Here is a 128913-nt window from a genome sequence, read left to right on the forward strand (position 1 = left end):
ATTCCCCAATGTGAATCCAAAAACAGGGCTGGGTAAGGTAGTAGAACGGAGGAGGGGAATCGGTTCGCTAGCACGAATCTGGTTCACAATCCTGTCTGAACCAAGTTTGCACGAGTTCATCCGAGAGTAGCCGAACCTAGCCGAGGCAAGTGAAGCATTCGGTAAACCTCGGAATGAATCGAGTGCCATCTTGAACTTGCTTATAACCAATAAATCAAATTTGGTGGCAGTAAACAGTAAAAAATCGGCAAACAAGGAGAAGCCTAAGCGTGACAGTTTTGAGGTTATACGATATGGTTTTGGGTATATACTGTATACAGTTGTGATAGATTTCACTGCATTTTTCGTTATGTAAATTGTTTTTGTGTGTAGATGAATATAGTAATTTCTAGTGTGTTTCGTGTATTCGTGAGTATTTCTAGTGTGTCCATTTTATTTTAGTGAGAGTGTGAATATAATTTATTGTGTTAGGTACCGTAACAGCATTTTGATGAAGAAATATGAAGGTTCAGTATTTGTTAAATACAAACATTATTAATATTGAGGATAAGTGTAAAATAAAACATGATGGTAGACCAACTCCCGAAGTAAAAATCAAACAAGAAAAATATGAACAGGACAAAAAAATCTATATTTGTAGAAAATATGCTTAATCTTTGAGGGGTAGGTAATTCCTTAAAATTATCATGAGATTGAACCCCCAAGCTGAAAGATCACGAGTCGCTACTGTATGCTGGTACGAATGTGGCAAGAAATAGATTATCGGTGATGTCGCATTACCAACGGCTGTCACATCGAACAAAATAACACCAACACCTTAAGCTTGAAGTGTTTTGAAACAAAATGACAAATTTTCTCAATTCTGTAAGTAATTTCAATAAAATATTTACGTGCTTTCAAAGTTGTAAAGTCCTTTTATAATCACTGTATTTTAAAAGTCCAATAACATATTGCATGCAATATTTGTGATAAAACCAGACAGATGATGATTGTAACTGAATTTATGAATAAAAAATCATTCTTTGAGGTATTTTATTTTTCCACATGCATATACAGTATGCATTATACATTATTGTTTATAAGTCATCATTATAGTGATAACAAACTGATTCAATATTATATACGTCAAAATTAAAGGAATCTTATATTCAACTAGAATCCTACTCATCTTTACAATTGTTTTAAACTGTAAAACAAAGACTAGCATCTATTCTTGATAATAAATTAAAGTGATTGATTTTAGATTTATGAACTGGAAACCAGTGAAATTCTGGAATATTATCACCCACACCAGCCTTGACTTGTGCTGGCATTATACTCTGCAAAATTGAAAGTAGTATTAGATCAGTATTTTGCTACTTGGAACTGTATAAATCATAATAAGTCCGCTCAAAATGTTGTTCTAATTATTTTATATGAAAAATAAGCGTGTTGTGCCTTCTTATATAAGTGTAATAATAGTACATAACTAAATAAATAAAAATATGTAAAATATGTTATATACAAATTGAATTTCTATAAATTCTAGGATACAAAGTTTATAACCAACTTACTCATTTCGGCAAGCGTGGACTTTGACCACTCCCAAATTTGTTCCCATCACGAAAAACAGAAGAATCGGGTCAAGTAGAATGTACTGCGTCAAGGTCAATATTCCGACATCTGAAAGAAATATGAACCATTTTTACATTACATTTAGAAGTGGAGAGTTGATCAAGTGTGATAGTGAGAGCAAAGTTGACATTTTGAAAAATGTGATAATAAACTGACTGAGATATGTTTGATTTAGTCAGAAATATTTTGAAATGGAGAAGTAGAAAATCAGGCAAAGCACTTACCACAAAGAATGAAAAGTGAAGACAGTACTGCTGCCTGCAGGGAATACGTCATTTCCCAGACAGTGAGGAAGGCCATTGGTGGAATGCACGCGCCCAACAATGTACAAAACTGTGAAAATAGAGGAAACTGTGTATTGGGTAGATAAATTGACACACCTGAGAGCATTTTTGAAAACAATTTCGAAAATGTTAATTTCTAAAAAGAACGCTACAATGTCATTTGATATTCTATGAATTCCGAATTGTAAAATTCTATAGAGAGATGTGAATTTTAGAGTCGATTGCATTTTTCGAGAATGATTAATAAGACTTGAGAACTATCCTTTCATGCGATCATATCTATCTAAATTCATGAAATTTATACTCGACACAGAGTTGTGGAATTTCTTCATTTCAAGGCTGAATGAATAAGATTTAGTTCAGAGTAATTAACTCTATCTACTGCTATCTTATCCAATGGTAAAATGGATAAAATAACATAATCAAAATAAAATAAAGTGATGGCTTTTGGAACTGAAAAAAAATTATTCGTTCCACCGTAACTTTCTTTCATGTAATATCAGTGATACATCTTTTATCAAATCTATTCTATGCAAAATGGATCAGTGACTAATCGTAATCATAACTGACCAATCTCATTCCAACGTAGTTCACGTTTTCGTACTTATCGCCGGGTTTTTCAAAGGGAAAACTCCCATCATAGCCAGATGTGTAGCCGGACAGTGCAATTAACATCTGAAAAAACATTGTAATGAACACAGGTTATACTTTTTGTATATACTTTAAATGTTAATGTCCATGAAAATAGGAAGAAATAAGCTCCACCAATAACTCCGTGAAAGAATAGTATATTTCGCACCTAGGGCCGAAAATGAGACTTTTCTGGCTCGAAATCGGTTTTCAAGTCCGAGGCCGTAGGCCGAGCTCATAACATAACCAAACCTTGTGTTTCGATAAACAAATTAGGTTCTAATTTTTAAAGGTTTTATGTAAATATTTTTAGAAAGAATTATGTAATATTAAATACTGGGCTGATAGACGGAAAAGCAGAAGTCGAACATACGGCCATGGTACTGAGCATAAAATAGCCAAAAATAAAAGGTTATTTAGCAACATAGGACGGTTCCAATAGGTGACTAATTCGATAAACAAATTTATTTTCTAATTCAATGGTCATGAAATGAAGTGAAAAAGTTACCATTTACTGTTGAATATAACATTTGTAAGAGTCCTCTTTGGAATCTATTCTCAACTTCCCCATGGTCTTTTAGTGAAACATTACTAAATAATAATGAAATAATAATAATAGATGTGGTGCATACTATTAGAAAGTCATCAATAAATAGTTACGGTAGAAAAATATTTCAATAGGTGACTAACTCTATAAATGAATATTATTTTTCAACACGATTGTCATAAACATGAATTGAAAATGTTGCCATTTACTGTAAAATAGGTGATGAATTACGTTTTGATTACATCTGCTAAATGTTCTCTATTGGAGGAATGCAATTCTCAAGCTTCCCATGACATTTTTAGCAGCATAATGAGTACGGTAGTATTCAATAAAATTAATTTTGAGAATAACATAGATTCAAATGGAGGAGATTTATGAAATTCACCTACTGTAAAGTGAATGGCAATCACTTTACTTCATATTCATGGTCATTAAATTGAAATAGTTATTTGTGCAACTAGTGCGCAAAGTGACAGTTTGCTGCACCGAAAGAAACGTTTACGCCCGAGCCGTAGGCAAGGGCGGAATGGCTTCTTGAGTGCAGCAGAGGAACTTTGCTCACATATTTCACATTAAACTTTTCCTACAGTTACCATTGAATATGAGAAATGGTTGATTAAATGATTATGGGTAAAGTGATGGCTGAAATCCATCAAATGTTTGTGTGTGTGATGCTGTTATTAATAACAACCTTAATTCATTTAAAAATTAATAATCCAATTGAAGTTGAAAATTCTCAGCCAAAGTTCTCATTTTTATTCATTCAAGAATCAGAAAAAAACAGATAGAACAAAAAATTCGCATTCAAAATACACGCCAACAGCTGATTGGCTGAACCGAGCTGCAAGATGGCTGCAAGTGCAAGATGGCTGAACCAAAGACCTTAAAGAGATATAGACCCACAATGCCTATGTCTTCCCAATGATAGCTCTTACTTGAAATTGAAGGCTGCCATTGGGGTATTTTAGCACGAGATATTATATTTATATATATTTGTAATACTATAGATCACAAAGGCATTGGTGGCATTGGTATGTAATAATCTTATGGGTTGCCCCCTCAATGGCAGATTTCAATTCCAAGTACGACACTAGCGCTGCATCTGAGTCTATGCATCTTTAAGGTCTTTGGGCTGAACCGACAAGCGCGCGACCTAGTGGGAAGAATCGTACCTAAGTTTGTTTCATCCAGCTAAAAACTACAGAAACAGGATTCAGAAATTTAGCCACCTTTCTATAGTGATGACTTGAAAATTTATGCAGCTAGCAAATCTGACCTCAAGTTAACTGTAGGTGTGGTGCAGCGATATTCAAATGATATTGGCATGTCTTTCAGGTTGGACAAGTGTGCAGTAACTCATCTCCTGAAAGGAAGGTTACAGGGCCTGGTGCAGGAGATGGAGCTTATTGATGGAAGCATAATAAGAGCCCTGAGAGCTGGAGAGTCATACCAGTATCTGGGATTTGATCAGAATCAAGCTCAGGATACTGTAAAAATAAAGATGGCTCTCTGCAGTGAGTATAAGAGGAGAATCAGGAGGCTCTGGTCATCTGAGTTATCTGGTAAGAATAAAGTTGAAGCCACCATCATGCTCGCTGTGCCGGTTCTCACCTACTCTTTTGGAGTGGTTAAGTGGAATCGGAATGAGCTCCAGGACCTGGACAGGGAAACCCGAAAAAGGATGCACATGGAGAGAAGTGTACATCCCCGCTCTTCTGTTGCCCGAATATACCTGCCAAGGCATGAAGGGGGCAGAGGTCTACTTGGTTTGGAGAATCTGCACAACAGGGTGGCCTTACAGTTTGCCTGCAGCATACAAAGATGCTCTGATCCCCTTATGCAGCTGGTTCATGACCATGAAGTTGCAGGGGTTGGGGCCTTCCTATATAAGGCAGCACAGCATGCGGCAGATACCCTTGGTCTCGATTTTCGTTCTGATCGGGAGGAGGAGCATGAGCCTAATCAGCTCAGGGCTAGAATAAAGACTGCTGAGTCCAGACTCCTGTTGCAGCAACATAAGGACAAGTCCTTGCATGGTGTTTTCTACAGGCATGTTGAGGAGCAAGGCTTGTCCAAGCCACTGACTTTTGCTTTTCTGAAGTCAGCAGCCCTGAAATCTGAGACTGAGGGTTTCATACTGGCATGTCATGATGGTGTCATCAACACATTGTCATACCGCAGCAGAGTAATGCACATGGATGTTCCTGATATCAGTTGCAGGGTGTGTCATAGAGCACCACAGACGATCATGCACATCCTGTCTTCTGGTTCTGTGCATGCGACTGCAGGCTACATCCATCGACATAATGCTGCTCTGCGAGTGCTCTATTACCATCTTAGACACTCATATGGTATCGACAAAACACCAGTGCTGCCTTATGCCCCAGGGGAGATTGAATCTGTTGTGGGGAATGAGAGGTGCCGAATTTATTGGAATTACTCATTCTCTACCACCAGGCTTTTAAGAGCCACAAAGCCTGATGTTGTCCTCCTTGACATCACTTCGAAGACAATGTATGTCATTGAGTTTTCAGCACCAGCTGAGGGTAACATTGTCACCAAAGAGGAGGAAAAACAGACGAAATATCATGACCTACTAATGGAGCTGCGCAGGCTAAACCCAGGCTACTCTGTGAGAATGGTGGTGTTGATTGTAGGTGTACTGGGAGGCATGAGACCTTCATTTTTGGCCAACCTTAGAACGATTCCAGCCTGTGAGAGACCTGCTGCTGTGCTTGCAGGTCAGATGCAGAAGGCTGTCATTCTTGGTTCATTACGTCTACTCAGAGCAAACGATTTAATGGTAACGGACCCAGTATGATTGTTTACCACATGGACATGTGGAGCAGTCACTCTGGAAAAATCGTACCTAAGTTTGTTTCATCCAGCTAAAAACTACAGAAACAGGATTCAGAAATTTAGACTTTTGCTCAAATTATCGAGAAAAATGCTCAAAGTAAACTGAAAAATATTTATAAAAATAACATAGACAACAGAGAATATTTATTGTAGTATTCTTATGTTTTTTTATTTATATGGATATCGAACGGTAATCATTTAACCTCAAAATTCGAATTTTATAATGTATATTTGCTACTTTTCTCATTGCTTGCAGTTGAAATAATAATAAATTATCAATAGAAGAGAACTATTATTTATTATTAAATGATGAGAATTCGTAAACGATGATTATTTAATTATGATTTAGATGAACATTATTCTTGTTTTGGATTTCTAGATTGGGATTTTATCATAAATGTAGGGTAGCCATTGAAATGATTCTTATCTAAATCTAACCACAGTCATTGTTACCAACTTAATTTTTGTTTTCGTGCACTAATCCTCCATATAACCCACCAACTATTTTTTGTTGCCATGTTGCAAATCTGGAGTGCAGAAAATTTTTTTCCCGCACTAGAGCGGAAAAGTGATTCTTTGCGTTCTGTAATCAGTGCAGGAATGGCCACTTTTCAAGGTAACTGTAGGAAGAATAAATTTTATAACAAATTAGTCACCTATTGAAATAACTTTCCACTGAAAGCTCCTCTAACCACGGAATAAGGAAACCAAGTGTTCTTTACTCCGTGCTCTAACTTACCATGCTCAAGCTAGCTGACTGTGAATGCGGTCTACCACCATTTTCAACCGATAGTTGAATTATTCACTACATGATAGTATGCTAATTAAATTAATTTTTCTTTTCTAAATATTTGCAGCATTACCAACCAACTTACCTTTCCAAGAGGTGGATGCACATCGAAGAAAAATGTCCTGTTTATATACCAGCTAGCCATTTTTCCAAAATGTGTTTCATCCCAACTGAAAAAGGAAAAATTCAATTCATCTATAATACTCTTCAATGTTTCTTTCCATTACGAACTGCTGTTATTGATCACTTTCAAATACTTAAATTACGACATAGCAGTCTGATTTTTTTATTAAAAGCTATTAGCTTCTTCTCACGTTTGTGAAGCGCTTTGCGGAGCCTAGCGTCCGAAAGCGCTCCAAAAACGTGAGTAAAAGATAATAGCTTTTAATAATAAAAATCAGACATCTATGTCGTATTTTAAGCATTTGAAAGTGATAATCTTTTTTATATATTATAATATTTTCTGACGATTAATGCCTCAAAAACAAAATTTATTGCTTTCTCACTGACAGATTCCAAGAAGCCTTCTAAGCAGACAATCAAACTACATCATAGCAAATTGGATAGTATGAATTGTAATTGTCTTTCAATAGAGCGCACAAACAATATAAAATATTTGGGAGTCATAATAGATGAATTACTTCACTGGGATAAACACAAACTGGGATTTTACATCAAACGGCTAAAATCAGAAGATTAATTTACAAATTCATCCAACTCAGGCAGCTACTATCAATAGACATGATGAAAAATGTTTATTATGCAATAGTCGAGTCAATAGCAAAATATGACATTTTTTCCTGGGGAGCTACAAATTTCTGCCACATCGATCCTATCTTCAAGGTTCAGATGCTAATTTTGAGGATAATAGGACGCAAACCATCCACTCTTCCCTTCAGTACTACTATACTCGGAGCTCAGCATCCTCAGCATAAGACAGATTTACATTCACAGACTTCTAAAATTCACCAGAAAGAGCCCACAATTCTTCATCAATTTGAATCACCCGCAAGGAACACGCAGAAGGAACATGGACTTGGCAATTCCCAGGATGACAACATCAGCTGCTCAGAGGTCAGCCAAATATTTAGGATGAAACATTTTCAATAACCTGCCAATAGCTATTAAAGAAACAGTTCCAATCAATTCATTCAAATCGAAAACAAAAAACTGGCTCCTGTCCAATAGAATCAATCATGGAGAACAATTAGTTCTATGAAAAAAATTTCCATACTGTTTCATTCTTATTTTCTTCATTTTAATGATTTTCCCCCCATGATTATTATAGGCTAAATGTTTTTATTTTGAATATTTATAAAATTTCTACATCTTAGGTTATCAATTTTCTTTTATAAATTTGTGTATATAAATGTGGTTTTCATGACCTTCTAATGACTCGCAAGATGTATCTTTATTAGAATTTTTTCACTTTTTGCATAAAATCTTGAACAATAGCAAAATTAGTGGCATCCCGACACATATTCATATATAGTGGGGGCCACATTTTCTTAGATCAGCAATAATCAACCAATTGTATTAATACTTTGTAAATAATTGTAGCTTATATGTTTTTTTGTAATTATGTCTATAATTTGAATAAACTCCTCTGGTCGTGTTGTACCCTCGACCAGAGACATTATTTTTTTTTTGGAGAATTAATTTTTCGAACATTGCGTATACAATTTAATACTAGCTCAGTTATGAAGTATCTATACAAGTAGGCCTACACAATACTGGGCTTGAAACTAATATGAAATCGCTTAAAGTTCAGGGATCAAATATAGAATTAGTAACTTACCAAACGTGATCTGGCTCAGTTACTTTGTAGAATCTGGTCCAAGCAGAAAGTACAACAATTCCAAGAAATACTTTCCACCAATGTTCATGCATTCTGAAAGAAATAGAATCAAACTTCATGAAAAAACAAATTAATCAAGAAATAACGGTGATTTTAAGTAGGCATATACTAACAAAACTTACATATACTTACTTAATAATAAGCCTGTTTTTCCGTTTCTAATCATTTTATGATTAAGTTGTTTTGTCAATGTTGTTAAATAAATAAAACAAATTTCTTAAATCTTTTGGATGAATATGTAAACTGCAGTTTATCATAATGAGTTTGATGATATATTATTTGATAAATTATTATTGGAGGTAGGTTATAAAGTTTAGAACCTCAGAGAGAATCCTAATTTGACAGAAAACATTACTTTAGCAATCGCCTCGAGTATATACTCTATCTGATCAATCGTAAAAGGTGACCACTTGAAAAGCCAACTTCTCTAATATTATTTAAGAATTAAAAAATCGCTCACCGGTTGTTTGAAACTGACCTAAAAGCTGTAGGTCAACTCATCTCTCATTACCCACATAACTTACACAAGCATGACGCTCAAAAGAGGGAATCACCCAAAGCAGAAAATAAAAGAATTAACCCCTTACACTTTTCTTAGAGACAAAATTTCTTTAAAATAAACTTTCTAATCATTACAATAACTATTGTATTCTATGGTACATAATATCTTACTTATAAATAACAAGTTAGTATGTAACTTAAACCGTGAGTACTAACTTAAGGCTCTGAGTATGGTACTATATCTAGAGTTTGTTTTGCAGATAATTGAAATTCATTCAACAAAAATTTCAAACATAATGTTATGAATATGATATTCCAAAATTTATATAAACATAATGATATAATTATGAATATCTAGACTGTCATGTTATATATAAAAATATATTCAAACAACACTTACCTTGATTTTGCTTTTGGCTGTTCAGAATTTGACTTTTCCTTAGTAGGTTTGTTCATTCTTGCTTAGCCAATATGAGCAAACATACAATTCACAAAATTAACAGTTCAAATAATCCCGTTATTATCTCTTCTATTATTAGTTAGGCTACTATTAATAAATGTGAACTAATTGATTTGCCTACCGTACTAATAATTAATTACCATACACGTTAGTATAGTTACTATATATTGCTTTTTAAACATTTATTACTGTAGCACCTATAGTGTCATTTATGAAATAGCTATTCTTTTCTGAAAGATTGACTAAAAGTCTTTGACAGATTGCTATTGAATTTTATTACAATTCAAGAAATTGACAAAAATGTAACGCACCGCACCAGGGTAAACACAATTTACCGTTATGAAAAGTTATTATTATTTTTGTCAGCTATTATTCAAGTTATTAATCAGATAAATATTATTGAAAAGGCTTTATTTTAAATATCAAATAAGATTTTTCGTAAAATATTTTTTCAAAAATACAAAAATAATTTATAATTTAAAATTGAGTAAAAATTTAATCACTGACACTGTGGTTCACTAACCCTACTTTTGAAATCTTGAGTTGACGCAAACATAAAAGTGCCCGTTTTGGGAACTTGAAATGTGGTAAATTGTCCGATTCACTATTTACCCGGTAAAAGGTTCTGCGTCGCAGATTCTGTACCAGTTATCAACTTTTAAAATCAAATTTTAGTATTTTAATAATTTGTGTTTCTCATATGATAATAGCTGAAAATTATTTCATTTATTCAAAAATATATTTTAAATCAATTATACAACTTCATACTTATACGATCAAGTGTACTGAATTATTTTAGTCGAATGAAGGAAAAAATGGCAGCTGAGAATAGTTTGTTTACTTCTGTACAGTTACTGACAAAATTGAAAAAAAATCTGGCAAACTAGAGAGAGATAGCGCTATCTGCTTTGTTGTATGAAAGACAAGGATAGCTACTCTATTGCCAATCATCATTATAATGTGAACCTCACTATAATAGTTCCAGTAATAAATAATTCCTGCCCACAGTCGAAGCCTGATAAATTGTGACAGTTAACATTTGAAGAGCTCTCATTGTTCAATTGAATTGTAGTCTGCTTGCTTCTCTGCACTTGAGTAGGCAAAACAAGCCATTTTCTGCTTTCTCCACATTTTAGGACCTTTCTATTGTCTATTGAACTATGATGAAAAATCAACCTGTCCTGACAAAATAATGATGGAAACAGAAAAATATTAAAATGTTTCCATTTACAACATAGCCAACCTATAGTGCGGTCCACGTTATAATGACAGTATTTGATCAACTTTGGTTTTGCCATCCTAGTTTATCATTCGACAAAGCCGGTGGTACTATCCTTTACTAGGTCCACAACGATGCCAATTATGTTTTTGACGGTGTTGAAATATAATTAATTAATGCAGAGAATCGGTATCGCTATTCTTCTATCTTCATCCACTGCCATTATAACGTGGACCCCACTATAGAACCTATCCTTTGATCTGCTACAGCCAACATAGAATATTTGCGTGCACCAGACCAGCTACTAACTTGATTTGAATTTGTACTATTGCTTTAAATCATGAAATTAATTCTATAATTGAAATAATTATTAGGATAATACACTACAGCGGCCTTTGTTAATTTACGCAGGTACTCTATGACACTCTTTGGTGGAAATTGATTTCAAAAGTGCGTGCCAAAAATTTGAACCGAAGATCTGGAACCATTGGAAGATCTGGACCAAAATCTGGACTGACTTATTGGAACAATTTTTATGTTCCCAGACCGTGCTCAATGGAACAAAAAGATTATCGATACTTGAGAATCGATCAAATAGGTCGATACCGGTACAAATAAATTTAATATCGATATTTTGAAAACAGCTGTTCAGTTTACAAGACAAAACATAACCTATTCCAACTCTTTCAAAAACTTTCATTAGCATTCAATTTTCTCTTCAGAGAATACTGAAAAAGTAACAGGACAGTTTATAAACAAGACACGTCTTGATCACGAAACTTGTGCGTGAAAGTAATGAATTTTTCAATTTGCGTAGTTTAAAAAAGATGGTTTGTTAATATTCAAAATCAGTTTTGAAGTTCATTTCAGCTTTGTGTCTTTAGAAAATTCTTCTCAAATGATTGGAACAGCTCTTTTCAGGTAAATTAATTATTTAAGCCTAATAATAGCCTAATTATTGAAGATTTAAATCAATGATTCATATTTTTTTAATGCTTACTTTAATACAACTTCAAGTTCTACATTCATTACCGGTGCGGTATACATTTATAAGTACGATAGCCTACCTTATAGTTGTTGAGATTTTTCAAAGTAGCTTTTTAATAGTTGCTTACGACTGCTATTTTATTGAACTTTTGTTTTGCCTACTCCTATAATTTTTACAGCAAAAAAATTATAAAACATTCAATTATGAGAAGATTTCTCAATATTACAAAATTACCTTAGTTTGTAATGTAGCTTTAATTACCTATTTTCCCTTCCAAAAAATGATTTTTTTCAAATATACAGTAAATAAATGATTACCGCTACGTTGCCTTTGACCAGTTGTCGCTGGATAGGCTGTGTTAATTGTTGCTTTGGCATTATTTTTGATCACAGTAACCAAATAGTCTGATGTGACAGATGTCTTCAATTTTCTCAGAAGGTACGCTAAGTGACTCTGGAAAGCCTGTGACACAACTGTAATATATATGCTCGTTCCATGTTATCTACCCTGAATCCAAGTAATTTAACTGAGCATGTACTTGCCGGACTAGTATTTTTTAATGAACATATTAGACTTTGTGTCTTGTCCTCATTCAACTGAAGCCTATTTTCTCTGAACTAGCCTTTAGCTACAGCAAGGAGTCTCTCACACTCCATCTGAACCTGTTCTATACTTCTTTCCCATGCCAACAGGGCTGTGTCATCGGCATACAAGAGACACTGACCTTCTAAGTCCAAATCATTGAAGAGAATCAGAAATAACAGAGAGCCAAGCACTGATCCTTGTGGGACTTCATGAAGCACATCAAGCTTAGCCGACTGAGCCTTTTCCACCTTCTCAATCTGCTTTCTGTTCTGTAGGTACGACTGTAGAGTGTTGAGTACTACACCCTCAACTCCACAGCTTCTGTAGCAGCAAAGTATGTGATATGCAATCAAAGGCTTTACTCTAATCACATAGCACAAATTCCTTAAAAGCCTCCAAAACACCCCTAACAAGAGACAAGATAGCTGTAGTGGTAGATTTGCCCCTGCGAAAACCATGATGACTCTCCACAAATTATTCGTTTCTCTCAAAGTGGTTAACCAGTTCTTCCTCCATTACAGACTCCATGACTTTACCAAATATAGGGACAATGGAAACTGGTCTGAAGTTTGCCAAAAGATTAGGATCTCTTTTCTTGTGTATTGGGGACAGTGCTCGACTGTTTCAACTCATCTGAAATCACCCTTAATGGGACAGGCATTAATGAGACAAAGGCGCTGCCACAACATCCACAATGGCTTTCAAAATGTAACTAGAAATGCGAAACATATCTTGACTGTGGAAAATCTTGTAGCCCTTCTCTATTTTCACCAAATCTTTAGGACTCTTCCATGAAACCAGACTTTCTTCCTGTAGAGCCTGTTCAGCTCTCTATATTTTGAGTATATGAGTAGTATTTTGAGTAGATAGAGCCGCCCTTAAATGACCAATGTAATCAGCATTTATCTTCCCGTGCTTGAAAACATAATTTTTACACCAATCTGACTTGGTATGGTCTCTCTTGTCAGTTTTTTAAGTCTGAATTTAATTTTTATAGAATCGAATGTGAGAATTGTTATCTCTATTTTCTCATAGAGGATTTCTATTAGGTCTATCTCATAAAAGATCAAAGAGAACAGTGGCATTCATCACACTACATAAATTGAGTGTTTGATGTGTTCACTTCCTCACGCCTGAGTCTATAGTGAGATCCACGTTGAGATGGCAGTGAAGAAAGATAGGAGAGAATTGTTATCGATTCTCTCCATTTGTAGAGGATATCTGATACCGGTATATCCAATGAAATTATAACTGTTCGATCTTTTTCAAATGATAAATTTTATATTTTATGAATGATATTTTTATGATTCACAATGATTGAACAATATATTTTTTAATATATACTTTATGCTTTGTTAATATGTTAATATTGTTAAAAACCAATCTGGCAACTTTGCAGAGCTAGAAAAGGATAGCGGTATATAAATATAAAATATAAATCTCACTACCCTTTTAAATTATTTTGTCACAACATGTTTCGGACATTATTCAAAAGAACAGAGATTTATATTAAAATTAGCCCTAAAGAAAAAAAAACAATCAAATAGCGGTTGAATGATCGTGAGTTTCACGTTATAATGGCAATGGAGAAAAATAGGAGAACATATTTGATGTAATATTAACTGTTGATTTTTGTTTCAAATAATCAATTATCATATTCATATTCGCCAAGAAATTATATTTTTCAATGATTTCATAATTGAGTGTAAATATTTTGTTAATTACCTAATAATTATATTTCTACTTTGTTGTAAAAACCATCTGGCAACAATGCGTAGTTAGAGAAGGATAGCGCTATCTGCTTTGTAGAATGATAGACAACCATGATATTAATTGTTAAATAATAAGTTACCTACTCCAGGGCCATTCAACTTATATCTATGTTGAAGTTGATAAATGGCCACACCGACATTAATCCTCCATGTGGATCGATGTCCAGCATCTCTTTCTGATCCAAGTCTCTCCATTTCGGTTTTAATCTGTTGCCACCATTTCTGTCTATGTTTGCCACGATTATATTAGATCTTATATAAATAATTAAGCTATTCATTATTTTAATTTGTTATTTGACCTATTCGCAATTTTCTTGATCATTTTCAGATCTCCACACAACAAGAGGTTTTTGCAGAGCCTGAGGAGTTGTGTTCTTACTGATAGTTTCAATAATAATGATGATAAAAACTATCGGGTTTTTTCATCAAAAATATACGTTAATGAAGAAACATCATCCAGGAAAAGTTTTAGGAAATCTTTGAGTGTTTTAGGACTGGGAATTGGAATAAGTCTTGGAATCTATTACTCAAAGCGTGGTTGGTATTTCATTATTTAGCAATTTCTTTTTACTGTATTTCATTTTTATTTTTCGTATGAATGAACTTTCCATACACCTAGTCAGGGGTTAACATGTTTGGTTCCACGCCCCCCTTAGAATCATGGATATTTTCTATTTGTTTAATAAGATGTTGAATATAAGATTTTGCAATGATGATTTTATCATCAACACAACAACACAACTTCTGAATTAGACTAGTGAGAAGTTATCTAATTCGTGGTTACGGTACAGTTGTTTCCATGAGAAGAACTGAAAGTAATGTTCCAATTATTCTCAGCTTCAATATTCCGAAAATGATTCTCAAGACTTACGATGCTCTATTGTTTCGTGTGGAGAATGCTTTTTTGGCTTATAATTTTTTTATTAGATAATAGCCTCTTTTGATCTTAATATAGTACACAGTTTCAACACCAAGAAAATCATTATTTGTTCAAGCGTGACTGTTCATTCACAATTCCAAATATTCATAGATTTGAATTTATCTTCCAACATTATCTTAGCTACTATCAACATTTTATTAAACAAAGTTTATAATCTCTGGAATTTACGACTTCCGTAGCCCATCAAACCAATATTTAAAGTCCATGATTACCGTATCTGTGTTAGACTCTTCAACAGAAAAACCGTGGAAATTTTTCTATTAGATAATAACTCCAAATTCACTTTAGATACTTAATTATTACTAACTTCAATTATTCACTTATTAATGATTTTTCAATATGATAGTATATTGAAAATTGAACCCCGAATTGTTAATGAATGATATTCAATTCATTTTTCTATTTATTGTTATAAATTTGACTAAACATTCTACTTATACTAGAATATTATTTATTTCCATCACCAAATAACTGACTACACATTTTTGTCACATCAAATATTTTCGTGATTTGCAGATGATATACATACCAATCTTTACCGCAACATTATCATAGTTTTTCTCGAGTTGGAATTTTGAACTACAATGAATTGGGTTTATGAGAATTTTAATTGTTTGCAATTGGTTGCATCTAATTCTATAGATTAAATGAAATAAAATATATTGAAGCTATTATATATTTTACTTATGCACACTCCCTCTTCCAATATGCTGTACAGTTTGGGGAGCAACCTATAACACACATTTCAAAAACTTTTCAACCTACAAAAACATATTATAAGAGCAGCACTAGACTTCTATTGTGCACCCAGAAACTATACCCTAGCAGACTTATAAAATGAATAGAATGTCTACACATCATGACAAACGTATGTAAGAGATATCATTTTATCTATAGACAGAAATAAGAATATTCACAATTTGTACAACAGCATATAATATCCGTAAATCAACCTAAATGTCTACAATATAGACAAAAAAGAATTAGGATCAACCAACCGTCATATGTTCTATAACCCTCATTAACAAATTACCTACGGGTTTCATCTACAACAAAATCACTGGTGACATGAGAAAGCAAATTGATAAATGGAACCAAGATAAAATATACTTTGATTTAGGAATAATATTATAATCTTTATTACAACACCTATTCCTCCGTAACAGCCACTACTGACCACCATATATTTATTAAAAAAACTAGTTCATTACTCCAATTTGACTTCTCTGACATTTGGTTTTCTATTTTATCGATTTTTGTTTGTACGGTATTTTGCCGTCCTTATTAGGTAATTCTACTAGCAGGAAACCCGTGCTCCGCAAGGGTATATTTTGAAACTTGACATACTGAAAAATCGACGTAATAAAATCTTGAAGAATTGAAAATAGGCCTCTAACTATCCTCGGTTAATTAAGAATCTAGAATATGCAAAATTTCAATTTAATCAGTCCAGTAGCTCAGACGTGATGATATTGCAAAGTTTTGTACATCTTTATTTCATCTTAGAATGTCATACTGCAATTATTATAATTAAGCACTACTATATTAATGTATATGTTTAGAACTCAAATGCATTTTGTGTACTTGATTTGTAATTTTATTTCGAATAAATTGAATAGATGGTTCCATTTTCATTAATTTTCCCCATGAATTATGATTCTTCTGTCAAGATGATAACTGTTTGCTGCATCTCAAAAGTCGAAGGAGGTGAAAGCCGGAGAACCCATTCCAGGTTTGCCTCTTTATTCTTTGAAAGATGTAAGCCAACATTGCTCAAAGAAAGATGAGATTTGGGTGACATACAAACAAGGAGTGTACAACATCACAGCCTTCATCGATGCGCACCCAGGCGGAGATAAGATAATGATGGCTGCCGGCGGCTCTGTAGAACCTTTCTGGTTGATGTACGGTGTTCATAAACAACCCGAAATTCTTGAGATGCTCGAAAAGTACAGGATAGGTGAGTTCAAATTCGAACACAGGTAATTGATGTTTCCCATGCATTAGCTTCATTCAAATATTATTCATTGAATGCTCAAGATTTTGTAAATTGTATTACTGAAGAAAACTGATTTTTTCAATTAATGTTCTCAGGAAGCAACAAATTAAACAAGAAGTGAATAGGCTATTGATACTTTCAGTTCTCTAGTAAGAGGTGTTTGATTTTGTCTTGACGTAATTTTTCAACTTAATTACTATTTTTATCGTTTTAATTTATTTTTTCTTCGTAATTTCAGTTTTGAATCTCAAATAGTTTTGGGCTGTTAAAGCCTGTTGTTTCCATATCAGTATGTTCGCATGTAAATAAGAATAAATTAAAATGATATATAAATCATTATTTTGCTCATTGTGCATTACTATGATGCTTATTTATCTCGCTTATCCGAAGAATTTGTGTTACTCTTTCTCAGGTTATTATTCTTCAATAAATAAAGATAGAAAATAATTATTTTCGTCATGAAGCTACCGAGTTTAGTATGCTGAGAGGAGATAATTTGCCCTTTACCTTGTTCGTAAACCTACTTCCTCCAGGGCGTGTTATATTAACATTAGTTAAATATGCTACTAAAAGTCTGACTTCAATGTTACGTTAACTGGGTTTCAAAGCCTGAAATCCATAAACTCAAATGATACATTCACATCTACTGTATGTTCTACCCGACAGTTATTCATAACGAACTATCATTTCTATTTCAGGCAATTTGTCAATGGAAGAATCACTGGAAAGCACTCGTGATATGGAAGATCCTTATGGTTTAGAGCCTAAAAGACATCCTTCTTTGAAAATCAACTCACATAAACCGTTCAATGCTGAACCACCTCCATCACTTCTAGCCGACAGCTTCATTACACCTGTGTAAATTTATTTTGAAGAAAAAATCTAACTTTCATGAAACTTTATAATAGTAATATTATAAAAAGTAGTATTTAAGACATCAAAAACTCATGACATTCAGAATCATGTCTCTGTAAATTTCACAAACTTTTTCTCACAGAGAACTGATTTTTGGTTGTAAACATCAATATTGATCAGAGGTTTCTAGCATTGTTATTTTTCAATTTTATAAATCAGCTTTACTATTTTTTCTCTCCCTATCATTTTGATAATGTAATTATTGTGTAAATGAATAAATAATTTGTGAACTTTGCAACCAACAACATAAATTGTGAGTTTTCTTACAATACGGTGTAATATAATTTATAAAAATCGAAAGTTCAAATACGAGCTGTTCAACCATTATATAGATTACAGTAATAATTTATTGTATGTTTCTAAACATACTATATCTACTACTTTCGTATTTTGCAGGGAGCTATTCTATGTTCGAAATCATTTGCCCGTTCCAGTAGTAGATGTCAGTGCTTGGAGGTTAACAATAGAAGGAGTTGGTTTCAAATCGATTGAATTATCAATGGATCAAATAAAGAAGTTTCCAAAGCACACTGTAACTACTTCAATCCAGTGTGCTGGCAATCGCCGCTCTGAAATGTCAAAGGTAGCTTATTTTCATTTTTTGTTTATGTTCAAGTCTTTTGATTGATGAAATTGAAAGAATTAAAATACTCAACTACAACTTTTATTGAAAGTGGTCAAGAATAATCAAGTCAATTTTAATTATTGAAACTATTATTGTAAACTATTATGCTGTTTTTGAGCGATTGAATAAGTTAACGTCTGAAGATCACTAGGATATCTCATATTTGCATGTTCTATTACGTACACGTCATTCGATAAGTATAATATCAAATTAGGAAAGCTTGTATGTATGATGTTATACTGTAGTTGATTCTGTACTTTGTTCAAGAATAGAATGGAAAATTAGTTTCTACTTTGATGGAAAATTATTTATCCAATAGCTCAAAGCTCACACATCTTTAAAGACAATGGCTGAATCACTGCACTAATATGTAGTTATCTCGTAGCTTTGTGTTTACAAAGTATTCATTGTTTTACAATAAAGAGGTTGTACTTCTCATCGCAGAGCCAAAACCAATTGTAATTTTGGTTTCTTGGAGACGAGATCGTGAAATATATTCAAACATTCAATTTGTTTGAGAGATACAAATCATTCGACCATATTCCTTTGGAAAATTTCAACTGTATGAATGAAATTTATTTATATTATTTGTTGTCGAATGTTTATGATTCAATAGTACGCTTTATAATAATACTCCCCTTACTTTGTGTGCAGATAAAAAAAGTGAAGGGTTTGGATTGGGGAACAGCAGCTATTGGAAATGCCACTTTTTCTGGTGCAAGACTTTATGATGTACTCAGAGCCGCAGGATTGAAAGAAGACGAAATAAAGGCTCAACATGTTCAGGTAAATTTCAATTCACGTTTCTTGTTTTGTTTTTTAAATCGAGTTCCTCTTTCTTGAAATTAGAATAATACATATAGAAACACCTCTGTAATTTACAGTTGTGACCTGCAAATCACAGATATTATCAAATGTATTAATTTCAAGTAGAATCTTATTGTTAGTAAGATAACAATGAATAAAACTTATGAATAAATCAATAAATAGGTAAACTTATTGTTGGCCTTTCGTTCGTGAACACTGTGTGAATCAATGAGTTTGGATGTTCAATAAGTGTTGTATTTTCCACTTGAATCTGATTAACACTGTAGTATGTTATTCATTTATTTTCGATGATACATTCCATTCTCATTATTTGTGAATGTTTAAATTACAAATTTCCCTCTTAAATCTGATAAATCTCTAACATTTTAAATATCGGGGCACCGAGCTTCGCTCGTTATTTTTATTTATTGATAAACAGAACACAATTCTTTAAAATGATCGTGCTTATATTTCACAGCTGGCTATACGTCAGCTTATGAATTTCGGGGATGAGATATTTTGATTTTCCACAGATGCAATTTTTTATTATCCACAGACGACGAAAGTCTCACTGTTTTCCCAAGGATGAATAATCATTTTAATGTCGTTCAGGGAGTTTTCCCAGGGATGAGACCTAGTGCATCAAATTTTTTTATCATAAACCTACTATGTTCCAAATTTCGTGAAAATCGTTAGAGCCGTTTTCGAGATCCGTTGGACATAAATAATATCGGGGACCGAGCTTCGCTCTGGAGTACAAAAGCATAAAAAAATTTAATATAACTTTAAAGTGAAGAAACACTCACATTCTTTGGTGTGGCGACGACCATTTCGTGCTGGTATTGCACATTTTCAAGCCTAACAGAAACTCGTGCTGCAATACCAGCACGAAACGGTCGTCGCCACATCAAAGAATGTGAGTGTTTCTTCACTTTTAAGTTATATTAAAATACGTTAGTAATAATAATAGTGAAAACAAGATGGATAACCAACAACGAATAAAAAATGTATTATGAAAGAAAAATTATAATAACATCCATAGCTCATACAGAAATGCTCTATCTAATCACAGTAAATTGAGATTAATTCCCAGAGGAATGCAAAAATTTCCCTCACAAAGGCCCGGTTGCACAAAAGCCGGTTAAATTTTAACCCTGATTAATTTCATGTGAACCAAATCAGAGAAGACCATTTCAAAAAGATGGATCTATTGGAATTAATCAGGATTGAAAATAACCCGGCTTTTTTGCAACCGGCACTAAATACCTGATTGAATGATTACAAAAATTCAACAGCTGAGTCATAATTTTGACACAGTCCCACACACATGAACTCGCTCACTCACTTCCATCATTAACAGACGACGAAATAATTATTATCAGCTGTTTTCCCAAGGATGAATAATAATTATCCTTTTAATGTCCTTCAGCGAGTTTTCCCAGGGATGAGATCTAGTGCAATCCATTATTTATTATAAACCCACTATGTTCTGAATTTCGTGAGAATCGTTAGAGCTGTTTTCGAGATCCGGTGAAATACAAACATATAAACATATAAACAGAAATTGCTCGTTTAATATTATAGGATAAATAACCAAATATAAAAATACAGAAATTGCTCGTTTAATATTATAGGATAAATAACCAAATATATAAATACAGAAATTGCTCGCTTTATATAATAGGATAATATAATTTGATTATTTGACGTCCATTTTCTGTTTTAAGATTGAAGTTTATTCATAAGAATTTTTCACCTTCAATAGTATCTTTTATCTGATTGGTTTTCACAGTTTGAAGGCCTTGACACGGATCCAGCCAATGTACCTTACGCCGCATCAATTCCAATTGAAAAAGCCATGGATCCAAGAGGTGACGTGCTATTGGCTTATGAAATGAATGGTGCTCCGCTGAGTAGGGATCATGGATTCCCGCTCCGTGCCGTTGTGCCTGGAGTAGCTGGTGCTCGTAATGTCAAGTGGTTAGGTAAGCTTTACAGTAGATTCAATTCTTATTTCAGTCCCATTAATGATGAATGGGCAGAAAATAGATAAGTGAAGAATAATCGAAATGCAATAATAAAAACTCATTACTTAATTATTATGTATCTTAACCCTTGCGCACAGCGTTACGTGTGATGGCGCTGGGAGCGAGGCAATTCCAACCATTCAACCAAGGTTTGAAAATTGTTGTAGCCGTTACGCGTTTCGCACCGGTGTGCGAAAGGCTCTATATAATTGATTATTCACTAGTGACTTTGTCCTTCCACTTCAATTTATAATAATTTGTTTATATATTTATTTAATTGTTTTGTGTGTTTTAATAATAATAATAACAATAATAATTTGTTGCGTATTATTATACTATTTACTTGGAGTATCAAGCAAAGGTCGTCTGTATTTTTAACTGGAACAATAATTAATTGGATATTACAATATTGATAAAATCATTTCACTTATATGAGCTACTTTATCAAATTAACAAAAACAATATAAAAATAAAAAACAAGGATATTGTCAACTTTCACTAAAATTTATTAAAAACTTTAAAATTTGTACTAGTACAGCGTACAGCGTACTGATGATGCGTTGGTAAACGTGAAACCATGGTACTGTTTTAAAGTTTTTAATAAATTTTTAGTGAAATTTGACAATATCCTTGTTTTTTTATTATGGAAAGATTTCACAACATCATCATCAATTCTTCTAATTTTATTACAATATAAAAACTTGAAGTACCCTTTTATTAAAAACTTTGAACTTGAAAATGACCAATGGTCGAAACTAATCGTTAAAATATTCTCAAGTTTTTAATAAAAGGGTACTTGAAGTTTTTATATTGTTTTTATTAATTACAATATTGACGACGACTGTTTACGACTTCAATTTTTCATTTCTGTAGTGTGTATTTATCTAGTTTGTCGATCTTCCATCCGTTCCTCAAAGGTCTTCGGTTACTAGGGAATGAAGCCAACATCAGATAACACCAATAAAATATAAATACAATTTTCCTCACACTTTAAATTCAGTTGTCAACAATTATCATTTAAGGCCCACTGCAAATAGATATGTCACATGCCACACCAATATTGAATGTTTAATGAAACAGTTGATCTATATAAGTACTAAAATAATAAACCTTATTCCGGACCACTTTCTCAGAGATTCTAAGAATAGTAGAAATACTGAACTAGGTATGAAATACTGGACAGTAACTTTTTCTTTCAGATCTACGTATGAAGCTCGAGATTTTTGCTCAAACTACGTTACTGATTGCAATACCATTTTTTTATATATTTGTTAAAAGTGGACTCGCTTACAAATTTTTCTCTCTTTTTCCCTATCTTCTTCTCACATCCTTCCCCTTTTCGCTCCTCTTTACCCTTTACTCCTTATTTTATACCCTCTACTAGTCTATTACATAGAAAACCATAGTTGGCTAGGTTTTTTCCTCCTTTCTTCTCAGCACATCCCACTCTGTTCTTTGTATTTTATTAGAAATTTGTATTTCGATTGTGTTGTTTAGATTTTGATTTCTTTTGTATATTTTGCGTTGAATTAAATAAAATTATTGATTGATTAAAGAAAACAGTTTCGAAAATATAGTCTTTTCAATATGAATAAGTTTTTGTTTGTTTCCTGTGCTTTTCTCCCCATCTGCAAAATCATGTGCATAATTTTTGAAATCAATAAAGTGAGATTTTTTCAATGTTATTCCAGTAATAAAGAAATCCCAGCCATCTCTCAACTACATAACACTGTTTGAATATGCCAATGTTAGTGAGACCGCATTCATATATCATTCTCTTACTGAGAAATAGTATAAGTTATAATCTTAGAAAGTAATTATAAACTGAATTCTCTTTAACCAGGTGCTATTTACGTGAGCGAAGAAGAAAGCTCGTCACATTGGCAGCAGAACGATTATAAAGGTTTCAGCCCCAGCACGGATTGGGACACAGTCGACTTCACCAAGTCCCCTGCAATCCAACAGTTGCCTGTCACGTCTGCCATCTGTGAACCGTCTGAAAACGAAGAGGTGGCCGTCAAAAATGGAAAAATCACTGTTAAAGGTACTTTCACTCCGCCGAACGAAATTGTCAGATAATTCATTATGAAATTATAGCTGAATGATTAAATTATTATATTCGACTATTTCCAAGGTATCTGAATACAGATAAAATAACTATTTACAAGGTATCTATGTGATATTGTCTAGCTTATTATAAGTTTATAATAATTGTAATCTTTCAAATCGACAAATTATTCTTTGTTGAGTCATAACAGAGTTGATTGTTTGAGAAAAAATCTTGCTTTAATGGTAGCGTATTTCATAACAAGAGAACGAATTGGCCTTGGAGTTTTATAAACATAAGTTACGTATTTGAGGGCCATATCATAGAGAAAATATAGCATATAGCCTAGCAAATATATGTCATCTTTTTTCTATGACCATAATATGCATCATGTAAGTTTAATGCCGCACCCACATGTTGGCCCAATGAAGGCCAATGACGACCAGCGCCAATGTATGGATGTGTGGTTTGCGAACGCTGGCTACCGCTTGCCTTCATTGGACACTGGTCACATTGCAGGCTGGGCTAGCTTACTGGGCCAACATGTAAGTAGTAGACTAGGCATAACGCTAAACTAGGTTCAAATGTAGCTAAGGTTACTTTTATTACAATGTGTTATATTCCAGTTTTAAACTAACAGCTGATTAATCTGAGTTTAAATTGAGATGATACATATGATTCTTATACTCATATGCATCATAATCGGTTTAAACGAGGATAAATCAGTTGTTGGTTTCCCGGAATGAAACCACTTCCTCTGTAATCAAAGCCATAGTGCATGACAGGTGGTTGATGGTAATGTCAGCACAGGTAAGGCTCCTACACCAATAAAAACACTAGCTGATATAAATCAGCTGAAATCAACAAATTTTCATTGGTGTAGTGAATGAAACACATTGCTACATGACTTGTAAAACTACCTCCGTAAACGGAGGTAGTGCTTGTATTTGTAGATAAGTGGATTAAACGTAGATGAAGCATATGACCCAAAGTATTCAAGCGATTGAAAAAATACTTCATCAATAAAACCTTCTATTGTACAAGAGCTCCTTCTAGATTAAAACTTACCCTTACCTAAAGACTCGCCCCAACATTCCCACCTCCCTTAGAGCTTTCGAAATACTTGATGATCAAATTTCATCAAATTACAGTGACATCAGGGCTTGACACATATTTCTCATCGAGGTTTCTCCTTACTCATTAGTATAAAATGATATTATTTACTAAAATATTTTCTAAAATTTGTATATTTAATTAAGATCTAGATATTTACTTTAAATATTTCTTTAGTCATTTGTATTCTCTCTTCATACTTCTTTTCATCTTTTTTGTTGTCGATTTCGTCTTGATTCATCCTTTTAAGTACCGATTTTTTCACAACATTTATATTATTATGATTAATTTTTTAGGGCTACTCATTTTCAAATCTATTATAACCTTTCTTTTCTGTTTAGGGCTACTTGTAATATAAATAGAAATACAAATCTCAGTACCCTTTTAAATTATTTTATCACAACATGTTTCGGACATTCATGCCATTCTCAAGTGACTTGAAAATGACATGAATGTCTGAAACATATTGTGATAAAATAATATAAAAGGGTACCGTACTGAGATTTGTATTTCTATGTATATTATGGCCTTGTATTTCAATAATGCATTGTAGCATTTTGTCTTTGTAAGGGATAATTGATTTTCCATTTGTTCGTTGAATAGGTTACGCCAGCTCTGGCGGTGGCAATAAAATAGTGAGAGTGGACGTGACTGCAGATTGCGGCCAGACGTGGCATGTGGCCGAACTGATCAACCCAGAAAACAATAAGCCGCCCCATCACTGGGCTTGGTCATTGTGGCAGGTTGACATTCCCGTCAGCAAGGGTCAAAAACAGGTGAGGTTTTCTTGTATGCGGTTCATCTATCCGTTTTGTAATAACTTTGTTTATTGGAACGTCTTGTAAAGTGAGAATGAAGATATTCATTTAGGATAGAGAAAAATTTTAACTATCACGATCACTTATTAATGTTTCACACAGATTGATAATGTAACAAAATGAATTATTCTAATTGAATAAAAACACAAATATGTTGTCAAATTCTACACTGTTTTATTTAGTACACGACCAAGGTTTCGTGACCACACCGGTCACATTTTCAAGTTGACTAAATAAAACAGTGTAGAATTTGACAACATATTTGTGTTTTTATTCAATTATGGAACGGTTCTACAATATTGACAATGACTCAGTCGAATTTTGAATTATTCTAATTTTTTTTCAGTGGAAATTAGTTTTCATAGATCCAAGTATTTTCTATTGAATTGAAACAAAATAATTCTCTACAAAATTGGTCTAAAACATGAAAATTTCAATAATTTACAAATTACCAAAAGAAATGTGAATTACAATAAATCTGTCAATTAAAATATTCATTTCAAAGTTGTAATTCGGCTACAAATCACTAAATCTGATTTTGTTCATATGCTGTATGAACGCTTTCGAAGGGTTTTCCGGAAATGAAAAGTGGAGTTGTTTCTACCATTTGGTTTGAATGGATGCAAATCATTTCTACTAAAAATGTATTATAAAAAACAGGTATATTTCAGAGAAGTTGAGAAGTAGAAGTTTAGAAGAGTGCACACTAGACAAGCTTGGCACGGCGTGTATAGAATGGAATTAATCTTGTCTTCTGTATAGGCGATTTATAGTCATTTCATTTTCAGTTGAAAAGAAATTGATTCATTTAAAAGAGTGAATAAAATTAGTCTTTTCATCTCGATTGAAAAATGTTGATCCATTCACGAGAATGATGTCTTATCCATTATGTATTTCAATTTATTCACATTACAAAATACATTTACAGAGACAAAATATTCTAAAAAAAAATTGTAAATATTTTCCCAACATAGACGAATCTGTGTGTGGGGAAGTAACAGTATTTTAACCCAAAACATTTGGAATAAGGGATCACTAAGGAGAAATTCTATTATTTTCTAGAACAGTTCGTGGTTGAGTAGTAGAGAGGACTTGAAAGTCCAATCTCCGCCTAATAAATAACTTTTCCATTTCATTCCATTTTTGTTTCTTTCAGCTTGCAGAGAATCTTGGTGATTGTATTTTTTTCATAGTGACTGTGTATAATATCATGAATGAACAGCACCCATTTTTGTTAGCACTTGAACAATAAAAAGTTGTTTTAGTTCCGTGTTAACTACTAAAATTTTTTTTTGTGAATTACTTCTCCTTTTTCAAATTAATTCTCCTATTTAAATCGTAAATCTTCACCCTATCATTAGTTTACTGTTAGATTGTTTTGAGGTTTGACCTATGTTTAAAATAATTCAATATTCTAGTATAAATATTCTGTATTAAGTTTGCAAGAATTGTCATCTATTTGTTCTTAGGCGAAGTTCAATTAATTTTACAGATGGAATTGTGGGTTAAAGCTGTGGATTCATCCTACAATACACAACCAGAGAGCTTCAAGAACATCTGGAATCTTAGAGGAGTTCTCAGTAATGCCTATCACAGGATAAATATAAAATTGAAGCACTGATGATATCTCCATTTCAACTGCGTTCAGGAGAAGATTCATTCACTTCTAATCGTTCACTCAGGATCGTCCAGTATGTATAAGGATCATAATTTCAAAGTACTGTACTGAAATCAATTTCTCCATTTTATTTATAGATGCTGTTTGGTGCTTTCGGGGATTTGAGAAATCTTAGATTGCATGTGATTAAAAATCAAATCTAGAAAAATTCCAAATTTGTTTTTGCTGATATCTTGAAAAGATGAAGACTTGAAAAGACTGAGATGCTTTTGTTTGGTGTGTGCTATAGAAAATCATTGTACAATTCCAATATTTTAAAAACTTAATATTGGAAATTATTCAAGATAATATTACCTATTGTTCTCTTGGAACATTAAATAGCACAGTTAAAATAATAGTATTACAGTAGAAATGTATCAATAATTATGGAGCATAATTTCTGTTGTGAATACAAAATTAATTTATAAAAATACATTTCTTCAGGATTAATACATCACCTGATCAAATGTTGCAAGATGTTTGCAATATTTTCATTTACTAAAAAAATAGCACCACAAATAAAATAGGGTATTTTATGGTAGTTTATGTCACACGACATCAGTTACAGATCAGGGGACTGTTTTATTGAACTTATTAGTGCACCTCCAATAAGCTAAAACAGTAGCATAGCACTGCAAGACATGCAATAAATTCACACTATAAGTTATGTGTATTACAAACAGTGAATTTTTATGATACTGGCCCCTGACACAAAATACTATTATTGTAGCTTTAATACCTTAGAAGTAATTGAGAAAATATGAAAGTATATTCTTAATGACTGTTATAGCCTAATCATGTTTTAAAGAATTTATAAATTCATATCATATTTTTTAATTATTTTTAATGCAATAAAATATATTTTTTATTAGTTGATCTTTCTCATTCGTTGTAGTTGTAAGTTTTCAAAATAGTAGTTTATGCAATGGTTTTGTAATGAGAGTCTTTAAAGCACAAGTTAGATGTAAGCTAAGACACGAGCGAGCGAAGCAAGCCAATTTCTTAAAAACCTCACAAGATAACATAAAACCGTTGCATACACTCTACTAGTCAAGCAAAGTATCACATTACTGACTTGTTGTTAGGTTAGAAGTCAATTAACTAGCCTATATGGCAAACAGATTGAAATAATATTAGATGGTGAAAAGCTACTCGACAAGAGTTAAACAGTAAATTGAAAAACCTTGAATAACTTCACGTAACTTGAAGAATTGAAAACTTGAAGTAAGGTGGTTAAAACTTGACCAACTGAAACCTGCCGCCAGCATCGGAAGCCGTGTTATAATGTACAATTCGTTGCATAAAGTTCACTTTTCTGTAAAGTTTTGAAAATTCATTGCAAAAAGACCCCCGTTATGGGATGATGTGATTGTGATGTTTTACGGTAATTTTTACATTATATCACAGTCGTAGATAAAAATATTCAAGGTTTGTGAACATTGCCAACCGCGATAAATTTATAATTCTCACTCAGTGTAAAAGCACATCACCTTGATTTTTAACTGTGAAAATTCATCGAAAATAAATGCAATTACGTTATTACATTTACTTCATCTTATATGAAAATCATAGGTCTCAGGTAATATATTTTTGTGCATGAGGTCTTTATTAATAATTAGTATTGGTGATGATATTGGGTCGTGAAGGTGGTGGTATTAGCTCATAGATAGTTGTGCATGCTGAAGTAGGTATTTCGAATAAAGATAATAAATTTGAAAAACAGCAAGATTTTCTTTAAGATAGTATCTTCATTTAATTTATTGTGAATATTTTGATATAAACTATCTATTGGAAGGAGTATTATATACCATGTATAAAAACAAATAATCAGATATCTTAACACGCTACAAATATACAGACAGTTTGATAATCATCACGTTTTGAAAGATGAAAGCGTTTTTGTCGAGCACAGCACTAGGCACTCCAAGGCCCAAACACTCGTGGTTGTCTGCCGTTCGCGGCTTCTGCCAATGCACCTGTGTGCAGAGTGTCGACGGGTCCCACATCTTCGACACCAAATCATTCCTACGATCGCCGGTCTCCTGGTTCAGAACGTGGAGCCGCAATTTCAAACGAAACGGCCACAAGAGTGCCTCGTCGAACTTGCCTTTGGTGACGCCAACATGAATGTAGACTGTGTCTCCGTTCTGCTTGGGCATCAGCTTCATGTACAAACAGTATCCGCCCGGTGTGACGTAGAAGCTGCGGCTTCGTGTTGGCTCAGCTGATTGGAGCTTGTGCTGGGCGTCAGTCAGCCTCCAGTAGAAGGTGAACACTTTGCTCCCGGGCTCCTTGTGCACCGTTCCATTGTAGCGCCTCACTTCGCGCTCTCTTGGGCTCTGCTCTTTTGGCTTTGTTGGCTCGTTGTCTTGTTTATCGTCAACCTGGCTCCTGCAAATCAGATTAGATGGTATTTAACTACTCATTATCTTCATGAAACGTTTTCTGATTAAACTATTTTTTCATTGAGGCAAAACGTTGATGGCTCGTTGTCTTGTATATCTTCAACGTTGTTTCTGCAAATCAGATTGGATGGTATTTAACTACCCATATTATCTTAAGAGACTTTTTCAATTCAACTAATTTTTCTTGGAGGAAAAACATTGACATTCATTGAAATTCATTACATTTAATTTCTTGAGAAATATTGTTTTTGATATCGATATTATTTGATGCTTGGATTCGAAGCTCCAAATGCTCGATGCACTCAAATGCACTCTAATGTTAGTTGAGCATGAGAATAATTATTTTGTAATCTCGTATTGTGGCTTCGATCCTCACCAAGCTAGGCATTAATATTATTCTACCTTACAATTTATACTTGAATCGATGACTGTTTCATCAATAGATCCACTCCAAGGAAAAATAAATAGGCTTTTGTGAATGAAACTTGAAAAAATTTCTATTTAAATAAGTTGGGGATTCTTGTTTTCCGAATGTATTCAAGTATAGTATCATATCAAATTTATTTTCCTTTTTACATAGAGTATTACAATCTGCGAAAGTTTTGAAACAATATATTATATTGAGAAAATTGGATCCGCGAAGAAAATCTCCAATACGAGTTGTTTACTTGAACATGTAGGCCTATTATCACTTTTAATGTAAGAAACGGAAATACCATATGTAAAAAATAAATGCCACTACAATAAATTGAAGAAGGAGAAAAGAAATGTAAAGAATAGATTGAGTCTGACAATAAAAAAGTCAGAATAATTTACAGTATGGAATACTTCATTAAAATTAAGTGAAAGAATAAATAAATTCTTATATGACTATTAATTAATAATTATATAAATGATATATATCGTTCAAATATACAGGGTGTTTCAGAAGCAGTGTCGAACATTCTTGGGTATTGTTCCTGGATGACAGGAGTCTACAAATGTCGTATTTTAAGTGTCCAAAAATCAGCGGTTATCCTTATAGCTGCCATTTTGTTTTTTTCACTTAGTAATTTTTATCTCAAGAATATTGATCTGAAATTTGGCATGAATATTTATGCTATAAAAACTCAGATTTAAGAAATAAAATTAAAAAATGCTATATAAATTTTCAAAATGGCGGCCATTAAAAATTTTTTATTGCAAATTTTACGAAAACCGTCCACTTTACAGAAAATTTATAAGAGACAAAAAAGTTAGCGAATTTTATCAAGATTTCAAGGATACCTCATTTATTAAGATTGTTAAGAGAATAACAGAGAAATTAATTATTTTCGTATTCCATGCATGACCACTTTTCACAATTTAAACATTAATATTACATTTTTAATTCTAATTGTATTTAAGATGAAGCTTTGAAACTCGGTATGGCTCCATATGGCCATCCATCTGATTTTACAATGTTTTTTCAGATGATCTTGTTTTTCCATGATCATGCATGCTGTACGAAAGTATTTAATTTCTCTGTTATTCTCTGACGAATCTTAATAATTGAGGTATCCTTGAAATGTTGATAAAATTTTATAACTTTTTTGTCTCTTGTAAATTTTCTGTAAAGTGAACGGTTTTCGTGAAATTTGCAATCAAAAATTTTAAATGGCCGCCATTTTGAAAATATACATAGCATTTTTTTATTTCTTAAAGCTGAGTCTTTATAGCATAAATATTTCAGATTAATACAACATTTCGCTCTTGAGATAAAAACTCCTAAGTTGAAAAAATGGCAGCTATAAGGATAACCGCTGAGTTTTGGACACTTAAAATACGACATTTTGTAGACTCCTGTCATCCAGGAACAATACCCTAGAATGTTCAACACTACTTCTGAAACACTGTATAATCTAAAAATACTGTTGTTTTATCAACTACTCTTTGAATCTAAATGCAATCTTGAGAATTCTTTCAGAAACATCTTCTGAATTATGTATTATTTACCTTACTGTAGTGGGAGGTATTGTTGTCAGTACTGGCTCAGGATTGTTTGTAGTCTGCACTTGAAAGGTAGTTGGTCTATCAGCATGCATAACAGCGACCGAGTCAAATAATGGGGAATGCGACAGCTTATTCTTGTGGCACGAATACAGCTGGTCTTCCACAATTTTAAGCCTATCCAATTGCTCCTTCAGCATAGTCTCAATCTTTTTGAAGTGCTCCTCCATATTTTCTGGAAACAAATTATCTTTTGGAGGATAGTATCTAATTATTCTTATCACACATTTTCCCCCCACAGATAGATGAATAGTCTAGTAGGGGTATTCCAAAATATGTTTTATACTGTATTTCATATTCGTTTACTATGTTTTTTTGGAAAATCAATTTGAATCATCATAAATAAATCGAGAGTATGACAAATTTGGTTTTAAAAATCTTGAATTCATAGCTGTTCAACTCACAATAATGATTTTGATAAATTACTATAAATTAATAATGCGTTGTTTCGGCAAAATATTTATTATTCATGATCGACTCAATTCACTTTCTTCTACATATAAAAGTTTATCCTGCGTAGGTGGTCAGAACCAAATTGATATCGCCTGTAATAAATAACTCGAATGACTCAGATAATTTACTCACATTATTTATTATTAGCATACTATCGATGCATCCTTCCAATCTTGCACCGCTACATTAATTGGTTTTCTCAATATCCCAACATGAGACTCTGGTTTTAAAATTTGTAACTTCTGCATCTTATCCAATAATATCTCAATGGACTCATGGAATATCTCAGTATAAATCACTGCTAGATTCTGGATCATCAATTAATTATCCATTTAAATAAATTTCACTTAACATCGAAATCAATGATCATCAATGTAACATTGAAATATTACTTGATAAAAAAATCAAATCTAACAAACTTCTCTTCTACTTCAAAAAAATTCTCATTACAAATTCACTACATCAGAAAAACTGGATGGTTTAATAGTATAAATAGGACTGTTACTAATGGAGAATATTGAATATTTATATTTTAACAATTGATGTAGTATATAATACGACTGGCTGATGATTGTGTTGATGTTCTGATCAAAACTCATATTTCATACATTTAAAATGCATAAATTAAGCTTGTAAACTGTGTGCATAAACCAATTCCAAATAAGTTGTGTTTCATAATTTTGTAAGTGAATTACATTTTATAATTATTATTCTTTCAATTATCAAAGTATCAAGAATTCTAGAAAATTTCAACAGTTATTTCTACAAAATATGCAAATTCACATTATTAAAAGACACAAGTAAACATGAAAAAAATATTTCCCCGAATCAATAAAGTTGACAGGTATCTCGATAATATTCACTTTTAATAAATTATTAAGCATTTTCAAACCTTGCTACTACTATATGCTTCAAGAACTCAATTCTAAGAACGGTTTCCTGAAATTGAATAGAAAGATAATAATGATTACAAACTTGCAGCGCACATCCCTTTGAGAGCTCGGGTGACAGTAGCTTGAGCCGTGGCCGCTATCTCGTGCGTATCTATCCGGCAGATGGTGTGCTGCGTCTCCAGCACTTCATCACTCGGCTCTGATTGTATCTTGATAATATCATCACACTCCACCGATACCAAAATTAAAAACAAAAGATTAATTAAAATCAAACTGTGATAAGACATAATAGACGTTCAATTCCAGGCACTTCCTTGCTATCACTGTGGCAAAAATGAGACTTCCTGGAGGAAGATACTCTCCATGATAAAAATAGAAATTGGCTGCAAAGCAGAGAACTGAATGCTAGAGTGATGATATAAAACAGAAGTGAATCTACATTAGCCATCCATCATGTTTAACTGATGGAATCGAACTGAACTAAGCAAATATGGCGTTTCTAATTACTTTCTTCTATTTTGACATTCTCTATCACCAACTAGATGTGATGAAATATTTATTTTGAATGAATCTACTGCTTCCTCCGTTTGGCCTCAGATCTAAAGCCAGATTTCCGGCATGAAGCCCTTTAGCAAACCCGTATCTTCTAGTAGTTTATACTGAATATTTAAAAACTCAGTTCCATGAATTTTCACTAAAACTACGCTTTAAAGTATTTCTTACAACTCTAAAGATTTAGACTAACTCCGTCATTTGATAAACCGGTATAGGCTATGTGAATCGTAATCGATGAGATTTACAGTTGGTCGCTCAAAGATTATTGTAAGTTATTTTGAAAAATATTATTGTTGATACATCGATAAATTGAGACAGTGTCATCCACTTTCTTTGTAATAATATTAGATTCAAAATTAATCCTAATAATAAACTAAAATGTCCGAATGGAGATCAGAAGCTGAAATTCAATTTCAACATTATAATGATCTCAGAGTATTTTTTCAGTTTGCTTACTACAGGCTACTATACTCTACATTGATTTTACTTCATACTTGCTTCAAATTGGACAAATCCGAACTCTATCAACAGTAATGTGCTCACAATAGATTTTTTTTTTAATTTTTAAAATTATTTTCGTAGCCTATTTTTCCCCACTTTCTAATAATGAGTGAGATTAATATCAGTGATGATATGGTCTCAAATATAGTATTTAATTATTCATTGAATAATTTTGAATAAAAATGAAATACCACATAGGCCCTACTTGGATATCATGAAAACATTAATACAAAGAAATAATTTTGAGAAATTTACGATCTTTGTATATTAATTATTGTATGAATACCTTTTGTTTCCTAACCTATTCAGTGAATAAGAACAAGACAATTGAGAAAGTTTTTTTAAATGCAGAAAATCAACTAGTTTAAGTAAAACATTTAAATGCTAATGTAGGCTAAAGTTAATATGGTAAACCGACTATACGCAGAGTTATACGTTCAAGCAAAGAAGTATCATGAATTAATAGGGTTTTAATAACTATAGTAGGTTTTAATAATAGAGCAAATAAAAACTTATTGACATTTCAAAATATAAAATATATAATATATTTCATAAAAGAAATGCACTAGTCTCTCATGCGATTAATATAAACACTTTAAAACAGTTTAAGGAATATTTCATTCAAGGAAATTTTTAATTTTATATTTTCATTCGTTTTCATGAATGACGTTCTAAAAATTGGATGACAGTATCTTAGATGGCGATTTCAGCTCCATGTAAAATTTATAACAAGACGAAACGTTTCCCCCTATTAATTTTTTTATCGATACTGTAGCAAATAATTTATAGAGGTTAATTTCTGACAAAAATGTTAACGAACTAACTTTCCCTGGAAAAAACTGTAGGTCTTTCGAGAAAATTAACTATTTGGTCTAGAAATCCTATAACGTTCTTATTTTGAGATGCTGATTAATAATTTTGTGATAGAGATGAGGAAAGCTGCATGTTAAATATCGGAAAGAGGTCAGCGATAAGAAAAAACAAGCAGATTGTATCAGGTCAAAGTGTGAACAGCATAATGGCAGCAGTGTTTGATAGTGATTGATAAACGTTTCAGATCCCATCCAAGGAAAATAACATATTTATAATCATTGGTAGCTTGTTAGTTGTCAGTCAGTGATATTCTGCAACGTTCGTTTGACACAGTGATCATGAAACTATTTTGTAGTGTCTTTTTGTTTGTGTTAATAACTCATGAACAAGAATTTGTTCATGGTATGAAGGTGAGCAAATGGGGAATTATCAATGATTTAAGTAGATTGACAATGTCATTGCGAGATCTATTTCAAGAATCAATGACAATGATTGAGAGTGACGATATTCATGTGCTACCAGATATCAAGCACACGTACAAGCATACTTTGAGAAATAAAACTGGAACAGTGATGTTCAGGGCCTACAATGGTTATCTCACAGGATTGTCAGCGGATGTAGTGAACTGCACGGAGAAAAATCAACTGCGACGGTTAACCATGACTAGGGAAGCGGACAGCAAGAAGGAAATGTTCACTTGTGGCGACTGCATTGTCCTGGAGGGAGAACAAATTAGGTATCTGTTCGAGTCTTACTTTGACGACATCGAAACGCATGGAGACATCTACGATAATTCAATTAGATACTGGGTCAGTTTCCAGATGACATTAGATTCGAATTCAACCAGTTCAACCAATGACGATTGTGGCATGAACTTGGAATCACTGCAAGTCCGCCTTGACATGGACAATCATCCCTGGAAACTCCAACCTAAAATTCGAACCTTGGGCAGAATGAACTTCATTGTCGACAATTTCAATTCATGGTTTATTGATCATTTCAACGTGACAGTCTCCAACAATCTGCAGAAGGCTCTCTCACATGCATTGAGATTCACAGCAAGTACGCACTTCATGTGTGATGAATTTCTATCATTTTAATGGATATTCATTCCCAGATTTGTTCAATTTATTGATAAATATATTGTATGTAGATTCATTTATTATTAGTCATTCAAAAAATCTTTTCATTCTAAGGAATATCCTACTAATACAGTTTAATAAAACTTGAACTCAGAATTTTCTAATTTTGAATATAATAAACATTCATTCATTTCTTTGGATTTGCTTCTAAGATGCAAAATAAATATATTATAAATTTGAAAAATATTTCACATCTATTTGCTGTTTCACGGCTTTGAACGTCATTCTGAAATCATTAAAATATGCAAATTATTTTTCAAATAAATTTGGATATACATGTTTTTGCAAATCTATTTCGATTTACCTTTGCTAAGAACAATAAAAGAATATTATTTGAATCTGTTCGTATTTATTGAACGAATGCAGCGTGTTTCTACTGATGACTAAGAGCCTCAAGTCGTTGTCCGTGGGTTTGTGAGATTGTTTGTGTGCTTGTTCGACGATTACTCTTCAAATAAACGTATTCAAATCAAATCGACGATCAATAAACTTTAAATTTTCAACATAATTCTTTGACCATTAAGCTAACTCCTACTATTTGCCAAGTCAATATGGTACCGTAGTACATTAAAAAAATACGGCTTCTGACTCAAATAGCAAATAGCTCGACTTAACTGGCTATCTCAAAGATCGACAATATACCCCTATTGATTTAAATATCATATTGCGGATTTTAAAATCAACGTATTGTACTGCATTGCCAGTAGTTCAAGAGCGAGTACTCAATCCTGGGGTGCTCACTAGTTAGTATCATCTTGCTTATTAAAATCCAATAAACAAATCATTTAGATAATATTAGAATTTCATCTTCTGAAAAACATTTCTTATTTAATGAATGTTATGACGATTTGGAATTCTTGGTTACACTTGGGTAGGCCCACTTTTCTTACTCGTATACTGGATGTAATTCTTATTTTTATTTATTCATGACACTGGTTTGTACTGGAGATCATTGAAAAAAATTCATGAACAATGGATATCTTTTGTCATGAACAAAGAACATTAGCAACTGTTTATCACTGCTTATCGACAGTGATAGGTCATATAAATTATTATAAATCTATTATAGTCCAGGCGATGAATGCTCAGAAAAGGGTTTGGATGTTTATATGTTTGTATTGCACCGAATCTCGAAAACGGCTCTAACGATTCTCACGAAATTCAGAACATAGTAGGTTTATAATATAAAGATTCGATTGCACTAGGTCTTATCCCTGGAAAAACTCGCTGAAGGACATTAAAAGGATAATTATTATTCATCCTTGGGAAAACAGCTGATAATTATTTCGTCGTCTGTTGGTGATGGAAGTGAGTGAGCGAGCTCATGTGTGTGGGACTGTGTCAAAATTATGACTCAGCTGTCGAACTTTTGTAATCATTCAATCAGGTACTTAGTGCCGGTTGCAAAAAAAGCCGGGCTATTTTCAATCCTGATTAATTTCAGTAGATCCATCTTTTTGAAATGGTCTTCTCTGATTTGGTTCACGTGAAGTTAATCAGGATTAAAATTTAACCGGCTTTTGTGCAACTGGTCCTTTTTGAGGGAAATTTTTGCATTCCTCTGGGAATTAATCTCAATTTACTGTGATTAGATATAACATTTCTGTATGAATGTTATGAATGTTATTATAATTTCTTCTTTCGTAATGAATTTATTATGCTTTTGTACTCCAGAGCGAAGCTCGGTCCCCGATATTAACTGTTATATAAAAAATTGAAGCTTACATAATTTCCTACAATATTTACCGCACAACTTTTTCTATATCTCCTCTAGTTTTCTAGATATCCGCTCTTGAAGGTGTGACATTTTTGAAAAAACACGTTTGCCTCCAATTTTTTTCAATATATGCTCATATATTTTTTTAAAATTCGATGGGAAAAATCAATGCTGATTATGAGCTTATATAGGGGTGAAATTTTCATTGCTGCAACAATTGATCGTTTAACAATGACATTGGAAGGGGGTGTCTGTGACACAATTTTTGACTTTGCAGTTTAATTTGGACTAGTTAGTAGGTGAACATAGCAAAAGTGCGCATCTTTATCCCCTCTGTTGAAGGTGTGGAACCGCTGAGTTGACAATTGTTGCAGCAATGATTTCACCCCCTACATTGAAGCTGCTATAACAATGAAAGGAAAACTTGAAATAGTGAAATAATACATAATTTCAAAGAGAATTCAATGCTCCACAAACCTACTATAAGCATCAGTTTTTACGATGCATTGTTGGAGAGTTATAAGCCCTGAAAGAGCAAAACATTGGATAAAAACTTGTCATTTTAACAATTAAACACCTTCAAGAGCGAATATCTCGGGAACTGTTGGGAATATCACAATATTCCACTCAACAAAAAGTGTAGAGAATTTATTAAGCTTCATTTTTGAATGGTTAGTTATGTCAGACCAAAAAATGGTACCTTTGAACCACCCCCACTCCCTTAACACAGGGGGGAGGGGTGGGGACTTTTGATATGTTTACTTCCTTACTCCCTCAACAGAACTGCCGGGTCAAAAATTTTCTTCCAAACATTTCCCTCTATACCCTTTTTTGAGCATTGATTGCCTGGACTATAATAGATTTATATTAATTTATATGACCTATCACTGTCGATAAGCAGTGATAAACAGTTGCTAATGTTCTTTGTTCATGACAAAAGATGTCCATTGTTCAATGGATCTTCTTTAGTACAGGTATGTCAGAAAATGTTTATGAGTATCTTGTGTGTGTCAAAAACCAAGATTCATTTGTAAGAATCACTTCAAAACGGGACTGCCACCTATATGCGTGGTGGAGACACTAAATCAATGAAATTTGCTGGAAAGAAAAAGGCTGTAAAACAGTTCATTGAGAATCTGGTTCCTGTAGAGTCCCACTATTGTAGGGATAAATCGAAAAGACAATATCTGTGTAGTGATTTGAATATTAAAAAGCTATGGCGTATGTATAACAGTATTGATGACCATCTTTTGCGGGTGAAGTACGACTATTTCAGAAATATTTTTTTGACCGAATATAACATTGGATTTGGAACTCCTTCGACTGATGCATGCTCTAAATGCATAGAGCTGAAGGAGAAAATCAAGGTTTGTGACAATAATCACGAGAAGCAAAACTTAATTACACAGCAACGCATTCACAAACTTCGAGCAAGGGCATTTTACCAAATTTTAAAAGAAGAAAATGAAGGGGAACTCACAATGTCATGTGATTGCCAAAAGAATATGGTACTCCCCAAAGTCCCTGACCAGTCAGCATATTATAGTCGACAGCTTTATAACTACAATTTTACAATTTGTGTGGGATCCTCAAAAATGAAACAAAATTGTTCAAATACATTCACCTATACTTGGACCGAAGATGTAAGAAGTAAAGGTTCAAACGAAATTGTATCGGCAGTTCATAATCAACTCCAAAATTGTGACTTAACAGGTATTCACACAGTAAAGCTGATGGCAGATGGAGCAGGTGGACAAAATAAAAATACCACTATGGTCGGAATGGCAATGAATTAGTTATTAAAAGAAGCACCGGACCATGTACGAAAAATATTATATATAAATACTATCACTTTCCAGTGGCAGGGCACTCCTATATTCCGCCTGATATGATATTTGGTCGCATAGAAAGATAATTTAGAAATAAGATACTATTATTTCACCTGATGAATATTTGGAAATTTATTCTAGGGTGGGTACTGTAATACAAATAGGAGACTTTAATGTGAGGGATTGGAAAACCGCAAGTAAAACTGTCTTGAAACCCACATCCCAGTGGCACTTTCGTTTTAAGGAGTCAAAGCGAATGATTATCACAAAATCAACAAGAGGTGATGCTTTGATTCAAGGCGAACTCAATTACCGTGTTGAAATCGGTGTCCCAAGAAGTGTTACTCGGGCGAGAGTAACAGCTAGGAATATCACTCCTGCTGATCTTTATTTATTTATTTATTTATTCACAATATCACATCGGAAACAACAGGTAATGACCCAAAAATGTTTCCTTAACACAACAATAAGTACAGTATACAATTCAATCAAAACAAAAAAAAGATACTAAAACTAACGTTTGAAAAGAAAGAAAATAATACTTAGAAAACTACTTCTTAAATATTCCTTGATAGAGTTGATGGTGAAAGTGATGGTGAAAATGAATATATGAAGTGATGAAGGAGAGGTGCTTTCAATAAAGATGATGAGAGAGCATGCAGTCTCATATGAATGATAGGATGAGGGCGATAATGATAACTGCCAGCAAAAAACTTTGAAAATAAGGGGAAAGTAAGAATAAAATGAGTTTGAATGTGCAAGTAAAGAAAAAATAATATTTAAAGAGTGACATATTTAACAATGATAGAAATATCAGCGAAAATTATGGCTGCTGATTAAAAATTCAGTTATTCTGATTCTCTCTCAGAAGCATCGTTATTGTGTGCTTGAAACTTAATGGGCCATCAGAAAACACGTCCACCCCACAGCCAAGTCCATTCAACAATCTTGGCATGTGGTTGAGGGGGGAAAAATATGCATTAAATGTCCTACACCTCTGTACCGCGAATAGGGAATGCCATCTTCGCCTGAGAGTGGGCACGGCGAATCCAATTCTTCCCAGGAGATAAGAAGAATCAACCTCATTCATTAGTATCTTACGGAAAAGAATCAAAGATGATACCTCTCTCCTGAGCTTAAGAGCATCAACTTCAAACAATGATCTTAATCGACGTGTAGGAAAACCCCTCTCACAGGAATGCCCGAATTTTTTGAAGAAGAGGAATCTTAGAAATTTATTTTGCATTCTCTCAAGTTTTATTACATAGGTGATCTGATAAGGACTCCAGACCGGCGCTGCATACTCAAGCTGGCTTCGAATCAAAGACTTGAACAAGTATAAAATGGGCTCCCACCTCTCGAAGCTTGAGCATGTTCTAAAAACAAAGCCCATCATCTGATTGCACTTTGATAACAGGTGTTCAATGTGCTTATCAAAATCCATATGAGCATCCATAATCACTCCCAGATCCCTATACTCTTGCGAATGGTCCAACAAAATATTACCAATATTGTAGTTATAATGGAAAGGTTCCCTCTGTCTGGTAAACGATACCACCTTACATTTTGCCACATTCAGCGTGAGTCTTGATTCCAAACACCACTTCTGCAGTGCATCAATATCTTTTTGAAGCAACGAACAGTCATCAACAGACCTAATCTGTCTAAATATTTTGGTATCATCTGCAAACATGAGGCACTCCGAGCTATTCAGCACACTAGGAAGGCCATTCACATATAACAAAAACAACAAAGGACCAAGATTGGAACCCTGTGGTACCCCTGAAGTGCAACAGTAGGGCTCGGATTGACAATGATTGAAGCAAACAAATTGAACTCTATTTGAAAGGTAACTCCTCAAAAAGACCAAAGCACCCTCATCAAACCCGAGACACTCCATTCTATCGAGCAGAATACCGTGATCCAAAGTATCAAAGGCCTTAGAGAAGTCCGTATATATCACATCAACACGACCCCCAGCATCCAAAACCCTCGACACCTTGTCAACAAACTCTAGAAGGTTCGTTACCGTTGAACGACCAGGGAGGAAACCGTGTTGGGATTGAACAATCCTGGGTTGTACATATGAAAATATTTGCTTGTACAGGATCCTCTCAAAAATCTTTGCAAATACATTTAAAATTGCAATCTTCCTTTAGGGGTTAGAGTTAACCCAGCCAAGTTGAAGGATGTGAAATCTTTATTAACCAAGCACTTTGGTGCTGAGTGGATAAACCGTCCTGACCTCCAGTGGTACAAGGAAGTGCTGTTTAGACAATATGAAAATGATAGTGATGAACCTGAGGAAGATGAGCCTATGGTTGACATTTCTTTCAATGTTTAACAACCTTTTTGTACTCAGGACATCTTTCTTAATTTTTAATGTTATTTGATGTTTGACTTTTTATTAATTTCTTGACTAGCATTATTAAACTATTTTATTTTCTATTATAAACCTGAGAAAATATTAAAAATTTCAAAGGTTCTCTGAACACATAATATTACAATAAATGACAAAAATAGTAAAAATGTATAAAAAATAGTAAAAATAAATTTTTCTGCTGCATAACTTTCATCCTGACTTTTTTCATCAATCTCCATTGGTTCCATAATAATAAGTCTTGTCCATGACTTGCTGTTCCAAATGGAGTCTTGTCCATTGAACTGTTCCATACCAAGTCTTGTCCAACTTATTTTGATTAAAATCTAATTTTCCATCTATCTATTAACCAATAACTGTGTTTTAGACAATACAATGATGCTGGTACATCATATTGGTGACAAATTTTGCCATAAAATAATAAAATTAATCAATTTAAACGCTTTTAGTCATTTGCCAAAAATTTTGAAAAGTGGACAAGACTCTTTTTGGAATTCAGCGACTACATAATATTATGCAACCATTTTTCAGCTTGGCTGAGATGGCAGAAAAACTGGATTGAATGATGAAAAAAGTTTATTGTGATTTTTTTCCAAAACGAAACTAGTCATTCTTAGACTGAATAGATATAACATGTCTCTAAAAATTACAAGAGCTCATCCCCGCCCCTTACAGTTTTTATTTTTATGACATTATTAGCGGATATATTTTTATAAACATATTGGATAAAAAGCAATAAGAGAAAGAGTGCCAATAGGAGGAATGGTCAAGTCATTTGGACTAGGGCATGGTGCAAATTACTAAAAAGAAAACAGAAATCTTGAGAGTTCTCATAAAAAAGTCCAAATTTGCAAGAATTTTTTTATTTGCAAGGTACCCTACCGAAAAAAACTATGAACAGCCTTTCTTCAATATAGATTGAGCACTTTATTTACAGATGTTTTAGAATGTATCCATAATAAAATGTCGTCTATTCGGTTCTACTGTATATTAATTTATACAAAATACAGGTTCCAATGCTCAATTGACGATGATGCCTTGAACATTGAAACTTGAGTTTGTTTAAAAAAATATTTTCAGTAAAATATACACATTACTTACTAGCTGACTGGCTCACTTCTGAATAGTTTTTATGGTTTTGATAATGAAGCGAAATCTCAGGAACCAATTGAAATAATGATTGAGCATTCTTCATTCTGGTGTTGATTTTTGCTGACTTTTCATACACATTACTGACCAATATAATATAATATTTTTGAAACTTGGAAATAGAAATAATTATTTGCTCACTGATTAATGGCACGAATATCTGTAGTATAGACCTTTGTAATGAGTGAAAACATTTTAAGCACTACTAAACAGTGAGTAAATAGTTTTCAATTTCTAATTTTAAAAATATTCTATTATGATTCTTATATGCTCACATCAAGCATTTTACATGTTGTTTTGTTCATCTTGATCTCCGGTTAATCTCATTGTCTTAATCTTGTTTAATGCGATAAGTTTTGGATTGTCACAAACAATTTAATGCGACAAACACTTGGATTGTCACAACCACTCCGGTTTCACTTGAATAAGATTTTTTATGTCAAACAATTGGAGTGAGGAATGAAATAAAGATAAATAGAAATACAAATCTCAGTACCCATTTTGAATTATTTTATCACAACATGTTTCGGACATTCATGCCATTTTCAATTGAAAGGGTGCTGAGATTTGTATTTCTATTTTTATTACAAGTAGCCCTAAACAGAAGAGAGACAATGAAATAAAGATTACACAAATAGAATATATAATTAAAAACAGTTTTTATTGAGTTCAACAAATGCCTAAATCTAATATTACACAAAATATAATTATTCTCCATAGTCATCGTTAACGACGTTTTTATTACAACGTCTTCGTCATCGAAGTTCTAACATTTAGAATTCAAACACACTATTTTGGAATACTGTATCACATTCAATAATATATTTATTACACATTATATGGTATGGGTCAATTTTAGGAAGCTTTAGCAAGATATTGCTAATCAGTGATTGCCATTCGTTACATGGGATTTTGTATTTGCCTTGATCTTCTGTTTTTTTATAAAATCCTTGGCCAGTTTTTCTCCTTGTCTGTGATCCAGAGTTTTCATGGCCGGTGAGTCTGAAAACACAAAATTGTCTCAGTGAAAGTTATTTACAAAACCATGAAGAACAAAAGAGGATTCTGGAGTACATTTTTACGGTTAAGACCTTGTGCATACTACTGCCTTGTAATTCGCATGACGGCGACGGGAGCGGGACAATTTTAAACCCATGGTTGAGCCTAAATGCTTGAAATGGTTGCCGAATACGAATCGCTGTGGTTTATTAATAGCAAGGCTTATCTTATATTATTTAGTAATACGTGATCACGTCTTTCATGTATCTCATTTTCAAATTCTATGGATTGCAGTATTCATACCAAAGACTTTTGATAGAAACAGTGTCAAGAAAATAATAAGGGAAGGAAACATACTTGTTACGGCCACCGAGGTGGGTGCAATAACAAATTACTTAGTAGCTTGTACTGGTGGAGCCAGGTTGGACTGAGTGAATACAAATTGAAACGAATACACTTTTATTAATAATTGGAGGACCAGACCAACAATAAGTTGATCAAATGAATTACTCAAACACATAAATCAAGTTCAATACAACAAGGCGGTGTAAAACAAAGTCTTTCATACGAAGGCGGGAATCTCACTACTAGGCGGGAGCATAATAACTTGCTTAGTTCTATACTGTCTTTATGAATTATACTCAACAATAATAAGTCTCAGGTTGATATTGAAGCGGTATCACAGTAGTAAAACTCTTGGAGCGGATTAATCTTGTAGAGAAACGACATGAATCTAACTTGGAGCGGGAACGACACGATACGTTGCGGTTGCAGGAAGCGGGATCGACTTTGCACTGAGAACTGAGTGAACGATGATTCGAGAACGACTCCTTCAAAGAACGGTTCCTTGGTGAACGACAGTTCAAATAGCTCTGTAGGAACTAGAGGCAGCGCTCGTAGCGGTTACTTGCGCAACTGGTTGGCGGTAACAATACTGAGGCATTGATTATTAAATATACATTCTAAAATAATAGGTTTGGTACCTATTTGAATATCAGTATTTAGTGTAGTTCTACCTTAGAAATAATATTCAAGGATCATGTCTTATCTTTGAAAGGTTCACACATCTATACTGTGCTCTTTTAATGTTTTTTAAATTAACAATTTGTATTTTTAAAATTTGTTGAATAAGAATATTGATATTCTGGAATTTTTCCGTAATTGGAAAACACAGTTTTATTTTTCTCATATCCACATTTATTTGACTTTTATAAATTACTCCAGTTTCGTGTTGAAACCAACACATCTACAGCTGAAGATGTGTTGGTTTCAACACGAAACTTCAGTCTACTGTGAAAGTCAAATAAATATGGATGTGACAATAATGAAACTGTTTTTTTTTTCAATTTGTATTGTGTTCAATATGTACACACAAAATACATAAAGTATTTGAATAACAACATTTTTATCAATAATAATAAGGTTCTGGTAGCTGACTCAATAATTCCTTCCATTTACCTATATTTGAAATTCCAATATTTTTTGTATTTCTCTGGACTGCTCAATTTACTATTCATAAAAAAATTATTGTAATCAAGATAACTGGTTCTTGAAATGGGAAATGAAGCTAAAATCAATTGACAATATCTCATTATTTTCAAAATGATAGTTTCTAGTTCTAAAATGATAAATAACGAATTACTGTTTAAACTCACCCATCCTGGAAGGTTTGGTAAGTTTCAAATGTATCTGAGTCATCTCATCCAGCCTAGTCTCCATTGTGGTGGCCGGAATTCCGGAGAACGGAAAGTACGCTTCCGCAACAAAGTCACTCGACACGCCCAGGAAGTCTTGGTCCTTTATTAAGAAATGTACCATCGCGTCCTTCATCTCTCTCTGTTCACGGCTCAGCTGGCTGCAAATTATTCAATAATAATTATTTATCAAACCAAGTCTGGAAATGCTTTTGCAATCAAGTGATTCAAGCTACATTTTTACTACCTACTTATACTCACTTGAACTGTGATCAATAATTGTAGTCTATTTATGTGTGTATCAAATGTTGAGGCTTTTAAATATGGACCAGACTTGTCTTACACTCCCTCCTGCAGTCCTCAAGATGTATTAATAAATAAAATAGTTATAAAATGGAGATAATATAATTTAAAACTATTATTATTTAATTTTTTAGCTATTATACAAAAATAAAATAACAAAGAGGACTGGAAGCTCACAAAATTATCAGTTTTTTAACTCCATTTAATTCGCGCAATGAATGCTCAAAATAAAGTAAAGAGGAAAATAATCGAAACAATTTTTGACCCCGCAGCTCTGTTTGGGATACTTAGGGGAACATATAAATTGTCCACACCCCAACCCCCTGCTCTAAGCAATGGAAAAAATAAATAATTAACAGAATGTGTTACACAGATTCAGCTGAGGTGTTCAAATTCTGTGTTGAGAGGACAAATCACACTGAAAAGTGTCTAGTAGGCTGAAAATATTCCTCATATTTTTGTTTTGCGTTTTAATTAAGTTATTCAAAGGCTTTCAGAAACTTCTGCACTTCAATAGAGCTTATTTTGGCCAGTTTTTCATTGCGTTCTCAATTATTTTTTTCCAGATTTTTCAAGTTCATTTGGACATGAAAGTGTTAGATCTGAATATTTTGTAAATTCGCTTGGTGTTTTATATCTAAAATTTCAAAGATCTAAACTGAAATACTACAATTTTAAATTTTAAATTCGAAATTTATTTGCCAAAAATGTCATACATTACAAAAATTTGAAATAGACAAGTCTAACAAAAATACAATATCTTAAACTAAGAAATAACATAGAATAGAACTTGACTAATCATGAAAACCTAAGATAAAAGTGTAATTTTTTAGGCGCCACTAGCAAAATAAAAAACATCTTGCCTAAATCAACTAAAAATAATAAACGAGTAAATACATAGATAGCTTAAAAACGAATGAAAAACAAAATTAAATGAGAAAAAAAAACAATCAAATTGACACTACCATCATTCCGCTCCCAGTGAATAAAAGAACCTCTCCTTAATCCAAGTATAAATCATTCTATCTCGGACTTTTAATTCAAAATCAAATGGTAAAATATTTATAAATCTAGTGCTCATATACATGATCTGTCTTCTTAGAAAGCTCAACTTTGAATCGTGGATAATATATTTCAAAGATGTGTCAGGTCTTAAGTTATAAAACAGTTTATCAGTTCTGATAAAAGTGTCTTAGTTTTTAACAATATGTTTAAGAAGCCTTTTGAAATAAAGTTGCCTTATTGTCATTACATTAAATTCAACAAAGAGGGATTCACTTAAATATAGCCTAGGTTTTTTTTTTAAATTGTCTTAAATTATGTACTTTTTAATTAAAAAATAAATTAAGGAGGTGAGTGTCATAGGCTCCTCCACCCCATACAACTAAACCATATTGAATTAAAGACTGTACAAAAGCATAGTATATCATCCTAAGACTTTCCAAGTTAAAAATGTTATTAATTTTGTAAAATTTATAGTTTGCATATTTTAGTTTATCGCAATGGAAAGTTATGTGTGGACTTCACCTCAAACATTCATCTATTATTACACCCATATACTTTTTCAATAGATGGGCAGTCACAAGTGAGAGCGTCTGTGCAGTACAAATGCAGCTTCATTCTAAATTCTGCATTTAGTTGACCACCTGCATTTGCAGCAACAATAATTCTCATAATAATATATTAATATATAATATATATTCTTTGTTAGAGATAATGTTTTTATCCAGTCTGATTGAAATAGACAGTGGTTTCAGCAACCATCTATGCTACTCAGTTCAAATCAACCGGTGATTGAATAGAGAGACTGAGTCTCTAATGACTCTATTTTTCAAAAGAAAGCAAATTAAAATGAAAAACTGTAGGTAAGCAAAGTGAGCCTGCTGGTCTTATTTGCGAGTGATTCTGTCAGCTTGTCATATTGAAATTACTTGTAGCTTGTACCTCAGACACTGTTGAAAGGATCGTTCGTTCTGAAGGTTTCATCATACTGTTCAGGATGAAATGTGAAGTGAGTTTTAGAATTTAAGTTTGAATCAATTGAAACTTCTACTATCAATAATATTAGAGGTATAGACTACTTACATGGAGAATATTTCGTCAAACAGCGGAAACAAGGTTTTCTTGTGTGTTTTTGTCCTTGGCCTTGTGATACCAGTAAACTTCTCTTCAGGAATTACATGTACTTTGACGTAAGGATCACATAAACCTAAAAAAATCAAAATTATATCGTTAGTCTGGCTGTCGCATGTTGTTTGAAATTCGGTACGACGAGATCAGACCTATGCCGTAGCAATGAGGTAGGCCTATATTAACATTTTTTGTGATGAATAAAAGGAACACTCATGAATAGTCGCACCAAATAGATTATTTTTGGGTGATTTAGGGAGGCGGCTATTAGAAAATGAATATTTGAGACACTACGATTTCAAGGGTAATGTTTGACAAAAAAACTATGGATTTTCTGAAAGTCTGTTACCGTAATTTTTCATAAAAAATGCATTACTATTCAACATAATTATATTATTTAACTGTTTGTTGGAAATTGTTGACCATTCTTCAACAATAAATGCTGTCAAATTACATTATCTGAATTTTACTGTAATAATTCATTTTTCATCAATACAATATTATCCTACTGTGGAAATATGTTATTATGAACAACAGGAAACTTCTGTATAGGCTATGTTTTTTGAAAGAGATGAAATGCTGTAACAAAATCATTGAGCCTTATCCACACACTGCTGCGGTTCCTTCTTTTGCCATAAACACACATCAATCCTCACATGTTTATGTTTATGAGACTTAATTAAGGATGACTACATACCCTCCCAGAACACTTGTTCCCTCCTAGCTTGTTTTTGCGAGCCGAACGCCGGGCAGAACGCAAAAATTACCCTCTCTCAATATGTTTTGGAGTTCTGAAGGTCAGTTGATGTCCATTTTTGAGTTGGGCGATATTTTCAAAATCCAGGAATAAATGTTACCGGTATGTTAACCATCACAGCATTGAATTTTGATAGGGAACGGGTTGTGATAAGGAATTTCAAAGCAAGTGCAGAGGGCATGTTGATACTATCAAGTGAGCGAACTCATGAAAAGACACTCTCAACGACAAAGGTCCACTACTCTCTGAACCAGACAATTATGGAAACTAATGACTAAATGAGGGTACAAATTTGGTGAACTGACCTTTATGTGACCCCTTCTATTAATTTAACCGCCCAACCCATCGTTTGGGAGCTTTTCAAAATAATAGGTTTCTCTGACTCACATACGTATAAACTTCTAATGTGTGTATAATATGATTGCATTACAGGATATTCAAGGTAGAGCCATACGCATGTATCGTCTGCTACAGATAAAATTTATTCCCCAAACCCTCTATATGGTGATATTTACTTAGAATTACTGCTAGAATTGGTTGAGAAATTAAGATTGATGTTATTTATAAGAATACTGATGATATGAAATGAAACTGGCAGTGGAGAATGCTCCATCACTGTAACCGTTCTGTGCTTGAGGCCCTTGAGCCAGTGCTACTTTTCTGAAAGTTATGAAAAATCGGATTATCACTTATCAGTATCAGTTAACGTGTCCGGTACAGTGAGAATATTATTTTTATCGGTTGTAATTGGACTAGTCATACTCGCTTGGCCGGGCTGAATGGAAGCAGTCCCATCTGAACTCATGTTTACTCATGAATAATATTTTCACTGTATTGGTCTTCAGCTTATGCACTTCAGCAACACATAAGACAATTCTTTGAAAACGTCCACCTGAATAAGAGCTAAATCCTTCAACCAGTTATAAATTTATATCAGAGAGAAGGATTGTGCGGATTTGAAGAACGAGTTGAAAAGATATTCGATTTCAATTAGCCAGTTACCTACTCATTTCAAGAACTTCTCAACTGATTATTGTATATTATTCTCTTATTTTATCATGCCATTATTTATGTTGTATGAATGCAATGATGAATGAAGAACTAGGCCTATTTTGATTTGATTGGGCTGTCATATGTGAGAATCTGAATGATAATTTATAAATAACAGTCTTGAGGCTTAACGACAGCCTTAATTTTATACTCAGGCAAGGGTCACTTTTGTCAGGGTCTCCCCCTCCCCACCAATAAAAGCAGCCATACTAATATTATCTAGTAGTTAAACATGGCCACTGACCATTATCGTCCATAGGACGTAGATTCCTGGCGTTCATTATCTCGATGCGCAACAGATCGTGCACAAACTGCATGCGAACAGTGAGCATGCCGAGGGGGGCAGTGGCGCCGATCAACTCCTGTTGCTCGTTGTGTCGCTCCAGATGGCACTGGTGGATCAACTGCCACGTCTCCATGCCTTGCAGCACCAACAGCTGTTCGATGTTGGCCATCACCTCCGAGTTGGCGAGTAGCGACGCCGTCGGACCCGAGTCCGCGCGGAAGATGTCCCTCACCATCATCTTCAGCATCTCGTGCAGGTTGGCGAAGAACGATGGCGGCCGACGTTTCTGCAAGTAGCAAAGTGCAATTCAGCAATTTTCGATTTCAGTTATCGATTTACTACGGTTATTAATTCATTTGTAATACCAAATTACCCTACGTTGGTCGACGGGTGAGCGCTGCACTGAAATTTTCTTCTAGTTATTCAAAAACTTAGCCCTATTGCCCTGAAACGTCATGTAAGTCTTTCTAATTGTAACTCAGCTGCCAGTTATAATGTTTTGAAGCTGTTTATGTTCTGGAAAGCTCGTTTTTTCTTAGTTTGCCAGAACATTTTACAAAATGTATAAGCTCGTCATTATAACATGAAAATACGGTGTAGCCTACATGATCCGTAATTCGTAATACAAAATACAGAATTCAACTTACAGAACACAACACGGATAGCAGCATTTATGTATTATAACACAGCTTAAATAATCCAAACATACAGAATACAATAAGTACTGACAACAATAGATACGGTACAACAGGAAGAGCAGCATTTATTTGGAACACTCGAAGAACACATTCACTGGACGCCCTTAAAATGAGTCCACTGGGCTCTGTGAAAACTCGGGGCCACTTCAAGTTCCACCATAAAATATGAAAATATGATAAAGATGTTATCTTTTTTCTATGGTTTAACTTAGAAGCCCATCATCTTAGAATAAGTATTATAAGCCCATAGAATTTCATATCTAATTCAAATCCAAATACAAGTAACTTCCATGCTTATACAATATATTGTGTATCTGAAGGGTTAATATTGATAAGTGACCAATATCAAACTCTACTTCAGGAGCTTTAGTGTTTACAAGTTTGTGTTTCTTCAATGGTTCCAAATTTTCTTTAATAACTCAATATTATTCATTACAAGTGGTAATTGAGAGGAACATTTCCAATCAATTTATTAATTCAAGCCATCTAAATTCAAAATTTATAGCTTTCATGTTTATTTTGGACTCAAATTTTATAAAAATTGTACACGTGGAATATTCTAACCTTATCTTGGACTTTGTCACCTATAAATTTGGAAGAAAAATAGCACAAGGACTACCTTATTATTTTATCTGCCAATGTTAGTACATTAGTGTCATTTGCATTGTGAATAAATAATAATAAATTTAGCCCATTTACAAAATACTTTTTGCATCTTTGCATGACTTACCTCCAGACTAGATTCTACAAGATTGTACATAATTTGTGCAAGCTTTGTCCAAATAATTGACAAAATACGTTCAAAGTTCTCTGGATTGAGTTGCGAATGCAGTGTGCAAAGACTGTTATCCAAATACATCATGAGGCGGTCAACTGAGTTATTTTCTTGGTTCAGAAGTTCGGCTCCTTCCACCAAAAACCTACTGATTGATGGTGTCATCTGAAAATGTAAAAAATGAATTATTTTCATCAACTTTAGATATAGGTATATTCCAGTATTTATGGAACTTTATTTTTGAGTTTTCAGGAAGTTACAGATAAACCCCCTTTTGAGAATGTTATATGTAGCAAAATATGTTTCTTATTAATAATATGAAACCAGAAAGAATAAACATGCGTCTCCATCCTATAATTAAGTTGAATTGAGATAAAGAATTACACACCGTTCATAAGGAGCAAGACTCGTAATCTTGGGCTGCGCCACTTTTGTTTTGTAGTTTACTATTTGTACTCAGGGCTTCAAGGGTTCATTTGTACTACAGCTATAAACATATTTATTCTCTTGAAATACCTATTTTCACTACAGATAGGAAAATATTTATTTTCTCAAACAGAGAAATCTGTTTGGTTTTTATGCTATAATCAGATGTTTGATAAAAATTCTGATGTTGAAAAATTATATTAATTTTATAAACTCATAATATACCGTACTCACCTTCACTGCAACCACTTCGAGAAGATCAAGAATTTTGTTTTTGACAGTGTCAATGGCATTGTCAATCACTAACTGTAGAGTTTCTCTGCAATGCTCAGCTGCATTTGGACTACGGAAAACTGCCAATTGTTTGATTATTTCATCCACTCCCAAGTCGTTCATAAAGGATTTTATCGACAGTCTTACATAGTCAATGTTGTTGATAGCATAGCACCACTGCAAAAAATAAAACCTTGTCATTTATACTATTAATTCAAAAATAATTTTTGTACCTACAATAATTATTATTGTAGGTACATTCCTAATTTAACCATATATTTTAACTATTCCATTATGAAACAGTTCTGGAGCTACATTTCAAACGCATTGCAATTGCTAAAGTTTTCAAAAGCTGATTTTTTCCCAATGTAACTCGTATCATAGAACTCAAACTTGCATTTTCAGAATCGTTATATTCTAGTAAAAGCGTTTAACTCTGCTAAGCTTTCACTGCTCTGGTCATTGGTTTCATCCTCAACTTTGTCACTATTAATTCATCACCTCACATTCTTTATTATGTACTAGCAGATAACCCGTGCTCCGCAAAGGTCGAAAGTTTTGCAAACTGAAAACTCGACCTACTGAAAATCTAGAATAGGCCTATAATTTTCCTCGATGAATTAATAATAGATTTGTAAAAATTTTAGCCCAGTATTTCAGACGTGTTGATGCGTCATTCGTCAATTTCCTATCCCGTAAATGTATAAGCCAGTTCTTTCCTTTATTATTTATAGATATGTAAACTTAATAGACTGATATGAGTAAGATTGGAAAAATTTCCTCACCTCATTGGTAACTTCGAATTTCTTCTCATAGACAGTTTCAGTTTCTCCCATGTTGTCGACTTTCTTACTCATGATGTCGGCATAGTACACACAACATCTGCATATATCCTGGAACAATAAAAAATATTTATTGAGATTCATAAATTATCATGTTCTGTACATTATATATTTTGTTCATCGTTTTCAAGTTATTAAGCTGAATATTTTTTTATAACACCTATGCTATTTAAAATTCTAATTTATTCCAACGAAGTTTAAAATTAAAATATCACTGTAAATCATATAAATCTGAATAATTTGAAAGACATTCCAATGTATAATCAGGAAGGTGTTTCAAATCTATAAAATAAACCTTTCAAGTGAATGGAATCATAACGTTATATACTATCAATGGAGTTCACCGAATCCAATAGAATACATTCTTGCTAAAATTTATATATCATTCCATCATCATGCAATAGGCTACTCTCAATTTAAAAATATTTCCAATATTAATTCAGTAGTGAATACTGAAAGCTTTTTCACGAAGAATATGAATCTAGCATATATTAGTCGATTTCAATTCAACTTTTCAAATAATTATGTTGACAATACTCACATCCATTATTTTCGCCACAAACGTGTAAGAGCCTTCCACATCTGGCCAAGCCAACTGCTGCCAAAAAACTTTGATCTGAAAAATAAATGAATTATCAGAACCTCATCTTTTCATAATCGATTAGATTTCACAATTCTTCAATATTAAAATTCATTCTTTTTTGACAGTTGTGGCTTTGCTAAAATGATCAGCTCTCCTGATTGTATTTTCAACTGATTGGACTCGTAACATAGGCTATGTGGAACGGTTATAGGTTCATCAATAGGCTGAAGCTCTGTGTAAATGGTTAGTTCTTTTTGACGGAGCAAAAAGAACTAATTATTCAGTTACATAATTGTAATTTTTCAAGTTTGATTGTATATTGTTTAAATTGACCCAAAATTAGTTTTTTATAAAAATTATGTCATAGACACATTATGATCTAATTTTCTTAAAAGTATTTTATTGATTTCGACAGTCAAAACCCCTCAAAGTGTACGATGAAGAATTCACTTTTTATAGGCTAATACTATTTTACAAATCTTAGTCTATTCACGCTTCAATACAGATATATTTTTCGTAAATTCAACTACATAACCAAAAAGTCAAGTAAGTTCATTAATGTGAACCTAACGAAACACCAAATTTTTTCGATTTCAACTGATCGTTTGTAATTTTCAATTTTCTTACCTGATTGAAAATTGTGAGTGTATCAATTGGAGACGACGAGTACTGTACATTGGCATCGATAGGCTGTAGCTGGTCGAGTTCGACCGCCTTGGCAATGCGCTTCATGGCTTTGTAGACTGCGATGTCCAGCCACTGGGCCACTCCTCTGTGGAACCACAGATGGCATTTTTGTGTGTGCAGACCCTCCAAGTCAGCGGGGCACAGGCCTTGTGCTAGCCTACAAAATAATAGCAAATTATTACTATTTGGCTACTATTTCCACAAGTAGAAAGATTAAAAATCAATAAGGTTTTAAGGTTGTCGAGATTGTGTCGAATACAGAATGGAAAACCTCTCTGTGTCATCTGAGACAATGTAGACTTAGATCAATGTGCTCATCAGCCAAGCTGTAAGTCATCTTTTAAATCTATGAGTAGGCTACCATAAGTGAATGAGTAGTATATTTTGGTTTTTATTCTTTATAGATTATGTATTGGCGTATGTATCAATGTATTGGTGTATTCGTCAACCAAGCCGTCTTAGCCTTTCTATTCTAGGTTGAGAATCAGTAGGTAGATATTTCAGTGTGCCTGTGGAACCAGCCCAGTGGGTTACTTGAAAAAAAATCCTGTTACCATAATATACTGTACAATTATTGTGCAAGCTTACTGTACAATTCAGTTGTTGAACTTGTCTTATTGCAGACAATTACAAATTAATCCTGCAATTAAAAGTTTATTAATTTTGATTGCATGTAATGCAATATATATTAAATTCAGTTTCCAATTAATAAAATTTATTTATTAGGTATAAATAAATTGAATTTAGATATAATATTGTATTTTCATTTTTCTGTCTGAATATTCCCAAACGTTAACGATGTTGCATCGCTTTTATTTCAAATACTACAGGCTAGATTTGTTTAATTGATTATAAGTACCGGTAGGTCTGAATAGCTGAGTTAGGGATGCTTATTAAATCGTTGAAGTTTCAATGATCATCAGAATCCACTGAAAGTTGAAGCTTCTTCTAGATCTGGAGAGAAATTTCCATACAAATATCTCTTACAACAATACTAATTTTACAATTGAAATACTTTTTAATATCGATTTACTCACACAGCAAACCTTCGAAGGCCAAGGTAGAGCTCGAAAAGCGTTGTGCCAATAGCGAGCAGTATACTGTCACTGGTCTCGTCTTTGATGGGTACATCATTTTCGTTGTACTTGATTGGCTTGAGAGACATACACAGATCAGTCACTACAGGCTCAGTCAACTCGGAAACCTGTAACAGACAATAAGATTGAATAGATACAAGAACTCAAATTCGCAACTAGTTGGTGGTGGTCATGAACAATTTGATGAACATTAAATTGCTAAAAGATTCAAAATTCAAAAGAAGATTACGGTATTTTATTTTTTATGAATACAGAAGCCATTACTATATTTCTCATCAGAACCATCAATAAATCAAGAGTATTCTACATAAACTTGAAAGTTTCAAGTTTGGAACTATTACTGATACTATGTAATGATACTATCACAGATACATAAACTTGAAACTTTCAACAGAAATATTGAAGCTGAATATAATTGAAATAACTGAATATTGAAATCACCACACATTATTATTTGGCATTGAAACTTTCAAGTTTATGTAATATCAAGTTTATGTATAAATAACTATGTATTAAGTGTATTCGTATATGTAATGGATCAAGAGTATTCGAAAGTTGATAATTATTATAATAATTTGGATAAATTATAATTCTTTGATGAACTACCTACCCAATTAAAGTAATTTTTAAATTGTATAGTGATAGTTTGATTTTTAAAAGTAATAAAATCTGTTTGAATAATCGAATCGGCAAACAAAACATAAGGTACCGTACAGAAAACAGAGGATTTTGAAGATAATTATTTATATTCTGCAAATCTACTTAATCCTCTCAGATTTAATTGTTTTTATCTTTTTAATCAACCATATGCCAACAAGGAATCTCCATCAGTGTGCTATAGGCTCGCCTAATGGAAAGTAGCCTATTTCAATAAAAGCCTCTTGGCTTTGAAAGTGTGTCTAGAGCTAGAGTATACAATTATTTGAATGAAAAAACAGCGAACTTCTATGCAGAATATTTATATTTTGTGGATTAATATGATAAAATGAACACATAAATTATAACTCACCCTGTTATCATAAATAATATAAAGGGTTCTGGAATACGGAAGCAGCATGATTCTGGAATATTCAGAAAATAAAAAGACTTGAAATGAAAAATATAAAGAAAATAAGAATATTGGTATATTTTCAAAATAATAACATGCTATAGCCTACAGTTGAGTAATCCAGTGGTGCTTATTTATTGTTGTTAGCAGGTTTATTGTAAGGTGATGAAAATATTTGTATGATAGGATTATATCTTGTTTCATCAAAGAAAATACAATAAAAATCAGTTTTTAATATTTTTAACATATACCTATCAGATTTAGCTACTTCGTATTGATAGTTTAACGTCCATTTCCAGCAGTAAGCTCTGGATGAAATTGAAATATTCCAATAAAAATTGAGATTCCCTTACATCAACCTGAACGATCATTGAACCCTTGAATAATTCTGCCTCACAAAAATCTCACTTCAATTGTCAATATATTGCAAAATCTAGTAATAATGAGTATATGAAATAAAATATATCCGGTCAACATTCTGGCTGAGTGAAAGTGAGTGAATTGATTAAGCATGAAATAATAAATTATATTTTTATAATCAGGTAAAAATTAAGAACATTCAATTCAATAAATAATCCACAAAAGAAAGAGTACCAATCAGTCGAAATATTGTATTCAGTAATTTATAATGAACCCAGCAAATTCGATTAGGTACGATATGAATAATATTTGGAAAAATATCAGGAAACAATCGTCAATTTATTAAAATATAGAAAATAATAAACAATGACTTGAATAACTATTTAATCAATTAGGTGATACGTGGCATACGAATAAAATATTAGGTATTTTCTAATATGTGTCACACATAGGTTCTATGTGTGCAAGTAAAAAATTGGGAAGGAAATAAATGTTGAAAAGTTGTATTGTTCATACTTACTGCCCAAACAGCTTATCATAGAAGTCTATAGCTCTCTGTAGATCAGTCCTGACCACTTGAATAACTTTGATAAGATGCTTCAAGCGGGCTTCATCTGAGTCCTCTGTTGGCTTGTTGTGTTCAACCACGTATTGAAACCTGAATAAGCAACGTTAACAGTTTTAATAAAATATTAGGCCAAAACTATAATATTTTTTCTATTAAAAGATAATATTACATCAAATCAATACTAATTGATTAAATTGTTGAATTAATTTTTCTTATTATATTCCTCATATCGACTCCTCTTTCATTTCAATAAATTAGTAATTTTCTGATCCATTGGTGAATATTGGAAATCCATTCTCAACCATTCAACTTAACCTTCATCAATAGTTTTTGATGTTCTATGTATTGATTCAGTGAATAGTCTATTCAGAAAATGGAACAATAATAATAATAACTTTTATTAATGAAGACAACAGGATGAAACCCATTTTGCCTCCTTCACACAATACAATATTTTCAACACATTATACAATTTGAAAATAATACAAGAAGATGGAAAAATGAAAGAAATATACACTTGATATAAAATAATACAAATAAACACTGAAGTAATCGTAAACAATAATAATTGATTATAAGAATAATCATTAAAAAAATAGAGTCAATAATAATAGATTAAAATAGAAAAAAAGAAGAAAGAATGAAGAGAGAAAGAGTGTCTGTATAAAACCAAAAATAAAAGGAAATGATTAATTAAATAATAATAGAATGTATCTTTGAACAACAAGTATTATAACAGTTAATTTTCAAAAGAGAAAATGTGGAGATAGAGAAATACAATAATAATTATTGAAAACTATTCAATTTCATTAAAGTTTTTCTCAAATCTAAAGAATAAGCTCTTACGTAAGGAGAGACTGAAGATGAAGAGTTGTTGACGTTTCTCCAGGAGTAAGTTTTCTTATTTTCTTAATACTATTGAAACAAGATGGCAACAGCTTCTTGGCTCCATCCCAGAATAATTTAATCTGCAACAAAAGGGCAACGGTCAACGTTTCAAGTAATAAACAATGAATGGAGATGGAGTCCATTCATGCAACAATTTCATTGAAATTTCTTTGAGTGGTGCGAATTTCAAGTGACAAATATGCAAATAGAACGAAGTATAATTATATTTTTTATTTTTAATGTTATTCCATTGTAGTTTTATCTACATAATCGTTTATCTGAGCCACAATAACTGGCTGATAATTTCCAAAATGATCTGTTAATTTCCATTCACATTGAGAATAACCAAAGTCGAAATAAGTTGTAAAAAATAAAAAAAACGTAAAAAAGGGTAGGCATACTTCATTTTTTAATTTTTATGTAAATAAAACTAGCCCTAAACAAGAAAGTGTACGTTTACTATGTTTAGAAATCTTCCATGATATTTCCAACAACTCTATTCTACTTCATTCTTTAGTCTTAAATTTTGAAAAGTTTTTTTCATTCTTCATCATAAATGCTCTCACACTAATGAAGCTCTTGCTTAGCGGAATTTAGTTGGAAGACGAGGAGTGAATTAGTTAGTGTTCATCAATCACTATTATCACCATAGCATTCTGGGCTAATCCTGTTGATTCTTTCCAAATCATCGTCTTGATTATTTGTTTTTGTGAATGAATAGTGAATAGGTAGGCTCTGACCTCTTCGTCAGAGAGCAGACCGGTGTTGATGGGCTGCAGCAGTCTGCGCACCAGATCGGCAAACAGGTGGAAGGAGAGCGGATGGGTGGTATGTACAGTGGCGAACTCCACCCACTGAGCCAGAGCGTCGTCTGTCGCTCCCAGGCCACTCTGCGCCAAGTGCTGACGCACCAGAGTGGCGGCCGGCCTGCTGAACTCACCCTTCCACTTGAACGCTTCAGTCTGTCAACAAACAAACACAAATAATAATTAAAAAGAGTTGAACATATTGATGATGTGAATCCTCTCCAAAAATCAACAAACACAAATAATGATTCAGAATAGTTGAATACAATTACAATGAGTTGTGTTTTTTCTGGCTCTAAATTTTGTCAAATTACGCAAAAAATGTTCCAATTAATTGTGATTTGAGTGTGATATTTTTGTTTTGTATTCTGTTTTCAACCATCAAAATTTAAAATTCTTAGTTTTCGTTGATTTTTTAGTGAAAATGGACTAAATTTTAGAAAAGTGAAACCATAACCCTATTTTGGACTTTTAAAATGTTATCTAAATTTGGGATAGAAATAGTACAAGAAATACCCTTAGTTTTTCTCTCCCAATCAGTGCTACTCTGTAAAAATTATAAATAAATAAATAAAATAAATAGATACATATTGATGATGTGGATCCTCTCCCAAAATGAAAAAAAACTATTCAGAATAGCTGAGTTCATTTGATGATTTGGATCCTATCAAAAAAAAATATTATTCAGAATAGTTGAATACATTTGATTATTTGGATCCTCTCAAAAAAAAACACAAATAATTATTCAGAATAGTTGAATACATAATTTGATGAGTAGATCCTCTCCATAATCGGAAAACACTGTTCCAGTTGTCATAACCACTTTTATTAATCTAATTACAGGACTGCAGTTTCGTGTTGAAACCAACACATATTCAGTAACTGCAGTCCTGTGATTAGATTAATAAAAGTTGATTCAACAAAACAATATTTCGAAATTATTCAGAACATGATAAATATTAATTTGATTAATTCATAATTTATAACGGTAATTTAGTTTTTGAAAACTGAATTTATATATCTTAATTAATGTATATCTAGAACACAGGAAAATACATTATTTAGTAGTGTCTCTTCGACTCTGAATAACCTCATCATTTGTTTTATTTGTTCTATCTAGAATAACGTGAAAGGTAAATTCTATGAAGTAAAGTTGAATCTCCTATACCTAGAACCAGCATACATTGGTAATTTAAATCTATTGATGATGGATTTGTTTGACAATGGATGAAATGTCGTTTCTAGGCGTTTTCTATTCATTTGAACTCAGTTTAAGGAAATTTGAACACTCTTCCTTGTGTATAAATATTTTTAACCTTTCCCTATTTTTCCTATCTTCCTCTTCAGTATTTGTTCATTTTTACCCTGAATATATCCTATTGAATCTCATGTATTAATATTTCATATCACAGAGAAAAGATGGCTTGAGTAGATATCCCATGGTAACCATTGTATCTATTGTAATCATGACATTCATGCACAATTTTCCATTTTCAACTGGCATGCTTCCACATAGTAAGAACATTCCATCATGATTTAGAAAAAATCCGTATTCTATGCTCCCGAAAGACAAATTATAAGCTGATTCAAAGGAAAGATCTTCTCTGTCACTTTTCATATGTGTTGAAGAGTGTATAATCCAATGTACTGTACTTTTATCGCTATACTTACAATATAACACATTTATACTTAATTTACCTTGTTTTGTTCCAGTTCATGAAGTAATAATATCCTGAGAAGATGCCTGTGTTCCTGAGCAGCGACGTGCGAATTCTTCTCGGAGCTGAACGATACCTTCACTTTGACGAGGCCTTGGCGCTTCACTTTCGACTTCCTCTCCAGGTTGCACCACACCGTCTGACCGCCTGCTGGTATCGACTGGCCAAATAAAACGTAAGTTTCAATTCATTCGAATTCTATCGATTTGATGATTAATGAGGATTTGAGATATGGTTCCTCATTTCAAAACTTCTAAATTTGAAGAGCATTATACTGTAGTTTTTACATATGAAAATCGAGCGTTTTTTGTATCCAAACTGTGTAAAATTTCAAGGTGAAAGGTACACGGCTCTTCTCAATTTATGTAATAACTGGAATAAACCGTTAGGTACTGATGTGTTCAATATGGGATTCTGTAGGTAGGCTACTTGAAATTATTCTCCATAATTATACATTGAAAATATTATGAGCAAAGTAAGACTGTGAGAGAATACATTGTACCATAGATGACTAACTAAGAAGATCTGGGATTATTCATAGAGCAAACTTGTAGATGGAATTCAACCTGACAATAATAACTTTTAGCCTACCTAAAATGAATTTAGATAATTTTTATAGTAGTGTTTTATAAAATTCAAATGTGAAATGTAAATGATCCCATCCAACATTCTGTTATTTATTGAACTAAATTTGATTTATAACGTTTTCAAATTTGGTCAATTCAATCCACAAGTGGCTTATATTATATATTGAAGCTTGTGGATTTCAATTCTTCTAAAAATGAAAGGTCAATATAAATTGTCTTCTCAATATTGAATTACTAGGCTTTTGATAAGCTGTATCAAAATGATATGTGTAACTCCATGCAAGATGAATAACAAATAATGATGATGATTAATGGTTACCTTGAGGGGGACAGTTGCGGTACCAATGAATTCATTATCGTGTTTGCCAGTGGAAGCTGTGACAGCGATCTCCTTCATCAGCTTGGTGAGACCCTTCACTCCCTTCACGTCTCCTATCTTTGTCATCTTCTCTCGCACTGTTTCTGCTGGGTCAAAGTCCCTGCAATGTAACAAGGAGCAGTATGCTATTAAGAATGTTCAACTAGTAAGATATCTGAAGGCTTTGAATAAGTGGATACTCTAGTATTGGTATTTTCTATTCCTTATCTATTTTTTGCTGTTGCTATGTTTTCCTTCTTTAACCACAGATTACATCATTCAATATCTGTTTACGTCACTTCACCTGTCGATTTGAATGAGAAGATCCATCTCCGAGAATAATGCTACATTTGTGGTCTCTCAAACGGTGCTAAAAATAGATGCTTGAAAAACAACAAATCGCAAATCGCATTGTCTCTGTGTGCACAACAATGTTATAGATTGGAGCATTTATCCTCATATAAACATCAAACTCAAGCGCTTCTCTGATAATAGAGACAGAGATAAGTTTGATTTCAATAATACATGTGAGAGTTCCTCAATTGGAAAATAATTTCTTTAAAAATATTTAACAATCTACCCTTTAATGTGAGAGCAATGACAATAACGGTGTTCAAGAATACATTGAAAAAGCTTCTACAAGAGAATATCCTCTTTTATTCATTACCTAAGTATTTTAATATGGATATTGATAGGAGTATTTTAATAGGGAATATTTAACTACTATTTCTAAATATATATTTATATTTGCTATTGACATTAGACCTGGAACAATTAAATAAAAAGTAATGGTCGATGAGAAGAAGTTGGATGATTCTAATAACAATAATAATAATAATCAATAATTATTGATTATTTATAATAAATTGGATAATTAATTTTAATGATATCTTATATAGTTTCAATCAATATTCTACTTACCAAACTTCAAGGTACAGAACATCATCAGGTGTATTCTCCACTGGCCTGAAAGAAAAAATAGATTTAAAATTCCAGTCACTAAAAATTAAGAATATCGAGGAAAATGGGTATTATTTTTCATTTTTATGAATTATTAATAATGAATATGAATTGTAGAATGTATAACAATTATTATCAGCGTGAAAATAATATAAATGCCTAGTTTTATACTTATTTGAATTGAATAAATTAGAACTTACAATGAGAAATGCTCCTCCCACACTGGAGAAAGTGTCTGTGTTTTCACTGATGTGGTGTACCGATGAGTGGGGGCAGACGATATGTAAAGCGTGCAAAATGGATCACTTAGTCCTGTTGAAAAATTAAAACATTATCATTATTGATTTGATAATATTTGATAAAATTTATTTCTATAATAAAATAGGAAAATTGTTGAAAAATTAGTAGTAATATCACACCATTTTATAATGTTTCACAATATAAAATATAGTGTTCATTGAAGTATTGTCAGTCCATATTATTCATACCGCAACTATGAAAACTACAACATTTGAACAATGATTTCATCATTCAAAGTACAATATTTATTCAACAAAATATTATTCATTGTGTAAAGATGTGTTTCAACTATAAATTTTCATTTGTTTTTGAACTATTTTGATGACACTGCAGTAAATTTTAATAAAACTAGTTAATAGTTGATGAATAATAGTTATTAAAACTAGAAGCCTACTCACTGAAATATATCAGTATCATTTTTCAGTTGGTTTGATTGACAGAAGGAATGAAAGTAAAGTATTCTCGAATGATTAACAGAATCTTGAAAATATGAAAATCATTGACAGAAGACTAGACAAATAGGCTAACAGCCATGATGAACGAATTGCGTTACTCGCAACGGTCGCAAAGCAATTTTAAACACTGAAGAGCATCAGTTTAGCTTTGTTATTGAGCATGTCAATAGTCAATACGTTAGTCAATTTCATTCACTAGAGCAAGTACGTTAGTCAAGTTACGAGACGATGGCGATGATTTATGAATTGAAATGATGGTGACGGTTTTTTGGCTTTTTGTTATTCATGGTAGAGAAAAATTGCGGAACAGAATACACGATATTTTGACTAAATAGATGAGTTTCTTACCATTTGCATCCTTAGGAGTCAACTCCTTTCCTTCTACAACTTCAACATTCAGTAAAATGTTTGGAGCCTGAAATTAAATCATAATGAGTTGGATGTCAGTCCATAGATTGAAATAGTTACAATTGCGTTTATACCATTTTTTATATAGAGCTAGTGAATTGTAGTTTGTAGATACAGTCAGAGAAAACTTCTATAATTGTATTCTGTGATACAGTAGATATTGTACTGCTTTAGATAGTTAATTAGCATCTCATTCCAATATAGGCTATGATGTTCGAGTCGTTTATTTCTTTGCTAAATTTCTTGAAATCTTATTTATTCAGTGTATTTAACTTATTAAATAAGCTAGTACTGAAATATATCAGTATCATTTTTCAGTTGGTTTGATTGACAGAAGGAATGAAAGTAAAGTATTCTCGAATGATTGACAGAATCTTGAAAATATGAAAATCATTGACAGAAGACTAGACAAATAGGCTAACAGCCTATGAACATCATGTTTCCAAAGTTTTTACAATTAACAATTTGAAAAAAATCACAATCTAAGGAATATTATTGAGAAATGATCCATTTCGAGCTGAGATGTAGACTACATGTATGCGATGTATTGCATAGGAACAAATGGCTGAATAGGCGTATATTGTTTTCATTTCCATAAATTTCAGTCAACGCGAACTCAATTTTTGTTCCAATTTATGTTGTGTTAATTGGTTAAAGTAAATATATATCAGTTCTCTGTTATATTTACTACCTCGGATACAACAATATTCAAAATATAAAATCCTATACTTTCTAAGAACTTAATGAGAGGTGTTGATGATTCATTATTTTTCCTACAGTAGAATATTTCATTCACCGCACCAGTATCAATGATACTTCAAAGTAGAAAATGTTCATCAACTAATACACTTATAATAAGGAGTGACGATCGTTCACATTGTATACATTGTTGATGCTAGTACAATCTGTCGTCTGGAAACTATCGTCTTCTAGTGAACATAATACAAAAAATATATAGAATCATGAAGAAAGCAATTATTGCTTTCTTCCTAGTTAATATTTAAATTATTTTTCCTCTGATGCATTGTAATGAAACTATAATTTTCCTTTTTCTATCTTAGTATTCATTTTAGAAAAAAAGAACTGTTTCTTATTAACATTTGAATTGTTTTTTTTTATTTTGTTATTCATATATTTAGATATTAACTTCTTGTTTCTTAATACTCCACCTGTGCACTGATGGAAATTTATTTCTTTGCGCACAGTACATTTTTGTCACATTTATATTTTCATTATAATTCTTTTTTTCATTTCTATTTTGAATTTGCTTGTATTTCAAACTGTATTATGTTTTTGTAACAAATAGAGTTTCTATTCTATATTGAAATTAGTAATATCTTTGACTTCAACTCCTTAAATTATGAATATATGATATTCTCGGAGATAGAATTTTTTCGACTTACCTCTTTCTCTTTAGCAGCCTCTAACATGGCAGAATGATTCTCCTGGTCAACTTTGAAGGCCTCCTGAAGGTATCCGAAAAGTGTGTCCTGCTCCTGAATGAGACTGGCATCTGATCCGATGATGTGCAGAATTTCATAAAGGATCTCAGAGTAAAGCTCCTCTATCTGGAAAAATAAATTCCAATGATAAAAAATATGGAATATTTACAAAAGTTGCCTTATTATCAGGAATCAGACCAGAGAAGTAATTTTCTACTATATCTGATTGATTATAAGCTTACAAATGTTTTACAATTAATTATTTAGGGGGGCTGCGTCATTGAGCTTGGCGGGAATGGACACCCCTGACTTTTCATTGTGATACATTAATAATCAGAGTGGTCATAGTGGAAAGAGTATTAACATTCTCTATTTATCATTTGTAAAAATATTACATTGCTCATTATTAAAATAATTGGAAGAGAAATAAAGGAAAAATTTGAGCTTTTCCTGAATAATGGAATGTCCGTAATAATATCGTGATTCATAGAAGGAAATAATATATTGCAATCATTTTTTTTTATATGTTTCATTTCCACACAATCCAATAAAATTTTCAGTCCAAAATTTGTAAAAAGTCAATCCAAATACAGTAGGCCAACTTAGATAGTTACCCTCATGATTCAGTTCAGGTTTAGTGTGCTTTTGCTGTCAAATATTGATTTCTCCTTTTTCAGATTTTATATTATAGCCCATTTTATCATTACAGTACTATTGACACGTATAAAATCGGTAGCTTCAATTAGAATACCGGTGCATAATTTAAAGTATTTTTATCGTTCTTTTCCCTTGTGGTATAATCTCTTATCATATTGGTGGTTATCTGGTTATATGGATATATACCGTATTCATGTTCAACGGATTTCGAAAACGGCTCTACCGATTTTCACGAAATTTGGAACATAGTAGGTTTATGATATAAAAATTCGATTGAACTAGGTCTCATCCTTGGGAAAACTCGCTGAACGACATTAAAAGGATAATTTAATCTTGGCTGAAACAGCTGTGGATAGTAAAAAAGTGAGTGAGCGAGTGAGTATGTGAAAAATCAAAATATCGCATCCCCGAAATTCATAAGATGACGTATAGCCAGCTGTGAAATATAAACACGATCATTTTAGAGAATTGTGTTCTGTTTATCAATAAATAAAAATAACGAGCGAAGCTCGGTGCCCCGATATTGCTATGCTTAAGTTCGATATAAATCATTTAAACCTAATCCTTTCAACTTCATCCTTTCACAATTAGGGGTTTTGTTCTAGTTCATAACTTTTGTGCACAAACTTATAATCACTATCATGATACTTTAATGATGTTTTCAGGTGTAATATAGTAGGCATATAATGTTGACCTTCCAATAATTGAAAATTTCAATTGAATTGTTTTCATTATAAGTTATTAATAATCACTTTGTAGATTCGATTGAACAGAATTTAATATTATGATTAATGTGAACATAATTCACATTATATGGAATCCTCTATATTATGTGGATTTGGGGAGGAGTGATTGCGTAAGTACAACTAGATAGCTAACTGGCAACTTCAGCAACATCAATTTCTCTAGATTGTTTGCAATGATAGATGCAGATTTAGACTGAACAAGGGCTCCTTCTCTGGTTGGGGTCAATGTCAGTCTTCTTTGATCGGCAATCGGTCTCTTTTAGCGAGAGCAAAGGGGATCGGCCAAAAGAAATCTCAGCTCTGTGCCAATTGGAATGAGATGCGAGTCGAGCGTCGACTGAAATGTCTCTCATATGCATTCCCTTTCTCCCTCTCACTACTTCTCTCTCGTTTACTCTACTACGCTTACTCTTTCCTTCTATTTCATCCTATCTCAATATAAGAAAGTTGCAACATAAGTAACGGGTGATGTGATGGATAGCGTTCTGAGTATAAAAGCTCTCTGTAAACTATCGTCTTCTAGTGAACATAATACAAAAAATATATAGAATCATGAAGAAAGCAATTATTGCTTTCTTCCTAGTTAATATTTAAATTATTTTTCCTCTGATGCATTGTAATGAAACTATAATTTTCCTTTTTCTATCTTAGTATTCATTTTAGAAAAGAAAGAACTGTTTCTTATTAACATTTGAATTGTTTTTTTTTATTTTGTTATTCATATTTTTAGATATTAACTTCTTGTTTCTTAATACTCCTGTGCACGGATGGAAATTTATTTCTTTGCGCACAGTACATTTGTATTAATTTCATTATAATTATTTTTTTTCATTTCTATTTTGAATTTGCTTGTATTTCCAACTGTATTAATTATGGTTTTGTGACAAATAGAGTTTCTATTCTATATTGAAACTAGTAATATCTTTGACTTCAACCACTCAAATTATGAATATATTATATTCTCGGTGTAATGGGGTATTTAAAATTGTTATATATTGGGGTTATATTATGTATGGTATTGTGATGGTATTATAAGGTTGTGAGAACAACCCTAGACATTATGGTAACAATTTATAATAGGGGAATCGCTTGGCTTGCGAGAGGTTAAATTGATCTAACTCTATAACTCATGAGAAAGGAACTATATTTTAAAATAATAAACAAAACAGTTATATTTTGGAGAACTAAGTAATCGATTTAATCAAATTGTAACTCAAAATGAAACTGGAAACTTAAATAAAAATAATATTGAGAAAACTTTTTAAACAAACAATAGAATAATTACAGGATTTGCCTTCAATAAAAAAGATGAATAATATATAATAATAAAATTGATAATATTAGCTCACTGAACTCACTGAACCAGGAAAATGGTGTCTCGGAAAAGAAGGGTAGAGCCGGGCCCGATTATCTGCAGTAGATAGCTCCAGGTCCCGTCCTCGTAACCGACTGCCTGAGCCTCTCATTTTTTTCATAATTTTACTTGTCATGAATTTTCACCGTCGTCAGCAATTTATCTATTCATTGTGAAAATTCATGACAAATAATAAAAATTATGTAGTTCTATTACATCCCCGGGTCCCCCTAAACTTCGGCCCGAAGTTATCAAAAAAACGGCATCTCTCTAAGTTAATTTTTACACATTTCAATAATATTTCAAAAAGTAAAGTCAAAATTACCGCAAGCTAAAATTATTATTATTATTCACAATATTATTCTAATTGGATATTTATATGTAACATAACTTTCAATGAATACCTTAAATCTATGTGAGTGCCAATTCATAAGCTAAATGCAAGTGATATAAATTACATTATAGTGAACTAATTCATAAAAAATCAAACTTAGCCTAACACATCAATCAACTTCAAATCAACAATTCAATACATTCATATCTGAATAAGAATTGAATGGAAAAAATTTCAATTATATTGATGAATAAAATTAAACCTACAAAATCTACGAAAGTAATAAAATTGAATCATAATGCAAAAATTAAACATCTAGTCCGAATAGTATTCGAGTAAGCAAAATAATATTGTGGACCTTGAAAATAAGAATAATAATAATAATAATAATTGAAATAGTTTATCTTCTAATCTGGGAAATTATTTGAATCGATAGCATAAAAGAGTAAATGGATACAATAATAGTGAATAAGTAATTATTATTTGCATAGTTTCCTATATCCTAACCCATTATTTTAATGATTTCATTACATACTACTTTACTAAAACACAATATATTCTTAAAGCTCCTGTGGGTAGTCCACAATTGGAGTACGTTTCGGGACTCTCAGTTGATTTGCTTTCTTCTTAATATAATTTTGAAGACATAAATACAAGAATATAACAGTTATCAGTGTTTGCCAGACAATAATAATATAAATGATCAGTTTATTGTTCACCCCTAACAAATCAAAGTTATTTGGCATTTCAACATGATGGAAAATGTCTTCTGAGAATGAGTTGTGCTCTTCAAATTTTGAAAAATTCAAGTGCCAATTTTCATTTAAGATTTCCGAAAGGTTTAAGTACTGAGGCAGAGTCTCATGTTTAAAAATTGGGATGCTCAATTTAGATAAATTTGTCCACATGTGAGGAATTAAGTTATTATTAATAGCTGGAGAAGGATGGGAACGGGAGTCGCAAGGATAAAGAGTGCTTATCAGTACGTCGCCGTTGTCGTCTTGAAGTTCGCAGTTGCAAGGGATGTGGAGTGATAGGGTTCCTGGACTGTTGCTTGGGACCTCAGTTGTTGAGTTTTTACAGCGAATTGTCGTCTTTTTGCCGGTGTTGTGGAATAGGAAGGTGTCTTCTCGTAGGCGAGTGATTAGGGTTTGATTGTCAGTTGCTTTACAATCAAATTTGCAGACTTCTCGTAGCTCCGATACGTCTGCTTCTGATGTTAGAAGGTGGAGACAAGTGGCTTGGGTGGCGGAGTTCGACATCTTTTTCCTCGGAATCAAGCAGAGGCCATTGAGCTCTCTAACGGACCGATGTAGTCCATCATGATACTTGAGAAAGGCTTACTATCACACTTGATGGGTGATAAGAAACCTTGAGGCTTCGTAGTAGGGGTTTTTCTCTCTTGGCAATTTTTACATGATCTTACATAATTCGCAATGTTTTCATACATATTTTCCCAATAATATTTCGATGATATTTTCTCATGGGTTTTATAAATGCCGGTATGTCCACCTGTTAAGGAATCATCATGGAATGTTTCAAGGATTTTATTGATAAGAGATCGGGGTACGAGAAGTTTCAATTGATTGGTATGCCCATCAAATTTCTTCAGATAGACAATGTCTTTTTCGATCGTGTATTTTCTCGCCTTTCTAATCGTAGCTGTATCACTATGATTAGGGTTTCGTATTGCATCATATATTTTTCTTATACTCTTATCATTTTTCTGTAAAGTCTTTATGTCTATTTCTTCTATTTCGAATATATTGTAGTTTTCGTCCTTTGTGAGATCAGTTATATCCTTCTCTAGTGGATATCTACTCAGGGCATCAGGTACGTGCATTTGGGCTCCTGGTTTATATTTCAAATCGAACGTGAACTCCGTTAATTTCATAAGTAACTTACTGACTCGAATACTGGGGTTTTCCAAGTTTTATAGTATTGTAAACTAGCATGATCTGTGTAGATTGTAAACAATCGGCCAATTAAGTATTGTCTGAAATAATTTACACAATACACTATTGATAGAAGTTCAATCTCTCCTACTGCCCAATTTTCTTCATGTTTTGTCAGTTTTCTGGAAACAAAAGCTACTGGATGTAATTTTCCATTGTCATCAGGCTGCGAGATAATGCCCCCTATTCCAACTCGAGAAGCATCTGTGTGTACCACTACCTCCTTATCATTATTAAAATGATGAAGTACGGGTTGTGATAAAAGTTTGCTTTTTATTTCCGAGAATGCGTTCTGCTGATCTTCTTCCCAAGTGATTGGTTTATTCTCGTTATTTTTAGATATCAGATTTGTTAAGGGTCTTGCAATTATAGCGTAGTTTTGAATGAATTTTCGGTAAAATCCACTAAGACCAAGAAATGCTCTGACATCTTTGACAGTTTTGGGTATAGGGTATTTTTCGATAGCTTCCAAGTTTCGGAAGCGGGTTGTATCCCTTCCTTTGAGACAGTGTGTCCAAGTACTTTAATTTTTCGGTAGAAGAAGTGACATTTAGATGTATTCAATTTTAGTCCTACGTCTTGCAATCTTTTCAAGGTTTTCTCGAGCTGTTGATATTGCTTATCAAATGATTCTCCATAGCTAATGATATCGTCCAAGTAAATCAAAACTCCTCTATACAAATAATCATTGAATACTTGGTTGATTGCTCGTTGGAAAGCATTTGGAGATGTTCTAAGACCAAAAGGTAGTCTTTTGAACGTGTACAGCCCTTTATGAGTTGCAAATGCTACATATTTTCGACAATCTTCGTGTAATGGCTGTTGGAAAAATGCTTGTCTGATATCTAGGGTGGAAAAGTAATCCGAATTGTCAAGAGAATCAAAAATTGTTTGAAGAAGGGGAAGGGGATATCTATCCGGTAATATTTTCTCGTTCAACATTTTATAGTCTACAACCAATCTGAATCCACCGTCTTTTTTAGTAACTAAAAATGCGGGAGAAGCATAATGACTCTGGGTTTCACAAACTATTCCTGCTTTTATCAATAACTCTACTTGTCTGTCTATTTCTGTTCTTTGAGCGATAGGTAATCTGTACGGTGACTTAGCAATGGGTGTGTAATCTGTAAGTTTGAACTTGTATTCGGGTAATTTCGCTTCCTCGAAATCAATTTCGTTTGTTGAAAATAGGTGTTTGTATTTATTGATGAGTCTTTTCGCTTTGGAATTTTGCTCTGGTGTAAGATCTTTATTAATATCTATTTCACAACCCCCTCCATCGAATAGAACAGAGTCTACTAATGAAACAGATTCGTCGTAATTACAAACTTCTCCTTCAATTTCACCAATAATAGTTTCATGCAACAATCTTATATCTTGCCTTCCTAGATTCAAAATTCTAATTTCACTCATGTTTGTTTCAAAATCATCCTCATTCCAAAGCACATGCAATTTTTTATTATGTAATAACGATTCATTTGGAGTAAAATGGGATACTTTGAGCAATTTTTGTGTTAGATTGACTTTGACATTCACGTCTTTTTGAGCGGGGATTATTGTTTCAAGAGCACATTTGACGAAATTTACGGGATTGGGTATGCAGACTTCTTTTGTAATATTTGTTTCAGAATCGTTGTGTAATCTATTTAATGTACAAATCCACTCTTTATCCATGTCTAATTCGACTATTTTACCATTATCGGTCATTGAAATGATGTTATTCTCATAATCTAATTTCATTTTATATTTTGAGAAGAAGGAATTTCCAACAATAATATCAGCCTGTAAGTCTTCAGAAATTACTAAATTTACTTCGAATTTCCTGTCATGTATTTGAATTTCACTCGAGATCATTCCTGTGATCGGCATTAATGAACCATTAGCTACCGATAAAGCAATACTACTATTTTTCAAATGTTTTAGATCATCGCTACTTAAAAGATTTTTTTGAACTATGTTTACGTTCGTACCGGTGTCAATGGTAATTGATACATCTTTTCCTTTGAATTTTCCATTAATAGTAAGTACTGGGACTTGAATTCTTCTCTCTTTAGTCAATGATCCATTCATTCCAAGTTCGTGCTGAGCATGCATTTCGGAAGACAATAGCTGTTTGAAGTTGGTTTCACTTTCTATTTCGTTAGAGCAATTAATTTCACTTTCATTTGAGTATAACTGATTATTATTGGCATTGAGAAAAAACTGCCTGACAAATTCTATCGCTTTGGATTGTTCATCTTTCATTGATACAGAAGATATTATATTACATGTGATTTCTTCTTTATCAATTGAATTTGGAGAATAATTATCAAATGGAAATTCAGCGCTTTGTTTTTCAAATCCGGATCCCAAGTTCATATCCGATTCGTCTAGGCTCGGGATCCTGTATTCGAGTTTTTTGATAAGAAAAAACAATCGTCTTTCCAGTGATTATTCCTCTTACAGTATGTACAGAATCTAGTCCTATTAGGGTTGATTGGTGTCCTGTAATTGACTGATGTTGATTGTGTGTAATTATTGTTTGTATAAGGTTGTCTTTGGAAATTGTTCTGATTTGTTTCGTGTGGGAAGACGTTTCCGCTCCTATTTCCAAACTGTCTATTAGGATTAGGATTATGTGATTGTGTGTTTCTGTCGCGATCATTGTAATTATTATTGTTTGAATAAGGTTGTCTTTGGAAGTTGTTCTGATTTGTTTCGTGTGGGGAAAAGTTTCCGCTCCTATTTCCAAACTGTCTATTAGGATTGGGATTTTGTGATTGACCTACATTTCTACTCAAATTTTTCACCACAATACTCAGATCGTTCAATTTCTTTTCTAAAGTATCTACTACATTTATTTTTTGGACAGGCTGTTCGATTGAAGCATTATGCATTCCTAACTTTTTGTCTAGAAGGAAGCGAGATCTTTCATATTTGGCGAGATTTTTCTCTAAATCTTCAACTGATGCATTGTCCATGAAAGCAACATGTTGCAATGCTCCTACGTCTAAGCCTCTCAAAACATATCCTATTATTCTTTTCTCTGACATTTGAGGCTCAAGAATGTGACAAAGTTTTATTATATCTGCTGTGTATTCTGTGTATGTTTCTGTTGGTAATTTGTTTCTGTTTTCGAGTTTTTGTCTGGTTGTCTCTTCATGAACAGGGTCTACAAGTTTACTTTTTAAGTGGCCTACTGCATCAAGAAATGTCGCGTTTTCATTTTTATCCGAAAATATGTCAAAAATTGCCAATGCTGTTTTCTTGAGGTAGAGGGGTAAATACAAGATTTTATCATCCTCATCCCACTTATTTATTTTTGCTGCCCTATTGAAGGTTTTCAACCACTCGTTGAAGTCTTCACTCTTTGTACCCCCATAGCTTTCGGGTTTCGCAAAGGGTCTTTTATCATTCCCTGCCATATTATTTTCTGGAATTAGGATATTTGCTAAGTTATCGGGAGCTACTGTGTCGTAGATGTGTTCTTGATTTCTGCCTAGCTTGCCTACTATTCGCTCGTAATCGGCTAACATAGGGAAGATAATACGATCGCGTTGAGACAGGGACCCTAACTTAAGTAATCGACTTAGAGCATCTCTAGCTCCTGAATCGTGGTCCACATAAATACAAACTTTTTTTGCCAAGTCAACAGCGAATCTCAAGTATTCAATATTAACAGATTGAGGGATGTGAATACCTAACTGTTTGCCTAGCTCTAATAATTCTGATTTATCCAGAGATTTTACTTTTAAATCAATAGGTAAACGTAATAATGAAACCTCGAATTCACTAGGTGATTGTTCAGAGTCACTAGAACTAGAGCTACTCATCTCAATATAACAATAATAACAATTATCATATTTACCCTGTACGTTGAGAGAATAGAGGACATAATTATACGAGATCAAACACAGAATATAATAATTATGATAATGACCTGAAATGAAAATGTCAATAGATAATTTGAAGGCTAATCTTGTCAATTAATAAACTCTTTCTCATGAGAACGACGCCTAACACCATGTAATGGGGTATTTAAAATTGTTATATATTGGGGTTATATTATGTATGGTATTGTGATGGTATTATAAGGTTGTGAGAACAACCCTAGACATTATGGTAACAATTTATAATAGGGGAATCGCTTGGCTTGCGAGAGGTTAAATTGATCTAACTCTATAACTCATGAGAAAGGAACTATATTTTAAAATAATAAACAAAACAGTTATATTTTGGAGAACTAAGTAATCGATTTAATCAAATTGTAACTCAAAATGAAACTGGAAACTTAAATAAAAATAATATTGAGAAAACTTTTTAAACAAACAATAGAATAATTACAGGATTTGCCTTCAATAAAAAAGATGAATAATATATAATAATAAAATTGATAATATTAGCTCACTGAACTCACTGAACCAGGAAAATGGTGTCTCGGAAAAGAAGGGTAGAGCCCGGCCCGATTATCTGCAGTAGATAGCTCCAGGTCCCGTCCTCGTAACCGACTGCCTGAGCCTCTCATTTTTTTCATAATTTTACTTGTCATGAATTTTCACCGTCGTCAGCAATTTATCTATTCATTGTGAAAATTCATGACAAATAATAAAAATTATGTAGTTCTATTACATCGGAGATAGAATTTTTTCGACTTACCTCTTTCTCTTTAGCAGCCTCTAACATGGCAGAATGATTCTCCTGGTCAACTTTGAAGGCCTCCTGAAGGTATCCAAAAAGTGTGTCCTGCTCCTGAATGAGACTGGCATCTGATCCGATGATGTGCAGAATTTCATAAAGGATCTCAGAGTAAAGCTCCTCTATCTGGAAAAATAAATTCCAATAATAAAAAATATGGAATATTTACAAAAGTTGCCTTATTGAAAAAAATCAGACTAGAGAAGTGATTTTCTACTATATCTGATTGATTATAAGCTTACAAATGTTTTACAATTAATTATTTAGGGGGGCTGCGTCATTGAGCTTGGCGGGAATGGACACCCCTGACTTTTCATTGTGATACATTAATAATCAGAGTGGTCATAGTGGAAAGAGTATTAACATTCTCTATTTATCATTTGTAGAAATATTACATTGCTCATTATTAAAATAATTGGAAGAGAAATAAAGGAAAAATTTGAGCTTTTCCTGAATAATGGAATGTCCGTAATAATATCGTGATTCATAGAAGGAAATAATATATTGCAATCATTTTTTTTTATATGTTTCATTTCCACACAATCCAATAAAATTTTCAGTCCAAAATTTGTAAAAAGTCAATCCAAATACAGTAGGCCAACTTAGATAGTTACCCTCATGATTCAGTTCAGGGTTTAGTGTGCTTTTGCTGTCAAATATTGATTTCTCCTTTTTCAGATTTTATATTATAGCCCATTTTATCATTACAGTACTATTGACACGTATAAAATCGGTAGCTTCAATTAGAATACCGGTGCATAATTTAAAGTATTTTTATTGTTCTTTTCCCTTGTGGTATAATCTCTTATCATATTATGTGGTTATCTGGTTATATGGATATATACCGTATTCATGTTCAACGGATTTCGAAAACGGCTCTACCGATTTTCACGAAATTTGGAACATAGTAGGTTTATGATATAAAAATTCGATTGAACTAGGTCTCATCCTTGGGAAAACTCGCTGAACGACATTAAAAGGATAATTTATCCTTGGCTGAAACAGCTGTGGATAGTAAAAAAGTGAGTGAGCGAGTGAGTATGTGAAAAATCAAAATATCGCATCCCCGAAATTCATAAGATGACGTATAGCCAGCTGTGAAATATAAACACGATCATTTTAGAGAATTGTGTTCTGTTTATCAATAAATAAAAATAACGAGCGAAGCTCGGTGCCCCGATATTGCTATGCTTAAGTTCGATATAAATCATTTAAACCTAATTCTTTCAACTTTATCCTTTCACAATTAGGGGTTTTGTTCTAGTTCATAACTTTTGTGCACAAACTTATTATCACTATCATGATACTTTAGTGATGTTTTCAGGTGTAATATAGTAGGCATATAATGTTGAATCCTTCCAATAATTGAAAATTTCAATTGAATTGTTTCCATTATAAGTTATTAATAATCACTTTGTAGATTCGATTGAACATAATTTAATATTATGAATAATGTGAATATAATTCACATTCATTCCTCTATAGTGGATTCGGGGAGGAGTGATTGCGTAAGTACAACTAGATAGCTAACTGGCAACTTCAGCAACATCAATTTCTCTAGATTGTTTGCAATGATAGATGCAGATTTAGACTGAACAAGGGCTCCTTCTCTGGTTGGGGTCAATGTCAGTCTTCTTTGATCGGCAATCGGTCTCTTTTAGCGAGAGCAAAGGGGATCGGCCAAAAGAAATCTCAGCTCTGTGCCAATTGGAATGAGATGCGAGTCGAGCGTCGACTGAAATGTCTCTCATATGCATTCCCTTTTTCCCTCTTACTACTTCTTTCTCGTTTACTCTACTACGCTTACTCTTTCCTTCTATTTCATCCTATCTCAATATAAGAAAGTTGCAACATAAGTAACGGGTGATGTGATGGTAGCGTTCTGAGTATAAAAGCTCTCTGTAAAGCTAGATTGTTGATTATTTTTTCGTTCAAAACAACATTATCATTGTTCAATTGATGTAATTTTTAGTAGGCTACCAGTATATTAATAATGACTTTATTTCCATGTATAAGCATGTATACCATGTATAAGCATGATGAGATGTTCTTAAGATCATAACATTCCAATAACCTTGTAGAGAATATTCACTACTTATGAGAAGTTGTTATTAGTGATGATGATGTCAACATTATCAGGAATTATTTAATAGGTTTCATATTAGATTTCTACAATAATTCATAAATCTCAAGACACCTTCCATTATCAACATTTTGCTGGCTTTGATTTTATAGGATCATTATGAAATAAAACTCCCTCTATTATGAAGTGTAGTAAATAGTAAAGGTATACTATGAAAAATTTCTTCAAGTATACCATTAGATAGGAAAATGAAAAATTTTCATCCAGACTTTTCAGTTTATTTATTCATTGTCATTGTTTTTGAAAGATTCTCTAATGGTCCTTCATGAAATTTCACATGATCTAGCCTATATAACAGAATACTGTATAGAAGTATTCTCTGCCTATATTCACTTGTCAAATCCGATGCAACTGTGCTTCAAGTTTAGTTTATTGACAGAATGACACAAAGTTGAAATTAGAAAAGAACTCGTACCGTAAATCATTACCCTGCATTGTAATGAGCCAGCAAATCCCAACAATTTTCAGATACCTGAAAGCTTTGGCACTTCATTAATCTACCAATTGGAAGTAGACTCTTCCATTTATTCCACACAAGATTTATTGTAGAATTAATAATACTTCCCATTAGACAAAATACCACTCATCCTTAAATACCACACAAGTAGACCAGAGGCTCATTTAATGAGAACCTAGAAGTCACGTAATGCAAGTAACTGCTGCTCACAAATTATTTAGACACATACGAGCAAGCACGTCTATTGTGTTCAATCATTTTCCCTGTACCATAAGGCGTCTAATTTCTATGAAGTAGGCTTCAGGCTCCTGATTCTACTACGTACTTCTACTGATATAATTGAAGACCGTGATGTCATTACTTGAAATACATTTTCAAATCAATTCATTCTCATAGCACTGTTATTAGCACAACTTAAAAACAATAAAAAACAACTTATCGTTTCAAGTCAACACTTACAGTCATAGCCTGTACAAGGAGACTGGCTTGCCTCTGGAGGACATCTTTCTTGACTCCTCGGAATTGACTGAGTGGCTTGCCCTTAGCATCCCTCATGACAGAGCCCTTCAACGGGGATGCAGCCCCCGGGCCCGCTGTTTTCATAGGTATAAGCTCAACTTCACTTCACTTGATGCATCTTCTAATTACATTTGTATTATCCACGACACTACACATCATTACGTTATTTCTAATGATTAATGAATATTTTGAAATCCTCATGACACTCGAAGAATCATTCACTTCCTATTTTCCACTCCCAATCAATGGAAATTATCACGATCGTATTTTCACAAACTCTTTAATTTCTAGAGTGCGCGCTCTTTCAATTCGTAAGTCAACCACTGTTTTATACCTTATAAATATCAACATCAATTGAAGCTTAGTAAATTTGTTTTAATAATAATATCAAAGTTATTTCACTGAATTTCTAGACACTAGACGAGTTCGTAAAGAATCCGACGGCACTTGGGACATTATAAGGTATGATAAATGGTGAGTTTTGATGTGGAAGAATGAATGACGAATGATTGAGACCCACTGAGATGATAATTTACCACTAAACTCTTAAAGCAGGCAACTCAACATACCAAGAAATGTTGGAAAATTCTCAATTAATTAATTAAGCAGTTCATCTAAGCTATACAAATGTAACAACTTCTGATTGCCAACAGTAGGCTATCCAAGTTTTAATTCATAACATTATTTGTTATTTGGTAAACATGTTATTTTCATTGAAATATTGTAGTGAACTGATAGGCTATTTCAGATTTTTTGTTATGTTGTGCATATTCCCAAGTTGCATTGCTTTTAGCTCTTTGTATGATGTATGAGAAAGTTTTCACAATAATTCACATTCTGGATATTGAAAGGTAATACAATTTGTATTCTTTTCAATAGAGGTGGTTTTTGGAGTTTTCAGCTTGAATAATATTGAACAGTGTAATATTACTTGCAATTTTCAATCAGGATATTTTATCATAATTGTTTGTTCCAAATTACTCTTCTTGTGTGGTCAAGAAGTGAAGGATAATTCAAATGTTGCCAATGTAGTAAACATTGAATTTTCCAATTTAAAATTTTGGTACGGTGCCGTAAGTAATTTTGAAAAAAGTTGCATCATTAATAAAAGTAAGAAATTCATATTCCCACATTTCTATAGAAAGTATCAATATACGAATTTATAAATGATCAAGAACTGATATCCTGAGAATGTTACGTGATTATCATGCTTTGGGAAATATAATGTTTTGGGTTTTGATGATCAGTTTCTAATTATAAATTAATTTGTATAATAATAATAGGTAGGCTACTGAGGGTGATGCTCACATCAATTTTTATAATTTTATATTTTGGGCACTGCCTAGAACTCTTCTTTGACTACTTTGCAGGATGAAGCTGATTTATTGGTGCAGTCTTACTTTGTTTTCTCTCTTGACAGTCAAGAGAAAGAGAGCAATTCTCATCTCAATTGTCTACTCTGGGAACATTTGTTATTATAACTGCTGACAACTATTATTATTGGCCAACTGTCCGGTTGCCTGTCCAATTATGCTTGGCAAGCTCCAAAATACACATGAAAGGCTATTATGTGATTTAACGGACGTTGTCTTCTTCTTGTCAATCTTTTGTGTTCTAAGAAACGATTTCAAACCTCCAAAATAATTATTTAAATGCACAATGAGGAGGAGCAAATATGATAATCAATTTTATAGGTTGAATTGTATTCAGAATACTATATTATAAATTATCTTTTGATGCCTGTACTAAACCAGTTTGATAAAAACGGATTAAGATGGAGGAATTAATAATTTGATGACAATTCAGACCTATTGTTCAATGCAAGGATTACTATTTCTTTTGCTGAGTGTGATGCCCACATGAGCTCTAGGCTTGTGCGTGGGTAATGAGGCGGATGGTAATGATAGTTGAGAGATGAATGGACCTAAAGTTTTTGGTGGGTTTTGAACCCCGGAAAGCAATTCTACAACTCATGAATCATATTCAGAGGAGTTGGCTCAAGCGGTCACCCTTCCAAAGGGAGTAGCAGGCGCATGATTCTTAGCTTCTCTAAACGATAGCTTATCAGCGCGACCACCCAGTCAAACCGCTTTTGTTTTTTTTTAGGTCTAAATTAATGCGAAAGTGGAATAACAAATTATTTTTGTGTGGAGGCACAACCCAATAGGGGAAAAGTGTGTAGAAGCTTTTATCAGTGGGGAAGATAGAGTTGTTAGAATATAAACAAATTCGTCTACGAAGTCTGGACCCACCATGGCTAGATGGATCAATTATTCCCTATGCATAGGTTGAGAATAGAGATCACAAAAATCATCATAGTTAATAAATGGCTGCGAACGCAACCACTGATAAATAGTTTTTAGTGGTGACTTTTTTAAATGGATTATCGAAATTAAATTTGGCGTATTCCCAAATTCAAGAGATTTCTGTCGATTTTGTAACTTCAGTAAAATGAATTCATTGATATTATTAGAAGTGGAGTCTATTCATAGACATCAAGATATTATATAAAATTTCAGCAAGTATATTAGCTTAAGTTGGATATTTCTAACTGATAACAAAAAAGTGAAATTCTGTAGATTGAGAGTAACTACCATAACTATTTAAATATTTGACTTCGGTGTAAAATACCTATACTTTCACTCTCCTACTCATCAATGCATCATTTTTCGCAAACCTTATCACTTTTCACTTCACATCACAATAAGGTTCTTTAGACATTTTCAAAATTCACTGAAATACAAAATATATGACATGTAGACAACTAATTCACTGGTATCGACGATACTGTAACCCCCTAACATAAGATTGTTTATATTATTATATGTACCTACAAACTTATCAACTAATTATTTCACATCCAAATACATTTGCAACTAACAAAATATCATTGCACTTGAACTGGGTGGCTAACACAATTTTCGCGCGCGGTTATCTAGCACTGATTTTCAGCCCGAGAGCTAGAAATTCGGTAAGAGGGAGGTGGGCAGAGCAGAGCAGCGCCGCGTCACTCCGGGCAAAAGCGCTACTGCCAAACCGAATCAGACATCCAAGGGTACCTCACAGCAGCCCCTTCCCCCCTCCACCCCTCACCCTACCTCGCAGCCCACATCGGTTCTGGTGGCCATCTCACTAATTTCGGCATCCGTTCGTTCTTTTTTCCATCAACAGACAACGATTGCCTGTACACTATGCGTTTGTTAGTGTGCTGAGACTAACGGAAACGGCACATCAGTCATAGAGATAGATATTCACAGGCACAGAGGTTAATTAAAGTTATTGACTGAAATCAAACTGTAAGCTATCAGAGAAAATTGTGGAGATAAGAGGGTCAGTATGATCATCATTATTTGGATTGTAGTGACGCTGTAATAAACATTCCCTCATCTACAGTAAAAAAAGACCTCCAAGTAGTAAATGCGGTTTTCTCATTTATGAGATTCTGTATCAGGCAAGATTTAAAATCCTCTTTTATATCACTTGCAAAATGCATTATAAATAAATTTAGGCTACTGTATAAATGTTCACTTCCTTGTTTAGGGTACTTGTATACACATACAAATTAAAAATCGGATTACGTTTCTTTACATTCATTTTTATTTTTCACATGTTTCAACTTCATGTTTCTCTTGAAAATTACTTTGAGGTTGAAACTTTTAAGTTATGAAAATAAAAATATATGTGGAGAAGGGTACTTTGATTTTTATTTTTATGTATTACTGTATAAACTAGAAGTTATATATTTTTTCAGATTTTTGTTACTTTATTTTGATAACTTGATAGTACTCAATCGACATACTTTGAAAAATATCACCAGTGAAAAGTTTTCAAAAGCTCGATACAGAGCCTCAGTTGATATATATTGGAATCTTTGTTGATTTATTTTCGAAAATGAACAAAAGAAGTTAGTACGGTAAGTTATCAGAATCTTCTTCGATGAGTTGTGGGGTGAATGTAAATGGGATAAATCATGATCTTAGTCATAAAGTGGAGTGATAAAGCGGTTGAATTAGAATCTTATGAGTCAAATTATGAGGTCATATGTCAAGCCGTTTGTATGGCACGTCTTTATCGTATGCATTTTTGGAGCGCACTGCAATTGAGTCTATTTATTTTGAGCTGGTCCATTGGGATGTAGGTTGGCGCCCACTCGCCTCATTTTTCGGTCATCGTTCCTCTACTACTTGATTTCATTTTCACGTCTTTTTTTCTCTTCTCTTGCAATTTATATTATTTCCACTTGCTCCAAACTAAAAAGTCATGATTCTCTAACGAATCAGACAAGTACCCTTGTATTGTGCAATATTTGAGTGCATATGTAACATGTGGGCTCTCCAATAGCTGGCTCGTTATTTTTACAATCAATTTCTGATAAGATTGGAACTGAGAGATTGACCTCTGAAGACGTTTTTTAAAAGAATTTTCAACAAAATCTTAAAAATGATGAGTTTTTCGAAACATTAAAAGTTTTTTTCAAAACATTAAATTTTTCAAGCCTGTACTATTAAAGATATCTGGAGTACACATATGCATTGATTTGATTGCATGGATTAATGTTAAATTCATTTTTATAATCTGTTTTGTATTTCATCAAACAATTATTTTTCATATACGTATTATATTCGAATACCAGAAACAATATTGTTCAATGGTACCCACCGGGCTACTTGATGACGATTGATTACGAAGATTAATAAACATTGATAATCATTTACTTTTCCTTTAAATAGTTCAATTCTGTCATGTATTTATATTTTATGTATAGTATTGGAGGTGAAATTCAATATTGTATTTCAATCGAAATTCAATTTTAATTTAATTATAATCATTATCAACTATAGCCTAAGCATCCGATTATATAAAAATTTCCGCAAATGACTGGAAAATTTGGACGATTTCACCATTTCTTTGAGTTTCCCGACTACATTATTTCATAAATAAATGGCTCTCACAATTTCTTTTTCTTCTCTCTATAAATTTTTCATGAACATTCTAGAAGGGAACCGATCATTAATTTTGAATCGTGATATTGAACCTGGAATTGTAAAGCTAAAACGGTAGTCATTACAAATCCAAATCAAGTGAAGTTCGTCAGAACAGTTTGGTGTCTATTATCCCGTATAACGCTCCGATGATTGAGCTCTCAAAAACATCACTTGAAATGTTTCCTTTTTCATCACTACATTACAGACTTTGCATGAATGCAGGTCTTTCAAGAGCTGTTGAGAAGGCTATATTACCAAAGGCTATTACTACTCAGTGCCTTAGACAAATGGGTGTATACTATGTAATAAACTGGAGATGAATGATCTTTCACACTCAATCACGATTGTTTTAGGCCTTGTTACACGACCTCAAATTATTAAGTATTTAGTCAAAGAGATAATTGTTATGAAGATTTCAATGTAGGCTAAGCCTAACCAGATGTGATGTATTTCACAAAAGATGTAGAAGACAAAGAATAAACTAAAGGAAAATTTCACTTCATAATTATATAATATTTATTACAAACTACAAATGCTGTAAATAATTGCATGACCTGTATCTCCATGTTCATTTACAGTTTATTAGACTGTTAGTGTGTACCGTCTATTGCTAAACACATTATATGATACTGTAGAAAAATGGAATAAGTATATACTGCAAACGTTAAGAAATTTGAAACTACAGAGATTCTTAATCTATCTAAATTAGGAACATAGATTCAAACTCATCAAACAGCATTTTTCCATGTTTATTACATACAACCAAAATCCCCATCCATAACTATTATTTGTAAAATACTCCAATGGGGAAATTAATTGTGAAACTAATTTCCTTTTTTAAATTCTACCTATTAGATGAAACACATTTATTCATTAATTTTTCACATTAGTAGTGCTTTTTCAACTTCCATTTTTTGGGATCTTATAAATTTGTCAGCTTTTATCAAAGAAGTACCTACTTTTGTAGTAAATTATTTTACTATTAGTAAAATGATCTTCAATTCTATTTTTATTACTTATGTCCCATTTCTTTGTTTCATTTTTGTGTAAATGAAGTATATTAGGCTATGTAATACGGTATTCATTAATCTATTTTTCTCCATTTTCCTTTTTTATCTATATTTTATTTCAAGTTCATTGAAATCGAGACATCAATAATCCTCAGACAAAAACACACACACACACACACACACACACACACACACACACACACACACACACACACACACACACACACACACACCGTTTAAGGCGAGTAGGGTAATCTGTGGAAGGGCAGTTACACTTTGATTTATTTCTGACTGTTTGGCTCTAACGGTCTTGGAGTGGAACGCTTGTCAAAATGAATGAAACGTTTGCTTGATTCAGATTGAAAGTGAGCCAGGAAAAGGGAATCACTCTTGTTCTATTAAGGTAGGACGAAACGGCACTTCACAGCTCAGGTATTTTGAGCTTTAAAGCAAGTTAATTGGTCCCTTTCTTTTTCTTTGCTTATAGTCTATGTCATGTTTTTACAATTCATAGTGTTTATTATTTTATTCTTCAAATTGAATGTATGGCCTGCTGATTAATAGGACTTCAAATATTATTGTATTTTATCGCTTTGCAAGAACTAACAAAACAAAATGGGCTAGTATACTGATGTATACGGTACTGTATATTATAATATGTAGAAAATCAATTTTCAGTTTGCGTGTGTGAATGTTTCCTTCTTATCTACATAAATATCCCTTTAACAAAATATACGACATTTTACCTCTGACAATCTCCTATCTACATAAATTATGCGTTTCCAATTTCATCATTTATATGTTATGCTCTCCTGTGAAATGGCGGAATTAGTCGCTCTACTCCTAGTCGAAGAATAAGGGGGGGTTTTCCGATTATAGAGCGATTGTATCACCCCTATAAAAGACCGAGTTTCCTTTTTGGAGATTGTAGAAAAATGTGTTTGTTGAGGATATATGATGTGTGAATACAGTATAATGTTGATAAATATATTATTCTCCTTATAAAATGCAACAAATTTTCAAATCGTTAACATTGCAGAACAATGCTGAAATCTTGATAGAAGTGAGTAACTTACATTCAATAATGCACTGCTGATGATATCTCCTTGGTCTGGTGGCAGCACTTCCGTTTCCTCTTCAGAAACAACTTCCTCGGCCTCTTTGTCCTTGCTATCCTCTTGCACTTCCTTCGTGTCCTCAGCCTCCTGCTCTCTGAGCAGAGTGCCGAACTTCTCGAAGAATCCTCCATCGAGCTCTTGCACTCTGCAACAAACAATGCTAATATATTATCATCAAATCACATTTAGTTATCGTACTAATAATGACCGATTTCCGGTTGTCAAGGATGTTATTCTATATCATTGAATGTAAATTATAAGTGTGCAAGCCAGTATATATTGTAACATACTTGAATAAAGAACTCAAATCTAATCCAATACTTTTATTGGTGGGGAGACGATACGGTTGTTTCACCTTGATGTATATCTCAATGTGTTTAAAAATGGAACAATAATAAGTGATATTAATACAGATATCACGATGATAGAAATATGATTCACAATTTGCTTTTTCATAAATTCTTTCGGAGAAAAACAAATAATATTATTCATAAATATTCGAAGATAATACCAGCATTTCAACGAATTCCAACCCATTAACATGAACGGTTTTGGTAACAGATTTAGAATAGTGACAATTGGAAGCTAAACTATTCAAGACAAACAACTTCAGATGGAAATTAACTTGGAAACAAACAACTTCATTGTGCAAAACAATATTCCTCGTAGATGAATGAACAGGAAATGAATGACTGGGTATTTGTTAAAATTCAAATGCTTCATTCTTGAAAAATAGCAGAACTATTTATGTACATTTTTCCAACGAGAATCATCCATTATTACAGTTTATAGAAGTATCACTATTGATGCATTAATGAATGAAGGTGCAGCTTAAAAGTGAAAGTATCTATACAATTCTCAAAATATCTACCTCTAGTCAGAGTTGGAGAATAACTTGACACTCAGTCGACAATAAAGACAATGCAGATAGCAATAACTATTCAGGTTACCTACCGTACTTGTTTTGAAATTTCTATTAAATCTAAATAATAATATTATCAAGAGACCAAAATAACATTGTCGCTTTATTTTGATTCAGTTGAATCAGTGTATTGCTCGTGTTAGATGTATTATATACATATTATCTAGATTAAAATACTATCTAATTTTTAATAGGTTTATTGATTGATTGATTGAGTACTTTATTTATGTAGATTACAATATATACTGGCTTATACACTTATATACAATAGCTTACAATACAGCAAAGTTATAGATGAATTTACATAATATAGACTAAGAAAATAACTATTGAATTGTATATGATATGAAAAAGCAATTTGTAATATAATAACTATAGATAATAATCATATTGTTATGCATCTACATAAATTGGCGGAGCTTTGGACATATCAATGTCCATTCTTTGGGAAGAATATTAAAAATATCCTCCCCACTAACTCTCTACCAAATATTGATAAGATAATAGCACAGAATACAATAGTATGCTGTATTCTGTCATAATAGCTACTTTACGTGTCTAAAAATAGTTACTTTTGGACATTCATAATGAGAACCAGAGAACCAGATGTATATAATCTACTTCATGATCATGATTGACTCCTTAACCTTGTAAGCATACTACCTATATTGTTTAAATTATTTTATGTTATAGATCGGAACAGAATTCTCAAACACTGATGAAACGCATGTTTTCCTTTCAGACAGCGATGCTGATAAGGCGCTAGTCTGTAGTCTGTCTCGACCAACTCTGTGCAAAAAAGTGCTTTGCCCATTCTCTACTTCCATGATTTTCAACTATAACCGACGACCGACAAAATGCAGTTATCGAATTGGATTTTCAAGTTGGTGGTTTCGAACTAAGGAATTTCTAAAATAAGCGAGGTGAGTGCTAAAATTAGGAGTTTCATAATCTGGCGTCGAATTCAGGCCAGACCAGCGTCTGCTAACTTGAACAGACTCTGTTCGATTCCCAAAAATCTTTCCTATCGGTTATTGGTGTCACGCCACGCGCGCACTTACTCTGTTAATTATTTAAACAGATACCTAGTTTTAATAACTGTTAGCCTACTCATTTCATGTGGATGATTGTCTCTGAAGCATGGCCAAGTTCGTCAAAAATGATTATGAAGGATTTCTCCAAATGAAAGTTGAAAATACTTTATAGTATCTAAATTAGATTTTCAACTTTTTTTATAATCCGTAAATAGAAAAATCAAAGAAACTGAAATAATGGTTTTTGTGAAGGTTTCAGATAGGTAGTCTAATTTTTGCTGTTGCTGTTTCAATTTTTCCTATTGACTCCTGACAAACTTTAAAGAGTTACTTGTAATTAAATCTCGTCTCCGATGGACTCTATCAGCATGGATGAAACATACACATAGGTCTCCACATTTATCATTCACAAAATCATACATAAAATCAGATATGGATTTGGAAACAACAGGTCTGGTGTTCAAAACTGCGACTAAAATATAATCCCCCTCCTTGTCTTCTTCCTAATTGACACACATATAGCCTACTGTAGATTTGAAAAATAAAAATTGGTAATTTGAAGTAATAATATTCTGTTGTGATTCCTCTTTCATCCTAAGCTTTTAGAAGTCTCAGGGGAACATAAGCTATTTCAGAGTATAATTTTGCACATATTCTCGATTATTTCATTCAGGTCTCATAAGTTTTCTCAGCTGTAATAGATAATTTTGAAAAGACAGCGATGGGAGTTGGAAAAATGACTGAAAATGCTCCTTACTTTTGTGAAGCCCAGAGAGGAACCCGCTTCAAAGTGCGGCCCAGCCTGATATGTGGAATGGAACCATACAACCACCTGGCAGATCTGTACACCACCAATCCCGAATGGCTGACCACTGAACCTGGCAGATCCCACACAACATTCATCGTCCCAAATCAACAGTCAACTGACTAAAGCCCAACCAAACAGTTGACTAACACTGAAAAGCACTCTACTTGCACTGAGCAATGCCTTTTTGAAGTGACACTATCTTCTGCTTTCTGATTTGTGTAAACAGAGTTTGTCAAGGATGGGACATGACAAGTGAATTTCACATTACATTCAGGTTTTTTACCAAGCCTATTATGTAACAGGTTAATAAGATAAGTGCAGAGTTTTGCAAACAATGACTAATTTCATTAACAATTACAGAATGTTGTGTTTAGACATAATGGAAAAGTTTTCGTGATGACAGCACACCTCATTCTTGGAATTCAGATATGTCATGAGGTATTCCTCGCACTCTTTATATTGTATATTTAAATTAAATATTTTTCTTACTGCTTCTTTTTGGAGTTTTAATATCCTATTCAAGTTAAATGCACTAGTCCCACCATAAATCTCAATGCCATATGAAATATGAGAGTGGACAGTGGCATAATACACGGATCTCAAAGTTAATAAATTACAAATGGGTGCCAGCCTTCTTAGTGCAAATATTCCTGTACTTACTTTTTTACATACTCTTGATACATGCTCTTCCCAATTGAGTTTGTTATCTAGATCTACGCCTAAAAATTTTATGTTATTTAGGTTATTCAGCTTCAGTGTACTTTTTCTTTTGGGATTTCTACAGGTGAAATGTACAAATTTCGTTTTATCATTATTTAATAAAAGGTTCATTTTACTTAAAACGTTTTTTAAAAGCAATATTGTGTCATTACATTTTTCTTCGATTATATCCAAATCTTTGTCGAATATGCTTAAACTAATGTCATCAGCGTACATACAAAATTTAGTACTTTCAATTACATCTTTTGCATATTTTGGTAATCCCCCCAAATAGCAAAGGAACAAAAATGGCCCCAAAACAGATCCCTGCGGAACAGAGTAGTTCATGTACCTTAAACTAGATTTAATATCACTTACTTTATTTTTATCATAATACTTTATATTTACATATTGACTTCGACCCACCAAATATGATTCCATCCAGTTGAGCTCTTTTCCACAAATTCCATAAGTTTCTAGTTTTTTTAATAATATTCTGTGATCTACAGAGTCAAATGCTTTTGTTAAATCTAGGAAGGTGCCAACAATGCTGTACCCTTTGTCCAATTTCTCTAAAATATTTTCAATAAACTCTATCAAGGCAGTCGTTGTAGACCTGTTTTTTCTGTAACCATGTTGTTCCGTGTCTAGTAATTTGTTTGTTTCAAAATAATTAATAAGCTGTATTAGCATACTTTTTTCAAATATTTTTGCTATTGAAGGTTGAATTGCTAAAGGTCTATAATTTAAAGGATCGTAAGGATCTCCTTTTTTGAACACTGGTATCACTTTTGATACTTTTAGTTCATCTGGATACTTACCAAGTATGAGTGACGCGTTAATTACATGTAGCAGAGGCTTAATTAGGAATGATTTAGCTTCTTTTATAATTCTCATGGGAATTTCATCATACCCTGCTGACCACTTTGGTTTAATTGAATCGATGATATTGGACAATGTCTCTTCATCAATTGTTTTGGAGATAAACTTGAAATCTGTGATATGTAGCTCTTTATCATTTATTGGTGTGCCAGATTTGCTTAGATTCGGTACAACATGAGTATCGACCATTTCTACAAAATTAGTGTTAAGCATATTTGCGACATCATTGGGATTATCTATAACTAAATTGTTATTCCTGAGTAAAATATTCTTGCAAACCTTATCATTTTTGTTTTGTGTCTCGGTATTCACTATATGCCAAATTGTTTTATTTACATTTGTTGAATTTTTTAGTTTAGCTTCAATGTGTTTAGTTTTCTTTAATTTAATAGTTTTTCTAAAGCGTTTCTTATGAGCTTTTAAATTTTCCTTCAAATTGATATCACTTTTATTTGTCCTAAATAATCTATTAGCTTGTATGAGATTTTCGTGCTCATTGACAACTTCAACATCAATCCACTTATTTTTAAGTCTCTTCTTCACAATTCTACTTAGAGGAAAATGCCAATTAAAATAATACTTTAGTGAATTGTAAAAATAAGTGAATTTACTCTCAACAGGACTCAAATAAAGCTCAGTCCAGTCTATTGTGGCTAGGTCATTCTTAAAACAAGTAATTTGATCATTTTCATACCTCCTAACCATTTTAATAACTCCTTTACTTTTAAGCTTATTATTTACATCTAATATATTGAAAATTTGCCCATCGTGATCCGAGAGTGCCGTAATTAAACACTCCACAAGAATATCCCTTTTGTTAAGACTGGTGATGAAATTATCAATTGCCGATTCACATGAGTCAGTTATTCTAGTGGGTATATCTACGGTATATTTTAATCCATGCATATTTATTACATTGATAAAATCAGTTTTCTTTCTACCCTCCCTCAAAACATCGACATTGAAGTCTATTACTACATTTTTATTAATCTTACAGATCTCTATTAAAAATCGATTAAATTTTTCCAGGAACATCTCAATATTTTCTGATGGAGTTCTATAAAATCCAGCTACAATATATTTCTTGTTATATATTTCTATTTCGATTGTACATGTCTCAAAAATCTTATCTTCATTTATAACATTTATTGTCTTAGTCATGATGTTTCTGCATTCGATTAGTCTATCAGATACTAATATCAATACTCCACCCCCCCTAAAAGACTTCCTTACATACCAACACTTACAATAATATCCTGGTATTTTAATTTTTTGAATTTCATTTTCATTTAATTTATGTTCAGTCACAATAACTATGTCTGGTTTGATTTCCTGTAATGTAATAATTAGTGCATCAATTCGAGACTCCAAATGCTGTATGTTCTGATGGAAGATTACTAACCCATTCTTTAGTTTACAATTCACATTTTTTACTCTATAACTCTTAATTCTAGTTTTCTTGTCTTGATTCAATTTAAAATGTTTTAGGTTGGCAACTCTCCTTTTTGAACTAAATAGTTTAAACTAGATGTACTCATATTCATCATAGCACCAAATTGAGGTGTTTGTCCTAACAATAGCGAGACATTTTCATTCAGCTCAGCAGATACATTTGCATTACCTTTATCACCTGTGGTTTGCCCATTTGACTCCACTTCTTCTCTCATGTGTCCTATCGAGTCTAATCTACTCCTATCAATACCCTCGGCCATTCCACAATTTATTATTGGAATATTGGATACAGGCCTACCTGCATAATCAGTGTTATTTTTCATTTCCAAGATATGATTTTTCAACAATTTTACTAATTTTGGTTTACCTTTTTGTTTGTTTAAATGCAAGCCATGCTGCGTATAATCAGTGATGTCAAAATTGTTCAGATCAATGATCTTCGTGTTAGGTATATTTGTAATTTCATCAGCCATCCATGCGTTGAGCTTATTAACATTGATATTCATTAATGGTTTATCATACCTAAATGGGATGGATAATATGACTACTTTAGAGCGTTTAGAAATTTTCCTTATTCTACTTAGGTCTAAGTTTGTAGGCTGCACAGTTTTATTAACCACGTCGTTAGTACCTGCTAAAATTACCACTCTGTCATTTACATTGTAGTCTTTTGTGAGCATGTCAATATCCCGCGTCACTTCGTTAAAAGTACCTCCTGGTTTCGATATAACCGTTGCCTCAAACCCACTTTCTTTCACCTGCTCATTCAACTCCCATCCAATGTCCCTCCCATGACTGTCAGACAGCACTAAAACCTTATTTACAATTTTCTTCTTATTTTTCACTGTTGACTTTTTTCTGTTATTATACGTAGCCCTTTTATCTCGTTTCTCATTCCTATTTACTGTGTATTGAGATTTATTTCCTAGATCTGACAAAATATCAAAATAATTAGCGGTATCAATTGAAACATTATTAATATTATCTAATGATTTCCCAATCCGTTGAGTATCACCAGGAGAATAAAAGTTTCTGAGATCCGCAAGTTCAGCCTCTAAAGTATCATTCTTATCTCTTAAGAAACTATTATCTGCATTGAGTACTTCAATTGTTGTTTTCATTTTAGTTACAGTAGAATTTAGTTCGTTAATTTCGTGATACAAATAATCTCTTGCTTCAAGTTTGAATTCAAGTTCAAATATTTGAGATTTAAGGGAAATTATCTCTATGTCCTTATCTCTCACTTCCTCGAATCCTAGGAAATCACTGTCAAGCTCATTTGAAGATAGGCTAGTGGAAAGCAGCATATCACCAGCCGTATCAACGTCACTATTCATATTATTGGTAGTAAACTAATAGTTATAAGGGTTTTACTGCTGATTAATGTCTTTTCAAATGACTTTATTTTTATAATAATTAATAAATAATTATAATATTATAGTACCGCTTAGTCAAGCTTGCAGAGATATGTCAGTGTCAGTTGAGTGTTATCTAGGCTGAGTGTTATCTAGAAAAATATAAACTGTTGCAAAGTCATTCTAGAACTGTCAAAAACAGCTGTTTCGTAGCTAACGGGTTACGATAACTCGGTTTCCCGCTCAAAAATCTTTTTTAGGTTACCGGCTTCTGAAGCTAAACTTTAATGTCAAAGTGAACACGTCAGTCATCGATAAGAATCACAATCACTAGAAGTCAGCAACAACAAGTCCTGAATTGAAACTTAGAGAGTTGAGAGTTTTGAAAAATTCACTGCTCTACCATTCAAGAAATAGGTTAGTTTGTAAGAAGCTAAACATGATAAATTCGGAATCGATTTCACAACAAAAATTAACTGCTCACTCGAATAAGAACACTTGGCAACTTATTTCAAAACACTAATATGAGGCGAAATATACTTTCTTGATAAATTAAAACTTGTTTAAAAATGAGCTATAGCGAAGATCAAAATAACCAGGCAAATCAGTACTGCCAACTGTGGCATATCAATGAACTATCCAAATCCAGTATATAGGCAAAAAAATCACTGCAAACGACGAGTGGCACCCGCTTCAAAAATACGTTGAACATAATAATGTGGGTACATATTACTATTAACTGCTTCAGCACACAAGCTCACCCACATTACATACAAGTCTTGGAAACCTTGAATTTTATTATTAGTAGAATGTTTATTATAAGTAGGCCTAGTAATAGAAGAGAGATTTAAAAAAGGGTGTTGTTTGAACTTTGCAATGAAGTCGAATTGAACCACCTGTACATCCTACATCCATCAAAACAATTTCAATGTGGCTTATTACAGTGCAATATGATGTTTGCTCTTCATTGTACATATTAATTCGTATGGTTTTCTTTTTTCATACTTGACCTTACATTTTATGATGTGTTACAATTCATGGTTAATTTTTATACAGCACCTATTCATAGGGTACGTGAGATTATTCCTCTATAAAATATACTTACGTTAATCATGAATGTGTCTTTTTATTCAAGTCCTTGCAATCATCGAGTTAATCTTGGTATTCAGTATTAATCATTGCGGTCCATATGGGCGATTAAAAAATGTTTGTAATCTATATGCTTGATTTGTTGAATAAAGAATTTGAATTTGGTTCATCAGTTTATCCATATTGAGATGTTCAGTTAATTTCACCTTTATATTTTATGGAATGCGAAATATATTGAGAATAGAGTTTGAATGAAATTGAGATTGTGCAAAAGTAAAACCCATGTCGAATCTAAGTTTGTGTTAGCAACCATTGTTTCCTGTATCAAATTCCGTTTTTATCTCAATAATTATTCACACAGACTTGGAAAATCAGCAAATCATCCATTTTCAAGATTGATTTGGAACCTACACATAAGAACAAATATTAAAGAATTTTATAGATTTAAAAAAAAATGGCTTGCTTTTAAATTGCATTCCGGTACTGTTAGACTACCTACGTGTTTTCATTTGTTTGTCACATAATTTTCCAAAGCGTTTAATGCTAGTAGGATACACTCTAATTAAATTGCAACACCTACAATAATATTGTCAATAATAATACATCATACCTCTTGAAGCTGTCGTGATGGTACAACTGTTTGCTGTTGTCAGTTTTATCGAAAGGATTTGCCTTGCGCGCGGCTCTTTTCAACCTTGGACTGATGTTTGAGACGATTATCGCCTTCAGCTCTGGCATTGTAATGAAGAAACGGTTCATCTTGGAAATCTCAAAATAGTCAGTGATCTCCAAAAATGTTTCAACAATTCAAATCCTTTCTCAAATAATCAGTCTCTTATTAATTATATCTCAATATGAACTGTGAATAACGATATCATAGTTGCTGATCATCCTGGACTTTCAAGAGTGTAAGGCACTGATTTCTCCAGGAATTTTGAGGGCTATGTCCAGAATCAAAGTGATCAAAATAATGAGTGATTGAATTATTCCAATCACAAACTTCACTATAAATCACTCTCGAAGAAACCCTTATCAAATTCTCTCAGTCAGCCTTATATTTTTTCAATTACATTATAATATTTCTAACACAAGTTATGATATTGTTGTAACTTGGACAGCCTACTTGGTCGATATTTGCAAAATTTTCACAGATTTTCACACAATTGCAATCACGCCATAGAATTTGGATATAACTAGTGCCGTAGTGTCAATTGAAAAAAATCACAACTTTACACAAAGCCTCGTCGATATTCCTTCCAGACAACACCCAAGTGGGTCTTTGCCTAATCTTGAAGAGCTACCGGACTGCTCTGGAAACTGAAACCAACTGATATTAGTAATGTGAGGACAGCAGTCACTGGCCGCTGAAGACCAAACAAGTATTCCAGCGAGGAAGGGGAAGGAATTCCCCTCAAGAAGTTGTGTGCTGACTGAAGGAAGAAGCATTGTGACGTCAGGAGACCTTGCTTTAGCATTCCCACAGATTTCACGGTCGCTTCGAATTAACATTATCAACGCAACCTCAACTTCACATACGCCAAAACAATGTTGTTATTATCCCGCCATCCATCCCAACCACATACGTATATGGCAGAGAAATCAACTAACGAACCGCATCATGTTCCAATTTGCTCAGGATGGTTATTATCCTTCCCAAATTATTCTAGAATTAGATATTAGTCATCACGTGAAATCAGTTCTTGTTCTTTATAGGAGGAGCGAAACCTACATATGTCTGAACTGATAAGTAGAGAACATTGAACTTGAGTTAGGACTTATGAGGAAAACTACAATAATTCATGCAATGAAACAATTTCCGCCCTTTTTTCTCCATTGGATTTTCAAGTTTTTATACTAAAATGATTATACTTTCAAATAAAAGTATAATTTATTGTTGTGAAGAATATGAAATATTCATTCATTGGACGGAAGTAGCATGCTTTCAAATCACTGATTTGAAATGAGGGAAATTATTTGAATTCTTGCGATTATAAATTATAATTTCAACAATTTTTTGTGAATCCATTGTGTGAATCACTGAATATTTAGGCCTACTTCAGTCTGCAAGTTATCATTTTAGATTTTATAGTTTTAAAACTTGATGAAACATAGTAGTTTTTAATTGATCCAAATAATTTCTATCTAAGTAATATTAATTTTGTTTAGTATTTTTCCATTGTTGGTACACAATACAACGCTTGAAAAAAGGGAAAAATTCACATCGTCTGAATTTTGTGCCTCTAGAAATTTTCCGTCCTGGCCATTTGCCCACTGTGCCTATTCATAGATTGGGGTGTGAAGAAAGCGCTGATCATCTTGTGGCAAACTCCTCTAACAATTGGCTAATTGCTGTAATCTAGAAATTTCTCAGGATAACTTCCCGCGGTGATTAAGGAATGTTGATAGAACAGCTGATTGTCGTGACCTTGCGCGTTTTCCTCTTTGCTTCATAAAAAAATCTCAAATTGTCACTGGCTCATCCCATACTCGTCCAATTAATTCTCAAATCTTTGTAAAGACATTCATTTGCATTTTATACGGCTCAATTATGGAAATAAGCTGTTTATCCTGTATGAGAACACATGAAAATTGGGTGCTATGATATATGATTTGGGAACAATGGGTTGTCTCTAATGCTATATACTTTATCATCCTGATGGAATTTTCTCTATAACTTTTTATACTCTTCAAGTTTATTGAAATAATTTCAATTTTTATTTTGTTTCTTTTTTTCTTTTTAAATGATTGACATTGAGTAATTAATTATAGCAGATTTTATAGGTTTCAATTAATAAATTTTTATTGGAAAAATCGATAATGGTACACTTATAACTCATAAATGATTTACATTCATATCAGTTGTACGTGTATTTTTCGTTAGGGCTAGGGTTTTGGAACTGGAAGGAACTGAAAATGATAATATTGTATCTAGTAAATAGGAAAGTGTTGTCTGCCAGGGATATAAGAATGTTTTTTCTAAAACAAGTCATAGTAATGGAAACTCTACTATTAAGTTGTTAGGCTACAATGTAGCAGGGTTAAAAGGTAAAATACATGATTATGATTTTATTAATTTTCTCAAGAGCTATGATATTTTATGTTTGTGTGAAACTTTCGTAGAACAATCTGATATTGAAGCTATTAGGAATTTACTTTCTGAATACGATATGCGTTTTGTGCCGGCCGTAAGAGCGAGTGTTAGAGGTAGAGCTAGTGGGGGAACATTGCTGGGGTACAATAGAAAAAGATTGCACAACAGGGCGAGGTTTGAGGTATTAGGGGATACGAGCTGTCTCTCTGTCAACTTTGATGAAGTGCAAGCATGTGTGGTGCCAGTATATTCAAATTGTAATCAGGATAGATGGGATGGGGATTTGTTGAAATTGTGGGGATTGTTGGAAGATCATGCAGGGGATAAAAATGTCATTCTCCTAGGTGATTTTAATTGTAGAATAGGCAATAGTCAAATTATTCCTGATGAATTAACAGGCCCTGGAGTTAGAGTTAACAGCAGTAGGGAATCAAAAGATTTTACAGTGAATAGAAGAGGTAGGACAGTTTTAGAGCTTTGTGAACGACATGATCTTATAATAGTAAACGGTAGATCAAAGAGTGACTTGGAAGGGGAATTTACTTTTGTTAGTGGCATGGGGGCATCTGTAATTGATCTTTGTTGTGTATCTGGGAAACTTTTAAATTTAATAAATGATTTCAAAGTAGATTCAGTTATATTTTCAGACCATTTCCCTATTGAGTTACAAATTGTTAGTTGTGAGCTACGTGAAGATGAAACCCTCCTGGCGCCTCTACCTAGATATAGGTGGGTAGAGAGTGAAAAGAAAGCTTATGAAAGGCGAATAAGAAGCAAATTAGAGAATTCAGTCATCGATGTTAATAATTCTGAAGTAGGTACTGTACAAGTTATGAACGTGATAAAGGACAATGTATGAATGGAATGAATCATGGGAGTGGTATGAATGGAAAATTTAAACAAGTTTGGTATGATTGGGAGTGTGAAAGAGCAAGAATACGTAGTTTTAAAAATCTTAATTTATTTAGAAGAACCAATGCTATTTGTGTGAAAGATGCGTATATAAATGCTAAGAATGATTATAAGAACCTGTGTCGCAATAAGAAGAAGATGTATTATCAGGATATGTGCAATAAGCTAGCGAACATTAGGGACTCTAAAACGTTTTGGGACACAGTAAAAATCTTTAAAAGCGATAAGAGAGTAATGAATAAGACAATAAGTGCACAGAACTGGATTGAACATTTTGAGAATCTTTTCACTCCAAATAAAACCGCAATGTCTATAGATTATGTAGTTCCGTTTAGAAGAGATGAGATTCTGGATGGTTTGATAGACATGTCGGAAATTAAAGGAGCATTTAAAAGATTGAAAGATAACAAGGCGCCAGGAACAGATGGTATCCCAATAGAGTTTTTCAAAAATATGCCGGATGAATTAACGGAGAAAGTTTGTCGTTTATTTGATCACATATTGCAGAATGCAGATGTACCGGCAAACTTCAGAGAGGCTGTAATATTCCCCATTCATAAAAAAGGTGACACTTCAGAGGTTCAAAATTATAGGGGGATATCATCTGTTAATGCTTTTGCGAAGTGGTTTGCTACAATTTTACTGGCTAGACTAGAAAAATGGGTTCAGTTAAATGATATTTTGTGTGAATACCAGGCTGGTTTTAGAAGGGGTTATTCTACAGTCGATAATGTTTTCAATCTCTCTAGCATAATTAGTTTAAAATTGAGGAGGAGGAGTGGGAAGGTATATTGTTTCTTCGTGTTTTTAAGGGCCGCGTTTGATAAGGTGGATCGAAATGCCCTTATCCATAAACTGTATGATTTGGGTGTGTCCAATCAGTTTATAAGTATAATTCAGCAATTGTACAAGTCTACAAAAGCTAGTATATGGTGTAGTACCGGTACGAAAATGACTAGTTATTTTGAGACACTTAGCGGTTTAAAGCAAGGATGCGTTTTATCCCCACTTCTGTTTTCTTTGTTTATAAACGATTTATGTGATAATATGGTGGAGGGAGTGTGGTTAGACGAGCTTAATGTGAAGGCCCTGCTGTACGCCGACGACCTAGTACTATTCGCCACAACGCCAAAAGCTTTACAAAGGATGATAGATAATTTGAGCGAATATTGCGATAGATGGGGATTAGAGATCAATACTGAGAAGTCTAAAATTATGGTATTCAGGAGAGGGGGTCGCTTGGCTAGTCATGAGAAATGGTTTTTGAATGGGAATAGTATTGAGGTGGTTAATAGGTATAAGTACCTGGGTGTCATACTCACGCCGAAGCTGTCGTTTTCAGAGCATGTGAAAGAACGTTTATCTGTCGTTAAGTTCGCAATTAATGGAGTCTGGAGACGTTTTATTGTAAAAAATGAGATTGGAATGAAAGCGAAATGGAAGGTGTATGAAGCTGTAATGAAGGCGGTGGCGGTGTATGGTGCACAGGTATGGGGATACAGGAATTGTGACGTGCTGGAATCTTTACCTAGATTTTTCGCGAAAAAGATGCTATCATTGCTGCAATCAACACCCAACTATATATTGCAGATGGAACTTGACATGGAACCAGCATTTCTAAAAGTTTTTAGGATGCATGTTGAATATATGTTCAAGGCACTAAATATGGCTGGAAATAGATTGCCGAGGAAACTGGCTGAAAGAATAATAGAGCATAAGACTTCTTGGTTTAAGGAATGGATGCGTTTGGATGTGAAGTATGGATGTAGGTTGGCAGGATGTGTGATTGATAATAGGATTGAATGGAAGCGTGAGTTCGAATGTATGTATGAGAAAATGAAAGAGGAAAATGTTATGTGTAGTTTTCAAAGTGCGGCTTCGGCACAATTTCATGATACTTATATCCTATTGGACAAGGAAAAGAGGTAAAAGTTATTTGAATTTAAATTTGGATAAGAAGACAGTGGGTTTCATCTTCAAGGCACGTGGAGCTCTTTTAAATTTAAATTTTGGGCGCGGGAGGGAAGAATCTCAATGGCTCTGCTCTATGTGTAATTTGAGGCAAAGAGAAGACATAAAGCATTTCCTAGGAGTATGTCCTGTTTTAGTGGGGTTACGTAAAATGTTTCTGGGGAAGAATGTATTAAAAGATATAGAGATGATGGAGTGGTTAAATGGAAAAGAGTGGAGTCTCTTAGCGCGATATGTGGAAAGGGCAATTAGTATTAGAAATGAAATGATTAGGGAGTTTAATTATTAAATATAAAAAGGAAAATTACTGAGGCATTATAGTAGTATTTATTTCATTTTGTTCAGCTTTATTGATTTACTTGTTCTTTATGTAGCAGGTTCTTTGTTTATTCTATTTATTTTTTTCTTTATTTGGTTTCCAATGATAATTGTTTTCACAAAATTTCGAATTTCTTTTGCTTTTGAATAGTAATAGAATAGGCCTACCAACTCTGGCAGACAACATTTATGGTTATGTCAAGTTTTTTGTCTCATGTTTTTTATTTATTTTATTTTTATTTATTTATATTGTGTGGAACAGGAAAATTCTGTTGCGGTTGTCGGATTTGATTGCTATATAAGTGACACTTGTATAGTTAAAACTTTCAGCAAGCACCAGATGACAATGATGAAGTTGATTAATTCAACTGAAAACTTCTTTTGCTGGAGTTATTCAGCTAGGATAGTATAACATAACTGGTTAGTTATATTACAGTACAGGTTCAATTTGAAAAATGGAATGAGATTAATGCCAACTGAATTGGAAGCGGTCCACTCCATATTATCCACAACTGTGAATTTTTAATGGAATTCTTCTTGACTTTCCAACTTCATAGTTTCGAAAAATGCTATAAATGCGGTACTATTAGACCTACTGTTTTAACAAGGTAAGAGATGAAAGAGATTAGAAATGTTCCTTCTTCAGTGACAAAGTCCGGCTATGCGGTTATACCAAAGAAAATTATAATTTTCAATACAAAATCTCATAATTCATTTATCGGTTCAATGACACACAATAAATGATAATACAATACTATGCAATACTAATGATTAAAAAATTGGGGGAAGACCAGTCCAAAACTGTTCCTCCTCGAATGAAATTGATAACTTTGTCTCTGATCTCTGATGACTCAACATATCTTTAAAACACTTATAAATGCATCGGAAGATCAGAACAAATATTCTTTGTACGTATTTCACAAATGTTTGGCACAAACTTCATGACATGAATAGGAGAACGGTTAATAAATTACGTTCTGTTAGAAGTTAGAACCAGTATCATCTTTCCATGAATAAATTAGTCATGCCTCAGTAGGATATGGAAATACAAGGCCAACGATTCTTTAAATATAGCCTCAACTGGAATGACTGGTAAAAAAGTACACGGAAGAAAATATTGAGAAAGGCATAGTTCAATCGTCTGAAGTTCAGAAACAAGTTTGATCGACTCTCATTAGTTCATTGAATGGGCGGACCTGAATTATCACGTACAATCCATAATTATTGTTATTAAGAGATTGTTGCCAATTTGATGTAGGGTATGCTTAATAAATTGATATAATAATGAGACTAACAAATTACTATTATAAATAATGAGGCTTTGAAGAAGATGAGATATAGGTGTAAGTGAGGTGCTTATTTCTTGTTTCCTATCATAGATTAAAGCACTCTATTGGAGTGGCACGTTACTAACGTTGAAGAGGGTCTCCTATTCTACAGTTTCTCCTGAAATTCATCCTGTCCTAACACATTTTCGATCAAAATTGAAAAACTATTCATTTCATTTCGAACTTCTTAGTGACTCTGTATGGAATAATAATAAAAATTATAAACACTTGAACACAGAGTAAGTCAATTTTTGCTCTATTAGGATTCAAAAGATGGATGAGCTCAATGACGCACCCCCCCCTCATCCTTAAATTATCGCACTAGCATAAATAAGACACCCTGACAAGCAAAAAAGGTCGTCAGTCGCTACTGTATATTAAACATGCGACCACCCCAAAAATTGTTTTTTAATCCTCCCCTCCCCAATCCCCCAAGAACTTCAATGACGCAGTCTGCGTCTTTGCCCCCCTTTGTGTAATTATTGTTGATGAATGGCATTTGAAGTTGAAATAAATAATTCATGATAAATTACTATCAGATGAGTAGCATAAAGGAAACATGAACAGGAATGACAAAGTTGTGTGACAGAATAGAACGAGTGGCATTCTACTGGTTCACCTTGGCAATACTGTTTCATCGAATTGCAATATTTTCAATGGCTTCATCGCTCACCGTTCTGAACTTGCATGTTTCAAGGTGCTCTACTGGCTTAATCAAAATTTAATCCTATTATATTGAGCGAGCAATTTCTCAATTCAATTCAAAATTAATTTATTTTTAACATTTTTCTATATTTCCAAGTTGAATAGCTAGTTCATCTGTCTTGTTTCTTAAACTTCTTATATTTTATTGGACCAAATTGAAGAAATTATCATATTTATTTTGCACATCAATACATAAAATGATGACAAAAAATAATTGTTTATTTACATAATTTACCTTATGTAAAATTACAGAAATAACTTCATTTGATAAATAAAATAAAATAACCATCAACTAAAAAATAACAGAAAAGTGCAGAATGAAATGCGTACCCCTAGGCATGAGTAACGGATTTGTACCACGTGATCGAGCTAGCCAATCAGATACGTGACAGTCAATGGCCATACTGTGGGTAATATAGTTACGGTATTAGTCTAGAATAGTACATAGTATATTAACAAATATTGTAACAAACATAGTATATCATTCTAGATTGAATTCATAGTATATCTATTTTTTGTAATTGATGATGTGTTTGTTTTTTGAAGTGTAAATAAATTGTTATTTTGATGAGTGATAGTAGCTTAACCTAGATTTTGATTTGGACTGTAGTAGGCCTATAAATTTGAAAAGGGATAGTTTTGGGCTTCCAATATACACTAACTGTAAAAATAATTTTACGACTGAGAAAATGAATAAATAAATATAAACTATAATGTTTATAACAAACTATATGTTAAACTATGAATTCAATCTCTCGTTACAAATTTTCTATGCTTTTACACTCCAGAGCAAAGCTCGGTCCGCCGATATTATTTATGATGGACAGTACAAAAATACTTGAAGTAAGCTATCCCACAGTTTACAAGAATGTTTCACAGTCACTGAGTGTAAAAAGATAAACTTTCAAGCTTTTTAGAAATAAAGAAAGCTGTTGCAAATTTTCAATTTAGGAGAAATCAAATTATACAATCTTGGAGGATTGAAAGAGAAGAATGTTGAAAAGCAGTCAAATTTGATTGAGGTACATGAACTAGCAAACGCCTAAAATCATACCTAATATCCCTAATAGGGTTGTAACTTATACTTCTTATGAAGTAAAGCTTCAATACTTTATACACATAAATTTCTATATATTTATGTGGGTATTTATTTATTTATGTCCAACGGATCTCGAAAACGGCTCTAACGATTTTCACGAAATTTTGAACATAGTAGGTTTATGATATAAAAATTCGATTGCACTAGGTCTCATTCCTGTTATGTTTATCAATAAATAAATAAATATGAACTTTATATTCTTCTATATACTTCTGTACTCTGGAGCGAAGCTCGGTGCCATAATATTTTTCATTATTCAAGTAAAAATGATATGCAGGCTAAAATTCAGCTAATATTATTGAGGATTAAGTTTTGACTATCAACATAATTGTATAGTATTGTCGACTCATATAGTTGTTATTTTTCTCCAGCGAACAATACGAACTCTAGAAGTCTATTGTTTCATCATAGCGCACCACGTTCTGTAATCTCACTTTTTGTACGAATACATTTTTCTCTCTCGACTTTTTTGACGTTTCATAAATATTAATACTTCAAATTTTCTCTAGACTATTTTGATGACTCAAAAATATTAATAGTTCAAATTTTCTTTTTGTATACCATCAAATGTTTCAAGAGTAAGAAGCATTATCCTTCCAGAATTTCTTCTTTGCGAGCTGCATCATGATTATTTGAATAGATATCTAATGATAATGCTAATGGTGGCTAGTGGCTGTATAGTACAAAAGTCTGTAGATTTTCACGTTGAGATAAATCTGAGCTTGCCATGGCGCAATGGCTATTCGCTGGTATTACGTCATCTTGACGAGAGCAAGGTCATCGCTGAAATTTGTTACTTCAACTACATTATAGCTCTTGAAAGGTTATACCTCGGCTTCTAGTGAAAGAAATGACTGTACGAAACTTGAATAGATGCTCTGCGTAATTGAACATCTGGATTTGTTCAATAGGAAGCAATTCACACCATGACTTCATCGACAAAAAACCGCATGAATGTCAGTTAACTGCTTGGAAAATCGACTAAAATTATCATGACAATTGAGTTTTAGTGAAATATTTTGGTGCTCTAATGGGGAAAAAATTCCCAATTTCCAAAGTTCTTGAAAATACTTTTTTCAGGTATGGGGTGTGTGAACCAGATATTGATAAATTAATTACATAGGACTCGATCTTCTGATCTCATATATTTTTAGCAAACCAAGTGCACCCGACAGACCTTGGCTTCTTTCCTATTGTTTGGTTAATCCATTTCTATCACTCTAGAATTTGGAAGAGGGCCAAAGCAGAGAGAACCGAGTCTACTGATTGTACCCACCGTTTTGAATAGGTTTGATAAAAATGGGAAGATTGGATGTAAATTAGGTACTGTAATACAAATACAGTATTAATGACTACGTATCTTAATTGCAATGTAAAATAGAACATCATGTATAGGGCTACTTGTAATAAAAATAGAAAGAAAAATAAAAATCTCAGTACCCTTTTTGAATTATACCCTTTTAAAAGGGTACTGAGATTTTTATTTTTCTTTCTATTTTTTTTTAGAATATCATGCTATGACTGAACATAATTATAATACCTAAATGAATCATGATAAATTTCTTAATTTCTAATGAGTCAATGAATAGCAAAAAGTCTATCATGCTCTCCCAAATTGAAGTCTTACTAGGCTATTCATTGTTATATATTATTCTTATACTGTTATTTGAAATGATTTCTGCGAAAATACTGATATTCAGTGTGTATAGGCATATCCTTCATACTTGTTAATTTTTTATAGAGTTGGGGCGAAACTTGTTCTTGTAAGAGCAAGTTTGGTTGTTGAAAAAAATATTTTAACCGGGTCGAAAATGAGAACTAAAGCTATAGTATGCAAATAAAGAAGCTTCAAGGCATGCTTTCGAGTTTCAAAGCCAACTATCTTGATTCTGTTTGATTTTCAAACTCAAAACATGAATGCTATTAATAGCAATGCTATTGGCCTACTCGAAACAATTGAAGAGATAGCACATCGTATTCACACCCATGATAGAAGTAATACGTACAATGCTATTTCCAGAGTAGTTTAATGATTGTAATTACTTTTTGTTTGGCAACCATGTCCTACTAAAGTTGGAGGTGGGAGCTGGGAGGACATGAAACAGGCCGCGATCAATGAAACAAGAGAACGGGCCCACTTCCATTATTTCCAAACAAAGGTGAATGGGATCAAGGCCACTGCAATGCTATGAAAACATTACTTTTAGCACGGGACTATCTTCCGAGCTCATTTCAAAATTTCAAAATGGGATATTATAACATTTTGTTTTCACCGAAAAATAATTCTAAAATAGAATAAAAAACAATATAAAAATCTTGAAGTACCCTTTATTTTTAAAAACTAGTTCAACAACAAGTTTCGACCACTAAAAGTGGTTGAAGTGTTTTTTAGAATAAAAATGTCTAAATTGGTTGAACCTAGCAAATGGCATGGATTAATGAGCTGGCTTGCTCATCAATCAGCATTTTCCACTGTCATTTGTGAAACGGAAATATTTAAGCTGAGCTGTGTCTCATAATAGTTTTAAGAAATTACGATAAATATTTGTTGGAAATACAGCGCGTGTAGAGACACAAAATCAAACATGCTTAGCACATATTTTTATTTTAATGTGTGGTTGTACTAGTGCGTTGGCGAACAATGATTAAGAGGACTATTTAAAGAATCATATTACTAAAGTTAGTTGAATTCTTTCTAAAATACTCACAGTGAACTCATAAAAGAAGAATATTTTGTGACAGTATAAATTATTCCTGATGATGTCTCTCGATTAGTATGAATTTTGGTAGTTTCTAAAAGTTCTACTGAAATTCAATTGCAAAGCTCAAAAGTTGCAACATATCCAGACATTGAACATTTTTGACAGTGACCTATTTTTCTTCGAGAATGTAGGATAGAGAATAAAAAACGTAGATCAAAGAATGCTTGCATAAGCAAAAATGTATGATTCTCAAGAAAAAGAAGAAGAAAAAAGGATGGAGAAAAAGAAGAAGACAAAGAAGAAATAGGAGAAGGATAATTTAATTGAAAGCAAATACACAGAGAAGTTGGATAAACATTAAAGAAGAGAGAAAATATACAGTAGGTAACCAAAGAGATAAGTGGAAAAATAATGATGCAGCAGAAATGACGAGGAAAATATTATTTTCTCTACATGTCGATAAATGAGGAGAGCTAAGCCAGCATTTAGAAATAATAAAGATAATGACATAGCAGAAGCAACAGGAGAAATGAAGAGATGAGGATAGTGGTTGGGATATAATAATATTTCGCCTCAAAGTTCTGTGAACACATACCAATCAGGATAGTCTCAACAGGTTCAAAAAATTGTCAAGTAAAAATTAATTGTTTTTGTTTTAAGTCGTTGTGCTACAATTTTATCCTAAAAACTAATGAGTAAAAATTAATTGGTCCAAGTAGTTATGCTACAATTCTATCCCAAAAATGTATACGGTGCAAATTAACTTACATAGCATTGTGTTCAGTTTTCTCCTTTTCCTCGTTTCCTTTCACTTTCTCGTAAAACTGCTTCCACATTGCCTCCTCATCCATCTTTGTGTTTGTTTACACAGCTGACGGTTTTGGGTGAATGAAATTAGGCTGAGCTACTCAGCTACACAGTGCGGTGTTGGCGGTGCCTGTCAAAAATAGAACGGCCGGCGGTCGATTCTGTTGCAGCATGCACTTGTTTACTCCACTGGCCTTTGGGTCTTTCTTCACTCAACCACAGGAAATGGATACAATTAGAGACAACGAACTTGTTATCTATTTGTCGGGAATCTCAACAGATAGGTTGTTGATAAATTTCATTCGCTATTCATCTTGAAATGAACTAATCAATCTAAAGTTTTAGAAACTCACAGGTACCATAACAAGATTTGACATGAAAATTAAATTTAGCACCAATTTAAGTTACACGACAAATATTATTTTGCGGAAAAACTGCATATACTGTCAAGATCACTTCTTCTCAATTTGTGTCTAATTTATCACTTCGACTCTTCGATCGCTAGAGTAATATCGAAAATGGACTCTAATTTGAGACGTGGAAATGCTGTGAAAGCCTATCCAGCCTCCGAAACCATGACCGTGCTAACCGGCAGAGATACAAACACCGACTGATTTGTTCACGGCTAGATACGCGACGAAAAACCGGCGTTGCTCAGACTTGGAGGCTCCACATCGTCCTCCACTTCTGAGTCATTCCTAGGAAAGGAAAGGATATTACTACAATCAATAGCATGGCATTATCACTGAGTCTCTCCCTCCCCACCCCTCTCGCAAACTCCCACACTGTCAAACGCCAACCCGGAGATTGTCAGACACCTGTGGAGCTTGATACGCCTGTTTTTGCGTATCATCCGATTGATACAAGCTGAATCAGTTCTTCTACATAGTACAATAAATTAACTGTAGCCTACAAATTGAAATTGAAAGAAATATAGTTCGTTTTGGGCTTTGGAGGAAATCGGTCTCTCCAATCATTTAACGGGGTCGGGCATCGTTGAGGAAGATGGAGAGGTGTTTGTTTTAAAAGTAAAGGATGTAGAAAAAGCCAAGTTTTGGAAATTGAATTTAGTTTATTCAAAGTGGAATCCATTTCAAACACTAGGTCAGCACATAATTCTATTAAAAAGTTATTAATTTATTTTTCATGACGTAAAAAAAGAAAGGAAAAAAGGAAAATCGATAGGAAGACGCATGAAGGTTCCAACACAAAAATACAGCGAAATTGGACAATATTGAAATTTAACTAATAACAAAGAAAAAACAGCGATATAGTTGTATTGCTAAGACTCAAGATTCCAAGATAACAATCAAACAGTTTGATTCAACTGCTAATGAAATCGTTCATAAAATTGCATATATCGAACAATAGGCTACTCTATTCTAGCTAATTAATTCAACGTTATCTTCCTGTTTTAGGTGAATATTTTAGGAGACATGATACGGGGATTTTTTTTTCCGCAACAGTAACTCTAGTAAACTATACCGTACAATAGTTCTTTCTCTAGTTTCAATGCGTTATTTATATTAGAAAATATTTTCACGTGAACATTATACAGTATCTACAAAATTAAAATCAGTATTAATGGATCCTACAGAAATCAAATTTCACAAAGGAACCTGTTTTATATCACCAATCATAATATTTTTGAATGAAAATGCATCAATAACGACAATGTTCATAACATGAAAGAGGCCTACCTTTAATATAAAAGCAGATGAAAAGGCAGATAGTGACCACCAATGCAAATATGGATAAAAATAATTATTTCTTTTTAAAATATTATTATTCCTCTGTATCCTTTTGAGTTTCCTATTTGTAGGGACATGTATCTCGTTCAATTGTATTCTGCGAAAACTGTTACTAAGATTTAAGATAACAGAGAGCAGAGAGCGCCCACCTCAATGCTCTTTGGGCATGACGAATGGCATGATGTCATCGCCGTTCTCACCGGTCTACGTTTTGCCAGCATCACATCACAGATATTTATGATGTAGCCCTATATACTTCATGTCAACAAATGCACTATATAATATCTATCTGAGACTAGCACCTATAAAAATTGAGAAAAGAGAACAACAGAGCTCTACACTCTGCACTGGGAGCAGTGAAGTCCGAATATCTTGCGACCTTGATTTCCGCGAACAATGAGTACGAATTATTTTAAGCTCTGTCCACATTTCTACATGTTCCTCTCTATGAGGATATTTCAAGATTTGACTCTACTGAAGCATTCTGATACACGAAGGGAAAATTATGTACAAGTTCTAAAATTGATATGAAAATGAAATCTGGGTGTATAGCAGACGTACGTGTACCTAAAGTGGAAATTCAATTCCACTTATTAGCATTGAGGGGATATCATACTCATTTTATCCTAGAGTTACCATATGGTCACACTGAATTAGAAGTGGGAAAAAGAGTGGAACTTTTGACCAGTTATTTTATTGGGTTGGAGAACCTCATGAATCCTTGCTAGAAGAGCTTAGTTGACGATGGAATCGTCTAATGCTAATATAAATCTACTTTGATTGTCCACTAGATTTTTTGTTGCTGAAAGTCATGTAGGCTACCTACACTTTTAGTGAGGAGAATTTTAGGCTATTTTTTCTCAAATATTAACTGTTTCAGGTTATATACAATAAACCATAGTAAGGATAGGTACTTGTGTTCTTAGTAATTCATGAGATTTATAAGGGGATTGCCCTTGCCCAGCCCCCCAAGGGCAATGGCGCATGCCCCCCCCAATCCAAGTGTAATGCCCCCCCCCCAAAGTATCCCAATACCCAACCCTTCAGTTTTTAACATTAGTCAGTGTATGACAGTAAAATTCACATCTTACATTCTAATCTTCCAAAGGACATTATTTACCTTTGTTCTTGTGAGGAATTCTTTCTGTTTTCATAATACTGTAAAAATATATACCATAGTTTCTTATTTCTTTTTAAATAGAAATAAAGTATCTTTTTGATATTATTTTTGAGACTAGCAATGCACACGTTATTGTTCGGGGCATCCCATGAAGGGGCATCAGAAATAAGGATAGATACATCTCATACCACAGCTCATTCTTCTAAGCTTTTTAAGGTAGTCTAAAAGTATGTTGAAAAATATATGGCCAACTTTTTCAGGGTTATTCAACCTCTTTTTCCTCCAACTAATAAGATTGACTTGAATGTACACTGTATTTTTTATCTCGGAGTCTCTCGATGCTGAGAAATTATTCTCTGTCTCAAATTTTGAAGCTCTTTTGTGTTGGAAGTTTTTATTGTGTTGTTTTTCTCTCTCCTGTTGAAGTATGTGTGTGAAACTTTCATACGTTCCTTTCAAAAAGTGGAAAAATTGGAATAGAATGACTACTGTATTTTATTTTTTATTTGATTGGCGAAGAGTGGGCAGTAATGTCAACTCTTTTCCACTTGACTACAAAATTGACGGAGTTCTCCACCTTTTCACGTTTGAAGCGAATGCATTTATGAATTGGAGAAAAGACGAACTTGAGACAACTAAGCTTGTAGAAGATTGATGTGTATGCAATTTAAATAAGAATTTATTGTTGTATCATTCAGTATAGACCTAAAGAAGCGTTTTATAAACAGTAAAATTATGAAAAAGAATCATCACAGTTTCTCTCTCATTGAGAAAGATTGGTATGACTCTGAATGGCAAGGTCATTCATGGAGACGTTCATTGGTGCTGATCAAAGAAGAGAGTTTTCTACCCAACAATTTCAAATTCCTATTCTGAAACTACATTATTTTCAATAATAAAGCAACTATAACCATGTATTGAAAAATTTGTGATTATTTTCAAAGAGGCATTCAAATCATCTTATTCATTTTTTGGAAAAACCAAAATGAGGACAGGTTGTGGAAAAATTTGTCCTATCAGATTCCCTTTAAATTATTACATAGATAAAATCCCAATTCAAAAGTTTTACCCAATTGAAACTTTCATCTTTTTATTTTCCATAATACTCAACATAATCAACCGCTTCTGAATAAAGACTGATACAAGATGTCTTTGAATTTAAACTTTGTACAATTTAATCTTATAGATGCTTGGTTGTTGTATCTGATACATCTTCAACGTTTTTCCAATTAAAAATTCAGCAGTTTTTCGACAGATTAGATTGATCATATTAGTCAAATATCTGCTACGTCAAATTTATTCGTTCAACGCTCATTGAACATAGAGCAATGACTATTCAAATAATTCAGATTTTCAAAAATCAACCTTATATATTTATAACGTTATTTCTCATATCAATGTATCAGAAAAGCATTGATAAGAACGCTTGGGAGGGGTGAGGTTAACTACACTTTTTCCGATTGTATTTGAGAAAGTATCAAGTTAATTTAAGAAAGTATTAATTGTATTTGAGAATAGTCACTTATAATTGAGAGAATGCTATATATGTAGATAAGAATAGTCAATTGTATTTGGGAAGTCATCACATGTAATTGAGAATAGTGAATTATATTTGAGAAATCGTCAACTGTAAATGAGAAGATATCAATTGAAAATGAGAAAATTCTCCAATTGGCATGTCGTGACTTTTCTGTAGGCTACAGTACATGTTTGATTTGAGCAGGAAGGGATACACAGTACTCCAATTACTACCATAGGCTTTGCATGGCGGCAAATGAATATTTTCAATGGTGAAAGTATTTCCCCTGTACTGTTTACGAATGATTTATGAGTATCATTTCTATGTATGTATTGGCAACGTGACTTTTGTCTTCAAACTTTTTATAAAATATTGCACTTGATTAAGATCAAATTATCTATGTTCACGGCGCAATTGAACTTTATCATCAATCAATTGAATCTCTTGATCAAACAATTCGGCAATTCTTCAATGGATTTTGGGGTTTGAAAATATCATTTTTTTCAAAAACTAAATGTTTTATTGGAATACTAAATATATTATCATACTATTTTATATGAGTAGCCTACAGTTGTGAAAAATATTACTTGATTACTGTGTGGTAAATAGGGTGTAAATTTGAAAGATTGAAATTGGCTTCATTTGATATTTTTCGCAAATTTTTGACAAGAGAAGTTTTTTCTTCTGTCAAATTCACTAGAGTTTGCGATGTTGTTGATAATTGCATTCCCATTTCAGAGACATTAATATCATCATGAAACGCCTTCGAAATTATTAAAATAATTATTAGATTAAAATGTACATTACAATTTAACTTATCATTGTGCTTTTAAGAAAATTAGGTTGCTACACCAAGGAAACTCAAACACAGGACCATTAAAAATTAAAATTAAGCAAAGGAAATCAGAATAATAGTGGATGATGGAGTTATAATTTATTTTTGTCAACGATTTACCTTCAAGCTCATAGGCTTAAAATTACTAAAATTCCTGCATACAACATATTATCAATTGTATTTTTTATGCTTTATATTGAGTTACAATTCGCAAAATATAACATTGTAAAGGTGGGAAAAAGTATTAAAATTAACCACATTCGGATATCTCTACCTTGATTTTATAGCCATGATTCAAAATGTTGACATAAAATATAAAAAAAAATCATGCCCCCCCCCCAAAAAAATGTTGATGGCGCAAATTGCGCCATGCCCTCCCCCTTGTGGGCACCCCTGAGATTTATCATATTTGGTTTCAGCAGATCAATTTTATATAACACTGTTATCATATTGTAACGCTAGGACAATCCACTGCTATTGGCAGCAACCTATTAAGACAATAATAATAGGTTATCACAATATTATTGTGAATATTGATTGTAAACTACTCTATTACTATTTTAGGCCTGTATTTATCCTCCAGAACACTGAACATCATTCAAGGTGATGATGATGAGGAAGATGTTAGGGAACTGATTTTTTTTCAGTGCTCCTCGCCAAGGAAGATTCTGGAGGGGGAGATTTGGGAGGGTTCATAAACAATGCAACGCTAATGAGGATTGCTTATGATTCTCTTTATGAATATAAATTCAGTTGATAAATATTCAGAAAAAAAATTATGTCATGAGGGGAAATTATTTTGAAATTATGTGATTTTCCTAGTCTACTGGCCAATTTGACAATGAAATAAATCAGTGTGCTTATAATTTATTTGCTAGTTTTATTCAATATTGATCTGTAGCCTATATTAAAATCAAGTTTGTTATGTCAATAGCAGTGGAATATTCTAGCGCCAAATGTCCACACCTGGTTTTAGTTGACTCATCATACACATTTGCAATTTGAGATTCAGTAATGGACTAAATAGGGTTCAAACTAAATATTTTTCGCATAAAAAACATCCGATTGAAAAAATAATAATTTTGGATGAAATGGTTTGTGAAGGCTATACCACTTTCAGAACCGAGATAAATCAGAAGAAAATATAATATAGATGTAAAGTTGAATTAACCGTACTCAGTACGGTAGTTAAGAAAATGTCAGTGCCACTCTAAAAGTTTGGCTAGTAACAGGATAGTTCAGCTGTTTTTATTTTATCTAAGGTAGATGCCCACATGAGCTTCAGGCCTGTGCGTGCGTAATGAGATGGAGGATGATGAGTGCACCTATAGCTTTTGGTAGCTTCCGAACCACCGTGAAGTGATTTTCAAAAACATAAAATTATGATAATCAGAAGAGGCGGCTGTACAAGTAGCCACCCTGGGTGTAGCTGGCGCATGAATCTAAACAATAATTCATCAGCTAGACCAAGGCTTCACAATAGGAGACACAGAGGGAGACCCAGTCTGGATGAGATGCTCAATGATGTTAGGAGTTTGGGAGTGAGGGGGGATGGAGAGGCTTAGTCAACGACAGAGATGCGTGGAGGTTGATAGTTGCGGAGGCCAAGGCTCACCATGGGCTGTAGCGCCATATAAGAGAGAGAGAGACCAAGGAGATATTCATAATAATAACGGCATATAAAAGCTCATAAATAAAAAGCCAACAAGAAGAAAAATCTAACAACCAATAGTAATTCAATAAAGAATATATTCATGAAATCTGGATGTGAAATATAGCATCTATTTTGAACTTGAACGAAATCCAAATTTTCCGACCACTTATTGCAAGAGAATCATATACCGTAGTTATTGTTCCAACAGTCACCGATCTCATAATTATCCATTAAAACCAAAAGGACTTTGACAACGCACCAATTGTTTTTAAATTGAATGATGACATTAATTTATTATCAATTCTAAAATAATATACACAGCATATGAGTAGCAAATCCCATTCCTTCTTCATTCACCACCTAAACCTCAACTATAACTATAACTCAATAGTGAAGCAAACCCAGAAATGTCGTCATCTTCCCTTCTACTTCTAGCCTTTCAAAACCTGAATATAGCGGAAAGCGGGAGCTGGACGATTTCAATTCAAGAATCGATAAAATCTATATGCATGTCTATTTTGATTAATATTTGTGAAAATTGTCTTTAGTTTCTGTAATTATGTTGGCGAATGAATGAATGAATTAAATGAATTCTCGCTCCAGTTTAGGCCTACACACTAAAATATCGTATATTTTATTTTATACTAAAAATATGTAAGAAATCTTAAATTTGGAAAGTACCGTAATAATTATGTGATTAGGAAGATGATAGGGAGGGGTGATAATGAAAAAGACACATTATCTCTGATCGATAAGTAGGCTAAAAAATATAAAAAATAGTACGGTAAGCTTATTTTAGACTATCATTAGGCTATATAGGATGAATATGATTGCTATGGAGAATGTATTTTATGGAAACAAAGCAATTTGTTTTGATATTAAAAATTGAACCAAAGCAATTTTTGTATTCTTGTACTTGCAGAAGAGGCTCTGTATCACAAAGGAAGAACATAGGGTTCCTTCTTCTGTGACTGTATGCAGAATCAGAACTGGACTTCAGCTCTTTCTGCAAGCAAAGCAGTGAACTACAAAGCAAAAGTTCATTGTTCACAGTTTGCTCATCATTGGTTCAGTGTTTTGCTTCCAGATAGAGCTGAAGTCTCGAGAGTACTGCAAGCTCTCATACAACTCTACTGAATACAACTGTTGGTGGCCTACTCACTACTCATGAATGACACAAGCCACAAAAAAATGCTTCAATAATAAATTATTACACAAATATTGAACTTGTCATCATATAGTATATAACGTTTTTTATGATTTATTATAATATTCATATATTATTATAAGCAGGGCGGCATGCTATATATTTTTCCAGCCATTCCAAAGCAAAACTTGCTGTTTACAAGAGTTTTCAATTCTAGTTTTTTCTTCAGATCTATTTAGAAACTATTAGCCTATCGATTAATTTAGTAAGAGAGGATAGGACTGTGCAAATTCATACGCCATTTTTATGTTCACTAGCATGTACTTGTGCTTCGTATCAGAACTCTATTGTTTATATTAGTAATTTATCCAATAGAAGTATTTACACTTATAATAATAATGTATTTTACTGCGTTATTAGTTGCTTTTTTTGTCCTTTAATTATGTTTATTCCATTTATCATCATTTTTATCATAGTTATCATATACATTTAAAAAAATAATTCATCATTCTTAATTTAAAATTGTTATTTTCTGACTCGCGCTTCGCACTCGGAAGCGGTCTTCAGCCAGGCAGGGTGCTAGGTAGGGGGGTGGGTAACAGCCCCTGCGATTCGCACGAAACAAGAGTCAGGAGAGGAATAAATATAAAATTAAGAATAATAGCCTAAATTAATTTTGAAAAAATGCACTGTATAAAAGATTGATATGACAAAAGTTGTGATAGATTAAATGAACAAATTGAAGAACAAACAAAATGATGCAGTGAAATATAAACTAAAATATGGAGCAAAATATGTTTATTAAAATATGGTAATTATATCCTATTGTGTTGAATTACTAATACAAAAAAGGAGTTCTGATGCAAAACACTAGAGAAAAAAATGACGGATCGGCGAATAACAAGCATTAACAGTTGAACTTAACTATTTGGTGCGGTGTTGGTAAAAATAATTCTTTTATGGAAAAAAATCACTCACTAGGAAAAATCACTCAGCGATAGATTGGATATGTAAACTTGGACCCTTCGTTGGTTACGACTGAATATCATAGTGAACAACATTCGTAGGCTATTATTGTTTATTTGCATAAATTATTAAAATCTGCAGCTGTTCAGAATGAAACAAAGTGATATGCTTAGTGCTAACTGGCAACAAAGGTCTGGCAACTATTTCTGTATGAAATTTATTGCTTCTTATTGACTTGCACTCACGCACAACGTAATCGTGCATTTTTTAGTCACGCACGTGACGCATAGCGATCACGATTATGTGGAGTGTGCACTGTGCAGTTGCCATACTATGTCGCTTGTAATATAAGAGATGGGTGTACCTTGATCGTGAAATATAAAAAACGGTAGTTTTATCATTTTTAATAGTTTTTAAGGGGTAAATATCCAAACATAGAAGCAATATGCATGATAGAATAATGTAGGCTACCGTATGCGATAATATTGCAGCTCACGGTCGATGGAATTAACTTATGATTGACCTACCGGTTTTCTTGTCTGTATGCTATGACTATTGTCTCTAGTGTTATTGATTTTTCTGTTAGTATTTTTCTGTGCTTATAAATAAAATAAAGCATTTACATAGAACCTCAAGCAATAAAGTATAAATACAATTCAAGAATCAATACAATATTCTTAATAAAATTAAAATAACAAAATATAAAACTATACTGAACAATAAAAATCTTGAGCTATCACAATATTATAGTCTTGCAATCAGATATGAAAGAGCTTACATAGGCAACAAAGGCCTGTGCGTAAGCTCGAGTCATCATAACAAAATGAGTTATATCTATACAATTATGAAGAGATCTCAATTTTTAATTAGAGAAAAAAACTAAATTTAAATAATTTTTAGAAATAAATCTATATTTTTTATGTATTAGGAAAGGATAAGAAAGTGGAAAACTAAATTATACATAATTTTAAATTTATAATATAAATTATTTTTATTTTTATGTTATTGATAATGATAATAATTAATAACTGAGTTATTAAATATAATTCGCGTACCTATTCTCTGTTTCTGATAATCAATGTAGGCTATTTCACGTGTATAATCGATATGATTATTTTATCACTAAAGAAAAAGCTTCAAATCATCTTGATTCCAACAATAATTTTGAAAAAACAAAATATTCTCCAAGGTTAAGCTCTTTATTTTTTTTCAAGTGGCTATAATGCTTGCCTACTAGTGTAATATAGAACATAGGAAATCACTAAAACGTATAGAGCCTGTACACATGACATGTATACTCTGGAAAGGATCGGAGACTATTTGTTTTGTATTTTCGAGATCTTTGAATTACAATATTGAACAGAAAAACTATTGTAACTCTTTCCAAAGCTTTTCAAAAATTCCATAATATTAGCCTGTATTTGCAAATTTTGACCTCTACCAGTCATAATACTCTTTATACAGACTATTGATAGAAAGAAGTAGATTGGGGTACCGGTGTATATTGTCAATAGAAAACGCCTGAGCTCCGGAAATGACGAAATTAGGAACAGCATAAACACTCTTTTCAATTATCAGATCCACAGGCTGATGTAGTTGCGATTCAGGGTGTGTCTGAAAAGTGTGTCTTCTATAAATATCTGACATTGTTGTCGACGTGAATTTTGTGAAAAAAAACTAAAACTCTCTCTAGTGTCATGTGTTGGATGAAATATTTCATCCGGTACTCCTAAAATATAGTAATGTACAATATTTTTGATAGATCTCATTTACTCAATATACAGTAATTTTATCATTGAGCGGTAAATATATTGGTAGGAAAATGAGATGTTTCAATATTAAATACAGCATATTTCTTATAGATTTTTTATTTTGTGCAATAGATCAACAAAAATAGTTCATAGCAAGCCTTGTTAATCATCGACTCAAAAATAGAGTGACAGTGGATGATATACACTGTAGAACATGATATTTTTATCAATATGAGTTTGAGTGTTCTGAATAAACACATATATTTCTTAAACTTATCATGAAAAATGAATTTCCTAATTCAATCAACTTCCATGAAGTGGGTTTTACATAATACTTTATAGACTCCTATTGTTCCGTAAATTCGAATTGATTCGGGAGTTTGATTCTTGAGATGAAGAATTTTATTTATTTATATTATTAATGACGGGATCGCAACTGATTGAATAGGTGGAGAGCTGAGAAACCCTGTTGTCACCATTCGTGAACAAAGAGCATAAGATATTTTTTGTAAGATATTGAAAATAATTATAAGATTTGAGGCACGGTTTCTAGAACACATATTAAATCTAATTTACCATCGAACCTATAGGTTTCATAGTCTATTAGATTTAATAAGGCCCGGCTTCTTTAAAACTAATGAACCATTTAATATATGAATCTATAGGTTTGATGGCTCATTGGATTCAATGAGTGTCCTAGAACCGGACCTGAAAATTACAAAATGTCATGAATGTGAATTACATCTTGTGAAGATTGATGTACTCTCATCAAGATTTACATTTATAGCAACGCGTTGTCATCATCCAATGACAATAAACATATAGAACAAATCAATTTCACTGAATATTACTGTTCATAAAGAATAGTAAACATTTACTATTTACTGTTACCATAGAGAAAAAATAGCATAAGTAGATATCCCATGGTATAGGGCGTTTATGTCGCTACTCTTACTGTTATCTCAAGCTGATAACTGTCGATTATTGTCGATTTTTACTGTTTTGACCGGGTAAGAGTGTATGAACGGCACAATATGAGAGACTACCAGCGTCATAAAGCTTCACGGGAAAGAACCACGTGGACTTTCAGCTTGAGATAACAGTAAAAGTTGCGACATAAACGCCCTATACCATGGGATAGGAATTCCAAAAAATAATTTGAATAGGGATAAATAGGGGTTTTTGATTTGGGTTTATGCTATTGTTTCTCTATGCTATTACCATGCTTACTTGATGTAGTAGTCACTTAATTTCCAAAAAGTTTTTGTGAAAATTTCTTTGTTTTCTATATGGTGGAAATAAAATGCATTATTCATAATGATGGAATTGGTGATTTCAACTCACATGACTGCATTGGGCGATAGCGGCTTGATGCGGCGGCCGCGCCACCTCAGCCAGCGATGCCGCAGGCGGCGAAATACGTCCGCCGTCCGGTCAGAGCCCAGCGACAGCACCTTTGAAGTGCCCTTCGAGTAGCTCAGCCTCAGCGCCACAAACATCATCGAACACATTCTGATCCAGCAGCCACCACACACCACCAAACACCAACACAAAACTATCACATCACTTCATCTCCTCACTCAAACTTTGGCTCACTATCACTACATCTCAACATATTCCCAATAGAATAAAACTCGATTTAAAAGAACGTTCATTGAATTTCCGTGGATGAATATTAGTAGTTGTTTTGGACTTTGGTCTGTGAGAAAATAATTTGAATAGGGATAAATAGGGGTTTTTGAAATTCCGTTTTGGACTTTATAGTTTCAGTTTCGAAGAATAATTCAAATGGAAATTATGGGGACTTTGTAGAAAAATTAAATTAAATTTTAACTGACACAAATACGTAGATGATATTCATTGGTGATGTGAGCTTTCATTAATTCAGTTATAAATTATTTATTCTGATGCAAATTGTGAATAGATGTGTTTTTAGCTCCAGATTTGAATCTGTGTACTTACAGTCTTTTGGTTTTTCCAACTATTTATGCTTAGTTATTCTCATTTAATTGTATAATGTATATTGTGATGCACATTGTAATCCATTTAATTGTATCATCATGATTGAAATTGAGTATTGAAACTAAACTGAAATTATTCAAATTTACAATGATTATTTTCCAATTTTCAAAAGTTTCTAAACAGAATTCAAGAAATACTAATGCAGGTCTACTTGAACTCCAAAATATTATTTTCAATCAAAACAATGTCATAAATTATTTTCAACTTTGACATCAGCAATAAAATTCAAAGGCAGCACTATCAGTTAATCAATAAGACTCACGTAAGAATACTTATTCATTATAATAACTCCCAATCTTACTATCACTTAAGACTCAAATGTTCAGGGAAATTATTTAGAACAATAGAGAAGCTATTACACATATGTTATAATGTTGAAAGTATAGAGGCCTTCGATTTTCATAAATATATCTGAGTATTAGCTGAATCTCACATAAAATCAGAAAAAAACTTATATAGGTAATTCGATCCAGTAAAAAGGTATCACGCTTTCAATGTAAATCACTGTGCTGCTTGACAATCTATCCCAGTCAATCAGTTTTTAATCCACAGACCCTTCAAAAATATTCCGCAAAACACGCGTCGAACTTGCGCACTGACGGCTTCAAAACAAGACACGGATCTACCGATGCGCCGGCAAAAAGACGAATGAATCCGGGAGCCCGAAAGCCCTCGACCCGAGGCCTCATGGTGCGGTCAATAGCATGTTCTGTTGCAGTAGGAGTGACGTAGCTCTGTTGATTGTAACTGGAAGGGGACTGAACCAGCCACGCTCGTAGCGACGTTGTCTTATCATTTTTGTTTCACTATCAGTGCTCACTCTAGCATGCGAATGTGGTTGAATAATTACCACCAGGTCATATACCACAAATAATAATGTACTGCATGAGCCATGGGGGCATGAAACGATTGGGTGGTTGATTCTATTCATTTAGAAAGATTCTTACTGAAAGTGGGGGATATTTTCATATGATAAGATAAATCTGAAATGATATAGGCTATTATGCGTATATTTTAAAATATGATATTGAAGAGTTGGTAGATTCGAAGTAAATTATTGAGTAGAATTTAAAATTGTATTGAATGTCTCAGGTCTAAGCCGCCACCTCTATTAGATAAGATAAATCTAAAATGATAATATGACTGAATTACAATATAAGAATCTATAAGAGAGTCTGAATATTCAAAATAAATTGAGATGAATTGAAAATTGTTTGAACATCTCAGCCACCTCTAAGGTTGCTATTATATTATTCATCAATGAACTAAAAATATTATAACTATTTTATCAGAATGGAATTTGAATTGTAATATATGAAATTTGTCAAATTTTCATTCTCTGTCTGGCTGATCAGAAAGTCGTCTGAAAAAGTCATCAAATAAGACAGATTTTCAATGAAGATTTTCTGAGTTCAAATATCGTCATTTATATTCAATTTGTCTACTATTTTAGGTTTTTCTTTCAACAATATTCTCCCATTTTCCATCCCTAAATGGATGATAATGAATGATGAAATCATCTTATCCTTTGATGAATAATTCTAAAAGCTTCTAGATTTGCTGGCAAGAATAAGATTACATGGCAAAATATTTAATTACCTAGAAAATCCATTACCTAATCCAAGCAATAAGTTTACCCAGGCGTTTTATAGAAAGGTGTATTTCCTAATCAAAAATGTACGAAATTAAAATGTTCCAGTGAGCAAACTGGATTAGTCTTATATTGGATAATTATGATGCAATGGAATGGAATGGAATTTCCTGGAGTTGATATAATAATATTTTCCACTAAATTTAACTGTCTTTTATCAATAATGAAAATTTAATTATTAAGATGAATTAATTCAATAATTATTTCATGGAAGAAACTCTCAAATAGAGCATAAAGTATTGTTCTATGGAGGGTGTGAATGATATTGATCTGATTATTTAATCTGAATTATGGAAAGTGATATGGAGTTATTCAAAGTTTCAATACTTTCCTATTACGGTAATTAGTGTCTACAAGATGAGAATGATAGCAAATCATCAATCTATTATTGTCAGACTAGAAGTTTAACTATAGGAGTCAAATGTGTTTGGATGACTATTTTGCAGTAGTTTAGGAAAACAAATCAAGTTTTGTCCTCAAGTGAAACCAGTGCAAAAAACTAGTTCCGTTTAGTTGTTATTCTTGCTATTGTAGAGATATTTGGAACTAGAGAAACAGTGAAAGCAATATTATTATGAGCATCTCAAGAAAGTTTGAGTATTCAGAAGTGGTCACTTTCCATAGAGACAACATGAACGATGAATCATAAGAGCCAAGTTCAGAAGTAAGGATAATATATTTAAAATTATCTTTCAATATTATATATGTTTAAGCTTTTTTCTGGTAATTCAAATAAAATAAAACTCATCAAGTACCAATTTTATATTATATTGATTCACAAAATATTTCTATTAATTAGAGCCATTTTCAAGTGCAAATGAAATACAATGTTCATAAGTTCTCGCTTAATAAGATTTTATCCATAGACCTAACGAAGCTATTGATTATTTTCATCACTACTCTTCTATATTGGGTTACTCCCGGACTCCAATTTCCAATTCTCAGTTGTGGAAAATCTAGGAGGTGATCAATAATAATGGAGAAGAAAATTAGAATTAGTATGACTCAGACTGCATGGTATGAGGATAATGATAGGACAGCCACCGTGTGCTAGTCGCCGCGTGGCCTGCCAAAAAAGAGTCATTCCATGCTTGGCTGCACATGTTTTTCAATGTTATTGTTACTCTCACTCACTCTCGTTTGCTTGTTCACAAACCACAGGAAATCGATGGTGATGCCTACAAATTGTCTCTATACATATATAGGATTTCAACCCCCTATTCACAAACGACTACGATCGAAATAAGTAGCATTAGACTATCCTATATCGTAGCAGACCTATACCATAGCAGTATAGGACTATCTTAGTATTGATTCAATACAGATTCAATACAGAGGCCTATATTATATTCTTAATATAGTGACTTCCTTATCATTCATTTATTTCAACACATTCACACTTGCAAATGAAATAATAATCATCTGAAACTATTAGAGCCTTGAACAAACGAACTTCATAGCAAGGTACCTAGAATTCCTGTATTCTAGGTACATTGCTTAATAGATGCTATAGTAACCTGAATCAAATTGGACACAAAATTAATATATAACATTTATCTACCGTATTGTCTTCCTCTTTATAGGTTTGTCGCCTATTTTATTATTCAATATAAATTTACATATTCATATTTTCTAGGCTCTGAGATGTATGTTTTAAGGTACATTATAGCTTTTGTTCTAAAATGCTTTTACCGTTCAGATGAAGTTCCTATTTGCAATAGACTCCAGTAATCAACTCATCATTTTTAAGAATAATTACGAACTACAATAAAAGAAATAGAAATAACGCTTGAATAGAATCGTTCATTGTTTGTATAATTTATAGGGTGTTGCTCCTGGAACAAGGAAAAGATCAAACAGGCATAGATATAAGAGCAATTTAATAGACGGAATGTTGAAATTGTAACAACAAGAATGTTAAGAATCAATAGAAATATCAAGTTCATGGCAGGTTAAGAAAGGCTTTTCCTTATTTTAATATGAAATTCACTGTTTACATGATTAGACGGCCTATCAAGCAAGGAATCACTTTTTCACGTGGTAGTTGATCAACTCGGCTCACTGTAAAATCCCAATCCTTGTTTTATTTTATAAAGTTGAACGTGTTTGATGATAAATATTGAAAGTAGGTCTCGAGACATGCACCTGTGCATCGAGAGGTCGATAGCTCTGTTCATCCTCCTCATCAATAATTTGTTACAAATCTGTTGACCTTCACTCCTGAGGATCTTTCCTTCTAGGAAATCTCGTCCTCTGATGATGAGATGTAAAAGCCATACTTGCTGCTCTTTTTTTAGAATACGTCTGGGCAACCAGGAAAACAGGATTTTAATTGAGGTGCTGGAAAGTACCAGTCTTAAATTTAATTGTCGTCTCATTTCCATTGCTCGCGAGATGAAAGAGTACTTCAGATCAGTCAGGTGGGTTAGATCGCCTACTAATGTATTCATCACCAAAGTAGAAATATAACTTTAATTGTAATCAAATCAATCTTTATAACATGATAATATAGCCGCTACTGTCATGCTAATATTCATGGTGGCCACCCACTCATGGTCAAGGACGCACCCCCCTTAATATTACCAATTTAGTACTATAAGTAGTAGTGCTATACTTTTAGCAACCACACAAATGAAACTCCCTCGCAAAAAATAGAAGCTCGTCAGTTGATTTTAAACACTGATGATCTTTGGACCCCCACTCCCCAAGAACTTCGTGAGAACGCAGTCTGCGTATACGCAGATAGCGTATGTGATACAGTAACTTGATTCGACTTTATTACAAAATAGTATATCAAACAAGGGGTGCCCAATGGGGGGGGGACAAGGATGCCCTGTGAGCGACCCTGGTTTGATATATTATATTGTACCTATTCATAATGGAGTCGAGTCAAGCTATTGTATCACATATACGATATACACATATCTCCACAGGTTTTCTATTGATTCATTTAACAAATGATGAAGAAAGTAGTATTTTTGAGTGATTTAAAATAGTTATTTGTGCAACTAGTGCGCAAAGTGACAGTTTGCTGCACCGAAAGAAACGTTTACGCCCGAGCCGTAGGCGAGGGCGGATCAATGGTTTCTTGAGTGCAGCAGAGGAACTTTGCGCACGTATTTCACATTAAGTTTTTCCTACAGTTACCATTAAATATGAAAAGTGGGTAATTATGGGTAAAATTGCCTGAAATCCATCAAATAACTTAGTAGTGTTTGAATGGCGAGGCGGCTGTGTGGTGTGTGCTGTGGTGGCACTGTGCTGTTGCTGTCCTCGTTATAATATATAATAGTAATAATTAGCGCGTTGTGCTTCGTTGCACCTCTGCTCACTATAGCAGTCACAGCAGTCACTGTTACCAACTTCATTTTGATTTTGCTGCACTGTTGCTCCATATAACCTACTAAGTATTTTGCGTTGCCATGTTGCAAATCTGGAGTGCAGAAAATTTTTTTCGCCACACTTGGATGTAATGAGCTGGTTTACGTTCGTCATATGGAGGCCGAAAGTGATTGTTTTCCGACCAGGCCGGTAAAACTTTACGGCCCTAGGGCTGTAAAATGACCTTGAATAACAGCTGATCGTGTCCGATCTCACAAAAATCATAGAGAGATAATCTCATAACAACTGTAATAATCTATATAATTATGTATCGAGAATCGCGGTATCATGTCTATAATATATTTTATAAATTACTGTATAATAATTTAATATTTATTATTGTGTTTTTGATATCAAACAATGAATACAATGGCTGCATTGTCCATTGTCAGAAAGGTACGTATCGCAAGTATTTAAAAGTGAAGAATCGAATTTGAAATCAAAGTACAATAATTGTATCAATATTTAAAAGTGAGGTAGAGTAATAATTGTTTCTTTTTTATTATCGAATTCCACTTCTTAATGCAGTACAATCAACTATAATAACAAGAAAATACAGCAGAGATCTGAAGTTTAAGATAAGCCTACTGGTGAAACTCAGCCTTGACTAAAAAATTCCTAGTAATTTTTCCGTAATTCATTATTAAAACTTTTAGATAATTTTTCTTTAATATTGAACCATATAGAGAAAACATTAGGCCCACTCAAGATTGAATCTTCGAATGTTTTCTCTATGATTTCAGAGCAATATTTTGTTGTGAAAATGCCGGCAAACCGGCTTCAAATTAATATGCCGCTATACACTATATTATAGTAGCCTACATACGTTACCTGACTCAATTCAGAGTGAAAATTTTATTGTGAAACAGATAATAATATTAATTTTAATAATATAAGTCATGAGCCAAAGTCTGTTGTACCTTTGACTATAGAAAGAACCTTCTTCTATAGAAAGAACAACCTTCTTTCTATAGTTAAAGGTTGTACGCTTTTTAGGAGTGAAGTAAACTTTTTTAGAAGTCTAGTTTATAGTATTACGTGTATGCTAAGAGTTATCAGTCAGGCCTTTACGTTCAACAATATGCAATAGCCGAGAGCATAAAGGCGTAACAAGAGAACTCAAAGCTCAGTGAATAACAAACACGATCTAGGTTCGAATCTCAGTCAATGACATTTTTTTTTGTCAATGAATTTCGACTTTTATTAGCTATTTTTTATATTAGTTACCATAATTTAAATTTCAATCAATTTTTTAGATATATTTTGAGACAAAACTGTGAAATATGCAATTATATTAATTTTTTCATCACATTATTTCAAAATAGTAATGAAAATTCTATTCATCCATCTATCCATGAGATATTGCACCGGGCGCAAAGCGCGAGCTATAAAAATTCAAACAATTATTCGAAATATTAATAGTATAAAAATATGGTCACTATTGTAAATTATTAATTAGTAATATTGAAATTAATTGACAGTAAAAGTTGTCATAACCAAGATTCAAACTATCAAAATAGGCTGTTTGAATTTTATTAATTTTTCAATTTCTTATAAATATTGGGAAGTTTTTTTTTGGTGTGGCGAAAAATAGCGTTTGCAACACGGGCAAAAATGTTTTTCCGGCTCTCGAACGCTTCAAGTTCTCGACTTCGTCTCGAACTTGAAAACCGCGATCTCGAGCCGGAAAACGTACATTTTCGACCCTAGGTGCGAAATATACTATTCCCGAACTAGAGCGGAAAAGTGATTCTTTGCGTTCTGTAATCAGTGCAGCAATGGCCACTTTTCAACGTAACTGTAGGAAAAATATATTATTTAGTTACTCCATCACATTGTGATATACTTGCAATGATGCAATGCTTGGAAATAGAGTATTTCAACTACGCATTCGAACAAGTCAAGCTACTGTAGTTTTGGAGCTTGAAACTCGTAAAAATTGTACTTAACTACTAGTTAGGTAGTTTATTATATAAGATTTGATTATCATTATCACCTAAAATAATTCCCAAACATCATCGGATTTTTAATTCATTCTAACATAACATTGTGACATTATTCAATTAAATAATATCACATTACTGTAGAAAAGCGGTTACAAGAATTTTTTATTATATGGCAGAGAAACTGATGGATGTATTGACAAATTGAAAATTATTGAATCCTTTAGAGTCAGTGTTCTTTTGAACCAGAACCTGCGGTGCACATGATAGGATTTCTATTCAGTGATGAATTTTCCTATCTATCTTACCATGTCTTGAAGAATTCAAGCTGGTTTTGAAATCACAAGACACTTCCAAATTCTTTCGCGAAATGAATGTGATATCCAACGTCACCATCATTTTATGCCATTTTCTTTGAACTCGTTTTTGTTTTTCTCGTTTTAAATTCATCTTTGTTCACAACTTCTTTTATTCTTCATACACAAAACAAACAAACAATAGGCAATGCCCGGTTGCAGAGTCCACACATAACTCTACCCATAGCTATGTAAGACATAGGCTAAAATCATACACATAAACAACAAACAAAATTCCTAAAACCTCCATGATTTGCTTCTTACAAGGGTATTATACAAACATACTTGTCAATATTCCAGAAGAACGCATAGTGTGATCGAATAGGAACAACTTCATGTTGTCTTTTCTACTGATAATAATTTGTTTTCACAAAACCAATGAAAAATATTGACATTTTCACAATATCCCTGAATACAGAGTTTAATTTGTACTGTGTTCATTCAAATACTACTGTAACCTAATAAATGGAACGGTGCTTAGAAGATAACACTATTAAAGGGACCTGTAGGTTCAAGGACCTGCAGGTTTTGCAGTTATCCTTTGTTGTTAAATGCTGTCGGCCAAGGACAGGCATTTTCCCTTCATTCATCCAGCCAACAACAGAGAGCTTCATTTCCTGTCCGGACCGGAAGCACTCACTACTCGGCTACAGACTGGCGATCGCGATTACACTGTTTTTAACATAGATTTGAAGTCACGTTCCGGTGCCCAGTGGTACCGTACTTAATAACTTACACTACATTGTTAACAAATCTCTCCTTCGCAGAATGCTACGGTACGGTTGGTGCCTGTACTGATGAGTCACAAAAACTCTTAAATAATTGTCTAAATTTGTAAGGAGTCATCATTATCATCATTAGTTCAGTACTTCTTGGAACTCATATAGCCTTTGAATCTTAAAGAAGTTTTTGATTTGAGGTACAGAGCTAATATTAATATAGACGAAGGACGTTGATGTGGCCTCCATTTGCCTCTTAAATTAATTTTAACATTCGGACGTTATATGCTGAGCTCTTTGAACAATCAACACAACATAAGTAACTAATTTTCAAGGCAATGTTAAAAAAATAATAATTTGATGTTAATTTTGCCGAGCCAGTTCACAAATATGGCTTCTCATTTTTATCCTTAATCTTAAGGTTTTATATTTTGTATTATTCTTATAGACTTAGAATTCCCTTCAATGAAGGGGCATTGGAAAGTTTACTGTAGCTGTCAAGCACGCACGACTTCTAATATTAATCTTGAGTGGGTGGTATATGCATGGACTGAATAGAATGTGGATTTATACTTAATGCAGCCTGAGAAACCATGCCTTAAGTAAGATTTTCAGTTTTTTGTTTTTTATTTTATCTTCATAGAACACAAAATTCTGAATAATTCAACACTTGATTCATCCTCCTAACGTTAAAAATGAATTTTTGAAAATCTATCGCTCAAATTTGCAATTTGCGGGGAATTAGCCGTAAACTTTTTAGAATTTAAAAATTCATAACTTTCACATACTCAAAGATAAGTGTATGAAATAGGTATTCTAAATGTTCAGTAAGTCATGTAGAATAAGATTATAACAATTAAAAAAAATTTGATAAAAATTCTACATGCTTTGTGTGTAATAGTGAACTTAAAAATAAAAAGTGCGTTTAATTTGATGGAGGAGTTTACTTTTCACACTCATAAATAGAAGTCAGTGTTACAATATTAATAATAATGTTCTTAATGTACATCAACTAAAGGTATTATTACAACACAATGAAAATGTAGCTAATGTTCTAACTAAAAAATATGCGTTTTAGAGGAAAATTTTATGAAACAAAAATTGTAGAGGAAGACTTTTAAAATATTTTTGTATAGTTAAACGGTTGAATATCTTGAACGGTTATTGAAATACAAGCGATATATCAGAACACTGAAAATTTTGGCGGCCATCTTGTTTCTGAGGTGTTTGCCTGTGATTTTGACTTATCATCATCACTATCCTTATTATGCTAGACCTAACGAAGAAATTGAAACATCTTCCACGGCTGTTACTCAGAAATGACCAGGGAGTGCCTTATTCATGACATTTGCGCCCGGACTATAGCCTACACTTGAACAGCAGGCACAAACAAAAACATGCCTTAAGTCGCTATGGGGATTTAACATTGCCGACTTGAGGCATGATTTCATCAGTGTGTCATATGATTTTAAAAGCGGTTTCTAGTATTAAAAGAGAATGTTGGTAACACTGTGAATGCCACTAGCATGTAGTTGATGAACTAATTCAACAGAT

At 33.0% G+C, this 128913-nt stretch overlaps 5 protein-coding genes across 10 annotated transcripts in view; 2 read left to right on the forward strand and 3 right to left on the reverse strand.

Moving 5' to 3' along the window:
* Window positions 1–10108, reverse strand: part of LOC111047209 (protein O-mannosyl-transferase 2) — a 41774-nt gene extending 31666 nt beyond the window's left edge. Inside the window, exons 1-6 of the mRNA XM_022332901.2 lie at window positions 9484–10108; window positions 8523–8615; window positions 6810–6894; window positions 2469–2573; window positions 1839–1947; window positions 1554–1662 (exon numbers count right to left, since the gene is read on the reverse strand). Of these exons, the coding sequence (XP_022188593.2) occupies window positions 1554–1662; window positions 1839–1947; window positions 2469–2573; window positions 6810–6894; window positions 8523–8615; window positions 9484–9539 (557 nt within the window). The 5' untranslated portion in view covers window positions 9540–10108. The remainder of the gene's footprint in view (window positions 1–1553; window positions 1663–1838; window positions 1948–2468; window positions 2574–6809; window positions 6895–8522; window positions 8616–9483) is intronic.
* Window positions 10109–16724: 6616 nt separating this feature from the next.
* LOC111047208 (sulfite oxidase, mitochondrial) lies at window positions 16725–27176 on the forward strand (the record flags this gene model as incomplete). Its single annotated transcript, XM_039427149.1, has 8 exons — window positions 16725–17007; window positions 17745–17904; window positions 18358–18544; window positions 19241–19372; window positions 21186–21378; window positions 23264–23464; window positions 25184–25356; window positions 26891–27176. Coding segments are annotated over 8 exons (1458 nt in total), but the record flags the coding sequence as incomplete, so codon positions are not given.
* A 1117-nt stretch (window positions 27177–28293) lies between these two features.
* On the reverse strand, window positions 28294–34841 carry LOC111047201. 6 transcript variants are annotated; one of them, XM_039427145.1, is made up of 4 exons: window positions 34711–34805; window positions 32917–33061; window positions 31435–31663; window positions 28297–29446 (listed from the first exon to the last, which is right to left on the reverse strand). In XM_039427145.1, exons 2-4 carry the CDS (start codon window positions 32927–32929, stop codon window positions 28900–28902), a joined length of 789 nt encoding a protein of 262 aa, XP_039283079.1. In that variant the 5' UTR covers window positions 32930–33061; window positions 34711–34805; the 3' UTR covers window positions 28297–28899. The 6 variants fall into 6 exon arrangements, with proteins under 6 accessions (XP_039283081.1, XP_039283082.1, XP_039283079.1 ...); XM_039427143.1 differs by having other exon boundaries at window positions 28298–29446; window positions 32917–33217; window positions 34695–34760; XM_039427144.1 differs by having other exon boundaries at window positions 28299–29446; window positions 32917–33217; window positions 34715–34841.
* A 40-nt stretch (window positions 34842–34881) lies between these two features.
* On the forward strand, window positions 34882–36183 carry LOC120351119. Its single transcript, XM_039427150.1, has one exon. The coding sequence runs from the start codon at window positions 35042–35044 to the stop codon at window positions 35801–35803; it is 762 nt and encodes a 253-aa protein (XP_039283084.1). The 5' UTR covers window positions 34882–35041; the 3' UTR covers window positions 35804–36183.
* A 7376-nt stretch (window positions 36184–43559) lies between these two features.
* On the reverse strand, window positions 43560–118813 carry LOC111047207 (protein unc-13 homolog 4B). Its single transcript, XM_039425713.1, has 24 exons — window positions 118632–118813; window positions 85329–85515; window positions 81356–81471; window positions 78198–78360; window positions 75100–75264; window positions 63917–63983; window positions 63014–63125; window positions 62775–62819; window positions 61815–61974; window positions 60889–61068; window positions 59125–59346; window positions 58343–58464; window positions 57449–57601; window positions 56530–56581; window positions 55461–55627; window positions 54364–54580; window positions 53695–53769; window positions 53097–53204; window positions 52273–52488; window positions 51568–51777; window positions 50098–50425; window positions 48002–48125; window positions 45575–45774; window positions 43560–43922 (listed from the first exon to the last, which is right to left on the reverse strand). Exons 1-24 carry the CDS (start codon window positions 118796–118798, stop codon window positions 43804–43806), a joined length of 3675 nt encoding a protein of 1224 aa, XP_039281647.1. The 5' UTR covers window positions 118799–118813; the 3' UTR covers window positions 43560–43803.
* Between the last annotated feature and the right edge of the window lie 10100 nt (window positions 118814–128913).

The sequence above is a fragment of the Nilaparvata lugens genome, chromosome 4 (assembly GCF_014356525.2).
Source record: "Nilaparvata lugens isolate BPH chromosome 4, ASM1435652v1, whole genome shotgun sequence".
In the NCBI taxonomy this organism is placed as follows: domain Eukaryota; kingdom Metazoa; phylum Arthropoda; class Insecta; order Hemiptera; family Delphacidae; genus Nilaparvata; species Nilaparvata lugens.

Bases quoted from the DNA above. Each gene is read 5' to 3' on its own strand.
- LOC111047201 (XM_039427143.1), bottom strand. From the start codon at position 33,121: ATGTCTTATCACAGTTTGATTTTAATTAATCTTTTGTTTTTAATTTTG. The intron at 31,664-32,916 runs GTTTGTAATCAT...ATTTGTTTCCAG, and splicing joins CAAAGGGATGTGCGCTGCAA to AAAATATGGAGGAGCACTTC. The intron at 29,447-31,434 runs GTAAATAATACA...TCTGATTTGCAG, and splicing joins ATACCTCCCACTACAGTAAG to GAGCCAGGTTGACGATAAAC.
- LOC120351119 (XM_039427150.1), top strand. From the start codon at position 35,042: ATGAAACTATTTTGTAGTGTCTTTTTGTTTGTGTTAATAACTCATGAA.
- LOC111047207 (XM_039425713.1), bottom strand. From the start codon at position 118,798: ATGTGTTCGATGATGTTTGTGGCGCTGAGGCTGAGCTACTCGAAGGGC. The intron at 75,265-78,197 runs GTAAGTGTTGAC...TTATTTTTCCAG, and splicing joins TCCTTGTACAGGCTATGACT to ATAGAGGAGCTTTACTCTGA. The intron at 52,489-53,096 runs GTGAGGAAATTT...TATTTTTTGCAG, and splicing joins AATTCGAAGTTACCAATGAG to TGGTGCTATGCTATCAACAA.